The sequence below is a fragment of the Eleutherodactylus coqui genome, chromosome 11 (assembly GCF_035609145.1).
Source record: "Eleutherodactylus coqui strain aEleCoq1 chromosome 11, aEleCoq1.hap1, whole genome shotgun sequence".
Taxonomy (NCBI): domain Eukaryota; kingdom Metazoa; phylum Chordata; class Amphibia; order Anura; family Eleutherodactylidae; genus Eleutherodactylus; species Eleutherodactylus coqui.
The window spans coordinates 44,254,293-44,390,611 of NC_089847.1; the positions used below are offsets into that span (position 1 = coordinate 44,254,293).

Here is a 136,319-nt window from a genome sequence, read left to right on the forward strand (position 1 = left end):
TGAACTTCATTATAGGACTGGTATAATTAAATCATATTCCAGGATTATGTCTGTGACTTCATCTGTAAGAGATGCAGCAGCTATGGCACTAATACAAGAAAGGGACCAGCATCTAGATGTTCAGCAATAAACCACCTATTTACAGCTTGAGACATGATAGTGATTTATATTACAGTTATTTTGACAATTGAGTGTATGCATCCTACTTGAAAAGTATGACATAGGTTTTTATTTGTTGTCAGACAATCAATCCAAACAAGTAGTATCAGTTACTCAAACCTACCTATGTCTCCTCTCTACCCTTGCATCACCTATTCCCACCTCTTGTGGTCTGGACAACTGTTTGGGTGTGTCTTTTCCAGCCTATAACTATACACATGAGCATGTATAATTTATACAGACAGATAACAAACAATGAATGAATACATAATTAGGAAAATAACTGACACATATATGAGCCCTTCGTACACACAAAAATTCACACAAATAACAAATACACATTAATAATGATCAAATAACAAGATCAGATTATATAAAAATTACATCTTATTTTTTGTGCAGTGCTATCACAGCCTGCTAACTTAATGAAATCATGCCACCACACATACTCAATATGCATTTTTTTTGTCAGAATCGAGTTTCTTGAACTAGACTCTGCTTTCTGGCTAGAGCACACCGCTCTCAGTGGAATGCACCTCATCTATTGAAAATAGATTAAATATATGAAAAGATTGAAAATTTAACTCTCTAGGCAGGTGACAGAATTGTTTAACAGATTTCACAGTTTTTCTTCCCATTTCTACATGACCATAATCTTTCCAAGCAGTAATTTTGGCACTCCCAGATCACCCATTTGCCAGAATAATTGAGCATACCCTCCACTGTGGTTATCTCTTTGTCCCCTGGACTTCTATTGTTTTGATTTCCTATCCCTGATGAGTCTCAATCAGAGTTTAAAAATAAAAAAGATTTCTTCCGCGCTGTAGAAGTACTATCCGACGGGCCATGAGATGCTTTGAGATTACATCAGGGCGACATGATACGGTGGCGCACGCCACTAGCTCCGGATCTCCATCTCCGTAAGATAAGAAACACTATTTAAAGGAGAAATTTTATATGTATATTATGCTTGAAAGGGGCGTTTTAAAAATGCCGAAACGCGTTGCATTATTACCACTACAAGAAAGTTTTACTTGTATGCAATTTGGCTTCATTTATATGAAAGACTTGAATAAATTTATCCTATAAAAGACTGTCTGGCATGACAGCTGATTCCTTTGGATAAAAGATCCACAGTAGGAGCGCGGAAGAAATCTTTTTTATTTTTAAACTCTGGTTTTCAACCCATTGGAGTATTTCTTCATTCTGGGGTCTTTTTCCTTACTGCTGCCCTCCTTCAGCCCAAAGGATATCTGAGGATCTCTTTATTACTACAAGCAAACCTAGACCACAGGTGCAAGTGGGGTGTCCCTGCATTTCCATGGGAACCCCGCTATGCACCAGATGAGTTAATCTATTGCAAAGTACTATATGGTGGCGGGGATCGTTATTCCATATTGATGAGTCTCAATGTTATTCACTAAACAACTACCCTGTTGCAATTTAATTCCCTGAATAACTACTAACGGAAACTTCCCTGAAGTCTTTTAATCCATTAGTCTGGAGTATATGCCATTTCTAAGAGCTTCTAACTAAACTGTATTAACCCCTGAATAACAAGTGTAACATAGGTCATTTTATTGCTTTCACACTAACCACAGATTGTCTGTAGATGTAGGCTTTCTCAATTCCTTCTGTCTCTTCATATAAGCCCAGGCAGACTTGATGATATTGATATCAGGGGTCTGTTTGGGCCATATCATAATTTCCAGGACTCCTTGTCCTACTGTATGCTGAGGATAATTCTTAATTGCACTGGCTGTATGTGTGGGGGTTATTGTCCTGCTGCATTTGGAGGCAATTAGACACCTCTCTGATGGTACTACATAATGAAAAAGTATCTGCCTGTATTTCTTAGCATTGAGGACACCATTAATTCTGACTAAAGTTTCAACTCCATTTGCTAAATTGCAGCCCCAATTATGTAAGGAACCTTCACCGTGCTTCACTGTTGCCTGCAGACACTCATTATTGTACCACTTTCCAACCTTTTGGTGAACAAACTGCCTTCTGTTGCAGCCAAATATTTCAAAGTTTGACTCCTCAACCCAGAGCACCTACTGACATTTTTCTGCACCCCAGTTTCTATGTGTCAAAGCAGGAAGTTTTGAAAAAAATGAAACAAAGAAGACTGGGCATGACAGCATGTGTGAGATACGATGTCATGCACAGTCAAAAATTGATGCCATACTCGGAGCAACACCAGCTCACACAGCGGTAAAACACTGCGTTATATCACACGCTCATGTGAGGCCAGCCTAAGGCGCTACACAGAAGGGGTTAACACAGCCTAGATGATGTCACAAGCCCAGAGTCTTAGTAACTGCATCACAGCTGCAGTCCAAGAATTGTGAGCTGCAGTAAGAGGTGCTGTCTGGAAGAGTGAACAGAGACATGAAGATCTGCAGAGTGATTGCTGCCTGGAGGCAGACAGCAGCAAACAGCTCCAGGAGAAGGGAAAGCCTAATCAACAGAAGAGACAATGCTGTCAATTCTGACAGCGGCATTTAAATCCCCTGATGTTCGGGGGTCCTGTATGGCCCCCCATAATGAGATTGCAGGGAGCCATGTAGGTGTCATGGCACCCGGGGCCTTCTGAAAGGTCCCATGGCTGGCTTGGCTGGATTGACTGCCTGCCCGATCACAGCATGATGTAATGCTGTGGCATTACATCATACTGCAAAAGCGATCAAAGCATTGCAAGTTGTTTTCCCCTCTGGGGACTAAAAACAAAAGGGTAAAAAAAATAATCACAATAAAATTTTACTAATTATATGAAAAAAAATGTAATAACAATGTTTAAATCACCCCACTTTTGCCATATTTATAATAAACTAATCTAAATCCTAAAGCAAAAATTGATATTTTGTACCACTGCGTCCGTAAAAGTCCAATTTATCAAAGTAACACATGATTTACCTTGCAAGATGAATGTCATCAAAAAAAAAACACACCAGCAATGCATTATTTTGGTCACACTGTCTTCACGAAAAAATGCAATAAAAAGCCATCATAATGTCATATGTATTCCAAAATAGTATCAAGGCAAACTACAGGACATGAAAATGACCCCTAGCACAACTATGTTGACGGAAAATGTTAAAAATTATTGCGAGCAGAAGATGGCGGCAGAAAATAATTTAAAAAAATTAAATGTCTTTGAAAAAAATAGAAGTAGTGCAGCAAAAAAACTATATAGGTTTGGTTTCGCAGTAATCGTACTGATCTATAGCATAACGTTATCTTGTCATTTTTACTGCAGTTTGTGCGCCGTAGAAACAAAACTAACTGAAAGATGGTGGAATTTCTTTTTTTTTTCCATTTTACTCCATTTAGAATTTTTTAAAAGTTCACAGTAGAGGACCCAGAGGAGAAAGTAGAAGTGTTAATGAAAACCAGAGCTCATCCCACATAAAACAAGCCCATATATGGCTCTGGGAATGTGGCAACGCAAAGCAAATCTTTGTTTTTTTAAGTGTTTTTATTGTACAAAAAGAGAAAAACATAAAAAAAACTATTAATCACTTGAGTCGTGCTGACCTAAAAAATAATGTTGTGCCATAGAGATGAGCGAGCATACTCGCTAAGAACAATTGCTCGATTGAGCATTGTCCTTAGCGAGTATCTCCCTGCTCGGGAGAAAAGGTTCGGCTGCCGGCGCGGATGACAGGTGAGTTGCAGCAGTCAGCAGGGGGGATCGGGGGGAAGAGAGAGATCTCCCCTCCGTTCCTCCCCGCTCTCCCCCGCAGCTCCCCGCCCGCCACCGGCAGTTGAAATTTTTGCTCCCGAACGGGCAGGTACTCGCTAAGGGCAATGCTCAATCAAGCAATTGCCCTTAGCGAGTATACTCGCTCATCTCTATTGTGCCATTATTTATTCTGTATGTTGAACGCCATATAAATCGCGGATTCCGTGTTTAACAGACTGAATGTTTGTCAGCTCAGGATAAAGCAAGGTCATTAATAAGATCTGGCTCATCAGCTCTGTAGCACTCTAAAAATTAGTTTCTGTGATTTCTTTAGAGGGTTGCTTATATCAGGTGCCCTCGGTTTGCTAAATTCATTCTGATTGTGATCAGTACCTGCTACCAGCATCAGGCTTGCCCTTCACTTGGATCACTGCTCCGTTCCATGGCTGCCTCTGCTTCAGAACTGTTACACAGTGGCTTACTCTCTCCCTATGACTCAGCCCCAGCGCTGATCCTGCAATGCTGCAAGGGATGACTACAGGTCCCCTGCCTCAGGATTCCTCTCAAAAACACACAAAATCCTTGACACCACAACACTTCTCCTTCCTCTCTTAGTCACTTCTCCTTCCTCTCTTAGTCACTTCTCCTTCCCTCACAACCCTGATCAGGGCTTTGATTCTTCTGTAGGAAATAGGTAGACTTGATCTTGATCTCTGCAGTAGCATCTCTGTATGTTACACTTTCCAAAAAAATAATAATCCTTACAAATACTCTCAACTCTTTTATGTAGTCAACTCTTTTATAAACTTATGTGTGTCCATGGTAACAGACTACATTCAAACTTCTGTGTAGTTGATCCTGCAGCCATATGTTCTATCTGACTCGTGCGCTTGGATCTAGCTAACCAACATAAAAGACTGTAAACTTAGACAGAGGTTCTGGAGTTTTTAAAGGATCATATAAAGGTTAGAATTTAAGATATCCATAAAACAACTATATATTAAAGAAATAGACCGTGGAGAAAAAAAGTAAATTGAAATGTTCTCAGTGCTATATAAAAACATTCATACTCACCTCACCTGGTCAATTGCAGCTACTGTTCCGGTATTACCCAGTCCCACACTGCACTTTTCTTCCGTAATTATGGTTCGTACTCTGATTGGGCCACCGTTACTAATGGAGTGCCACAGCGTTTAGTATTGTGTCCCATGCTGTTCAATATATTTATCAATGACCTGATAGAGGGACTGCACAGTTAAATATCAATATTTGCAGACAATACGAAATTATACCAGATAGTTTATAAATTGAAAGACAATGTACATCTGCAAATGGACATAGATAAGCCGAGGGCTTGGGTTGAAAAATGGTAAATGAAGTTCAACATTGATAAATGTATGGTTAGGCACATGGGCAGGAGAAATGGATGTCACCAATATAGATTAAATTGGGTACTGCTAGGGAAAAGTGATATGGAAAAGGACCTGGAGGTATTATCGTAGTTGACTGTAGACTTAACTGGAGCAATCAATGTCAGTCACTTGCTGCAAAGGCAAATAAAGTTTTGGGGTACATTAAAAGAGGTATAGGGTCAAAGGACAAGAACATTATTCTTCCACTGTATAAAGCACTTGTCAGGCGTCACCTGGAATACTGTGTACAGTTTTTGACACCGGTATTCAGGAAAGACATTGAAGTGCTTGAGGGGGTTCAAAGAAGGGCAATTAAATTAATAAAAGGAATGGGAGGACTGACTCAAATGGGATAATTCACCCTAGAAAAAAAGACAGTTAAGGGGCAACCAAATAACTATGTATAAATACATTAGGGAACGATACAAGGATCTCTCCCATGATCTGTTTATACCCAGAACTGTGATAGTAACAAGCGGGCATCACCTACGGTTAGAGGAAAGAAGGTTTCATCACCAACATAGAAGAGGGTTGTTTACTGTAAGAGCAGTTAGACTGTGGAAGTCTCTGCCTGAGGACGTGGTGATGGCAAAATCGATAGAGGAGTCTAAGAGGGGACTAGACATCTTGACGTCTTTTTAGAGCACTATGATATTACAGGATATATACATTAAATAACTAGAAGGGTTGTTGATCCGGGAATCTTCCAACTGCCGAGTCATGTAGGGGCTTTTCAAATGTTGATCCAGGGATTATTCTGACTTCAAAATGGAGTAAACTGGCTTCGGTTTTTTTGCCTTCCTCTGATTCATCAAGGGGGTGGAAAAAGGCTGAACTGGATTGACACTTGTCTTTTTTCGGACTAACATACTATGTTACTATGACTCCAGCAATGATGTCTTCTTACAGGGACATGTGACTGTTAAAGTCAACTAGTAGCGGATACTAAATTACATACAACTGGTAGTTGGTTATGCAGCATGTGGGATGGTGGATGTCAGCTAGGGTTCATGGTAACTATAAATCCTGACTCCCAACTGCTCCACTGCAAGTCAAAAATAGGTGGAACATGGATGATGGTGCAGCATCTGAGGAGTGGGCCCACAGCCGAGGAGATAGCTGGGTAGATAAAGGCCTTGTCACAGGGCTCTACCATCTCCTCCCCAGGGGGTAGTTCAGAACCCGACCAATTTACTGCTCGGGGAGGTCACAGGGAAAAGTAACCAGAGGCGAACTTTGACAGTAGAACAAAGTAGTTCACAGACAGGAAGACGTTCTGGAGAAACCGGGAACGGTCGGTAATGTCCGTTTACTGGAACTTGTTAAACTCCAAATAACATCAGCAGTCTGTCACAGATACAACAGAATCAAGTAGTGCAACAGGGAGGATTCTCGGGGTAATCCGGATGATCGACAGTCCCAGTCATCAGTGTGAGAGTTGCTTCCAGCAACTCTCTCTCTAACTCTCTGCACTCACATAACTTATCTTTTCCTTTAGCCATGCAGCAGTCTGTCTCTCTCACTCAGTGCTTAGTGGTAGCACTGGCATATCCTAGGTAGACTGGTCCCAGGCCAAGCAGAAGGGAATCGCTTGGCTTCCTCCATTCTCTCCACACAGACTGATCGGTGTTTGGGTGGCTCCCTCTCTGAATCCTTACTTGCAGACTAACTTCCAAAGACTACCCTAGAATAGCATCCTTGCAAACACATATGTAAAACACAGTCACATGAAACACAAAGTGATACATTTTTCAGACATAACCCAGACATTAACCCATTCAATGCTGCAGAGGTGCAATGCACATAACTCAAATGTATACTACACATAACAAGAAGATATAACCAGATAGCGCCTCAGGATCGTTAATCAGTGGAAAACGACACAAATCTGATCCTCCAAGAAAACGGGGAGAGCTGCGGAAATAGTTGGGGTCTCTCATATGAGAGTGGTCCCAAAAGAAATGGGATACAAAATAGCTATTAGCAAAATAAAAAAAAATTTCTGCGCTCAATGAATGGTGCGTTTCCACAAATGGTAGTTTGACAAGAACACATAGGAGTTACACTTACTGGGAAGGAGGGGGGTATGATGACCATGAGCCCCCTCCTTGAAGTGATGTCTCCTTTTCCTCCAGATAGATGTTTCCACACGTTTAAAGATGAAGTAATATCACTTTTATTTCCAGTATTCGCTAAAAAATGGGCAACGCGTTTCCGTGCTCACAGGCACCTTTTTCAAGCCATGGTTAAGCAATGTAATCGTTACATATATATGATTAACATGTTAATCATGTAATCATAGCAATAGCGGCGTCATAATTTGACACGCCTCCAACAAAATGCTATATACGCCTGATAGTGGTAATTTTCTATTGACAAGGAGACCATGATGACGTATGATACATCAAACACGCCTCCAATAATACGTCACACACCTCCATGTTCTCCTATGGTGGTATGTCAAAACGCCGATCATGTGACCGGCATGATGACGCTGGCAATTTGAAAACACACCCCCAATATGGCCGCCACATCGAGAGATACTAGCAATACTGGAACGTCGGAACGCTGATCATATGACTGGCGTGATGACGTTGGCCAATTGTAACACGCCTCCAACATGGCCGCCACCACCGGGTGACACTAGCAGTGGTGGAACGTCTAAACGCTGATCATGTGACCGGCGTGATGACGTTGGCAAATTGAAACACGCCCCCAATATGGCCGCCACCACCGAGAGACACCAGCAACTTGTAATGTAAGTGATCTTTATACTATATATATGTAACGATTACATTGCTTAACCATGGCTTGAGAAAGGTGCCTGTGAGCACGGAAACGCGTTGCCCGTTTTTTAGCGAATACTGGAAATAAAAGTGTTATTACTTCATCTTTAAACGTGTGGAAACATCTATCTGGAGGAAAAGGAGACATCACTTCAAGGAGGGGGCTCATGGTCATCATACCCCCCTCCTTCCCAGTAAGTGTAACTCCTATGTGTTCTTGTCAAACTACCATTTGTGGAAACGCACCATTCATTGAGCGCAGAAAAAAAAAATTATTTTGCTAATAGCTATTTTGTATCCCATACTACACATAAGACACTGACAAGACAATGGCATGAGACAGACATATAATGTTATGGAGGGGCCCCACTAACTCTGGGCCACTACAATGGTGGTGGTAGTTTGCAACACCAGTCCAAAGCAGACCGAAGTAAGGAGTAGCCACATAGTTGCACTCCTACCCTGGTCATACTACAAACAAAATTTTTGGTTTGTTGGGAGTTGTAGTCCCTTTCCATGGAGGGTGGTGTAATACGCGGTGCAGTGCAAGTGGTCTTTGAGAGAAGGACTCCAGGAGTCAAGGTAAAGGGTGAAACAGGTGAAACTCACTTTTTTTGAAGGTTGAGGAAAATATGCACAACGTCCAATACAGGTCCAATTCCCATCTACATCAATTCAGACTTTGCTGACTAGAGATATTGCCCTCAGAAAAATGCGTCATATTTAACACTTGAGATACCGCTTTCTACACTTAGGTTATATCTGCGAAATACCGCTCTCTATACTTACGTCATATCAATCACTTGAGATATCGCTCTCTATACTTGCGTTGTATCTATCACTTGAGATACGACCTTCTATACTTGCGTCGAATCTGGCACCTTCTCTCGGCCTTGGGCAATGGCTCTGTCTCTAACTGTCCTGTCTTCCAGTTTTCCAGTAGATCTTCTTTATTTTGTTTTTATAATCTTCTTTTTTTATCTTTCCTTATTCTAATCTTCTATATTATTAACTACACCTTTCCTTCTCACTGCACTATTTGTTAACACTCTAAGGCCTTAGTCACATGGGCGTTTTTTCCCGCGATTTGCGGATTGCCCGAAAAAACTGCTCCTAGCCGCGTTTCAATAGAAACGGGCCGGAGCTGTCCAGCGCATTGAATTCAATGGAGCCGGCAATACAGCCAGCTCCATTGAAAGCAATGCGCTGCCAGCGATCTCACGATGAATTGTCAGAAAGGGCTTAAATATATAAGCCCTTCCCTGCAATTCATCAAGAAATGTGTAAAAATAAAAAAAAAATATATACTCACCTTGTCCCGGCAGACGGAGTTCAGCGCGGCCGGCCGGCAGTGGGTGTGAGTGGGTGTGAGTGAGAGCTGCCTCTGATTGGCTCAGCGCAGGGACCAATCAGGGGCAGCTCTCACTCACACCCACTCACACTCACTGCCAGCCGGCCGCGCTGAACTCCGTCTGCCGGGACAAGGTGAGTATATAATTTTTTTTTATTTTTACACATTTCTGGATGAATTGCAGGGAAGGGCTTATATATTTAAGCCCTTCCCGACAATTCATCCCGCGATCGCCGGCAGCCCATTGCTTTCAATGGAGCCGGCTGTATTGCCGGCTCCATTGAATTCAATGGGCAAACATCGTTCTTCTCTGCCACAGCTGTTACAGCTGTGGCAGAAAAGAATGATTTGTCTAGTATATGTTCTCAATGGGGTCGGCGCTGCTGCCGCTGGCCCCATTGAGCGCATATAGAGAAGAGAACAGGAATCGCACCTATCTGCGATTTCTGTTCTATAATTTATCGGACGAGCACATAAAAAGCGCTCATGTGTCCGATACCATTGCAAAGCAATGGTTTTATAAAATCGCCGGACGCATGCGCATGCGCAAATCGCGCGAAAAAACGCCCATCTGACTAAGGCCTAACTGGGAAACAACTGCTCCTACACTGACTCTGACTGCACCTTCTGGAAACTGGATGGAGTTATATTTAGGCTCTAGGTCTGCCCCTGAGCATAGAGCCCTGGGACTAGACAGAGGCCTAGTCTATCCTTTAATTTGTTGAGTTGTTAGTCCCTCAATCACCAAATCCATTCTAAAGCAAATATAAATTAAAGTGACATATATACATTTAAATAAACTATATACATTATTTTGGTAGTGGCAAGTCTGGGTCACTACAACTACAGTGGTTATATGTCTCTGCCTCAGGATGTCTTCACTAGAACTGGAAGTAGAGTGCTGCGGGGGCCAAGCACTGTTGGAACGGTAGCCGTGGGGGATCGGATTAGTATGATTTTTTAAATGTTTTTATACAATGAGTGGATTTCAATGTAAAAACATTCTCCCCAGACTATCCTTTTATGATCTGTATTATGGCTAGAACACCCCAAATCATGTCCCATATTGCAAAGCACAGTATACTGTAGATCAGTGGTTCTCAACATGGGCGTTATTGCCCCCTGGGGAGCGTTTTTACTTCTCAAGGGGGCGGTGGAATGAAAAGGGGCAGCAAGGGGGCATTAGAACATAAGGGGGGGGGGCGGTAGATGGGGCGTTCTGTGTTTGCTTTGTTGATTTTCTTTTTCGCCTAGTAACTACATTTTTCTAAAAATTAGTAGTGACACCTTGATTTTTATCGATAATTCGTCTGAAAACAATCTGTGAAATCCGAAATTGACAAAAACCGAGGCAAATATTTCCATATGAATCACTTACATGTAGTGGGGGTTGTGTGCAGCCTGCGTGCCTCTATCATATTATGTATGACTTTCATAACTCCATGACTCTGCTACAGATCAATCACACTTCATAACACTGCATCACAGAAGGGGAAATCAAGAATTAAAAACAATCACAGAAAAATGTTCGTTACTTACTGCGTGAGGAGTGCATATAGATGCATCCTCTCACCATGCAGGTAGCTGACTACCAAATGGAGGAGCCAATAACACCTGTGCAGGGCACCGATAAGACAACCACTCACACTGCCTTCTGATAATGAGGGGGGTGGATGCTTGGCGTACACTCCCACACATAGTGGATACAGGGTGCCAGACCATTCTGATATATGTAGTTCATCATGCAGACCAGCAACCTATTAATGACGCCATGATAATTCAGCGGGTTGCCCTGCATATCCATTAGTGAACCACATTGGTACTGCCACCCTGGGCTCCCCCTGGAGTCTTAATGCCACACTGCATGTGAATGATAGATAATAAATGCAAGGCATTGGTTGGATGTTGGCCAATATACATGAGCCCACTAACCACTTCACGGTTCCTTGCGTTGTAGTGGGTCCCTACACTAATATAAATGCATCACAGAAGGGGAAATCAAGAATTAAAAACAATCACAGAAAATGTCCGTTACTTACTGACTGAGGAGTGCATATAGATGCATCCTCCTCTCACCATGCAGATAGCTGACTACCAAAAAGGGAGGAGCCAATAACACCTGTGCAGGACACCGATAAAACACCCACTCACACTACCTCCTGATAATGAGGGGGGTGGATGCTTGGTGTACACTCCCACACATAGTGGATACGGGGTGCCACAATGTGGTTCACTGATGGATATGCAGGGCAACCCGCTGAATTATCATGGCGTCATTCATAGGTTGCTGGTCTGCATGGTGAACTACATATATCAGAATGGTCTGGCACCCTGTATCGACTATGTGTGGGAGTGTACACCAAGCATCCACCCCCCTCATTATCAGGAGGCAGTGTGATATCGGTGCCCTCTTAAGTGTTATTGGCTCCTCCATTTGGTAGTCAGCTACCTGCATGGTGAGAGGAGGATGCATCTATATGCACTCCTCAGTCAGTAAGTAACGGCCATTTTCTGTGATTGTTTTTAATTCTTTATTTCCCCTTCTGTGATGCATTTATACTAGTGTAGGGACCCACTACAACGCAAGGAACCGTGAAGTGGTTAGTGGGCTCATGTATCTTGGCCAACATCCAACCAATGCCTTGCATTTATTATCTATCATTTATATGTGGCTTTAAGACTCCAGGGGGAGCCCAGAGTGGCAATACCAATGTGGTTCACTAATGGATATGCAGGGCAACCCGCTGAATTATCATGGCGTCATTAATAGGTTGCTGGTCTGCATGGTGAACTACATATATCAGAATGGTCTGGCACCCTGTATCCACTATGTGTGGGAGTATACACCAAGCAGCCACCCCCCTCATTATCAGGAGGCAGTGTGAGTGGCTGTCTTATCGGTGCCCTCACAGGTGTTATTTGCTCCTCCATTTGGTAGTCAGCTACCTGCATGGTGAGAGGAGAATGCATCTATATGCACTCCTCAGTCAGTAAGTAACGGCCATTTTTCTGTGATTGACTCTTCATAACACTGGATAACTTACAGCACAACCTAACCCGCTGTATTCCATAATGCCGCTGATTGGCTGGAATTGCTTCAAACTTTCAATTGTGTGGGTCTCTGAGAGTTGTAGTCTTAGTGGACGCCAAGTGTCTTTTCAGAACACTGATATAAACTACAACTTCCAGAGTCCCACACAATTGAAAGTTCCAGCCAATCAGTGGCATTAAGGAATATAGCGGGTTTAAGTGGTTCTTTAGGTTATCCAATGTGATTGATCTGTCGCGATAGAGTGACATAAGCAGTGCATTCCTGAAGCATACTTTATAAAAATGGCTGAGAAGAAAATATCCCGTCAATATTCAAATAAATACTAAAAAAAAAGATTCATCCCTTCTCTTACAAACGGACAGCTTACTTTGTGCCTCATTTGTGAAAATGCATTTTCAGATAAAACTATGAAACCTCGAGACTGAGTAATCACCTTGGAAAAATGCATTCAAAGTGGGTAAGCCTATTTAATTTTTCCAAGGTTTAAAGACCAAGTTTGAGAACCGCAGCACTGTAGGCAAGCTATTTGGAAAATCTGCTCTCAATGCTGACAAAGGCCTCCTTGCTTCCTATAAAGTCTCCTTATTAATAGCGCAATATGGCAAATCACATACTATTGGGGAAACACTTGTGTTACCAGCAGTTAAACAGATTGCCAGTACTATGCTGGTGCCATGGTGAAATCGATTCCTTAGAGTAATGACACAGTTTCAAGAATAATTGACGAGATGGCTGCTGATGTGGAAGAAATACTTTTAAACATGTTAAAGAACACAAAATTTGTAATGCAAATTGACGATTAAAGGGTTAGAGACAATGAAGCATTGCTGCTAACTTACGTTCATTTCATTAATCAGAATGAAGTGATAGTGGAGGAACTGTTATTTACCAGAAATTTAACCACCGACACAAAAGGCTCCTTTATATACAAAAGAGTGGAAGAATTTTTCCAAGGAAAAAACATCCCTTTAACAAATGTACTTGCTTAGGCAACTGATGGAGCTGCATCCATGATTGGTCGATATCGCAGATTTATAGCCCATTTAAAATCTGCTAACCTTGCATAATGGCAATCCACTGTGTGATCCATCGGCAGCACCTTGTTGCTAAACATTTATGTGAGAGATTGCATGATTCTCTGCGCTCTGTAATTAATTGCTGTTAACAAGATAAAGACGCACTCTTTGAACAAATGTCTTTTCCGCAAGCTCTATCAAGACCATGACGAAGAATTTGAACGTCTACTCCTACACACCGAAGTAAGGTGGCTGTCAAGAGGAAAGTGTTTATGACGCTTCTATGAACTTTTTGACACAGTAGTTGAGTTATTATTGACCAAAGCCTTTGTGATGCAATTGAACTATGACGTTTTGACGTTGCCTACCTTGACAGACTCAAAAAGGTCAACACAAAGCTACAAGAAGACAAAATGAATTTCATTAAGGCTAAAGGTATAATCTCCTCCTTAATTGCCAAACTGGACCTTCATACCAATAACCTGAGTTGATGCGAGCTCTGTCAGTTTTCGAGTCTTCAAGAAAACAAACTTTAAGATGCAAACTTAGACGTTTTTTGCTCACACCTCAAACAAGCCAAAGAAGACATGCAAACTAGGTTTCATGATCTATGTACTCTTGAAATACCAATGTGGCTACTCAATCTATTTTCAGTAGACCCAGGAGAATTTCATTCCAGATTAGAAGAGCAGTTGATTGACTTGAAACACGATAGTGAAGCCCAAGCACTTTTCCAACAATGTAGGTATGAATGTTTTTGGGTGAAAGTGAAGAATTCCTACCCTGTGGCAGGAAGTTAAGTTGCTCATATTAGCTTTTCCATCTACGTACTGTGAGGGATTAGTGTGTAGGCCCAGGCTTTATAAGGCCTGGTACCAGCCTCACCTGGTACGTGGGAGTGACCATCCCACCCTTCACTTTGGTCACTCCAGGAAAAGCCGGCCCGGATTATGCGGCTTGGAGCCACTTACTTACTACAACGTGTTAGTAGCTTAATGCTACTAACACTATACTGCCGGCTTCCTCCACCGAGCCCAGGCTGCTCGGTGGCACGTATCTGCCCAAGCGCTCCCCAAAGCAGCATAGGAGAGCATCCTAGGCGAAATATACCTGCCCTCCAGCACCTTGCCGGTCACCGTCTCACATACCCTCCCCCTCTGTTCGAGCCTGTGGGGTCGGACACCTTTCGCCGTCATGCAATGCGTCCTTGATAAGGCATCGGCATTGCCCTGTAGCTTTCCGACCCTGTGCTCTGCCGAAAAACTAAAATTTTGAAGGGTCAGGAACCATCTAGTGACTCTGGCATTTCTTTCTTTTGCCTGTGACATCCAGGTTAAGGGGGAGTGGTCTGTGATCAGCCTGAAGTGCCGACCTAGCAGGTAGTATTTTAGGTATTCCAGGGCCCACTTGATGGCTAGGCACTCCCGCTCAACGATACTATAATTTTTTTCCGGTGGCGTGAGCTTCCTGCTCAGATATATCACGGGATGTTCCTCTCCGTCTACTTCCTGGGACAGAACTGCTCCCAGTCCCACATCGGATGCGTCTGTTTGGACAATAAATTCTCTTTTAAAATTGGGTGTGACTAACACTGGACATCTACAGAGGGCCCGTTTTAACTCTTGGAACGCCTTTTCTGCGTCAGGGTTCCACTTGACCATGACTGACTTACTGTTCTTGGTCAAGTCTGTTAGGGGCGCTGCTATGCTAGCAAAGTTTTGCACGAACCGCCTATAGTACCCTACAATGCCTAAAAAGGCTCTCACCTGCTTTTTAGTTGTGGGTTGTGGCCAGTTCTGAACGGCTTCAACTTTATTGACCTGGGGTTTTATAATACCCCTACCTATTATATACCCCAGGTATCGTGCTTCTTCAAGACCCAGGGCGCACTTCTTTGGGTTTGCTGTGAGCCCTGCTTTTCTAAGGGAGTTCAGTACTGCCTGTACCTTGGGTAGATGGCTGTCCCAGTCTTCGCTAAAGATGATGATATCATCTAAATATGCTGATGCAAATTGACGATGGGGTTTGAGTATGATATCCATCGATCTTTGGAAGGTTGCTGGGGCTCCATGCAAACCGAAGGGTAGGCAGATGTACTGAAACAACCCTTCTGGTGTGGCAAACGCAGTCTTTTCTTTCGCGCTCTCTGTAAGGGGAACCTGCCAGTAGCCTTTAGTAAGGTCGAGAGTGGAAAAGTACCTGGCATGACCCAGTCTCTCAATTAACTCATCCACTCTCGGCATTGGGTATGCGTCAAATTTTGACACGTCATTTAGCTTCCGGAAGTCGTTACAGAAGCGCAGAGAGCCATCAGGTTTTGGTATCAGCACGATAGGGCTGGACCATTCGCTTTTCGACTCCTCAATTACTCCGAGGTCTAGCATTTTTTTGACCTCCTCTGAGATGGCTCGTCTGCGGGCTTCTGGAACCCTGTACGGTTTCAACTGAACCTTTACCCCTGGTTCAGTTATAATGTCGTGTTTTATGACACCAGTACGCCCTGGTATATCGGAGAACACATCCGCATTACGTCGTATAAATTCCCTAGACTCTTGCTGTTGGGACTTGGACAGGGACCCTGATACACACACCTCTGGGACCTCACCCTGGGGGGTGCTCACTGCAGTCAGGGCTTCTCTGTCCTTCCATGGCTTAATTAGGTTTACATGGTACAACTGTTCTGGTTTCCGCCTACCTGGCTGGTATACCTTATAATTTACCTCTCCGACTTTCTCAATTATTTCATAGGGCCCTTGCCATTTTGCTAGGAATTTACTTTCTAGGGTGGGCACCAACACTAGTACCCGATCCCCAGGGTTGAAGGTTCTCACCTTGGCGGACCGGTTATATACCCGGCTTTGGGCTTCTTGAGCCTGCTGTAAATATTCTCTAACAATGGGCATGACCGCCGCAATTCGATCTTGCATGAGGGAGATGTGTTCAATAACACTCCTGTAGGGGGTGGACTCGTGCTCCCAGGTCTCCTTAGCTACATCAAGGAGCCCTCGGGGATGTCTACCATAAACTAATTCAAAGGGAGAGAACCCAGTGGAGGATTGTGGGACTTCACGGATTGAGAACATTAAATATGGCAGCAGACAGTCCCAGTCCTTCCCATCCTTATTGACTACCTTTTTCAGCATGCTTTTTAGGGTCTTATTAAATCTCTCAACCAGACCATCCATCTGTGGGTGGTACACAGATGTCCATAAGTAATTAATATTCAGCAGCTTACACAATTCCTTCATGACCTTTGACATAAAGGGGGTTCCTTGGTCCATCAGGATCTCTTTTGGTATGCCCGTGCGGGAGAACATGTGAAGTAGTTCCTTTGCAATACCCTTGGATGACGTATTGCGTAAAGGAACGGCTTCGGGGTAACGGGTGGCATAGTCTACAACCACTCATATATGTTGGTGACCCCGGGCAGACTTTACCAAGGGCCCAACTAGGTCCATAGCGATCCGCTCAAACGGCACCTCTATGATGGGCAAGGGCACTAAGGGGCTCCGGTAATGGGGCATAGGAGCTGTTATTTGACACTCCGGGCACGACTCACAGTAACGTTTTACATCACCATGTACCCCCGGCCAGAAAAAACGCTGAAGGATGCATTCCTTAGTCTTTTCGCTCCCGAGATGACCTCCCAGCACATGCTTGTGCGCCAGGTCTAAGTCCATCCTACGATAGGACTGAGGTACTACCAGCTGTTCCACAACCTCCCCACGGACCTTGTCAACCTGATACAACAATTCTTGGTTGACTGCAAGGTGTGGAAACACAGTATCAGCCCCTGGGAATTGAGGCTCCCCATCTATCACTTTAACATTTTCCCTGGCTTTTACTAAGGTGGGGTCTCGGAGCTGCTCAGTTCCGAAATTGGCACGTGAGACCTCTAAGTCAGGCATAGCAACTACTTCATCCTGTACCTCCGTCTCACCCGCCAATACTGTCAAGGGAAAGTTATCCCCATTCTCTTGGGTCACCCCTACTGCCGGAACCGTACCCTCAAGGTCAAATGGTTCTGGACACACATCATACACATTTGCATTATCATGAACCTTATTTGCAGACGACCCTCGGTGTTGCCACAAGTCCCAAAATAGGGGAAAGTCTCTCTTGAGGATCACGGTATGCATTAGGGATTTTACGACGCCCACCTCATGGGTGGCAAGTCCACACAGAGTCTCAAGTCTTACAAGGGCAATAGGATACTCCTTGGTGTCCCCATGCACACACACAACCCCCATGCGACAGCCGGTGAAGGTTGTGGGATCGACCAGGCTGGAGTGCACCAGCGTAACCAAGCTCCCTGAGTCCAGTAGAGCTGTCACCGCAAAGTCATTCACCTTTAGGTGACATAAGGGTCGATCAGTCTCTGACACAGTCTCTGCAGAACATACTGGCTGTGCGAACATCGACCTCCGCCGGGCAGAGTCACAGTCCATGGGTTCCACAGTGAGGGGACAGTTGGCAGCAAGATGCCCGGGCTCATGACAGCGCCAACATCGTATGGGGGCCCGGTCTCCTTGGGGTTCTACCCGGGACCCGAATGTCCATTTGGGGCTCCTCCTCTGTCCCAAACGATCCCCCTCTGAGCCGCCTCCCCTGGGGACACTTTTGACACCCCTTACATATGGAACAGTCTTACCAGGTGCTCTGGCCGACTTGCTGTTCCCGGGGTTGGAACGTCGAGGAGGCACGGCTTGCAGTAAGTCCTCCGTGGCTTTATACCTCTCGACGAGGCTCACGAGTTGGCCCACATCCTGGGGACCCCCTTGTCCCACCCAGCGCTGAATTGCGGGGGGCAACGAGCGGATGAACTTGTCCAGAACCACTTTTTGTACGAGCTCCGCCGGGGACGACTCCTCCGGCTGCAGCCACTTTCTCACCAGGTGGAACAGGTCATACATCTGGGAGCGAGCTGGTAGGTCGTCTGCGAAAGTCCAGGCGTGTACTCGTCGGGCCCGCACATGGGTGTCCACGCCCAAGCATGCCAGGATCTCACCTTTGAGCTTGATATAGTCCTTGGCATCCTGCTCACCGAGGTCAAAATAGGCCTTTTGGGGTTCTCCTGTCAGGAAAGGCGCTACTACCTCCGCCCACTGAGGCGCTGGTAATTTCTCCCTCTCGGCCACTCTCTCAAAGACCGCGAGACAGGCCTCGATGTCATCAGTGGCCGTCATCTTTTGTAGGGCCGCCTGTACCACGGTACGGGTGGTGGGGAGCGAACCAGACGACCTCTGCACACTTTGCGCCAGGAGAGCATTCGTCTCGGCCTGAGCTCTCATGGCCTCCTCATGGATCTTTTGCTGGGTCGCCGCCACTTGTTGCTGCTGGGCCAACGCTTGCTGTTGCTGCACGTTCATTTGTACCAGCTGTTTTATCAGTTCCTCCATCTTGGCAGTATCTGATGGCTGTGCCGTTGCAGCTTTCACCCAGGACCTGGAGGTTACAGCACTCTCCCGTCAATCTCAGTTAGGCGGTTGCCCTTAGCAACGGTTCTCCAGCTGCTGCAGCAAAATGTCCATTAATTGGTGTATGTCTCTTTAAGACCGCTGCCCGCATCCAAACACCATATGTGAGGGATTAGCATTTAGGATCGGTAGCAACCTGGGCATAAGCAGTCAGAGACAGTGAAACTTGGGATAAAGTCTTTAGTCCAGGCTTCGCCTGGGTTTATTTCAGTGCAAACAAAGCAAAATACAAGCCTTAACGTCAGGCAAACATAAAGTAAATCCTGCTCGTCCGAGCACTTACTAAACATGTAGCATCCCTGTCTACACACTGGTAACCAAGTGGCTCCTGCACACAGCCAGCCAGGACTCTCAAACCTGCAAAGGTCTCAGCTCTCCCTTCTTGGCCCTGTAGGCCCAGGCTTTATAAGGCCTGGTACCAGCCTCACCTGGTACGTGGGAGTGACCATCCCACCCTTCACTTTGGTCACTCCAGGAAAAGCCGGCCTGGATTATGCGGCTTGGAGCCACTTACTTACTACAACGTGTTAGTAGCTTAATGCTACTAACACTATACTGCCGGCTTCCTCCACCGAGCCCAGGCTGCTCGGTGGCACGTATCTGCCCAAGCGCTCCCCAAAGCAGCATAGGAGAGCATCCTAGGCGAAATATACCTGCCCTCCAGCACCTTGCCGGTCACCGTCTCACAGTACTTAGTGGAGAGGGGCTTCAGTATGGTTCAACAGCTCCTGACAAAAGCAAGAAACAAACTTCAAATATGTATAAGGGGCAACTTGAGACTGCGGTGAATGAAAATAGAACCGGATATCGCAAAATTGGCATCCATTCATCAGGCCCAAAGCTGCGATTAACCCCTTAAATGCATCGCCTATTTTGGGCTTAAGGACGCAACAATTTTTGGTGGATTTTAATCTCCATTTTTCAAAACTCATAACTTTTTAATTTTTCTGTTGTTTTTTTGCGTCCCAAACTGTAGTTTTTATTGGTGCCATTTTTGGGCACATAGACTATATTGTAAAACTTTTATTATTTTTTTTATGACCGCAGGGAGAGAAAACATCAATTCTGCCATAAATTTTTTTTTTTTGGGGGGGGTTAAAAGCGTTAATTATGTAGCATAAATGACACAATACATTGTTTCTGCGGGCTGGTACAATTGCAACGATAGCAAAATTCTTATATTTTTAAAAGCTTTTTCCACTTTTCTGCAATAAAACCCCTCTTTTTGGAAATCTTTTTTTTCTAAATTGCTGCATTCAAAGTCCTATAACTTTTTTATTTTTTCATGGATGGAGCTCTGTGAGGGCTTATTTTTCCGAGACAATTTGTAGTTTTTATTGGTACCATTTTGGGGTACATATGGCTTTTTTGATCACTTTTATTGTGGTTTTTGGGAGGCAAAATGCTAATTTTTAACATTTTGCCTCAGTTTTTTAGCGTTCTTTCTACGCTTTTTGCCGTGCAGGATAAAAAACATGTTCAACTTATTGTACACATCGTTACGGACATGACAATACCAAATATGTTGGATATGAGAAAAATCCCCCCAAAACATTTTTTTTTACATTTTTATTTTTTGTACATTATTTTGATCTTTTTTTTTTTTACACCATTTGTGTCCCTGTGGGGGACTTACAGCATAGCACGTATGATTGCTATAATAAGGCATTGCAGGACTTCTCTCTTATTACAGCAATTATAGGCAATGGTATTACAGGACACCTATAGCCCAGCTCTCTGCGATTACATTGCTCCCTCTGTGAACTCTTTTTATGCCACGATCTACACAGATCGTGGCAGGAAAGGTTTAACAGCTGGGGGCGCATCGCCACCATCCCAATACCTAAAGGGGTGCTGGGCTGAAAAAGGTTGAGAACCACTGCTCTAGATCAGGGGTCCCCAACCACCGGGCCGCGGACCGGGGCCGGGCCGTTGGGTGTTTAGCGCCGGTCCGCGGCACCGCCGGGAACTTTTGCTCTAAACACAAGGCCCACGGGCCGAATCCGGCCCGCTGCCTTGTGTTATGTGGCCCGCGGCGTGCCGACGCCGCTGACCACTGAAGCGATTACCAGCGGGGGCGCCGCAGCTCCCCGCTGGTAATTGCGCTGATCCCGGCGCACGCTGACCTCAGTGACCTCAGTGTGCAGCCAGGATTCTCCTCCCCGAGTCCCCTGCTCATTAGTTCTGCAGGAAAGGACTCGGGGAGGAAGCGTTCCGGGCTGCACACTGACGTCAGGGCAAGCAGACAGAGAGCGACGCTGTAGTAAGTATATGGGTTGGGGGGCTGCTTACTACTGGGGGGACTGCCTATTACTGGGGGGGGGGGGCTACTTATTACAGGGGAAGGGGCTGCCTATTACTGGGGGGGGCTGCCTATTACTGGGGGGCTGCCTATTACTGGGGGAGGACCTGCTTATTACTGGAGGGGTTGCTTACTGGGGGGGCTGCTTATTACTGGGGGTGGGGGCTACTTATTACATGGGAAGGGGCTGCTTATTACTGGGGGGGGCTGCCTATTACTGGGGGGGCTGGTTATTACTGGGGGGGGCTACTTATTACAGGGGAAGGGGCTGCCTATTACTGGGGGGGCTGCCTATTACTGGGGGGGCTGCTTATTACTGGGGGGGCTGCTTATTACTGGGGGGGTGGGAGCTACTTATTACAGGGGAAGGGGCTGCATATTACTGGGGGGTGCTGCCTATTACTGGGGTGGGGGCGCTGTCTATTACTAGGGGACCTGCTTATTACTGGGGGGGGGGGACCTGCCTATTACGGGGGGAGGGACCTGCTTATTACTGAGGGGGCGCTTATTACTGGGGGTGGGGGCTACTTATTACAGGGGGAGGGGCTGCTAATTACTGAGAGGTGGGGGCTGTCTATTACTGGGGGGGAGATAAATTATATGCTGCCCTATGTGTGTGCTGGGGGAGGGGATAGATTATATACTGCCCTATGTGTGTACTGCCAGGACATTCTAAATGTCATAATTAAATAAGAATGCACTAAACTCCAACCCCCTTCATAACCCCACCCCATATAACCAAAGCCCCGCCCAACCCTGCTGGGCCTTGTAAAAATGGTCTTGCTTGAAGCCGGTCCCTGGTGCCAAAAAGGTTGGGGACCACTGCTCTAGATGAAGCATTTTTGAGGCCTTTTTCCAGTAATAGATCTATTTGCAAACGCTGTTCATACTGGCATAGTCCCATTGCATCAGGTTTTGTTGCCTCCCAAAAATGGAGCTTTCATTGTATTTAATAGTAAATTAATCTTTAATTTATAAGCTCCCCATAGTATTGGCAGCTAGCAACCAGACGTTTAGCATTTAGTGTGATGGGAATCTCTCGCACTGAACAAACACTTCAATCTGCAGGCAACAGGTTATAGATCACAAGCAGATGGCAGCCATGTCGCAGCCTGGGTCTGCAGAGCTGTCAACAGCTGTGAGGCTGGGTATTAGTGTAGTATGTTGACACCGGAGGTCTGGGCATGACCGGGCTGAGCTGAGGTAATGCCCAGGTCATGCCCACAGCTCCCGATTGGCTGCGGCATACACAGCTTCTCCGAGCTTCTGAGAGCTCGGTGTGTGTTCTATAAGTCTTGAGGATAGCATGAAATGAGGGCCACCCCTTAAAGGGGTTGTCTCGCAAAATCAAGTGGGGTTATACACTTCCGTATGGCCATATTAATGCACTTTGTAATATACATCGTGCATTAAATATGAGCCATACAGAAGTTATTCACTTACCTGCTCCGTTGCTAGCGTCCCCGTCGCCATGGTTCCGTCTAATTTCGGTGTCTTCTTGCTTCTTTAGACACGCTTGCGCAGATCCGTCTTCTCCCTTCGGCTCCGCTCGGCAGCATCTGCGTTTTGGCTCCGCCCCATGACGTGTGCCGGTTCCAGCCTCCTGATTGGAGGTGGACAGGAGATGGCGCGGTTGCCCAAAATCAACATATTTATGTATAATTTATATAATTAATGTATGATTTAAATGATGCCAGGAATGTACACCAGGTCAGACCAGGCGTACATTTACATGTAAGCCCATGGGGGTGCCATGGTGCGCCTAATACATAAGATGGCGCTATATAAATAACAAGATTTATTATTTTTATTTATTTAGTTGAATGATGCATCGGGGAAAATTATACCAACATTGGCTTTGGAAATGTTCTGTGTACATGGCCAGAATACAGCTCCATGCCAGAACTTTATAAAAACGTAGTATGGTATAAGTCATATTAGATCAGGATGAGAAGGGCTTTCCTTAAGGGCTCATGTCCACGGGCAAAATAAGAATTAAAATCCGCAGCGGATTTTAACTCTTCTCCCGCGCGCGGATCCGCACCCCATAGGGATGCATTGACCACCCGCGGGTAGATAAATACCCGCGGATCGTCAATAAAAGTGATTTTAAAAAAAATGGAGCATGAAAAAATCTGGACCATGCTCCATTTTCATGCGGGTCTCCTGTGGGGACGGCTCCCGCAGGCTTCTATTGAAGCCTATGGAAGCCGTCCGGATCCGCGGGAGAACTAAAATAGGAATTTAAAAGCATTTACTCACCCGCAGCGGGCCGGGAAGGTCTTCTCTTCTCTTATGGCTGCATCTCCCTTGCTTCGCTCGGCGGATGTGCCCGGCGCATGCGCGCGGCACGTCGACGACGTGCCGGCGACGTGCCGCCGGCGTGACGAATTCATCCGCCGGCCGAAGAAAGAAGATCCGGCCGCGACGCAGAGAAGAAACGGAGCGGATGGGAGGTGAGTTTATTCTCATTTATTCTTATTTTCAGCGCTCATGTCCGCGGGGCAGGAGGGACCCGCTACGGATTCTACATGTAGAATCCGTAGCGGGCCCGATTTTCCCCGTGGACATGAGGCCTAATTCATTGGACAGTTTACAATCAAGTCCTTAGCACTAAATATATGATTCCTATATGATCCTTTATCTGTATGTGCACAGTGTTCCTGCAAGCAGACAGGCTGTACTCCCTAAGTGATGCCTTATCATCTGTCACCACCTTGTGGTAGATTTGGATATATTGTCCTCTGAAACCTAGACCTGCTGGTTAGCTTCAACTTTCAATGTTAATAGAAACATAGTCGGTGTCGATTCACTTCTTCGTATTTCCCTCATATGGAATAATGGAGGTTGAAACAGCAATCTGTATTTCTGCGTTCAATGTCCTAGATAGGGAAAACACAGCTCTGTGATCCCAAATCTGGGGGCCATATATTCTAGTAGTTTTATTGCTGTTATATCTTTTACGTAAATCTGCCCTAATTTTAATATTATCTATTAAATATTCTCAATGGTCCTTAATTGATTAATTTACTGTGTTGCAAAAAATATTTTTATTTTTTCTGGACAAACTTTTTGTGTGTGTCATACGGAGCTTTGGGTGCTGATTCCAAATTTGTGCTCTGAGTTTGACACTCAGGAACAGATTTAAGACAATAACCTTAAGGTCACCTGCACACAAATGGGGCGGATTCCGGACCGAAATCCAAAGCTGTGCGGGGCGAGTGATCCCGCGTATTTGTAATTTCATGCCTTCTGTACTGCGGATGATCCGGTCAGCGAGCTGTCGAACATGCGCAACATAGATTTTCCTGCACTGTTGCTAGGCGTTGACAGGGGTCCCACGACCTTTCTGCAATGTTAATTGCTGAAGGGCTGCGGGTCGGATGGCTTCCATTGACTTCAATGGAAACCGTCCGTGCGGAGCCTGCACAAAAATGGAGCATTGATGTGATGATTTTTTTCCCCCTCCTCGAGCGATATAACAACAAATGTATAACAACAAAGAACTTTCATAAGTCATTAAAATATAGGAAGTTAGATACAATGTTTGCATAAGTCACTTATTTATTTTCTTGGAGTATCCAAACATTAACCCCTTAGTGATGAAGCCTGTCTGCGCCTTAGTGACGAAGCCAAATTTTGGAAATCTGACGTGTGTCACTTAACATATCATAACTCCGTGAAGGTTTTGCATATCCAAGTGATTCTGACATTGTTTTTTCGCAACATATTGTACTTCATTTAGGTTGTAAAAATAGACCGATATAATTTGTGTATATTTATAAAAAGTACCAATATTTGGAAAATTTTGAAAAAAATGGTCATTTTTTCGCATTTTCAACTGTAATATCTCAAATATGTGCAAACATACTGTACAAATTTTTGCTCAGATATATATTTCCATCTGTTCACTTTATTTTGGACGCATGTTTGAAAAACTTTCGTTTTTTTTTAACCATTTAGGAGACGTACAAATTTAACATTAATTATCAACATTTTGAGGAACACTTTATTTACCGACACCAAGCCAAGATTGCAAAGGCTCATGGGTGTCAGAATTATAGATAACCCCACAAATGACCCCATTTTAAAAACTACACACCTTAGTGTATTCACTAAGGGGGGTCAGGAGTATTTTGACCCCTCAATTTCTTTTCAGGAATTAATGCAATTTAGAGTAGAAAAAATAAAATTTCATATTTTTGCAAATACGTAATTTTAAACAGAGGATTTTTTTCTATAGTGAACATAAAAATGACGATTTACACCTCAAAATGCATACCCCCGTTTTTTCCGTGTTCAGAAACATACCCATTGTGGCCCTAATCTTCTGTCCGTATGTACAACGGGGCCAAAACTGAAAGGAGCAGCCGGTGACTTTCAGATCAGACATTTTGCTTGAAGGCGTTTTAGGCCCCATTGCTCACTTTTAGACCCCTTGAGCGGCCAAAACGCGGAGGACCCCCACAAATGACCTCATTTTGGAAACTAGACCCCTTAGCGCATTAATCTAGTGGTGTACTGCGTATTTTGACCCAACAGTTTTTGAATGAATCAAAGCAAAGCAGAAGTAAAAAAATTACGATTTTTGTTTTTTTATCAATTATGTAATTTTAAAGGTTTTTTTGGACAGCAGACATATGAATGGAGGCTTTTACCCAAAAATGGATACCCCCGTTTGTCCCATGTTCAGAAACATTCCCATCGTGGCCCTAATCTTCTGTCCGTATGCACAACGGGGCCCTAACCGAAAGGAGCAGTGGGTGGTTTTCAGAACAGACATTTTGCTTGAAGGTGTTTTAGGCCCCATTGCCCACTTGTAGACCCCTTGAGCGGCCAAAACAATAGAGAACTCCCACACATGACCCCATAATAAAAACTAGACCCCTTAACGCATTCATCTAGCGGTGTACTGCATATTTTGACTCCACCGTTTTTAAATGAATCGAAGCCAAGCAGAAGAAAAGAATTACGATTTTTGTTTTTTTTGGCAATTATGTAATTTTAAAAAGTTTTTTTTGTACAGCATACATAGGAATAAAAACTTTCACCCCAAAATGTATACCCCCATTTGTACCGTGTTCAGAAACATACCCATTGTGGCCCTAATCTTCTGTCTGGATGCAGAACGGGGCCCAAACTGAATGGAGCGTCAAACTTTATCTGTCCATTGGATAATGGCGATCACATGACCAAAGACGCTCACCGCGGCCCCCGTGACATCTCCAAGCTCTTGGCTACCTTTAGTAGCCAGGAGCAAGGAGATTTTAAATTTCCTCTGGCCCTTTCCAGCTTCTGCGCTTGCGTCCGCCATTTCGGCGAAGGGCGCATGCGCCAAAACTGGGGAAAGGTCCCTGGATAAGGATCCTGTCAGGGGACATCGCCGGTGGCCTTATTTAAGTAATTTTACTTCCCCTCACGAATCCGATCCGTGACGGGAGGTGAAAATTGAGCTTTTTTTTACTTTTACGTGATCGCCGTTATCTATTGGATAACGGCGATCACGTGACTGGGAAAAGCATACCATGGCATCCCATGAAATCTCCAGGCTCTTGGCTACATTTAAATTACCCTACCAATCTGCGGCTCTTGCGCCTGCGTCCGCCATTTTGGTGGCGGACGCGTGCGCAGAAGCCGGGCAAGGTCCGCGGATAAATCTGGGGGCTTTAGGTACCTAATTTCATCTCTCCTCATGGATATGATCCATGAGGGGAGATGAAAAACTTTTTTTCTTTTTTTTCCCACTTTTTAAACTTTTTTTTTTACTTTTACATGATTGCTGCTATCCATTGGATAGCAGCGATCATGTGACCGGGAACCGCATACAGCGGCTCTCGGTGACATCTCCCTGCTCTCGGCTACTTATACTAGCCGGGAGCAGGGAGTTTTTGAATTTCCCGGGCCTCCCAGCTCTCTGCGCATGCTTGTGACATGGCAGGGCCGGGGAGAAGAAAGAAGATGCCGGACAGCGCGGTGGAGCGGAGGTGAGTACTCTCAGCTCCCCTTATGGATCCGATCTGTAAGGGGAGCTGAAACTTCAACTTTTTAATAACTTTTTGTTAACTTTAACGCGATCGCCGGGAGTCACTGTATCTCTCCGGGAAGTACTGTTAAGCTAGGTTCACACAGGGCGGATTTGCCGCGGAAATTCCATGCGGAGTTTAGCCGCGGCAAATCCGCCTGCGGCCGCTAATCTCGGGATTAGCCAGCCATGTGGACGAGATTTCTCAGAAATCTCGTCCACACGGGATAGCCAATCCGCTGCGGTAAGTCAGGCAGGAACCGCAGCATGTCTATTTATTTTTTCTTTTCGCTGCGGCCGCGCTCTCCTCTATGGGACCGCCGGCCGCAGCGGAAGAGCGAGCGGCCGAGCCGCTTCAAAGCCGCCGCGGTTTTTGCTGCGGCCAAACCGTGGGATTTCTGGCGGGAATCCGCCCTGTGTGAACCCAGCCTTAGACAGTTTTGATAAACGAGGCCTTGTATGCTTTTAATGGTCAATATACTGTAATAAAACAGTGCAATATTGCATATCCTACTTTCTTATGATGTCTATAACTTCATTATCTTGCCTGACAGATAATTTTGGTTGCGGTATTTGGATCCAGCACCCTGAATAGAGGTAAGAACACTGATTTTTACTCAGGGTAATATACTGCTGTAACACAGTGAATATTTCTATTCTCATACACACAAAATCCTCTTATTAATAGAGGTATTTTCTAATCCAACATGTTACATCCAGTTGTGTATGTATCAGGCGTGTAGTGCCTGGGCTATACAGTCTGATGCAGTGTAGGTGAAGCTAGCAGTGTAGGCGTCGATAACAATACAGACGGAGCTAGTAACTGAGGCGGATCTGTCCTGTTACAATCATATATGTAGGCATGCCTGTGAAGATAAAGAACAGGGTTACATAAATTCAGGACCTTCACCCATGCTCAATACAGAATGTCCCTAGGAAATCGGACTATTGCAAAAAAATGTGAACCATCTCAGTACCAGCATGCATGCCAATTTACACAATAGAAACAAATAGCTTTTTCATAGATTTTCTGTCAAATGAAAAGCCATCCAGATAACTCAACGACATAACATTAGGGGCTCCTTCAGACAACTGGTTGTGCAAATACGCTCGCTGCAGCGTATTTGCGCATGATCGATGTTTGAAAAGCCACATAATCAGCCTGTTGCATGCATATCTGAGCATATTACTGTAATATTTGTGCATGCAGGGCCAGTTCACATGAGCACGAGACACTCCCTTTATGTAGAAATGATTGGCTATTAAAGCCTAATAAGGTCCAGCTTATGTGGTCATTGCTGTGTAAAACATAGGAAAATAGAGAAGGTCCTACTTTTTCTGCATGCTAAACACAGAAAAAAAGAACCCATTGATTTTAATACACAGAAAAAAACTGGGAAAGCCAGTCCTTGCATGGGAGCGGCTGCAGAGGAGCTGGTTCCTGGTTTGCATTTCCATTGATTTCAATGGGTTCGTTCTCATTAGCGCATTTTGTGTGTATGCAAAATGCGCTTATGAGAACAAACCCATTGAAATCAATGGGTTCTATTCTCTGAGTTTAGCATGAGCAAGAACGCGTGCAAACACGGTCATGTGAAGGAGACCTAAGTTAGAGAAGTCAGAAAGTTCAGTTCGTTGAGTAACTTGCTCTGACACAAGTTTCCCATTCAATATATGTTCAGCAGGGAGCAAATTGATTCATTTTTAATGACACTGCTCTGCATTATATTAAACTACAAAGGTATAAACAGGAAATGTATTTCTATTGGAGGGATGGAATACATTTATCATGTTATATCTATAGGATAGATCGTACAGTGTTCTTGTCAGTTTGGTCTTGTTCCCATGAGTGTCTAGTGCATTCTTGTTTCTTAGCCTCTGTTTTTTTCTGCTCATCCCTTGTTTGCTATTCTTCAGCCTTGGTTCATTACTTAGCTTGCTTGTATGCCTTCTTTTCTGGGTTTTACTGATCTCTTGCTCTAAGGATACTATTTAAAAGGAATCTGTCATGTACTTTATGCTCTACTCATTGAGGGCAGCATTAAGTAGTGGCAGATATGCTCATTTCAATGGTCTGTCACTTATAGGGTAATGTTTAATGGTTTTTAAGAACTTACAATTTGTTTCTGTAGCTCTCAGCTAGACAGGAGTCCAGTTTATTCATGAGGTGCTGCTGACCCCGACCTTATGAATAAACTGGACTCATCTCTTACTAGGAGCTGCAAAAACATACAGACACAATATGTAAGTTCTTAAAAAGCACTATATATTACCCTGTAAGTGACAGACCAAAGAAATCAGCATGTCTGTCACTACTTAATGCTGCCCTCAATAAGGAAAGCATAAAGTACATGACAGGTTCCCTTTAAGACAATGTAGCTAGTCGACAGCTTAGGGACAGTGGTGTGTGGAGTTAAGGTCAGCAAAAGGAAGATATTAGAGTGACTTTGCATTAAGGATAGGATTTCTCTAGTTGTAATTCTGCTCCATATCATCTGCCCAAGTTTCCACTGTCAATTTCTTCAACATCATCTTCATCCTCATCATTTGGTTACCATCTCCTTCTGTCCCTATCATCTAATAGTGAGTCCCTAGTTTTGTATTAGTGTTTTCCATTGTGTTGATATGTGTTTTATATTTATTATTTTGTAATGATCTGGTTGCTACATTATTCTACTCTACTGTACGTGCTGGAGTTATCTGAGAACTGGGAGACACAGATGATACCCATGGAAGGTGGCTGCTATAGGTGAAGTCTAGTTATATCGTTTATCGCTCTTACACCTGCTTGTGTTGTTAATGAGATGATTGCTAGAACTGACCTCTAAAGTACAGGAAGTATCAGTCTGTCATGGAACTCAAGGCTCAGAGTAAAAACTGCAAGATTTCAGTATTTCTTTGCTATTACTATTATTAGTTTTTACATAAGGAAAGGTTTTTTTATCCATTTCATGGAACTTGATTGCTGAATTTAATCTTTCACATACTCTTGTACCACAATCTCCTTTAGAGTAAGCATTTCAAAGTCAAAAGTTCTGCTCATCTTCAATTCATTTACATGTATCTTTTCCCGCAAACTCATGAAGTCTTTGCCTATTTTATAAGCCAATGAAACCAAGGTGTCTAATAATGGCATATAATAGCTGTGTGTTGTGTTCTTCTCCAGAAGTTCTACTGCTTTCATCCCAACGTCGTAAGCCATTTCTAATTGATTCATATCTTTATGGCATACAACTATTGCACATAAAGATGGCACCAATAACACAGGACAATGTTCAACCAACTTTTCTTGTAGACAGATAACTTGCTCAAAGATGTTCAATGCTGCGCTGTACTGTCCTCCCCGTATACAGCTGTATCCTTCTTCCAGCTCTGGCTCAATGAAAAACTCAATATATTTCTGGGACTTCCTTACACATTTTATAGCATATAAGTCCTCAAGATAGTCTCTAAGAGCTATCATCCTTTTGCTGATCATCTCTTTAGTGAGGTTTCCCATCAGGACCTTCTTAGGAAATATTATGTCTTCCATTTCTTCCCTAAACTCTTTTAGTAAATTCCTGTGAAAACGTTCAAAGTCAGAATATCTTCTCTCAATGAAGACTTTCTTTTCATCAAAACTTCCTGTTTTAATTATTACAATCTGATACATCTGTAAAGAAAAAAAAAGGTTTAATTTAGTGGAATATAACAATGAGCAGGACAAATTGCCCTCCAACATTATATTGTAGCATCAAGAGGCAGACCATGTGTCAGGGCTCGAACCCACAATTTTCTGTGCTCTAGCCGGTGGCTCTCCCTACTGAGCCATCAAGCCTTGAAAAGTTCCCTTGCATACCTTGACCTTGTTTTCAGATCCTATTATCCAGCCCCTGTTCTACCTTCACGTATTCCTGATTAGGACTTCCAATAAAAGCCTGGCCCTGAAGTCCTTCCTTATACGATTTATTCTGCTCCACAGCATTGGTCAAGTTGCACTTCTGCCTGCTCCTCTGCTATTGCTACAAGATCTACTGATACTGACTTATGGTTTCTCTTCTGACTACACTACCCACCTCATCCATCTGTAATGGAAACCGAGGCCTCCCTTGCAGACCCCTGGCTTCCCTTTTGACTATGCTAACTGCCTCATCCATCTGTACTGCAAACCAAGACCTCCCATTGCTGACTCAGGTCTCCTCCATGATTACTCTCCAGACCTGCGGCTGCTACACCTGAGGCTCCACCCTAGTGCTTGAAACTGCTACACCATGCATTACAGAATAGGTTATCAACATTTGATTGGCAGGAGTCTGCTGATATTGGGCCAGCTGTCAGTGGGGAAGGAGCTGGAAGCTGACAGCTTTGTCTGCATTGCAGCGCCGGGTTGGTAACTGCAGAATTGCAGACACAGCTCCCATTAAATTCAATTGAAGATGTACCTGCAATTACCAGGTCGTGCAGCAGATAGAGTTGTCAGCTTACACCTCCTTCCCCGCTGACAGAAGGCTCAAGAACAGCTGATCGCTGCAGGTCCTGACTGGTAGCCCCCCTCCAATAAATTACTAATGACCTGTGCTGAGGATAGGTGAAAAATAGTATTCTTTTTTGACTGCCTAATTGCAAAAGATCACTTTTTTTCCAGTTACATAGCTACATTAGGGCTTGTATTTTTCAATGGTACCATTAAACATAGCAGCCCCAGCAATAATAGTAACCCCCCCACAGAAGCCCCAGCAATAATAGTGACCCCCACAAAATCACCAGCTATAGTAGTGACCCCCACAAAAGCCCCAGCTATAATAGTGACCCCCACAGAAGCCCCAGCTATAATAGTGACCCCCACAGAAGCCCCAGCTATAATAGTGACCCCTACAGAAGCCCCAGCAATAATAGTGACCCCCACAGTGACCCATAATATTAGTGCTCCCCTATACCAGCCCCATGACCCCCACAGTGACCCATATACTTACCCTCCTCCTGGTCTTCACAGTGCCGATGATTCTCTCAGCGCTATCGCCGGTGGGTGCACTTGCAGCAATGCCTCCTCTCCCCAGCTCTTGTCTCCTCTTTAGTGGAGCCAAAGAGGAGAGCTAAGGGGAGGAGGGGGCAAAGATCCCAGATGCACACACTGCCATCAGTGTATGCATCTAGTCCGCGGCGCTGCAGAGTGATTACCGGGCAGGGAGCTGCGGCACCTCGCCCGGTAATCACTTTAATGGTGACTAGACGTCACCAGAAAGTGGGACAAATGTCCCGAAAGTGGGACAAATGCCTGTCCCGCTGGGGTCCTGGCGGAGGGTGGGACACAGGGTTCCAAAGCGGAACTGTTCCGCCTAAATTGGGACATCTGGTCACCTTAGGTGCACGTACATAGCATGACTCTTTTCACAAGGCTGTGTGTGTGTGGTCTCTCATTCATCTCTATGAAAGAGCAAACACACACAGCCTTGTGAAAAGAGTCACTGGATGAGTATAAAACATAACTCCCCCCATGTCTCTTCAACTTTGAGACCCATAATGTAGTTTATGGGTCTCAAAGGTGATGGCAGAGGTCCTTTAGAAGAGGCAGGGTGGTCATACGTAACTATGGCATTTTCTAAGAAATGTATGTCCATTTACTAAGCCCATTCCACCCAAATAAAGAGCATTAAACGTCCTCCTTTGTTTTATCGTCAGTCTTTTACTTAGATTGTCTTACCACAAACTTGGAAAGAAAATCCTCAGCTATGCGGGTGGACTGGATCTGAAAAAGAAGTTTGATTGGTTTTCCTCCATATTTCTCCTTCTTCCAGTATAGCTGAAGTTCTCGTGTAGTCATGAGGTGATGGTCACGGGCAGTACTGTCACCTGGACAGTGAAAAGAACTGTCAGTATAGTTTGTACAGTCCTAGAACCAGAGTCCCTGTTACATCCCAGTGCAAAGTTGTTGTGGGGTTGCATAAAGCATATTTCTCACATGCATGATAATATATATTGTTTGTACCTTGCATTGCACTGCCTTAGGCCTCCTGCACACGGGCGGGTTGGACCACGCATGCGGGATTCCCACAGCGGAGTTCAACCCGGTGCCAGGCCTGCTTTCCTATACCGCGTCTTCTCCTGTTCTGCGAATGTGCTAGCCGGCACATGCGCAGTTGAAAGGACACCATTGATGATTGCAGAATGGCCGCAGCATGGACGGCTTCCATTGACTTCAATGGAAGGCGGCCGTGCGCATCCCATGGCAAATCGCAGCACGCTGCGATTTCTTTCCTGCTAGCAGAAAATTACAAGCGATTTCCGCTCGTGGGCAGGAAATAGCATTTTTCAATAGCATGCTATGGGCTGGATTTGCTGCGAATTCTAGAGGTGGAATCCCACTCCAGATTTCGCAATGCAAATCCGCCCATGGATAGGAGGCCTTATACTCGCAAAACCTTGCATAAGCTCTGGCTATGCAGAGATGTAAGGATTAAATTGTACAAATGAAATGTGATTTTGGTTATCAGACACACCTTCAGCAGATCTTGCAGAGTTGCATCAGTCTTGCAAAGCAAAACTCTAGTAGGTTTGCAAAGCTGCACGGTCCCCGGGAATGTGGGTGGGGCCAGAAAGCAAACAGACAGGCTGAGTTCAGTTTTGGATGGGGAGAGAGTGAAGCAGAAACCTGACAGCCCAGTGAGAAGACCAGAAAGAGATATGTGTAGGTGAGCAAGAGAAATACATTCCAGTCCAGGGAGGGGAGAATCATGCTGTTAAGCCTCTGAATTCTCATGTAAACTTCTGAGGAGAGAAGGTCAAGCCGCGAGAAAAGGCTTCCAAATCCTTACCCACCCTGCCATTTGTGCTATGCTAATTTTTCCAGTCAACACTGTGAAGGTTACTACTGTGTCATGAGTTCTGAGGATAAGGAACATAGCTGGAGTCAGACAGAGAGGATGACACTGAACAAGAACCCCTCTGCATACACAGATCCCTAACCTCCGGTGGGAACAGCTCCAGTCAGCTACCACGTTGATGAATTGTCCCCTCATACTTCCTTCCAGGTACCGTGTGACAGAACTGAATCGTAATAACTGAATGTTGTAATGCCATTTGAGTGGAGCTCCCACAGAAGAGATTAATCTAAATTGGACTATGCATGTTAAAGCGGTATTCCAGGGAAATATTATTGATGACCTATCATCAGGATAGGTCATCAATAGTTGATCGGCTGGGGTCCATCGCATGGGACCCCGACCGATCAGCTGAATGGGTGCATTCTGTCAGCGCCGCAAATGCAGAGCTCAGAGCGGAAGCCTCCACGCCAACTTCCGTACAGTGGCCGCCGTTTGTAACTGCAGGCGTGGCTCCCATTGATTTCAATTAGAGCCATGCCTGCAGTTTCAAGCACCGCCCACTACAAGGAGTTTGACCTTTGTTTATTTGCAGCGCTGACAGCATGCGCCCGCTCAGCTGATCAGTCTGAGTCATAAGCGAGGGACCCCAGCTGATCAACTATTGATGACCTATCCTGATTATAAGTCATAAATCGTATTTCCCTTCAAGAATTGAATCAGTAACTGCTAGCAAATATATTCCCATTACCAACCTATTATTCCCAAGGGCATTTTAGGCTGCATCTTCAGTCACTCTGCTAAAGTAGCAACCTTTAACCCCTTCTAGCCATAGGACGTACATTTACGTCCTGCAGTGTTGGAGTATGTATGAAGAGAGATTGCAGGGCGACCTCTCTTTATACAGTGCAGGAGCTGGCTGTTTATTACAGCTGACACCCGGCGGCAATAGCTGCTATCAGCCAAGCGGCTGATCTGCGCTATTAACCCTTTTAATGCCGCTGTCAATTCTGACAGAGGCATTTAAATCCCTCAAACGTACACCTTCCGCCCAGATGAGATCGCAGGGAGCCATGCAGGTGTCATGGCAGCCGTGGGCCTTCTGAGACTACCTATCAAGCCCTCCCCCATGGGGTGGATTGGTAAACTGCTTGCCAGATCACAGTATGATGTAATACAATGGTATTACATCACACTGCAGGAGCGATCAAAGCATCGCTAGTTGTTGTTCCTTATGGGGACTTAAGAAAAAGTAAGTATCAGAACAATTACGTTTTACTAAATATTTTTAAAAAATGAATAAAAGATTAAAAAAAAAACATTTTGCCATATTTACAATAAAAGAATCTAAATAATAAAACAAAAATACATATTTGGTATCGCTGCATCCATAAAAGTCTGATCTAATAAAGTAACACAATAAAGACTTGCAGAAATGCACTTTTTTGGTCACTCTGTCTCCAAGAAAAATGCAATAAAAAGCAATCAAAAAGTTATATGTATTTCAAAATGGTACCAACGCAAACTAAAGGACGTCCCAGAAAAAATGAGCCCTCTCACAACTTGATGGAAAAATATAAAACTTACTGCGCACATAAGATGGTGGAAGAAAATAATTTGAAAAAATTAAATATCTTTGAAAAAAAATAAAAGTTGTGTAGCAAAAAAAAACTACATAAGTTGGGTATTGTAGCATTCGTACTGACCCGTAGAATAAAGTTATCACGTCACTTCTGTTGCTGTTTGTGCACCGTACAAACAAGACGCACTGAAAGATTTTTTTTCATTTTACTCCACTTACAATTTTTTTTAAGTTTTAGTACATTATATGGTACATTAAATAGCACCATTGAAAAATACAACTAGTCAGGAAAAAACAAGCCCTCATTCAGCTACGTCGTTGAATAAATAAAGGAGTTACGATTTTTTAAAAGGGGGAGAAAAAAACAAAAATGGGGGGGGGGGGGGGGGGAAGGGCCACGTCAATAAAGTCAATGTAACCAAATGAGCATTTGTCTACTGTTGTTTTGTAATACCTCATGTTATGCTATAACTGACTGTTATAACATGGGATGTGCATAACAAGTTGCAGTAAAGTTTTAAAGTTGTTTCACGAAATCTCAGTGTCAGAAGTCAATCCTGCACTCCACGTAACTGAAGCAGCTCCCTTGACAAAGGTACAGTGTGGGGCCCGGGACCCTTAGGTTAGTGAAGCCCCCCTGCTATGTGGCATAAGAACTACAGCTCCCTGCTAGCCTGCTGTATTAATTCCCCAGTGCACCACAGTAGGAGAGGGGGTACACATAGTATGTTTTGCCGAGCCCTTGTCTCAGACGGTTTCTGTCCTAGGGCCCTCTCTGAGCAGGGGGTACACTGTCATGCACCAGCAGCATGATGGCTGGGGTCCCACTCCTAACTCAGGGGCCCACCAAAGAATTCCTCTGCTCCCTTGTGGGTCAGTCTGAGGGCTCAGTCACACGGGCGTTTATTGCCGCGATTTGCGCATGCGCATGCGTCCGGCGATTTTTTAAAACCATTGCTTTGCAATGGTATCGGACACATGAGCGCTTTTTATGCGCTCGTCCGATAAATTAGAGAACAGAAATCGCAGATCGCACCTATCTGCGATCTGCGATTCCTGTTCTCTTCTCTATATGCGCTCAATGGGGCCGGCGGCAGCAGCGCCGACCCCAATGAGAACATATAGAAGACAAATCATTCTTCTCTGCCACAGCTGGAACAGCTGTGGCAGAGAAGAACGATGTTTGCCCATTGAATTCAATGGAGCGGCAATACAGCCGCTCCATTGAAAGCAATGGGCTGCCGGCGTGCGCGGGGTTAATTGTCGGGAAGGGGTTAAATATATAACCCCTTTCCTGCAATGCATCCTGAAAAGTGAAAAAATTAAAAAAAAGGATGTACTCACCTGCTCCCGGCAGCCTGAGATCCCCGCGGCCGTCCTGCAGTGGGTGTGAAGGGGGTGTGACTCAGGCTTGCCCCTGATTGGCTCAGCCTGAGCCAATCAGAGGCTGATCTCAGTCACACCCATTCATGAATTCATGAATGGGTGTGACTGAGACTTGCTTCTGATTGGCTCAGCGCTGAGCCAATCAGGGGCAAGCCTGAGTCACACCCCCTTCACACCCACTGCAGGCCGGCCGCCGGGATCTCCAGCTGCCGGGAGCAGGTAAGTACATACATTTTTTTTATTTTTTCACTTTTCAGGATGCATTGCTGGGAAGGGGGTTATATATTTAACCCCTTCCCGACAATTCATCCCACACCCGCCCGCAGCGCTTGCATTCCATGGAGCCGCTGTATTGCCGTCTCCATTGAATGCAATGCGCTGGACAGCTCCGGCCCGTTTCTAATGAAACGCGGCTAGGAGCAGATTTTCGGGCGATTTTTGGGCCGATTTTTCGGCGCCGGTCACGCGATTTGCGCATGCGCATCCGTCATGCGATGCGCAAATCGCGTGAAAAAACGCCCGTGTGACTAAGGCCTGAGCCTGTATATAGTGTATAACATAAAATTATACCCTAAAATAAGGGTTGTCTCTGTCCATTGTATATCTGTCTGATATACTACCTGTATATTGACTGTAAGTGAGGCGCTCTATTGGGTGTGTAGTGCTTTGCTGGGACACAATAGGTCCTGATTTAGGAAGTGCTTCTTTAGGACTTCATAACTTTATACAAAGAAGACTTATTTGTTGAGACCAGATGTTATGGCCTCTGGTCATGGCTGAAAGTATCCCCTATCTCCTCCTGACGGTTTTGTGGTTCCCAATGAGTGCGGGCACGTACCCAGTTTCTGAATCATGGGCGCATTTGAACATAAAAAATATATCACCCAGCTCCCTGTCAATCCTGTAACAGCACCATAACTTAGTTTATAGTGCTGTGGGGACATGACAGCTTCCCATTAAAGGACCAGCATGCGGTCCCAGCTTTACAGTGCCCAACCAATCCTGCTCCACCCATCAGCAGGTGCCTGAGCAGTCAGTCCTCATACTGGGCGAAGGTGCAAGTTTTTCTGTCCTATCTTCTGGTATTTGATTTGTACCCGCACCACCCAGCTTTCTTGACCTCTCCTGTCCTGACCTTGACTACTCTTTTCTTGTCTTCTGCCTACCCTAAGCTTTGGCCTGATATATGGAGTGAGAGCATTCCATTTGCCCAGACTTTGGTTCTGTTCTGTGACTACATCTCAGTCTACACCCTCCAGTGCCTCATTAGGGAATACCTAACCAAGTGTTTCAGTTATCTCTTAACCAAGACTATTTCTAGGGTAAAGGTCTCAGGGTCCACGAAGACCAAATCCAGAGTGATAAGATGAAAGGCTGAAAATGGGGGACCCCAGGTGTTGCCCTTGGATCTATCCCCAAGTCATATCAGTTCTGAGACAGTGGATACACATCCATTGCCGTGACACCAGAATCCCCTTTAAATTGCAAATTTTGACAACTTTAACCTGGCATATAATAGTTATGAGAAAGAAATGAACAGACTATAATAGTTAAACCCTTTTTTCATATGTGCAGCACCCTGGAATTATTGGGGCTTTAAAATAAATAATAATAAGAAAAAAAATAGTAAAATAAACTAAAAACTATTATAGCAGAGCAGGATGTCATTTACCTGAGGGGTTGTCACATTGTGGATTTTCCTCTTCTGTCTCACTTGTTTTGTTCTGGGAATGTCCTGCTTCTGGTAAGGTCAATGAATCACTTATTATTTGACCACCTTCTCGGGAGCCTTCAGCATTCATGTTGTCCTTGGATGAGGCACACACATCTGAATGACTTCCACTTTGTGATGTTTCTGCCCCATCTGTTACACTTTCCTTCTGTCCCATCTCCTCTGGCAAGGTTGGAGAATCGGGTATTTCACCATCTTCCTTGGAGCCTTCATTCATATTCTCGTTATCTAAGAACTTACAAATATATGACTGTTACTCGATAGAACTTCGAATCTTTCTTCATTTGTTTTGATGATTAAAATATTCAGCTTTTTTGGTAAGGTAGGTGGACCAAGAATTACTTGGACATATTATTCGGAGGATTCAGTCAATTGATCCTGAAAATAAGTAGAATAGTTTGAAGTACGTCATGGACAAGGCTAATAGTATCCTTCCATGCCAGTCATAATTAGACCACAAGAGAGGAAGAAAGAAAGGGGAAACCCAAATAAAAGACTTGAGACACCGGTGTATACCCAAGACTATAACAGCCTTGAAGTGGTTTACAGAAAGTAGGTGGAGGTGCCGCCAACCAGGTAACCCATCAATGATGGGCAGACTAGATGGGAGAGAAACAAAAGCTGGTGTCCCAGCGCAACTCTCCAATAAAAGGTGTGAGCCAAAAGCATGAAACATCCAACCTCTCAATTATTTAGTGAATTAAAAGGCAGCAAAATATACGCATTTCAGGGTGAGCCCCTTCATCAGTCATTCTGGGAGAAACATCACTCTTAGGGCGCCCACCCACTGGCGATTTTTTTTCCCTGCGAAATTCGCAGCATTTTTTTCTCTGCAGGGGTCTATGGGACTTGTAATGTTAAAATCGCGATCGCGCAAAATCGCGATTTCGCGGTAAATTGCGATTTTGCACGATCGCGATTTTAACATTACAAGTCCCATAGACCCCTGCAGGGAAAAAAATGCTGCGAATTTCGCAGGGAAAAAAATCGCCAGTGGGTGGGCGCCCTTAGGGTTACAAAGGTATGGACCCAAAAGTGCTGGTGACAACCATGAGCTTCTTCCCTGGTGTTGGAGCCCCGGTCATCTCTGCTCATGGTTGTCACCAGCACTTTTGGGTCCATACCTCTGTTATCCTAAGAGTGATGTTTCTCCCAGCATGACTAATGAAGGGGTTCACCACAAAACGCGCATCTCTTATGGGCATTTAATTCACTAAATAAAGGAGAGGTTGGATGTTTTATCTTATTGCCCCATGACTTTTATAATACTGTGGTTAAAAAATCCATAGCGTAAATTGACCTGCAGTTCAGATTTTAGATCTGTAGATATGCAGATTTTTAGTGCATATTTCTCCTCTTCAAATGAGGGTGTGAAATCTGTGTCAAAATTCTCACCAAATCCACATGTAAGGGTTTCTTCACATGGATGCATTTTACTGTACATTCTGTGTATGCAGGGCATGTTCATATGGGTGCAGGACCCCCACTTTCCCCTCGCTGTGATATAAAAGGCTATTTAGCCTAATGAGGTCCAGATGTTTTTTTTTCCACAAAATTGCATAGCATATTGCACATTTGCGCATGTTTTGAGTGCGCATTTCACTGTGCAATTTTGCACACCTCCCATTGACTTCTATGGGAACCCTTAGCACACGAAAATACCATGGGAATCAACAAGAATAAGAAGAGTTGAGTATATGGTGATTTGTTATTTTACCACATGGGTGGCTGAATTTACAGAAATGGTGCAAAAAAACAGTTTAGGGAACTTTTCACACGGTACAGAAATACGCGGAATGACGCAGACAAATCTGTAGCTGCTGATTTCACACCAAAATCCACAGGTCTAACTGCGCATTTGGGTGCAGAATTGCACGCGGGTTTTCAGTCATTTTCAATTCTGTATCAAAATCCACGTGTAGTCTGAAGATTTTGGCTAGGAATATACCGCGGCTTGCGGTGCGTTGTGCAGCCTATTCTGTCCCGTGTAAAAGGTCCTTTAAAGTCCAGATTTGTCATTCAAGTTATTCGAAAATAGATTCAAACAAGTACATTACGTTTATTGTGTATGAGTAAAATAATGGTGTGCAGCCTGCATGAGTTTTGTTGATTTAATCTTCCTCTACCTCACTCTCCACGGCTGCTACAGATATGATAATGCCAAAAGCTGGGACTTAAAGGGGCTGTCTGAGTTATAGAAAAATTTGAGAGGAGGGAGGGAAATGTGAAAAAAATGACCAAATAAGTTCTATTTTTTAACATTTTCTGCCCTCTTTCAAATTTTTCTCTAACTCGCCATGCCTTGCAGAAGAAGGAGATTGGTCATTGTCAAAAGTTTCCCCATAAGTGAAGTGATCACATAGGAACAACTGATATGCCATGAAATCATAGTGCGCAAATGTAGATCATTGCTGGTTCCCAATGCTGTACATCATTACTGGTTCCCAATGCTGTACATCATTACTGGTTCCCAATGCTGTACATCATTACTGGTTCCCAATGCTGTACATCATTGCTGGTTCCCAATGCTGTACATCATTGCTGGTTCCCAATGCTGTACATCATTGCTGGTTCCCAATGCTGTACATCATTGCTGGTTCCCAATGCTGTACATCATTGCTGGTTCCCAATGCTGTACATCATTGCTGGTTCCCAATGCTGTACATCATTGCTGGTTCCCAACGCTGTACATCATTGCTGGTTCCCAATGCTGTACATCATTGCTGGTTCCCAATGCTGTACATCATTGCTGGTTCCCAATGCTGTACATCATTGCTGGTTCCCAATGCTGTACATCATTGCTGGTTCCCAATGCTGTACATCATTGCTGGTTCCCAATGCAGTACATCATTGCTGGTTCCCAATGCTGTACATCTGTAGATCAGGGTGCTAAGGGGGTTGATGAAATTTCGCCTGTGGCACTCAGATGATGTGTATGTGGGATGACATCTGAAAGGAATATTTTTTTTTATACACTACATATCATCACACGGATTTGGCCAGGGATTTAGCTCTTCCTCTTTCTCTTCTCTGAATTTGGCAGCACCGACAACAGGACATGGGAGGTGGCTGAGAAGGAAGATTGCACCATGGTTGCCAGCTAGAGATGAGCGAACTTACTCATTTAGGGCGTTTTTGCACTCAAGCACAGCTTTTTCCGAGTAACTGACTACTCAGACGAAAAGATTCGGGGGGCGCTGGGGGGCGGCATGGTGGAGTGGGGGGTAGCAGTAGGGAACAGGGGGAGCTCTCTCTCTCCCCCCCCCCCACTCCCCTCCTCAACCCCCCGCTCACCCCTAGCGCCCCCCGAATCTTTTCGCCCGAGTAGTCGGTTACTCGGAAAAAGCGGTGCTCGAGTGCAAAAACACTCTAAACGAGTAAATTCGCTCATCTCTATTGTCAGCACTGCCTGTCAAAACGTAAGGGGGCAAGGAGGCGGCTGAGGATGGCAGACGGCGCTAGCATTATTCTCCCAAAGTAGGCACTCAACTCTCCACAATTAAAGAGGTCTCTGTGTCTGTATTAGAGGAGTCAGAAAGTGTCGTAGTAATGTTAGCCCTCTGAATATGGGTGCACCGATGGGGCGCCATTACACTGCACTGTTTTACTGCTAGTTTCACAAAATTAAGCCACTCTTGAAGACAACAATTTTGCATGTCTGGAATGATTTAGTGAATCCTGCACTGAGCAGGGGGTTGGACCCAATGACCCTGGAGGTCCCTTCCAACTCTACCAGTCTATGATTCTATGTGAAAATGGCACAGTTTTGCTCGATTGTGTGACAAACACAGGAATATGATGACACTCTTACTCACAGAGATAGAGCAAGCATACCATACAATAATTAATATCATATATCGCTCTAGATGGGGAGCACACTCAGGAACTCAATCCACAACAAAGCTTCTTGTTTGACTCTGGTTTATGCCAGTTTTATTATGTCACTTTGGATTAACAGTTCTCAGGAACTACAAATATAATCCTTGCTATCTGGCCTCTCACTATACAGCAAGCATTGTCCTTACTAACAATTGACCTAGTGCCTCAAAATGTTAGTGCGTACTGTATATCATCAGTCCTTTATCAGTACAGGTGCATCTTGTGACTCACCTGACACAGGCTTTTTCTCATAGGCTCTTTCTTCTTCTAGCATGTGAATCCAGAAGCTTCACCTCACCACTATGTATCAGCACAGGGTGCGTCTCATGCCCTTTCAAGCCGATCTCTTCTCAGGACAAAAGTCAGAGTGGAAGCCTGAAGGCTGTTTCACATCAGGGAACGCAGCTCTAATGACATTTTTCCAATAGTATCGCCCATCGCCCTCTAACAGATAACACTCGTCATTGCAGTGGCTACACTGCCGCTATGCCTACTGATATATATACATTCACTGTCAAAATAAAATCAAGAAATCACCTAGAAATAGGAGTTATTGTGTTGTTGAGTTGTGACCAAGTTGTGGCATGATTAGATAAATGGTCTTGCCACCTGGGGCCCTAAAAGTGGTTCCATCCTTGGCCTATAAAAAGGCTCTCAGAGGCTCCTTGTGCTTGTGTAGAGCTTGTTGACCACTAGATGCCTCTAGGATGCAATCTAAGACATTTCACCCAGTTAAAAGAGTTTGAGAGGGGCGCATTATTGGACAAAATGGATGATCGTATAGACAAATTGCTCGCCACCTGGGCTGTTTATGACCTGACTGTTAGGAGGCGTGGGGAGCAGTGGATGTGTGGGAGCATGCACAAAAGTTGACCGGGCTCAGGACACCCTTGACAGACCACCAGTAGAGAGGACAAGCACAAGCAGTGCCAACCGTTTCATTGTCCACCACCCAGAAACAGGTAGCGCCATCGCTGTGTCTGTCTGACCCATTTCCAGGTGCTTGGCTGAAGGACATTTGGTTTCATGGTGTCCATTACAAATACTGCCTTTGACACCCACCTGCTGTTGCCACTATTTGCAGAAGTAAGAATAAAACTGGACTACTACAGGGTGTCTTCAGCATTTAGTTTGGGCACTGACAATGGTCATGTTCCCGTTTGGGGACCTAGGGGTAAATGCTTCAATCCTGCTTCTGCTTTGGAGCGCCCCACTGGCTCACTGCTGGTGTGATGGCCTGAGGGGCCATCACATATGGCAGTTGGCCCCCCCTAGTAATATGAGGGACAATGACAGGAATATGTTCAGGACATCCTGTAGCCACATGTGTTGTGTCTCATGGCAGGGCTTCCAAGAGGAATTTTGCATCAGGATAAGGCTCAGCTTCCACAACATTGCCACACTTCTGTGGCTTGTCTGGTTGCAGGATTTATTGCCAATAGAACATTTATATGGCCATCAACTTCAACAGCCTATGAGTTTGCATGATCAAGATGGCTCAGTTACAGCAAATGGGACGGTATATGCTGTCGGTATATGCAAATGTACAGTATATGCTGCAGATACTATATGGACCCTGTTTGCCTCCATGCTCACCCATATCACGTCTTGTATCCAAGCTCGAGGCAGCCCAAGAGGGTACTAGAGCCTCCATGCCCACTCGTATCACATCTTGTATACAAGCTAGAGGTGGTACAGCAGGGTGCTAGAGTCTCCATGCCTGCCAGTATCACATCTTGCATCCAAGTTGAGGCAGTACAACAGGGTACTAGAGCCTCCATGCCCCCTGTATCACATCTTGTATCCAAGCTAAAGGTGGTACAACAGGGTACTAAAGCCTCCATGCCTGCTCGTATCACATCTTGTATACAAGCTAGAAGTGGCTCAACAGTGTACTGGGGCCTCCATACCCATCCATATCTCATCTTGCATCCAAGCTAAAGGCGGTACAACAGGGTACCAAAGTCTCCATGCCTGCCCGTATCACATCTTGTATCCAAACTAGAGATGGTACAACAGGTACTAGAGCCTCCATGCCTGCCCGTATCACATCTTTTATCCAAGCTAGAGGTGGTACAACAGGGTACTAGAGCTTCCATGCCCGCCCATATCACATCTTGTATCCAAGCTAGAGGTCATACAACAGAGTACTAGAGCCTCCATGCCTGCCTGTACCACATCTTGTATCCTAGCTAGAGGTGGTAGAACAGGGTACTAGAGCCCCCATGCCCGCCCATATCACATCTTCTATCCAAGCTAGAGGCTGTACAACACGGTACTAGAGGCTCCCTTCAAGTGTTTGGTTTTCTGCAATAAATTACCATTTTGCTGCGATTTTGTCATCACTTATATCAACATTAGAATCACACAGAGAAAATTTCATTCGATTCCTTCAACTACTTATAGGCGCTTGATTTTTTTGACAATGAGTATATGTTGTACTGCATTCCTTCTCCGTGTGTTTTTATAGTACATTTGCAATGTAGATTGTGTGTATGTCCTGGCAAATACTTCCACCGCATATACCAAATGTGTCCATTGACCCGAGATATTTAAAAAGAATTTTCGTCCTCTTTACCCTATACCCCTCCATCAGGGGTGGAACAGTCACGATGCATAATGTCAGTTTAGACACAAACACTACTGCTTACCAAAAGATGTTCATTGCAACATTTGGATGAATCCCAGGCATAAACCGCTGGTGTGGATGATCCTGCGTCAGGGACAGGTAGTTACAGTAATAAATATAGTAGTAATATCACTACAACTACAATCCATATTGTGTCTCTCCCATCTAAACATCAAGCTCCACACTAGAACTAAACATTTTCTATGAATAAAGATCATAGAAACAGACCAACAAGTTTTCTTTTCAGTAGGTTTGTAGCTTACATGGTGTCAAACTGATGAAGAAGGGAAAACGATTCACTGTTTTGTAATACTTACCTAAAACTAGTAGTAAGTGCTGCATTCACTAGTACAATACACATAAAGATACTGCACCGACTAGTGAGATAAAGCTGCTCCGTACACAACATCAAGGAAGATCATATATTGCGGCACGTACCTTTTTGTTATGGACTATCCACAGAGATATTCATGTCATCTCAGAGTTAAGTGCGTTCGTGTGTTTGCCGCCGGGAGCAGGCCACAATCTATTTAAGCTGCAGCCGTGAAACTCTGCAGAAAGGAGGAAGTGAAGGTTCTTGTTCCTTTTATTTCAACCTGGGTGGTTACCAAGCAAGTACATTTTTATACAGCTTTAAAGTATTCTGACGGTGCCAGCTGTCCTTAAGCCCTGGAAGATATCCACTGCGCAAAGCATAACGTATTCCATTGTTAAGATCTGTTAAATGCAACAATTGTAACAAATAGAGTCGCAGGCTGTGGCATAAAGGTAGCTTTACACGGGACGACTATAGTCGTCCCACAGACTATTGGTCCTGTGCTTTCACACTAGTTCCTAGGAGAATGGAGAGTGGTCCAGAGATCGCTTGGTTTTTAGGTCAGCTAAAAACTAAAAGACTCCCAACAAGTGGTCGATTTGTTGCTCAGTGCCCTATCGGCAGCCGCTTGTACGTGGGATGACTATCCAGATATTATTCTGCTGATAATCGCTTTGTACAAAGGTACCTTTACTTAAACCATCCCAGCCCTAATGCAGCATCTATAAATAAGATGCTTCATTCATAGTACTGGTGTTCTGTCTTCTTACATGTTCACACAGTGTGCAGTCCGACATTCAGTTTAACCATTTGTGTCTTCCAAATAAACAAACCGTTCTTCTTAATCTGACAAGTTTATTAGTTAACAGATCGTAGCATACGAGTGTGCGTTCGATGCGATTGATAATGATGATGATGGTAAAACAGATATGCTTTTACAAGGATCGTGGATTTTGAAGAGGAGGGAGCAAATGGTAAGTCTGTCTTGAAGCTGAAAGTTCCTTCTTCCCACAATGCCTTGCAAACTACCCATAATACATCAGTCTTATGATAGAAAAACAAAGTGTCATACATTTTTAACACAGCTAGATGGTGCTGTAACCACTAAGCACCAAAAATGGGCTGTTATGTAGCTTCGATTTCTGTTGGGCAGAACAACTGGTCTTCTTATTTGGGTAAGGGAAGACAGACCTTACAATCCCCCCTAAACCTCCAGGGACGAGTGTTATTGCATCTTCTGCATGCATTATAGTTATGCTCCAGTTGCAGCAACATACATGTCAAATAATAAATCAGTATCACTTATGACTCCTGCAGAGCATCTATATGGAAACAGGAATTTGACAGACCCACATATTTACCAGAATGGTCTTTGAGTCAAAATTAGCAATGCCTTGTGAATAAAAACAAATAAGGATAATGCCCAATGTAAAGGAGTCGTCATTTTAGAAAACCATTGTTAGGGCTTTTTTGAATTAAAGAGGTTGTCCAAGTTAAGGGAAAGTACTGTCACTGGGTCCCACATGGTATAAAGCAACAAATGAGCAATTACTAACCTCTCCCCACTCCCCTTGTTTTCCTCTTCCATGGGTTCTGTTCTCTGCTGTCTGTTTATAGACAGCTGTGACATTCCGTAAACCTGCTGCAGCAGCCGATAACAGCACTCAGCCATGATCACTGAGCATTGTCATTAACTGCTGCAGCATGCAGAGGGATGTTACAGGGAGATGGAAGACAGTGCTGGGGGATGAGCAGGGGAGCAGGGAGAGGTGAGTAACTGCTCATTAGTTGTTTTATACCATGGGGGACCAAGTGACGGGTTTCCTTAAGTTAACAAATAAAAGTTGCTTATTTGCGACCTCCACCAATTAGCCAGAGTCGATAGCAACAGCAAAGATCATATCTCTCTTTGGAGAACCCAGCTTATTTCTGTATAATGTGGTCAGGCCACTGAGTGTACCATGTAATGCTTTATTTCGCTTGTGGTGGCAAGGCATGGGTATTGGTATTGGTATTTTAATCTGGATCGACACAGATTAAAAGTGATTACTGGGTCTGTAACATCCTTTTAACAATTAACTAAACTTTTAACAATTAACTAAACTTTAAAAATATTTTCAGAAATCAATAAGTGCAGCGACTGTTACAGGGTGGAGGCATCAGTTCAGCAGTTGGTCAGAAAGATAAACCTGGCTGCTAAATTCCAGAAAGTTTGGAGAGAAGAGATAAGCGTGCAGTGTATGGAAGACATTGTAGCTAATCTTCACCCACCAGCTCAGAAAAAAACCACTATTAGAAATATAGCCTGCAAAGGGGAAATCTGAAAAAAAATGCAAGATGAAAGTCATATAATGCGCAGGAATAGTGATACTCTCCATGTACGCAAACATGGCAGCTTATTCTGAAGTCACCTGAATGTTTTGTTGCACGCTGAATTAATACTAGAGATGATTGTTATAAGTAATAAGAGCACACATAGCTTCTTGTTACACTCTTTACTGGATCTCCCATAAATGATCCATCGAGGTGACAGTATGTAGTAGTAAAAATAATTAAAGTGAATGCTTAAAGGGGTGGTCTCGCGAAACCAAGTGGGGTTATACACTTCCGTATGGCCATATTAATGCACTTTGTAATATACATCGTGCATTAAATATGAGCCATACAGAAGTTATTCACTTACCTGCTCCGTTGCTAGCGTCCTCGTCTCCATGGTTCCGTCTAAATTCGCTGGCAGCTTGCTTTTTTAGACGCGCTTGCGCAGTCCGGTCTTCTCCATTCAGCACGAGCCGCTTCAGTGTGCTCCCCGCTACAGCTCTTCTGCGCATGCGCAGACGAGCTGTCACTGCTCGGGAGCGCGCTGAAGCGGCCATTCTGCACCATCCTCTGTTAGAGGAAGGTGCAGAAACTGGAGCTGCCCAGCGGAGAAGCCCAGCCCAGCCGCCCCGAGAAGCCTCCCAGGTAAGTGATGGGTCAGGGGGGGGACTGCCGCTGCGCCGGGGGGGACTGCCGCTGCGCCGGGGGGGGCTGCCGCTGCGCCGGGCTGCGCCGGGGGGGCTGTCGCTAGGCCGGGGGGGGGCTGCCGCTAGGCCGGGGGGGCTGTCGCTAGGCCGGGGGGGCTGTCGCTAGGCCGGGGGGGGCTGCCGCTGCGCCGGGGGGGCTGTCGCTGCGATGGGGGGGCTGTCGCTAGGCCGGGGGGGCTGTCGCTAGGCCGGGGGGGGCTGCCGCTAGGCCGGGGGAACTAGCGCTGGGCTCCGGAACCTAGCGCTGGGCTCCGGGGCCTTCACCTGGGCTGAGGGTCTAGCGCTGGGGAGCCGGGGGCTAGCGCCGCTTACCTGCTGCCTGGCGGTGGGCGTCTGGTCGGCGGCTGCGGGGCGTCCGGTTGCCATGGAGACACAGCTGGCGGCGTCTCGGGAGCGCGCACGTCGGGCTGCAGCGAGCGACGGGGAAAGAGCCGGCGGCCATCTTGAGGAAACTTTTATAAGTTGCTGAAACGCTGGAACGGTAAGTACGAACCAGCTAGAAATGTCATTTACAGGGGGGCTTAGTAATGTGTACTTAATGGGGGGGACTGGGCAAAAAAAAAAATTAACTGCTTCCTCGAGACATCTCCTTTAAGTGACTAAATACATACCTGGTAAACACAACTAGTCTAAAAATTAGAATAAAGTGAAATAATACAGTACGTAAAGAATACATATCTGCATGGGATTATTTAATGAATCCTGCACTGAGCAGGGTGTTGGACCCGGTGACTTCCAACTCTACCATCATATGATTCAATATCAATTGAATGGCACTAAGTTTCTTGTTCCTGCATAGTGGGAGCAATACTGTGCAATAGAAATACTGAAGGGACTCTCTTTATTGACCTGCTTTGATTGGCCAGTGCTGCCCATATGAACAGCACTGGCCAGCCAGTGTCTTAGACTACCAATGCATGCTAATACACAGTGTGCATCAGGTAGTCAGAGAAGTGGTCCGGCCATCTTTGTTTCTCCAGGTCCATAGGGCAACTAATTTTCTAAGCAAGTAATGTGTTTATAGCATATCCAGTATCTCATCATGCAACTACTTCTGCCACATATATTATGGCACATTTGTTAAAGGGATATTCCCATCTTATAAAGTGATAGTGTTACAAATAGCAGAAGTGGACCCACTGTGCTAACCAACCAGCTTGGCTTTTGGACCAGACCTGGTGCAGCTGGCAGCTGAACCCAGAGGTCAGAGGTAAGGCAATGCAACCTCAGATGGGGAATCTTGCCCTTAGCAAATCAGGAGATGGGAAGACCCCAGCCTAAAAGCACTTGTCTCCGTCGCTGCTGTAGCCTGTCGTGTCCTCCTTCACGCCAACAGAGCAGTTCTTCCTGGAACCGGGGCTTGAATACCCCGCCTCTAGCAAGCTAATGCTCTGCTTGGTTAATCCAGTGCCGCGTCAGCCAATGAAAGCTGGTGCTGGATTAACCAACCACAGCCATTCAATGATGTCCTTCAATGTTTGTGATTGGTTAATCGAGCTCCGGCTCTCATTGGCTGACACTGCCCTAGATTAACCAATCAGAGCATTAGCTTGCTGGAGTCGGGGTATTCAAGCCCTGCTTCCAAGAAGAACTGCTCTGTCGGCGTGAAGGAGGACACAGCAGGCTGCAGCAGCAACGGAGACCAGCGCAAGTGACCCGAATGCCAGCTGCCAGGTAAGTATTATTAGACACTAGAGATGAGCGAGCATACTCGTCCGAGCTTGATGCTCGTTCGAGTATTAGCGTGTTCGAGATGCTCTTTACTCGAGACGAGTACCACGCGATGTTCGAGTTACTTTCACTTTCATCTCTGAGACATTAGCGCGCTTTTCTGGCCAATAGAAAGACAGGGAAGGCATTACAACTTCCTCCTGTGATGTTCAAGCCCTATACCACCCCCCTGCAGTGAGTGACTGGGGAGATCAGATAACACCCGAGTATTTAAATCTGCCCCACCAGCGGCTCGCCACAGATGCATTCTGACAGAGATCAGGGACAGTGCTGCTGCTATAGGGAGAGCGTTAGGAGTTATTTTAGGCTTAAAGAACCCCAACGGTCCTTCTTAGGGCCACATCTGACCGTGTGCAGTACTGTTAAGGCTGCTGTGAGCAGTGTTGCACATTTAGTTTTTTTTGTATATCAGGCATGCAGAGCATTGCGTCCTCAGTCTGCAGTCCTTGTACATAGTATAGGGCCAGTACTGGTGAGACAGGGAAAGAGATATACTGTCTATATAGGCAGTGGGCTTTTTCAAACAAATTTGGGAAAAATACTATCTTTGAGCTGCCCGTTACATCACCACCGTCATCCCATCCAGAGGAAAACAGTATACATATATACGCTGCCTACAGTATCTGTCTGCTGTCTCAGCTCAGCCTTTAAAAAAAATAGAAGCAAAATACTTAAGGCCTACTAGTGGCCTTTGGACACTTGACTGCTTCTGCGCTGTGAATTCCACTAGCTCAGTCATACGCACCTACGTCTCACTACAGGCTTGCGCAAAATTCTTTCCTGGCTCTGCTGTGCGTTCCGTAAGCGAAGTCAGCCTCCAACCACAGGCCAATAAGCGGCACATTTAATTACAGCGTTCTGTTTCTGCACTACTGGTAATACACCATGCTGAGGGGTAGGGGTAGGCCTAGAGGACGTGGACACGGGCGAGGACGTGGAGGCCCAAGTCAGGGTGTTGGCGCAGGCCGAGCTCCTGGTCCAGGTGTATCGCAGCCGACTGCTGCGGGATTAGGAGAGAGGCACGTTTCTGGCGTCCCCAGATTAATCTCACAATTAATGGGTCCATGAGGTAGACCTTTATTAGAAAATGAGCAATGTGAGCAGGTCCTGTCGTGGATGGCAGAAAGTGCATCCAGCAATCTATCGACCACCCAGAGTTCTACGCCGTCCACTGCTGCAACTCTGAATCCTCTGGCTGCTGCTCCTCCTTCCTCCCAGCCTCCTCACTCCATTACAATGACACATTCTGAGGAGCAGGCAGACTCCCAGGAACTGTTCTCGGGCCCCTGCCCAGAATGGGCACCACTGGTTCCTCTCCCACCGGAGGAGTTTGTCGTGACCGATGCCCAACCTTTGGAAAGTTCCCAGGGTCCGGGGGATGAGGCTGGGGACTTCCGACAACTGTCTTAAGAGCTTTCAGTGGCTGAGGAGGACGACAACGATGAGACACAGTTGTCTATCACTCAGGTAGTAGTAATTACAGTAAGTCCGAGGGAGGAGTGCACAGAGGATTCGAAGGAAGAGCAGCAGGACAATGAGGTGACTGACCCCACCTGGTTTGCTAAGCCTATTGAGGACAGGTCTTCAGAGGGGGAGGCAAGTGCAGCAGCAGGGCAGGTTGGAAGAGGCAGTGCGGTGGCCAGGGGTAGAGGCAGGGCCAGACCGAATAATCCACCAACTGTTTCCCAAAGCGCCCCCTCACGCCATGCCACCCTGCAGAGGCCGAGGTGCTCAAAGGTGTGGCAATTTTTCACTGAGAGTGCAGACGACCGACGAACTGTGGTGTGCAAGGTTTGTCGCGCCAAGATCAGCCGTGGAGCCACCACCACCAGCCTCACCACCAGCAGCATGCACAGGCATATGATGGCCAAGCACCCCACAAGGTGGGACGATGGCCGTTCACCGCCTCCGGTTTGCACCACTGCCTCTCCCCCTGTGCCCCAACCTGCCACTGAGATCCAACCCCCCACTCAGGACACAGGCACGACCGTCTCCCGGCCTGCACCCACACCCTCACCTCCGCTGTCCTCGGCCCCATCCACCAATGTCTTTCAGCGCACCGTCCAGCCGTTGCTAGCGCAAGTGTTTGAGCGCAAGCGCAAGTACGCAGCCACGCACCTGCACGCTCAAGCGTTAAACGTGCACATAGCCAAATTGATCAGCTTGGAGATGCTGCCGTATAGGCTTGTGGAAACAGAGGCTTTCAAAAACATGATGGCGGCGGCTGCCCCGCGCTACTCGGTTCCCAGTCGCCACTACTTTTCCCGATGTGCCGACCCAGCCCTCCACGACCACGTCTCCCGCAACATTGTACGTGTCCTCACCAATGCGGTTACTGGCAAGGTCCACTTAACAACGGACACGCACAGGCGGGCAGGGCCACTATATCTCCCTGACGGCACATTGGGTGAATTTAGTGGAGGCTGGGACCGATTCAGAGCCTGGGACCGCTCACGTCCTACCCACCCCCAGAATTGCGGGCCCCAGCTCGGTGCTGGTATCTGCGGCGGTGTATGCTTCCTCCACTAAACCACCCTCCTCCTCCTCCTCCTACGCAACCTCTGTCTCGCAATCAAGATGTGTCAGCAGCACGTCGCCAGCAGTCAGTGTCGCGCAGCGTGGCAGCACAGCGGTGGCCAAGCGTCAGCAGGCCGTGCTGAAACTACTCAGCTTAGGAGAGAAGAGGCACACGGCCCACGAACTGCTGCAGGGTCTGACAGAGCAGACCGACCGCTGGCTTTCGCCGCTGAGCCTCCAACCGGGCATGGTCGTGTGTGACAACGGCCGTAACCTGGTGGTGGCTCTGCAGCTCGGCAGCCTCACGCACGTGCCATGCCTGGCCCACGTTTTTAATTTGGTGGTTCAGCGCTTTCTGAAAAGCTACCCACGCTTGTCAGACCTGCTCGGAAAGGTGCGCCGGCTCAGCGCACATTTCCGCAAGTCCAACACGGACGCTGACACCCTGCGCACCCTGCAACATCGGTTTAATCTGCCAGTGCACCGACTGCTGTGCGACGTGCCCACACGGTGGAACTCTACGCTCCACATGTTGGCCAGGCTCTATGAGCAGCGTAGAGCTATAGTGGAATACCAACTCCAACATGGGCGGCGTAGTGGGAGTCAGCCTCCTCAATTTTTTACAGAAGAGTGGGCCTGGTTGGCAGACATCTGCCAGGTCCTTGGAAACTTTGAGGAGTCTACCCAGATGGTGAGCGACGATGCTGCAATCATTAGCGTCACCATTCCTCTGCTATGCCTCTTGAGAAGTTCCCTGCAAAGCATAAAGGCAGACGCTTTGCGCTCGGAAACGAAGGCGGGGGAAGACAGTATGTCGCTCGATAGTCAGAGCACCCTCATGTCTGTATCTCAGCGCATTGAGGAGGAGGGGGAGGAGCATGAGGAGGAGGGGGAAGAGACAGCTTGGCCCACTGCTGAGGGTACCCATGCTGCTTGCCTGTCATCCTTTCAGCGTGTATGGCCTGAGGAGGAGGAGGAGGAGGATCCTGAAAGTGATCTTCCGAGTGAGGACAGCCATGTGTTGCGTACAGGCACCCTGGCACACATGGCTGACTTCATGTTAGGATGCCTTTCTCGTGATCCTCGCGTTACACGCAGTCTGGCCACTACGGATTACTGGGTGTACACCGTGCTCGACCCATGGTATAAGGAGAACCTTTCCACTCTCATACCCGAAGAGGATAGGGGTTCGAGAGTGATGCTATACCACAGGACCCTGGTGGACAAACTGATGGTAAAATTCCCATCCGACAGCGCTAGTGGCAGAAGGCGCAGTTCCGAGGGCCAGGTAGCAGGGGAGGCGCGGAGATCAGGCAGCATGTACAGCACAGGCAGGGGAACGCTGTCCAAGGCCTTTGACAGCTTTATGGCTCCCCAGCAAGACTGTGTCACCGCTCCCCAGTCAAGGCTGAGTCGGCGGGAGCACTGTAAAAGGATGGTGAGGGAGTACGTAGCCGATCGCACGACCGTCCTCCGTGACGCCTCTGCCCCCTACAACTACTGGGTGTCGAAGCTGGACACGTGGCCTGAACTCGCGCTGTATGCCCTGGAGGTGCTTGCTTGTCCTGCAGCTAGCGTCTTGTCAGAGAGGGTGTTTAGCGCGGCTGGGGGAATCATCACGGATAAGCGTACCCGATGAACAAAGCCTGGATTTCCCCAGAGTTCTCTTCTCCACCAGCGGACAGCAGCGATACATAGGCTGCACCCTAAACAATACATAGGCTGCACCCGCGGATGGAAGCATCGTTCTCTATCACCATCAAAAACGGGGACCTTTTAGCTTTATCAATCTGTGTATTATATTCATCCTCCATCTCCTGCTCCTCCTCCTGAAACCTCACGTAATCACGCCGAACGGGCAATTTTTCTTAGGCCCACAAGGCTCAGTCATATAACTTTTGTAAACAATGTTTATACATTTCAATTCTCAATTCAATAAAGCGTTGAAACTTGCACCTGAACCAATTTTTATTTTAACTGGGCTGCCTACAGGCCTAGTTACAAATTAAGCCACATTAACCAAAGCGATTAATGGGATTCACCCGCCCTCTTGGTTGGGAATGGGCAATTTTTCTGAAGTACATTTGTACTGTTGGTACACCAATTTTTTGGGCCCTCGCCTACAGTGTATTCCTACTAATTTTTAGCCCACCTGCATTAAAGCTGACGTTACCTCAGCTGTGCTGGGCACTGCAATGGGATATATTTATGTACCGCCGGTGGCTTCCTGGTACTCACCCATGCTGTCGGTCCACACGGAGTTGTAACTCCATGTGTTCACTTCTAAAGAACCCCAGTCTGACTGGGGCATGCAGTGTGGGCCGAAGCCCACCTGCATTAAACCTGATGTTACCTCAGCTGTGATGGGCAATGCAATGGGATTTATTTATGTACCGCCGGTGGGTTCCAGGGAGCCACCCATGCTGTGTGTCCACAGGGACTTCACATTAGGGATTTGTACCTGCCAGTGTCTATGTATTAAAAACCCCGGTCAGACTGGGGCATGCAGTGTGGGCCGAAGACCACCTGCATTTAAGCGGACGTTACCTCAGCTGTGATGGGCACTGCAATGGGATACATTTATGTACAGCCGGTGGGTTCCAGGGAGCCACCCATGCTGTGGGTGCACACGGAATTCCCATTGCGGAGTTGTACCTGCCTGTGACTATTTATAAAAAACCGCGGTCTGACTGGGGCATGCAGACACCTTGACAGAATGAATAGTGTGTGGCACATGGGTTCCCCATTGCTATGCCCACGTGTGCAGCTCCTGATGGAGGTGGCACAGGATTGGATTTCTCATTGCTTCTGTACAGCATTGTGGGCTATCGCCCCGCCCATTTTAAAGAGGGTCGCTGCCTGGCCGTGCCAACCCTCTGCAGTGTGTGCCTGCAGTTCCTCCACATGGCAGACGCACTTATAAATAGACATGAGAGTGGTGTGTTTATGAGGCCAGCGTGTGGCATGAGGGCAGCTGAAGGCTGCACAGGGACACTTTGGTGTCATGCAGGCAGTGATTGTGCTTTGTTTGAGGTAGTGTGGTGCTTAGCTAAGGTATGCGTTGCTAATGAGGGTTTTTCAGAAGTAAAAATTGTTTGGAGGGGGGGGCACTCTTGTTGCTATTGTGGCTTAATAGTGGGACCTGGGAACTTGAGATGCAGCCCAACATGTAGCCCCTTGCCTGCCCTATCCGTTGCTGTGTCGTTCCCATCACTTTCTTGAACTGCCCAGATTTTCACAAATGAAAACCTTAGCGAGCATCGGCGATATACAAAAATGCTCGAGTCGCCCATTAACTTCAATGGGGTTCGTTACTCGAAACGAACCCTCGAGCATCACGAAAAGTTTGTCTCGAGTAGCGAGCACCCGAGCATTTTGGTGCTCGCTCATCTCTATTAGACACCTCTCCCCCCAGAAACATGCTGCTAAACCCAGCCCCTCGTGTATAAAATGCAATTAGATTTTTAATCCGAAAAAACTAGCAAAAAAATGCGTCATATACGTGGGAAAAATACGGTACATTCATACAGAAGGAGCAGAGTGGTGCCCGAGTCTGCCCAGACCAGCAAAAGCTCCGCAGACCTAACAGTTGGCATATCACTAGCATATGCCATCAATGTGTGATTGTTGTGATGGTGGTCAACTTCAAGTGACTGGGTGTGTGTTGCAGTTCCCTGCAATGTTGATCACCAGATATGACACTGTGCCAACTCAGTCTCAGAATCGATGGGGTTCCTAAAGGTCACATTCCACCAACCATAAAATAATAGCATATTCTAGTGCTATATGCCATAACTTTATAAGGTGAGAATAGTCACTTGAGGCTGAGCTGAGACTTTGGTTACCAAACTGCTATTGTGACCTACTTGAAAAGTACACTTTACAGATATTTCATAAATATGAATGCGAGTAGTAAAAATCCGCCACACCTCCCCCGGCGCCCCCCGAATCTTTTCACCCGAGTACGGAAGTACTCGAAAATCGCGGTGCTCGATCGAGTAATTACTCGAAATGAGTATATTTGCTCATCTCTACACATGACCACTTCAGGATCTTCCGCGACCGAATCGATGGAGACATAGAGAAATGTCCATAACTTTTGTTTTTGCAGTTTATGCTAAATGTGTAAATTGCAAACCAATGTTTTGGATCCAGCAAACAGGTTGGGTAAAAGTAAAGCCTCATGAATATGCCATAATGTACTGAAGAGTTTCGCCAGCCAATGGGGATTGGGACCAGGGTGACATCACAGCATCAGTGCTGGCTCACATGATCCTCACTCTAGTGCATGCTCACTGTCCTTTCTGTGCTGGATGCCGCCGGAGGCACCTCTCTTCTGGTTTATGAATTGCTTGGTTGGCCGACAGATGGGCATTCCAGCCAGCCAATCAGCTGTTGTTTGTGTATATTTATTCCAGCTCCTTCTCACAGAGGACTCCAGTTATGCTCTTAGTCTGAAGGTGTTTCTGGTCCTGTCAGTGGTTGCTTGTCCTGACCTGTGTTGTTTTATATTGTTTACTTAGTGTCATCTAATTCTTTCTACTATTCCTTGTCATCATCTAGGGAAAATCAAGGTTACCCAGGGTTCTTGATGTGGGGTTGCCCTCATCAGGGTGAATGCTCCGCTGATGTATACAATGCTCTGATCTTACCATATCAGAGGGTTAGGCTCAGTTTCCCCGTATTCTCTATTTTGTATTTCCTTTTACATTTTTGTGTTATCAACATTTATACTGGACACTACTTGTACATCTGGGTGGAACACAACATATACTACAATGTTCACAGACTGCTATGGGCATCTACTTTTTGCACAAATTCCATAAATTGTGGCATGCCATATTGTGGGCATATTTTTCCCTAGAAGTATATATATCATATGCTGCACATACAAGGGATGGACAAAAAGATGGAAACACCATATGAAATGCATGCGTTAAATTACATGGGATTATAAATCCTATTTCTATCAGACATGTGGAGATAATATGTCACAGATGCTGCCGGGCAGAAGTGAACATCTGCCCGAGCAACAAGGTTCCATTGGCCAGGGGTTTGAGCCACTCAGCTGCGGTTACTAGCTGGCTCCCAAAACCACCCAGAGCAGGGCAAGAGGTGAAGTAAACACAAATTTGGCAGGAAAGTTCTCAGCCAAACAGGGGTCAAAAGGGCAGCTCAGTGCTAGTGATTAAAATCTCATGCATTTTGTACGCTGTTTCCAGATTTTTGCCTACCCCTGTATATTGAGGCAAATGTGCTTTGGTAAAGGGAAGCCTGCAGGGTCGCTGTCATTTTAACATGCAGTTCTGGTGATCACACTGAGGAGGAAGTGAGGAAAAAATGCAGCAAAACATCTGAGAGGTAAAGTAAGTAGAAGTGTGTAAGAAAGCCAAGGAAGTGTGTCTGCACATAGGAGGGGCCAGATAGATTTTACCACTCAGTCCTGCTAACTCATTTCTTCTGTTATAACTCTCAGCGCTCCGATGGAGATAAGACTCCCAGTAGCTGATCAGCGGGGGCTTGTGGATGTGTGCCGGTATGTCAAATAATCTTCTATGTGTTATTCTGTGCTTAGGTTATCAACGATGTAACGTACAGTATGTGTAGAGCGGTTTCATAAAACCTGCAGGATTTCCAGGAATGTATTGCAATCTGTCTGCTGTTTTTCCTATAATATGTTACTTCTTTATTTTTGCTACTACTGTGGCAAACAACATTACGGAGTGTGGTAACATTACCTATTGTGGTGGATGGTCAGAATTGCTACATTGCATGCAATGTTTTCACTTTGTGCATTATTTCGAGGTTCTTCTTTTATGTTTCCCACCTTGTACTCTAGAACTATGTTGGACCCAAACTTTATAGGGGTGAATCAAGTGACAACTTGAATCTCCTAGAACCAGATAGATGAAAAACTGTACTGTTCTGTATACAACTACCATGTATAGAGGGACAGCAAATGTAGATTTTATTGTATACTGATGTGGTCACTATGGCTTATTGTCCGATTGAAGGAAAGATGATTATGTTAAATATGACGTACACTTACAGATTTAGCAAACCTTAACTTGATATTTAGAATGTTATGATAACGGGACGTAATTTTCAGCATTGCAGCACATTGTAATTATCATGACGTGCCGGTCATGCTACATTTCTATGCTTGGAGTTTGCATATTTTTCCTGTTTTTGTACACATTTCCTCCTGATATTCTAGCCTATTCCCACACCCCATTTGGCTACATTAGGGATCATGTGCTTGGGAAACGAAATTTAGATGTCAGTGATGATGATATGTGTACAACACTGCAGAATATGTTGGTACTATATAAGCCAACGTTTCCCAACAGGTGCCACTGTGATAGGCATCCTCTGCTCTCTGTCCTGTGCCACTTAAGGAGAAAGAAAAGGCCTTCTATGGAGCTCCTGGAATTGTGTCTGGTCGTCTTAGTGATACAGAATGGCGTATTGACGTCATCACGCCAGTTTGTATCTGGAATCAGAACACAAGACAGGGCACCGAATGGAAGGCCTTCTCTTCTGTGAATCTCCAATGAGGGCCAGCAGATAGCAGAGCCGTCCAAATCTGTTAGCATCTTCATGAAAACCTTTGGATGTGACCTGACTGATCATGGGGAGTCATCTTGCTCGGATGATAAATCTTACCCAGCTGTTGGCCAACCTTGTGAGGATATGATTTGTTCGTTGGGTAAGGGGGTTTCAGGTAGGAGGGGGATAATGGTAGTTACAATCCAAAGGTGTGTGTATGTCTGTGTGGGTGGAGGGTACTGATTTCAATTAACTGCATGGATAAATACTGTCATGTCTTTTTTTTCTGTAAGGTCTCCTGCACACGGGTGGAAATTCTGTGGCAGAATTTCCGTTTGTGGCCGCTGCCATAGGATAATGCAATCCTATGCAGGCAGACGCGATTTGACTGCGTGAAAAAGAGGGCCATTAACCCTTTCTGCAATGCAGTGAAGCTCTGGGAAAGGTACTGTACAGAGTGAGAGGGTTGTACAGAAAAAAGTGGCGGAAAACTTTTGGTAAGTCCACCATGCCCACAAATATTTTTTTTAAAAAAAGGTTATTAGGCTAGTCTCATATGCGATGGATTTGGTACAGGTTTGACCCGTTATATAGCCATGATTATCACGACATTATAGGGAAGAAAAACATGTGTTTTTACCCCAAGATACTGAGAAATTTCCTCAGAGTGATGTGCAGGGTTTTTTTTCTGTCGGACTTAGAATCAGACAAAAAAGTTGGTGTCTGCCATTATACTCTGTAATAGCAGAAGTATTCTCCCCTAGAAGCATTGTTTCATATGGCACCTAAAGGAGCCTATATGGATGCATATGGAGGCTATATGGTTTCATACCAAGGAGACGTAAGGATACCACATTAGAGCATTCCTTCTAGACATATCTTCTAACATAGCACCATGAGAAATCACCCTACTGCAGAATACAGAGTGGAAAAGTGTGTGTGTATGGGGGGGTCTTTATAGACTTTGCATTGGGGGCCAGAAGTTTTAAAAGCCAAAAACATTTATCACCTGTCTACAAGTAGGTGATAAATGTATGATCGCTGGGGGTCTGACTGCATTCACAGTCTATTAAGATATGTAGTTCAGTCATGCATTCAGCCATCTCCTTCAGTCCCGTAGAAGTGAATGTAGTGGTGGTCCTGCGGGTACACGGCTGCTCCATTCACTAGGGAAAGTCAGGGTGCATCATGCTCATGATCCCTGGGGGTTCCAGAGGTCAGACCCGCCAAATATAGATTCATTACTCATTCTGTGGAAAGGTAATAAATATTTTTGGTAGGCTAACCCCTTTAAATATGGTAAGATCACAGCTTTCAAGATAGTCGCTAAGAAGCAACATCAATTTTAAATCCGTAAGTAGGGATCTTCAAAGGTAAAGAAGTCCTAAAGTGGCTCAGAGACTTTAATAAGCTGCTCTGACTATTGTTACCCGTCTGCTTTGCTTGAGAGCTGAATCCTAAAGCCAAGCAGTAAACTGTTGGATCCACGTGAGCCCCTGTATGCCCGACCCATCTCCCACCTCCCTTCTGAGGAATGCAATATTGCCTTTATCCCTGCTTTACAAACACTCCACACTCCCCCAGCACCGCTGACCTGTACCTGCAATATGCTGCCAGTAATTACAAAAGTTTGCAGAGTCACTTTAAATTTAGCAGTTTAGTTAGTTGTGGTTAATTCTGAACGCTCATCCCCCTTGGCCATGTTTGTTTTGGATTCAAAGGATTCAACAGTATGGCTTCCTGCTCCCGTGTGTTGCTTTTACAGAACTTGCCCCAGAGCCACATCGTATTGTTAGTTTTTCTAATGCACCCAGACAGCTAAATCTTGTGGTTCCTAATGAGAGCAAAAATGTGAGATCTGTTTAAAATTAAATACAGTAGACTTGAGTCTAGAAGTAGAAGAGACTGAGTAGTATCCATTTGCTAAATGGGGCTCTCCAGCAAAAACACATTTTTCCATCCCTGCCCCTCTCACCTGATCATTCTCACCTGTCTGTCACACTCTGTATATTGCAGTCACTTCCATACAGTACAGCCTCCTGCCTGATACTTATTTGAGTTGAAATTTCTGTTTTCACTTTCACATCAGTCCCATGATGTATCAGCACAGCATTACATGAGCAGCTAGAGACTGTACCATCACTGCCTGCTGAGAGGACACAGCCATTACATTCTGTATTGACCTAAATAAGCTACAGGCCATAAGTATACAGGAGGATGATTTGTGATCTCCTCTATTATAACTGTGTGACAGGAACTGCATGATCATTAGTAACTGATAGCAATCTCTGTGTCTGCCCTCTAGGCAGTTTCTGTGGTAGGGTCTATGTAATAGCATCACACAGACTGAGAAACTAACTAGAAACTGAACGCATAAACCCAAGTAAATCTGAGCTGGTCAGAATTGAGATTACATGACCATCTGAGAAGAAAGAAGGCAGGTGTTTCAGACAGAAAGAAATAATTAACAAAGGTAACACTAGTCAACTTATATATAATGGAGGGCTAGCTACATAATGAATGAAAATAAATTGACCAGAGTTGCCCTTTAAAGGGAATGTATCACTTTATCATGTGTGCCTTCATTTTAAAGGGGTTGTCCAGTTGTAAACTATTGATGGCCTATCCCCAGGATAGGCCATCAATAGTACATTAGTGGGAGTCTCCTCCCAGGCCCCCCACCAACTGACTGTTCACCAGGCCTGTGCACTGAGCTGATTTCAGCAGGAAGAAGACAGCTCCATTCTCATTTTAGTGGTCAAAATTGGTATTACAGTGAAAGTTATCATTGAAGTGACTGGGAACTTTGCTTGCATTTTCAAGCCTGATCATTGAATTGAGAACGAAGCTGTCTGCTTCCTGCAGAAATCAGTTCAATGAACTCATGCACTGGCCCAGCAATCAACTAATCAGCGGGGGTCTCAGGTGGCAGACCGCATCAATCTACTATAACTATTGATGGTCTATCCCAAAAATAATCTCTCAATAGTTTGCAACTGGACAACCCCCTTTAACGGGTTGACTCATTACAGAACCCTATGATCTGGGAGTTGCAGGGAAAGTGTAGGAGGCCACGAGAGTGAGACACTACTTATCTGCGGCTCTCTGCTCTGATTCGTGGAGGTGTGACACAGGAATTTGGACCAAATGTCCCAGTTCTATATTATGGATGGATCACTTCTACTGGGTTAAAAAGCACATCATTGTCAGTGGACACTCACATGTAGAGTCTATGTAAGAAAGATGTACAGTAGTGCGTGACGTGGGAGCATGGTCCTCTATGTGACCATTGTGGCTGTCTCTGTAATGGGGTGCTGTGGCCTTTGTATTATATTTACAGTATGTAGATGAGCTAAACTGCAGTATGCTATATGCTTAGTAGTTTTGATAGTCCATTTTTCCCATCAACTCTATAAAAACCTGCATAGCATATGGTGAATGTGTTCACTACTCAAATATTGCCTTTAGCAGGGTTACCAGCATTTTTTTACTAACAGATTGCAGAAAACATGTTATCATAAAAAAAGTGATTATATGCCTTTAGCTTAATATACTGATATAAACACATTAGCTGTATAATGATAATTACAATCACAATGATCTGTACAAGCTTCTCCCGCTTCATGAAAAAATCATGAATGCATCCATTTTTCTTATTTTTTTATTTTTTACAGGCATTGAAAAAAGGTTTCTTACTTCTACGGACTGTCCAGAAATGTACAGACGATGTTTTAGTCCCGTTTAGAGAGGAGCGAGCGTGCTCGCTAAGGCAAATTACTCGAGCGAGTATTGCCTTATGTGAGTACCTGCCCGCTCGTCTTAAAAGATTCGGGTGCCGGCGGGGGTGAGCGGTGATTTGCGGGAGTGTGCAGGGAGGAGCGGGGGGAAGGGAGAGAGTGAGAGAGAGATCTTCCCCCCCCCCCCTCCTGTTCCTCCCCGCTGCTCCCCGCCACCCGAATCTTTTGAGACGAGCGGGCAGGTACTCGCATAAGGCAATACTCGCTCGAGTAATTTGCCTTAGCGATTAGGCTCGCTCATCTCTAGTCCCGTTATGTGGCCATTTGGGATTCTCGCACGTTAATACTTTGTGCAAGAAAAGATAGGTCCTGCCCTATCTTTCTTGGGCATAATACTATGTACGAGATAGGACGGGACCCATCATCCTGCTTTGGTTTTCAAACTCGCATGGCTTAGTGCTGAGTTTGAATAGTCTAAAGGAGAAAGCCTGGTTCATGTGCTAATATGCTCCATAGCGGCCATCTGTTTTTGCTCTAAGGGTACATTTACATGGAATGATTATCGCTCCCATGCTTTCACACCGGGGTGGTAGTTGTTCAGGGAATGGAGGCACAGCGCGCCGGAGATTTCTTCTGACCACCCACCTCCATTCACTGTGAACAGGCAGTCATTCATAGATGAACCACTGCCTGTTTATACTCAGCAAGAATTCACTCACCAGTCATTTTGGTGAGCTGAAACAAAGCAACTAGCAACTACTGAGTGATTTCTCACTCACTACCCTGTCAGATCCTGTATTTACTTGGGAGAGCTATCGCTTAAAAATAGTTTCTTTGAGCGATTTTGCAGTCGATAGTTGGCCCGTGTAAAAGTACACCAAGGCTAAAAAATTAGCTGTGCAAACGGTAACAAATGGGATCAGAAATCCAAAAAGAGCCATAAAATAGAAAACTTCAAAGCTGATGAACAACAGTAATCATATAGGTCATACAATAACAGTATATAGTTGCCAGAATAAACATAAAGTTCAACTTTTAGCTAGCAGCTGTATAGTAGAAGGTTAAAATACAACGATAAATAGTACCAGTCATAAAGATGTCATAAGATTGCCGCAAAGGGGCCGAGGAATGTGCCGAAAGTTATAGGAAAGGAAGAAACCAGTTTAACCTGTAAAGCTGCTCAGAAAAATAAAATGCTAGTAGAAATCAGTAAGACCTGTTACATGGCATGTTTACCCCATCTTCGAGAAGAAGTGGATTCCTAAGCGTAAATAGTGATAAAATTGCGTGCCAATTTCCGCATTTCCGAAAAAAATTTCTGCAGCATATGGACAAGATTTTGAAAATCTCAACCACTTTGTTGCTACTGTAAATGCAGTGGATTTCTATGTGGAGGATCAGCACAGAAGGTCCACAGCAAATCTGCCCCATGTAAACATGACATGAGAGTGGAAATGGGTTAAAGCAAGGGTCCCCAACTCCAGTCCTCAGGGACCACCAGCAGGTCATGTTTTCAGGATCTCCTATAGTAAGAACACCTGTGGCAATGTCTGAGGCACCGACAATAATTACATCACCTGTGCAATACTGAGGAAATCCTGAAAACATGACCTGTTGGCAGTCCCTGAGGACTGGAGTTGGGGAACACTGGGTTAAAGAATATAGCTGAGAGAAGAGAATGACACCAAGTAAATTATACCTTACTAAACTTGCGGTGTAATTTATGAGTATAGAATGTAAACTTGGAATAGAAGGCTACCTTTTTCAGAAAAAGTACCGTAGTTAAAGCTTGTCAATAAATTATATGGTATAAAACTGGACCTCAGTTGATAAAAACATAGTAAAAACTAAGCTTCACAGAGGTCAAAAAGAAGACTCACTCTACTGAATCAAAAGCTTTGGCCATGTCATGCAAGAGCAAACTCTGCCCCTAGCATATAGGGGGTGAGAGGAAGATGGCTCAAGGGGCAACGACTCCAAAAAATGGTGATGATGAGATATAAAGATTTCATTATATAAGGAGTAAAACCAGCAGAACAAACACGTTTCGATGAATAACCTCTTCTTCAGTAATTACTGGGGCAAGACATACTAAAGAGCATAGAAAAACATATAAGTTTAAAAGTATTAATAAAATGGAAGAAATCTGAAAAAAAGGTATGGAAGATTCCATTTTATCAATACTTTTAAACTTATACGTTTTTCTGTGCACTGTAGCGTGTCTTGACCCAGCAATTACTGAAGAAGAGGTTATTCCTCCAAATGCGTTTCTTCTGCTGGTTTTACTTCTTATATAATAAAATCTTTATATCTCCTCACCACAATTTTTTTGAGTCGTTGCGCCTTGAGACATTTTTCCTCACTCCCGCTGTGTACTTCTTGACCTGTCTTGTACAGGTACATGTCTGGCCGATAGCACCGCCCACGTACACTTGTACCACTATTCACAACAAACTATATACATCCACCCATGGAGTAAGCTCCACCACTTTACTTTCACCATAACATATAATGGCACTCGTTGCTGGCAATGGGAAAAAAAGGATCTGATTTTTCTAAAGAAACAGCGCCACTTTTGTCCATGGAATGTGCCTGGTACTGCAGCTCAGTACTATACACTTGACTTAGATTAAGCTAGAAAGACTATGGACAACTGTGAGGCTGCTTCTGGTAGAAACTTTTAATAAAAGTGGTTCTAGCCAGAAAAAAAGCTATACTATGTACAGTACTGTAGAATGACCTTTTTGAGGCATACAGTTAGAATCTTTTAGGTTTTTACAGTTGTGGTTTATCAAGGAAATGAGCCAACAGGAGCAATATTGTTGCAATCATGGTAATGTGATTATGGAAGCCTTGTACAGTGAGGAGTAAACTATGCAGGCAGAAGTCAGTGTTGTGTTGTGCAATAGAGGCTAGTGATAAAAGTTGGAAGGTTATGCAAATGGCACTCACCAAACTTTTACCTATGATAGATTTTTTTGGGCATACTATTGACTAAGGGTCCATTTACACAACACGAATGTCGGGCAAACTATGCTCGACACTTGTCCCTGTGTGATCATCTGCAATATAGAGTCGATATTAAAAGTCTACACCCCCACGGTTAAAACGCCATGTTTTTGTCATAATAAAAAATCCGACAAAGATGAATCATTGCATACTTATTTCCACCTTCAATGTGACTCATTATTATCCGTACAATTCCATTGAAAAACAAACTGAAATCATTTAGGCTGGGGTCACACGGGACTGAAATCCCGCAGGAAATCTCGCGGAATGACTGCACGGAAAAATTGCAAGATTTCCGCGGGAGAAATGCAACTTTAAAACCTGCTGCCTTTTGGTGCGGGTTTTAGAACGGGCTCGCCGTCAGCATTTCGCTACGGCCATCTCTCCCCATAGAGAGGAGAGAGGCCGTCATGGAAACGAGGAAAGAATTGACATGCCGCGTCTTTGACTTGCACGCGGCATGCCAATTTCAGTGCAGCTTGGCTGCAATAGATCGGCGCAGCATGTGGACGAGATTTTTGCAAATGTCGTCCACTTTTTTCTGGCTAATCCCAGGATTAAAGTGGCAGACGGAATTTCCGTGCAGAAAGTCCACATGGACAGTCCACAGAAACTACTCCCGTGTGAACCCAGGACGGAAAAATGTAAAAAAAATAATAATATGGTTGCATATGTGTATTGTGTCAAAAAAAGTTTACTCAATATAATAAATGTTTTTGGGAATGACTAAATATATATTTATTGACTATATATATATATATATATATATATATATATATATATACATATATAAAATCGCCCACTAGCCCTTTATTTGTAGGAAAAAGTCTGAAAGTTGCATTCACCAAGCACGACCAAACCGTACCATAACAACAATAGGCGATATGTGATATATAGGAAATCCATCATAAAGATTACATACTGGTGAAAGGAAAAATTTCAGGGTTACAAATGCATAAATCACACCCTAAGGGCAAAAATACATGGGCGTATGCGTAGCGTAGTTGCGCATGACCCAGGATTGTCCTTTTTTTCTGGCCCATTCAAACTCCGCACCATAGCACGCGAGTTTGACAAAAACAGTGAGAAGATAGGTCCTGCCCTATCTTTCCCGAACGTAGTATTAGCTACAGGTCCTAGGTTTTCTTGCACACACTATTAACGGGCAAAAAGACTGCTAATGAAAACGGAACCATTAAAATCAATGGTTTCGTTTTGTATCATTATGCGGCCGTGATTACGGTATTAAGGGAAACGTACGCTATAGCCTTGTTAATTGATGGATGATATACGCAAACTGGTAAGGCTGTATTTATACAGGCAAGACACTCATGTAAGTTCTGCGAAGTGCTGTTGATGGAACACACATGGGAAAAGAACCCATTCTTTTCAGTGGGTTCGTACACATGGGTGATTTTTAGATTGAGAGTTTGAGAAAAATCTAAGCACATGCTTTTTGGGGTGATTCACCTTCAAGAATTGCCCATTATTTTCTATAGGTGCGTGAAAAAAAGTGCATCACACTCACATGCCAAGCAATTTGCATGCAAGGACAATGCATTTTTTCCATTTCAGCTATTGGAACATGTGGTCTTTTTTTTTTTTTTTTACATGTACAGCAATGCGATGCATTTTTAACTTGTTGAAAAAAATCGCAGAAAACGCGAGCGTGATATAGGTCCGAACTATATTGAACTTTCTCATGTAAATACAGCCTGAGCCTTCATTCTCATGAGCATATATCGGCCGCCATTTTCATGACTGGCCGATATACGCTACCATCTGGGGCATAAAAGCTCGTGAACGGGCGCGCAAATCTAACGTTTGTGCGCCTGTTCATACGGCATTGGCCCCAACGCATATATGCTGAGGCTGCCATGCCATTGAGCCTCCCCCTCACCGCCTCACTTCTTCTCTTCTACCCTCTGGCTGATTCCAATGAAAGGGAGTGGGATGGCGTGGAGCTAAGCACTGCCCTGTCCCGCCCCCTCCCATGGGAATCAGCTGGAGGGGAGGAGAGAAGAGGGAGGGAGTTTAGCAGTCACGCTTCTAAACTTCCTCCCACCTCCCTTTTCCGGCCGCTGTCATTGGCTCCCATAGGAACCCATGCAGCAGTCAACGTATTCTGGCCCAAAAGATTCCAGGACTATCTTTTGGCCCTAACGTAAAAATGCCTGGCGCTATATTGCCCTGGCCAGGCGCTTTTACGTCTCAGGAATATGACCATGTGATCTGATGCATTAAAATCCAGTGCATCAGATCACAGCGTATATCAGCCGCCCGTGAAAAACGGAGGGTTGATATACGCTCGTGGAAGAGAGACCCAACAGTTAAATGAATGTAACTTGTGCTAACAAAGTTTATACCTTTTTTTTTCTACTTAGAAACTTTTCTACATGGGATTTATGACCCTCCTCCATAACCAGAATGTGGGATGAGCTCTCTGCAGGCCGTCCAGACTAACAGAAGTTACCTGGTATCTACCTTCATCAGAGGGTCAGTGGAAAAATATGAATACCTGCTTGACCATCTACTTTCTGAAAATGTCCTCAGCTGGGAGGACTATGAAGTGGTGAATCTTGTCGGTCAACCGTTGTCCACTCTTGTTAGGCAGCTTCTGGATATCGTCACCTGCAAAGGGGAGACCGCTTGTAGACATTTTGTGGATGCTTTACATAAAGTAGAGGACTCTGCTGAAGAAGCCGGCATCTATCTGCAGCCTCCGGAGGAGTCCTCTCAGCTTTCTCAGTATCTACAGAGGGAACGACCAAGAATTGTCAAGTTAATTCACAACTATGTAAATGCTGTTTTGCAACACCTTTTGGAACATCGCTACATCACAAGGAATGAAATTGAGCAGATCCAGCTGCCTATATTCACAACATCCCAGAAGGTGACTAAACTAATATTTATATTATAATGATAAATAGAAAAAAAGAAAAACTTTCTTTATAGCTGCGCTACAACATTAACCCTTAGGTAGATAAGGGAATAAGCCTCTAAAAAACCTCAGTTCAATAGAAAGCAAATATTTTTATTCCCCACATAACAATCAAATACAAGTAAAACGTTAAAAGGAGAGAGAGGGAGGGGGAGAGGGATGGGGAGGGGGAGGGGGGGAGAGGGGGAGAGGGGGAGAGGGGGAGAGGGAAAGAGAGAGAAAATATATATATGAGTGACTGCTGCCTCTCATTGGCTTAGCGGGACCAATCAGATGAGAGGCAGCAGTCACTCACCCATTCATGAATGGGTGTGTGAGTGAGATCTGCCTCTGATTGGTCAGGCTGTGACCAATTGGAGGCAGCTCATTCAGCAGGCGGGGATTTTAAATCCCCGGCTGCTGAATACTACTTACAGCTGTTCAGAGCAGTTCAGGAGGACTGCCGCTGGCCACGCTGAACTCCATCTGCCGGGACCAGGTGAGTATATATTTTTTATTTTTACACATTTCTGGATGAATTGCAGGGAAGGGCTTATATATTTAAGCCCTTCCCGAAAATTCATCCCGAGCTCGCCAGCAGCTCATTGCTTTCAATGGAGCCGGCTGTATTGCCGGCTCCATTGAATTCAATGGTCAGTGCTCATTTAATCGAGACGAGTAACGCGTGGTGCTCGTCTCGAGTAACGAGCATCCAAATACTCAAACAAGCATCAAGCTCGGACGAGTATGCTCGCTCATCTCTAATACACAACACACGCGTATATAACCTAGTGTATATATGTACACAAGGGGGAAAGGGACATGTTATTTGAGGTAATTTCAGATTGCTTTCAGGTAATTTATTTATTACCCCTCATTTTGCCAACCTCAGAAGGATGGAAGGCTGAGTCAACCTTGAGCCGGCTACCTGAACTGTGATTGAACTCACAACCTTCAGGTCATGAGCAAGAGCTTAATACTCTGTGCCACACGAGGCCCACAATGCACAGGTATATAACCTAGTATATATATGTGTACACAACACACGGGTATATAGGTATATAACCTAGTATATATATGTACACAACACACGGGTGTATCACCTAGAGTGTGTGTGTGTTTGTGTGTGTGTATGTATATATGTATATAGCCGTGCGTTACGTATATCACCTAGTGTGTGTGTGTGTGTGTGTATATATATATACGTGTGTAATATATATATATATATGCACAACACACTGGTATATGTATATACATATATATGTGTGTGTGTGTATACATACATATATATATATATACACACAATTCACAGGTATAACACCTACTATATATATGTACACAACGCACGGGTATATCAAACTACTAACGACCACTTGTCTTAATGTTTGTGTGTGAGTGCTTCTCATGCTCCGCGCCCTGGTGATGTCCTTGCTCCACCCCTTGGTGACACCATCGAAGGTCTTACAACATGAATAAAACACAGAGTCTGACCGACAGAAGAACACCACAGTTAGGGCTCTTAGAAGGGGAGGGCAAAAATAACAAAATGAGAATACAACTAAACCGCTATTATGTCAGACACAACTCAGCGGTCCTGACAGAAGACAACAACCTACTACCACAGATCCAGTGGGCTAAAGGACCTGTGGTGATGTCACTGCTGTGGAAGGAGCCAAGCTGTGTTTGACTTGTGTGGTAATCAAGCTACTGTGAGCGTGATACACATGTAAACATACCCCAGAGGTGATAGTAACACCCCCCCCCCTAGCGACCCCAGTGATACTGGTGACCCCTTCCACCACAGTGGCCCCTAGTATAATAGTGACACCCCACAGCGGCCCCCAGTATAATAGTGACACCAAAAAACGGCCCCCAAAACAATAGTGACACCCCACAGCGGCCCCCTGTATAATAGTGACACCCTACAGCAGCCCCAGTGTAATAGTGATATCCCACAGCGGCCCTCAGTATAATAGTGACATCCTACAGCAGCCCCCAGTATAATAGTGACATCCCACAGCAGCCCCTAGTATCATAGTGACATCCCACAGCGGCCCCCGGTATAATAGTGACACCCTACAGCGGGCTTCAGTATAATAGTGACATCCAACAGCGGTCCCAGTAGAAATAGTGATACCCCACAGCCGCCCCAGTGTAATAGTGACATACCACAGTGGCCCCAGTGTAATAGTGACATTCCACAGTGGCCCCAGTGTAATAGTGACATTCCACAGTGGCCCCAGTGTAATAGTGACATTCCACAATGGCCCCAGTGTAATAGTGACATACCACAGTGGCCCCAGTGTAATAGTGACATTTAATAGCGGCCCCAGTATAATAGTGACACTCCACAGCGTACCCCAGTATAATAGTGACACCCCACAGCGGTTTCCAGTAGTAGTAGTGACATCCCACAGTGGCCCTAGTGTAATTGTGACATTCCACAGTGGCCCCAGTGTAATAGTGACATTCAACAGTGGCCCCAGTGTAATAGTGACATTCCACAGTGGCCCCAGTGTAATAGTGACATCCCACAGCGGCTCCAGTATAATACTGACACCCCACAGCGTACCCCAATGTAATAGGGACACCCTACAGCGGCCTTCAGTATAATAGTGACATCCAACAGCAGCCCCAGTAGTAATAGTGACACTCCACAACGGTCCCCAGTAGAAATAGTGACACCCCACAGCGGCCCCAGTGTAATAGTGACATTCAACAGCGGCCACCAGTATAATAGTGACACTCCACAGCGTACCCCAGTATAATAGTGACACCCTACAGCGGTTAGTAATAGGGACATCCCACAGCAGCCCAGTGTAATAGTGACGTCCCATGACGGCCCCCCTTCCGCATCCGAGTCCCACATACTTACCCCCACCTCCTTGTGGAAGCTCTACTCCTGCTGTGCTCAGTGCTGATCCGGGGCACACTGTGACGTCAGTGTGCTGCTGGATGCCTCCTTCCCCTGCTCTCGCGGAACCATGGAGGAGACGTCGGGGGGGGGGGGGGGGGAGGAGGATCCTGGCTGCACACTGACATAACAGTGTGCGTCGGGATAAGCAATGCTAGCAGCGCAGCTGAGTAAATGCCGTCAGGGGAGCAGCGGCCCCCTTCCGGTATTCACTAACATAGTGAGAGGCCAATGCCATAGGTTCGCCACCACTGACCTAGTATACAAAATATGTACACGACGCATGGGTATATCACCTAGTATATATATCAAACTACTAACGACCACATGTCTGTGAGTATGTATGTATGTGTGTGTGTGTGATTCTTATGCTCCACCCCTGGTGATGTCATGGCTCCGCCTCATGATGATGTCATTGAAGGTCCTACAACATATATAAAACACAGAGTCTGACCGACAAAAGAACAACAAAGTTAGGCCTCTTTAAAAGGGGAGGAGAAAAATAACAAAATGAAAATACAACTTAGGGTAACTACCCACTACAGTTTTTTTTCACTGCGAAATGTGCAGTGTTTTTTTTTCTGTAGGGGTCTATGGGACTTGTAATGTTAAAATCGCGGCGGAATATATATATATATATATATAAATCACCTAATGTGTGTATATATATATGTACACAGCGCAGAGAAGTGAGAAATCAGATCTGTTATTTTTCTCATTGATTTAAAAAAAGGAAAGCAAATGTAACGGCTTCTGTTTGCTTCCATTACACCAGTTTTTATTTTCTTGGATCGAAAAATAGAGCAGTCTGCAGCGTTATTTGGCTTTTGGATCTATAATATACAGTTTCTTATCTTATAATTTGTTCAATTGTGCTTATCTAGGCAAGAAGACTCCTTGATCTCCTCAGGGTGAAGGGAAATGAACCTGCAAGATGCTTGATAGAATTCATACATAACTTAGGTGAAGGGATAGTAGAACAAGTTACAGATGGTAAGTGAGGCTCCTTACTTCTGTGGTCTTACGTGTGTCGCAAAGAGGTGCTGCACAACGCAGGTTTCAGGATATGATGGAGACGCAGAGTTAACAAAAAAAATACAGAAATTATGATTCTACCGGTATGAGTGTAAGTAAGAACAACCGTAACTGGCAATGATCTGAGTTTCACCCTATGGTCACTTACCGCTGTGCGCACTAACTCAGTTCTGTGTCTGTTACTATAAGTGATAAATCCAAACAATGTAAATGACATTTGTAAGGGTTAGACAGGTAAGAGTGGATCGCAGACATGAGAAGTCCTACACAGTCCTTTTGAGCCTGGTTGTTACTTCACTGATATTAATGCACTAGAACTAAATATGGTGTCGGTACTCCCAAGAGGCACGGTGGTGTATTACATTAGGCCTTTGTTCATAACCAGGAATCACTGTCTCTTTAACAAGAAATCGCTGCAGCATTTCCGTATACAACAAGCCCGCTGTAAGTTTGTACTAGTGTGCACACTTATGATCCAGGTTGGAGCAGATCTCACTTACAGTTTGTCGCTGAAGAATACAAGCATCTCTGTTCCTGTATCCCCCTTAACTAATTTCTGATTACACAAGCCATAGCATGTGGCCTTGTAAAAGCAGCTTCAGCAATTGATCTCCCTCTCTGAAGATCGTGGCTTCAGTGTCTCCTTGAGGTTCCGGTGAGTTCGAGGCACTCCTGGTTTCTCACCTTCTATATGCTGTGCTTCCCTCTCACTCAGAAATGTGTCCCAAAATGTCCTTAAGTCTGACAGCATCTTCTCTACTCAGGCCTGCACCCTCAGGCAGTGTTCTCCTCTCTCTAGCCACCATATTCTAGGCCAGTGATAGCGAACTTTTTAGAGACCGAGTGCCCAAATTGCAACCCAAAACCCACTTATTTATCACAAAGTGCCAACATGTCAGGGGGCGGGGCTTATCATGACGTATGATTTTACCCCCATCGTTCAAAAAAGGACAGGGCCGCTTCAAAATAGACAGCATACAGATTTTGACTGCTTTTTGATGCGGAAATACTGCAGAATGTCCTCAGTTGAACTTTCGGTGCAAAATTCTGCAGCATTTCCGCATCGAAAAAGCAGTCAAAATCTGTACCCGGTCTATTTTGAAACAGCCCTGCCATCGCACAGCAGCCCCCAGTATAATAGTGACACCCCACAGCGGCCCCCAGTATAATAGTGACACCCCATAGCGGTCCCCAGCATAATAGTGACACCTCACAGCGGCCCCCTGTATAATAGTGACACCCCACAGCGGTCCCCAGTATAATAGTGACATCCCACAGCGGTCCCCAGTATAATAGTGACATCCCACAGCGGCCCCCAGTATAATAGTGACACCCCACAGCGGCCCCAATGGTAATAGTGACACCCCACAGCGGCCCCAGTGTAATAGTGACACCCCACAGCGGCCCCAGTGGTAATGGTGACATTCTACAGCGGCCCCAGTGTAATAGTGACACCCCACAGCGGCCCCCAGTGTAATAGTAACACCCCACAGCAGCCCCAGTGTAATAGTGACATCCCATAGCGGCCCCCCATCCTCCCCTCCCCCCCAAGACCCAAATACTTACCCCCTCCTCCTCGTGGAATCTCAAATTCCTCCTGTGCTCAGCGCTTATCCCGGTGCACACTCTGACGTCAGTGTACTGCCAGACGCCTTCTCCCCCTGCTCTTGCGGAACCGAAGAGGAGATGGGTACTGGTGTATCTTGTACCGTGTTAGACCTCTAGCTCTCGATTGGCTCAATGCTTTAAGGTTCTAGGAGCATGTGCATGTAGTTTTGCCTGCCGTACCATAGAGTTATTTTTCCTATTAGGCGTAGCTTATTTAACATGGCATCATTTAAAGTGAATAAGCTAAGCCTAACAGGAAAACTAACCCTTCACCCTAACTGGGAACAGCAGGCAAAACTACATCCAGATGGTTCACCTAACAGTCAGTGCTGGCTGCGGGCCGCCTGTGTGCTCTGTAGCGTGCAGCTCACTCACATTTGTGGTGCGCTCTGTGCTGTCCTCCTGCGCCTCAGCCTCTGCCGTTGCAACTCCCAGGGTCGGCTCTGTCCTCCCAACCGCACTCGCCTCTGTCCTCTATCCCAGCGCTCCCTGCCTCACCGCTGTCCTCTATGCCAGGGCCGCTGGGCAGGCTGTACGCTACCTGTGCCGCTGCTCCCAGTCTCGGGGCCGCCGCTCTCAGCTTCGCCGGCCATTGCTCCCGGCCTTGGGCCCGCCACTCTCAGCCTCGTCGCCACTTTCCTCTATGCCGGGGCCGCTGGGCAGGCTCTGCGCTGCCTGTGCCAGCGGTCCCAGCCTCGGACCCGCGGCTCTCAGCCTCGCCTCAGTCCTCCGCCTCCAGCCAATCAGAAGCTGGGGTCGTGAATCAGTTGGTTGACAGGTGTATTATGTAGCCACCCCTTGCTTCCGGTGGCGACATAATAAACCAGTTCCGAGGAGACGTCGGGGGAGAAGGATCCCGGCTGCACACTGACTTTACAATGTGAGCCAGGATCAGTGCTGCTAGCAGTGCAGCTGAGTGAATGCCGGCAGGGGAGCCGCGGCCCCTGCCAGTATTCACAAGTGCTGAGCAGTCGTAAGCGACGCATGCCAGTAGGGAGGGCTCTGCGTGCCGCCTCTGGCACGCATGCCATAGGTTCTCCACCACTGCTCTAGGCCATACACCCTCTTCCTGCTGAGCTCTAGTGACTGTAGGACCTGTAAATTGGGGCTAGGCTCATACCCACCCACTATTCCCTATGCATGGTGGTTGCTTGTATTAAACCCTTGTGGTTGGCCCCTTACTTGTTTAAAACTGAAGACCTACATTGTTCATAATAGCTACTCATTTTTATTATGTTAAAGGAGTTTCCAGCTTCCAAAATCTTTTTGAAACTTGATTAGGGTGTTGGAAAATATATTAAAAGATCATACTCTCCGCACCCAATCCCCTGCCAATCCTTTTCTGCCGATGCCCTGTTCCCCACTGCTCACTTCTTGCTGCTGCAGCTACAATGACATCCCAACAATTGGACATGTGAACGCTGCAGCTATTCACTGGCCAAAATGAGCTAGGGATGGCCTGCAGTGGTCATACAGCCCTGGTTTCATCGATGCAACAGGACATTGAGAGCAGCAGGGATTGGGTTAGTATGTTCATTTTTATTCTTTTCCACCTTCCTGAGCAAGTTTTAAAAAAATTGTGGGAAGCTGGATAACCTCTTTCAACCTCAACTCCTCCTGCTCAGTCTGTGCAATCTACAGAACACCCAAATATTGCACAGAAAGACTCTCTCCGCTTTGGCTGTCTCATAGTCACACGCTGTAGCAAGGTCATATTCTGTGCCTTGGGGAGGGGCTTATATACAGACTTCAATGCAGCTACATTATTTACATGTAGCGATGCTCAGTTTAACGTGCAGCATAGAAAGGGTTAAAAATGTAAGTGAAAATTCCTCCAATTTTTTATGAGAAATAGGACTGAAAAAGAGTCCCAGAAAGCCCATTTAGAACTTTCACTCACAGTACTGCTGCCACAGAAAAACAAAAAAGCAATTTAAATTTATTTTTAGACTTCCTTTAATTTTTTACCAGATCTTTCAGAGCTTTCACATGAATCCACATGCTTAACATTTCACAGAACTTCACTTCTTCTTTTGTACTCAGAATTATTGTTACTGTGCATTTATGCGTGCAAAGTGATACAATTGGTAATACTGTAGCTATTTGCTAATACATACAGTACAGGGGAGTTCCACGTAGGGATTAAAAGTGCAAGAATATTTCGTGCCGATGTTTTGTAATGCAAACTGCATCATAATCCAGTATTTGAGAGTTTATTGAGAATACCTATTGAAGTCCAAAGACTGGGTGAACGGCTATAAAGGTAAAAGATTGCTTTCATTAGGACAATTAAATATACGTTTACTACTGTACTTAAGTAAGTCACGTACACACATAAATACCTGGCCAAAACACCAGCCAAATGTTGCCAAGTGATATCAAACTAAAAGTTACAAAAAGTTGAATAATCTAATTACCATAAAGCAACTGAGCCAACCCAGAGGATAAAGCAAAAATAATAAATGAATGGTCTCGCCCAATTCAGACATTATCCAGATATACTTCATTTATCTGATGTTCCAGTCTCATGATGGCTCCTACAATGAAAATTGTTGAAATATGAAAAAGACAAGGAAAGAAGGGACTTATCTTATCATTCCCTACTGCCTAGTACACTCTATATTACAAAAAAATTGGGTTACCTCCCTGACAAGAGCGACCCTGAATAAAAATACCTATATAGGAGACTCTAAAATGTCCTTAAGAGGATAAGGGTCTCTTAATATATATATAACAATGCATTTCAAGATCATAATGACTGTCAGTTGGGGGTTGAGACTGTAAATAACTGCAGCTCCACCCAGTATGTGCCATGCTTTCATGTCTTGTTGTAGTTGTTTTTACATATATCTTTTTATATATGTTCCTATATCTTTTTGCAATTTTTGTTGTCATCTTACTGTTGTTCCCAGATAAAACTTCTGCCTACTGTACTGCTGAAATGCACAGGGACATTTTTAAAGTGGCCCTCACCCCAGCAGGGACATTTTAGAGTCTCCTTTCTAAAGACTTTTATCTAGGGTTGCTCTTGTCAGGGCGGTAACCTCACTGTTTTGTGATGTAGACCGTACTAGATAGTAGGGAATGACTGGGTGAGTTCAGGACCCCTTTTCCCTTCTCTTTTTCATATAGCATTGTAAAAAAAAGTCAAGCACCTACAAGGAGTTGTCAGAATTGAATGGAACTTTATATGTGTGTTGATATATGTAAGTGATTGAGAAAACCTTATGTTAATTATCCTAATAAAAGCCGTAGTCATATTTGTACCTTAGTGGTGATTACAATTTGGGATAGTTTACCTAGATCCCCAATATATTTGTGTCATACACAAAGAAAACCTGTTGAGCTGTGAAAAATCTTTATTTACAAGTCATTGTAAAAGCAAGCTATGTATCTTGACCTCTATACAATTAGGGAGTCTTGCATGTAAACAATTTTCTCCTTAAGGTTATCCCGAAATTAGTTCTTGTACTCTGGATTTTCACACAGTTTGCATAAGTGGAGCTGTCCACCTCTAAAATATTGATGCCATCAATACTTGATTGGTGAAGGTCCACCGCACGGTACCCCCAATCAGCTTTCACTGGGCCACTCTGACGTGTATGGAACTGGAAGCAGACAGCTCTATACACACTCCACTGGCGAGGGTTGGTATTGCAGGCACATTTCCCATTGAATAAGAAGGAATCTCTCTGATCACCTTTTAGCATCTGCACAGGATAACCAGCCGTTTGGGTGTAGCACAGAGTGGCTGTCATGTAATGTGAGACTACTTTTTCCCTTGAAAGATTTGCGCCCTTTCATTTTTAAAGTAAGATGATGCCCTAAGTGGGTGCTGACTTTTGCTAACCCCTTGTCCCAGCCCTGATATGAACTTTGGCACAGATTGCAATTGAAATTAAGGAGATGCAGAAGCTACCCAGATTCTGATGCAGATTTCTCCAATGAATCCAAGCTGAAAGCAGTGCACACATTTGACCATGTGAATATGGCCTGAGAACAGAGTGCCTTCAGGAACACCGATGTGTTCTATCAAAATCAGCTAATCTTCTGGGATGGTTCTAATCCAAAGATTTTCCCATTGTTTTATATCTCTAATCAGTCTCCTGCTTCTAGTGAAACCCCCTATTACTTTACAATGCAGTTCTGTGCTGACTCAACTGATGGATTTTTAGACTTTCTGCACCCACAAGACAAGAAATGAATTGTACTACTATTTTATTTATCAATCTCATTAACGGAGCACTTAATCTATATATTGGTTTTGCATTATGTTTTTTTGGTTATTCACATATTTTCAGAAATGTATTTGTTAGTTGTTCTCAGAGTGCAATGCATTGTGGAAGATTGAGATAAAATATGTCCAAAAGTGTTTACTGAACCACATAGCAGTATACAGTGCATACAGTACAACGCAAAGAAATCAGCTTTTATACCTAATGAAGACACCAGAGGGAGTTGAAACACATTATACAGTAGTTTTAACCTGATGAAGACCCCAGAGGGAGTTTAAACATGTTTTACTGTATGCACTGTATACCACTATATGGATCAATTAATACTTTTGGGCATATTGCTTGCTGTCGGGAGCCTTCATTGTATGGTTCCACATAGCAGCACCATTGGTGATGTTTCTCTACTATCATATTACCTCCTGCGTTTGAGGTGTTCTGAATGACATCCCTCATGTTCATCATTAATTGAAGCTGGTGGCACTACATAACAATTATATCACCGGGACATCTGGCATTTATTGGAGTTGTGCCTAAATGAGCACAACTCTATCAGGTGAGAGGTTTATACATCATTTGTACATTTTTTATTGTTTTTGTACTACAACATTTGCAGATCTGCATACTTCCTTTCTGCTTTTTGTTTTCATTTTGTTGGAGCCCAAGGATATCCTGTATTCTTTCCTAGAACCAATGCTTCCTTAAAACAATATCTAAAAGAGCATGCCACAGAGTTTCTCTGATGCATTCTCTATATACCCCAGAGGAACAGCAGGTTCCCATAAGTAGTTATACTGTATTGCATTTCCATAGAACTAGGAGGTTGTAAAGAGCCATAATACGACCGTGTGCACATGTCCTAAAGAGCCTTTCATACATTACTTTAACAGTAAAGATAGGTACCTAGGACAATAAGGTCTCCTCTAAAGTAGAAGAAAAAAAGAGACGCAAAATTTTAATATACGGAAATATGGAATATATTGTAACACAAATGAGTAAATACTAAGCTAATTTGTCTACTTTATCTTGTTTTAGTATGTTTAGCCTATCAGACTAAGTTGAAGACCACAATATCTGCACAGTCAAAGTTCCTTAGTACTTATGATGGATCGGAAAATATGTGTTTGGAGGACATTTACACACAGAGTGTTCTGGAGATACCGGAAAATCCAAACAATTCAGACAATATGCAAGGATCTCCAAACCAGGATCTCCTGAGTATATTTAATGCCCAGGGTCTAATCAACAACAAGGCAGATTCCATTCTTATACTTGGAGATGCCGGTAGCGGTAAAAGCACATTGCTTCAACAAATCCAACATCTCTGGGCTGATGGACAAGCACTCCAAAACTTCAGCTTCATTTTCCCATTTACTTGTAGAAGGTTGTACTGTATTACCAAGCCACTATCTTTAAAAGCACTTCTGTTTGAGCAGTGCTGCTGGCCACCAGATCAACTTCAGGATAAAATATTCCAGTTCATTCTTGACAATCCAAGGAAGGTCCTCATCACATTTGATGGGTTTGATGAGTTCAAGTTTGCTTTCACAGATGATAGTAGACACTGCTCTCCTACTGAACCAACGGGTATAGCAGGTCTTGTCTTCAACCTCATCCAAGGAAATTTGATGAAAGACTGTCTAAAAGTGGTGACCAGCAGACCCGATGTTGTGAATGTAAGTCTAAGGAAATATGTCCGAAAAGAAATGCATTTAAAAGGTTTTTCTGAAGAAGGGATTGAGTTTTTTATGAGAAAGCACCACAGCAACCCAGACACCGCGAAAGACATCATCAGTTTGGTGAAAGCCAATTCGTCTCTGCATGGACTTTGCAATATTCCTGTCTTCTGCTGGATTGTTTCAAAGTGTCATAAACAACTAATTAATTGTGGTAGCAAAACGCCACAGACCATGACTGATATGTATGTTCTAACGCTTAAACATTTCCTCCACCATTCGTCAACAAGGTTGAAGGTAACAGAAAATGTTCTCTTAGAAAAAGTTAACTCGATCAAACATCTTGGGAAGCTGGCACTTAATGGACTCTGCCAAGGATTATATGTATTTTCTTACCATGATGTTGCTAAGGAAGGGATCACGGAGGAGGATTTAACTTTGGGGTTTCTTGTTCTTTCAAGGAACTTTTCTGATGAAAAGCCTGTTTCATCTCAGTACTATGAATTCCTACATATTACGTTTCAGTGCTTTTTTGCAGCACTGTATATGATAATGAATGACGATGTGAGCTCGGCTTCTCTCCACCAGCTATTTAAATGGAACAGAAAACCAACAAGGGAATCTCGTGTAAAAATTTCTCATTTGTGTTTACAGCCAATCCTACCGAGACAACGTAAATCTTTTCTACGCAACATAGAGATTCGAAATCTCCAGATTACTGCGACCTTTGTAGCAGGTCTGTTATCTAATGCACTTTATAGCAATCTGGTTGATTCATGGCAACCAATAAAACTTTCAACAAAATGTAAAATTATTAAAAGATGTTTGACCAAAGGTATCCAGAAGCACTTTAATTCCATACCACCCGCACTGAAGGATGAGAAGAAAAGCATGCATGCTATGCCGGATTTTGTCTGGCTCATAAAGTGTATTTATGAATTACAAGATATGACCTTATCTGAGAAGGCCGTGCAAGGTCTGGACATCGATCACTTGAAGATGACCTATTGTGGGATTGGTCCAACCGAATGCACAGCATTGGCTTATGTGTTGAAGCATTTAAAGAAACCAGTTGGCATGCAGTTGGATCACAATTCTATTGGTGACATCGGAATTGAGCAGTTGATTCCTTGTCTTCACAAGTGCCGTGCTCTATAGTAAGTGGCTGCTGTTTTCTTATTTTTGAGGTCATATTTTTAATGGGACCCATTGTACAACCAACAACAAACTTTATTAGGTTTCAATTCAAACTAGTGTTTTTACAATTCAGTTTTACTTAAGACGAAAATCAGCAAAACAGAAAGCATCCCTTCTGTTTTTTGTCATATTTATAAAACAGATCCATCAAAAAAGGATAGAATACTTTCTGTTTCACAGCATTGAAAACCAATCAGTGTTCTTGAGCGAACCAAACTCATACAACAGTGGAGGTTGCGAGGACAGCCCCATTGCCTTGTAGTGGTGGGGTCCTAGGTTCCAATCTTACCAAGGATACAATCTGTATGGACTTTGAAACTCAAAACAGATGTTGCTCTTAGTCAGATTTGAACTTAGAACTCCAGCATTGCAAGGCAGCAGTTCTAACAACTGAGCCACCTTGCTTTGCCTTCCCTCTCTGAAGTAGAAGAAACACAAAGAGAACATAAAAACTCCATACAGATGTTTACTTTGGTCAGATTTGAATCTAGGCCTCCAGAATGCATATTTGGGATTTCAGCCGCACTTAAGCAGCGCTGCTGATTAGAGCCACCTGATTGGCTCTTCGGCACCACGTGACTACACAGCGTGCACGCACATTGCCTTCAGCAGCCGTGCACTACACACTACAGTTAAGCAGACGTACACTACACTTAAGCAGCACGGGGTTAGGTTTAGGGTTAGGTTTAGGGTTAGTTTTAGGGTTAGGTTTAGGGTTAGTGTTTAGGGTTAGGTTTAGGGTTAGGGTTGGGGTTACGGTTTAGGGTTAGGTTTAGGTCCTCCACCAATAGCTATAATGAATAGCATCTCCTACGCAGTTTTACAAAGATTTACTAGCTGAAGCCAAAGAAGCATTGCACTCAGAGATCCAGATATCTTCCGGTAAGGTTCTGAGAAAAGCCTGAAGAGTTTTTTTTTTCTTCTAGCGATCTGTGGACTTTACTGATAAAAAGTTATGACTTGTTAAAAGTTTCATAAAACCAGCGAGTCAACTTTAAATGTTACAAAACAACATTCTTTTATTATAGCTTGAGAGACAACAACATTACTGACAAAGGGCTCTGCAGACTCATGGAGCATGTTCTACACTGGCCGAACTTCCAGAAGATTGCGTATGTACTCATGAAATGATGTGACTTTACATGATGAGTCATTTGTAGCAGTGAAGCCAGTTCTATTGTGAACAGTTAAAACAACTGATGGACTTTATACAGACAGACAGAATATAATTGCCTAATTTAGAACAGATTGAGACTTTTACATATTTGCTCCGTCTCATTGTCTTCTCGATAAACATAGAGAAACAGTTCCATTAATGGCTTTTTGGAAGCCAGAATACAGTTGAAGATAATGGAAAAAAAGGTGAAAACAGAAATCATTCATCAAGCTTTCTGATACAGTTCAGCAAAGTACACGCATTACTGTAAATAGATCCTATGATACATGTACACTATAGGAATATGACTTTTTTCAAATCTGAAAGCCTGTGGTGGCAAATGATGACTTTTAGCATATAACTTTCCAAAATTTTGTTAAATTGTAAAAAAAAAAGCTGCACCTAACGAGACGATGTTTTAGCCTGAAGCATGAAATTTGAAAATAAAATACCTACCATTAGACATGAGAATTAAAAATTGACGATGCTAACAATATTTAAACCGAATTTAGAGCATCCCTATCCAGCACTTATCCATCCTCTGTGACTCAATATTTCAACTTTGCACATGACCTAGTGACCTTGCTGACAGAAATTCTCATATTCAAGCTTGCATTAACCCTTTCCTAGTGGCTAGGCTTCTTTTTTTATTATGTTTTACAACTTATAAACTCCTATTATTTCTGTTATTTTCCGTATATGGCAAAAATGAAATGATATTGGGTGCGGGATGTTTTTACATGACCAAAAGAAAATAACACCGGAAAACTAACACTTAGGCAAAAGTTCATGAAATGCAACATCAGGAAAATTAATATTTTGAAAAAAGTTAAAAAGTCATAACCCTAATATACAGGGTGTTGTCAGATAGGCTAATCCAGGGCTATATCTTAATACTGGTGTTCTATATTGAAATAACAATATTGTATCTGAATAAGTAAGTAATGGATATGCTAACGATGATATGGTATAGGGGTTCTTTGAGCCCTGGAACATGGATTTCAATTTTGTGTTGTAGCCCCTGTAAGAGATAGAGAGTAAAAGCAAATTGCAAAGTTGAAGAGTAGCATGTGAGAAGCAGAAATCCGCTTTCCATGTCCCCCTAAGTCCTGTGGGACCGCTACTATGGCGGAAGTATGGAAAACGTACTCAAAGTAGCCTTCTTCTGCTTCGATGGGGGCAGATCATACAAGAAGTCATCCACCGTTGTCTGTAGGAGATACAGGTACCGATCCATTTTGAGAGTCCCTGGAATAAACACAGGTCCAACAACAGCTCCATGCATGTATTGTAGCAGAAGGAGGCTACTTGTGAGTATACTTTTCTTACTTCAGTCATAGCAGCAGTTCCAGAGGACGCAGAGAGATGCAGAAAGTAGATTTCTGCTTCTTTAATGCTGCTCCTTAACTTTGCAATTGGGTTTTATGCTTTCTCTCACAGGGACCACAATACAAAGATATTGCAATCCATGTTCCGGGTCTCCAGGGGCCCATGTGCCGTACCATCATGTAGTGCATCCATATCTTCCTATTCAAGTACACTATTGTTATTTCAATATAGGACACCAGTATAGAGATTTACTGTCTATGACTATACCCTGTATACACAACATGTGTTTTGACCTTGTTATCTCATGGCTGACAACATGAAATGATTATTGCAGACTTCAAATGTGCTTTGAATGTAGCCTTAGGGTCTGTTCACAACTGCATCAAGCTTTTCCCTTGTTTGACTCCATGATGTGAGTCAAACAATGAAAATAGCACTAGATCCGGTAAAGGCCAGGCATGAACGGCACCCACTAGACTCCATTGACTATAATTGGGTCTTTTGGGCTTTAAGCATGCCATTCGGCTGTTCTATGTCATCTGGGAGCCTCAAATGCAGATGTGAACAGAACAGATTATTTGTTTCCTGAATTTTGATTCACTATCTAATATCTATTGATCTAACAATAAGTTGGCCAATATGTTATCCAATCCACATTTACTAAAGTAAGTTGTAACTTTACTTAATTTTACATTGTCTATAAATCTCTGTTCACACCACATGTGGTCAATACTGTTTTTAGACTTTGTTTAACAGATAGAAGAGCTACACTAATTGATAAAAAAAATAATGCACCAAGAAGGAGTTGTTGGAATTGAATGAAACTTTCTATGTGTGAATGTAGTGATGATATGTAAGTGATAACGGTATTAGAGCAAAAGTATATGTTCATTGGGGGAAAGCTGGACAATTCAAAGGAGGCTCTAGTACCCTGTTGGACCGCCTTTAGTCTGGGTATATGATGAGATATGGTTGGGCATGGAGGTGTACAGGATCCATATGTTATCCTGGGGTAGATTTGTTCACAGATGTTGCAACTGGGCCTTTGGATCGTGCACTATGTAGGCTGCCGAAGCTGAAGTCCCAACAGGTCCCATAAGTGCTCGACTGGCGATAAATCTGCCGACTTGGCCGGCCAAGAAAGTGTCAACCTGGTGAAGGCATTTCTGGGAAACTCTTGCTGTGTATGGACAAGTATTGTACTGCTGGAAATGCCTCTTGGAAGCCCTGCCATGAGAGGCAACACGGGGCAGCAGGATTTCTGGCACATATCACTGAACTGTTAGTGTCTTTTGATCACTACTAGGGTGACCGAATGTCATATGCGACGGCTCCCCAGATCATTACACCAGGAGTTGGGTCAGTGTGTTGCTCCACCGCGAAGACAGGATTAAAGCTCTCAACACAAGGCCTCCATACTTGAACACGACCATCATCCACTCTCGAAGATAACCTAGATTTATTGCTAAAGACAAAATGGTTCTAGTCCGTATAAGTCCAGGCTTCTAGTTCACAACTCCACTGCAAACAAATTTCCTCCTGATAAGTGCCTGGAAATGGCAGTGACAGGGTTTTGTGATGAAGGCGCCACCTGTGTCTGGATGGTGGGCAACAAAACTGTTGGAGCTGCTTGTACTTGTTGGCGTATCAAATGATCCTCACTACTGATGGTCTGTGTGGGGCATCTGTTGCCTGTTTGCCACGTGTGCCCTCACATAACCACAGTTCCTAACATTTGCTAACAGTTTGGCCGGTACGGCAGGCAGATCATCAAAATGGCCATCCTGCTTCTCTCATTCCGAAGATGTTCCCCCTCTCAAAGTCTATTAACTGGGCAAAATGTCTTTGTGTGCATCATAGAGGCGTCTAGCAGTCAACGATCTTTACACAAGAAGTACACTGCACAAAAGTAGTCTCTGAGAGCCTTTTTATAGGGCAACAGGGGGGAAGTACTTTCCGACATCTGGTGGAAGACCCAGTGTGTAATCAGACCACAACTATAATCACTTACATATCTACCTGAGACATAACTACATGCCGAGGTTGTAGCAATCTGATATTTCTATCTGGGTGCATTATTTTTTTTTGTCAATGAGTGTATATGTATGTTTTTGACAAATACGGTGTTAAACATAGCTGAAACCCTCTGCTTGCTTGTATTAACTGACCTTCTAAATGTTCTAGGCTATTCAACAATAGACTGATGGATGAATGCATGAATTCTGTTGCTTATGTGTTGAAACACAAGCAGAACTTTCTGTCCTTAAGGTAAAGATAAAAACTTTGCTGCAAATAATAATATAAAGTGTAGCTCCGCATTGCAGATGTCCGCAATGATGATGGCACTTGTGTGATACAGAGAAAAGAGGAGTCAGATAATAGTCACTCCCTTTCTGACAACAGACATTCAGTAGCTCTAAGCGATGGAAGGATCTCTATTGCTTTAACGTAATGTATTTGGTTGGATACTTGAAGCAAAAATAGAATGAAATGAATTTCTAATGGCTATACAATGATCAGCCATAACATTGACCCTCGTGTGCTACCAGTTTCAAAGTGCAGGACTGCAGTGAACAAGGTTGGGGTCAAATAACCATGCGAGGGTTAAAACCACTTGCCTAATAATGTGCAGGTCCCCCTTGTACCATTAAAAGGCATAAACTATACAAGGCATCTGAAGGTGTCCTCTGGTGTCTGACTTCAAGACATTAGCATTAGAACCTTTAAGTCTTGTAAGTTGTGAGTTGAGGCCTCCGGAGATCGGACTTATTGCACTAACACATCCCACAGATGCTCAATGGGATTTGGATCTGGAGAATTTGGAGGCCAAGTCACTACCTTGATCCCTTTTGTCATGTTCCTCAAACAATTCTTGAACTATTTGTGAAGTGTGGCGTTGAACAATGTCCTGCTGAAAGAGGCCACTGCCATTAGGTTGAATGGGGTTGGGGGGTACTTTCTTGAAATAATGTTTAGGTAGGTAGTACATGCCAAAGTAACATCCACATCAATACCAGGATCCAGCGTTTCTCAACATAACATTGCTCAGAACATCACACTGCTTCCACCAGCTTGCATTCTTCTCGTAGTGCCTCCTGGTGCCACCTTTTTCCCAGATAAGGACATGCAGCGGGCCTTCCAAATAATATAGAAGAAAATGTGATTCATCAGACCAGGTCACCTTCCAATGCTCCATTGTCCCGTTCAGTGGCTTATGTGCCCATTGTGGGCACTTCTTGCAGTGGACAGGGGTCGGCATGGGCACTGTGACCGGTCTGCGGCTACACCGTCCCATACACAGCAAGATGCGAAGTTTTGTGAGTTCTGACACCTGTCTGTTATAGCCACTAGCGATAACTTTTTCATGGTTTTGTGCTACGTTAGCTTTTCTGTGGGATCAGACCAGATAAGCTAGCCTTCACACCCCACACATCAGTGAGACTTGAGTGCCTCTGACCTGGTTACTAGTTCACTAGTTGTCTTCCCTTGGGCCACTTTTGGTAGATACTAACCACCAACCTACAAAACCAATCCTTTTAAAGATGTTCTGACCCAGTTGTCTAGCCATCACAATTTGGACCTTGTCAGAATCTCTCAGGTCATTTGCCATTTTTATTTAAACCATGTTCTCCATGCAATAACATAAACATTCATATACTCGCCTCTCTTGGCTCCCCGCTGTGTTCAGTGCCGCCAGTCCGTGTTGTAATGTTTACAAGCTGCAGCAGCCTGTTTACTGGACATCACAGGCTGTTGCAGCCAATGACAGAGCTCAGTCCCATACACAGGATAACTGCAACCTTTAACTCTTTCCAATCCACTGTCTGACATCTGAAGACATTTTCATTGAAGGCTGCACAGCTTCCGATGTCGGAAGATGTCCAGCAGGGTATTCTTACTGTCTATTACTGGCTGCTCTGTTGTTGGGGGCCTTTCCAGCATGTCCAATACCGCAATACTGGCTCTAGCCAGCAGATGGCACCATTGTATAATGGCAGAAAGAGAAAGCGCCCTAGGAAACCATGAATCAAAAATTGGATTGCAAAGGGTTAAACAAATACTGGGCTTATGCGTATTTGCTGCGTATGCTAACTTCCCATAGCCTATATTAATATCAGAAAAATGGCCATGTTACTTATTAAAGTACTGACAGGACAAGGAGACAAAAGCATCACCTCCCTTAAATGCAAATAGCCCAAATGCAGAATAGAGGAGCATAGCACAGATGCAAAGTCCCGATGAACAACCGCACACATGACCACCCCATAATGAGGAGAGTGGCTACACAGTACTACACTTGCACATAGATATAACATATGAAGGGTGTCAGGCCTGTTGACTCGTTTAGTGCACTGTGCAGATCCACAGCTCAGAAATAATGCCAAATTACAATTCGGCAGGCTGCTCTGCACCTCAGAAGTGAACCACACTGGCACCAATACCGCAGGCTCTCCCAGCACTGAAAGCCGTACTGCCAGGTACAAAAGATACTGATAAATACTTATAAATGCAAACAGGCAGACAGCCAAAGCAGTAAATGAAGGAGCATTGCAAAAGTGCTAAGTACTGATAAATAATAATCACTCACAAGCCTATCTTGCAAAAGGGGGTTCATCAGTACTTTGCACTTGTGATATGCTCCTCCATTCTGCATTCAGAGGGGTGCTGTTTTTGCCTTCCCATCCTTGTCCTATCAGCACTTTGGTAAGTAAAATGGCCAATTTTGCTCAATTTTCCCTTTTTCTGTGACCTGTAACTTGGTGCGTATTTATGTGCCAAAATAGGACATGCTGCATTTTGTTTCACGCATGTAATACACACATGAAAAAAATGCAGGTGTCAGTGGCCCAATAGAAATCAATGGGTTTCTAGTAGAGATGAGCGAGCACCAAAATGCTCGGGTGCTCGTTACTCGGGACGAAATTATCGCGATGCTCGAGGGTTCGTTTCGAGTAACGAACCCCATTCAAGTCAATGGGCGACCCGAGCATTTTTGTATATCGCCGATGCTCGCTAAGGTTTTCATTTGTGAAAACCTGAGCAATTCAAGAAAGTGATGGGAACGACACAGCAACGGATAGGGCAGGTGAGGGGCTACATGTTGGGCTGCATCTCAAGTTCCCAGGTCCCACTATTAAGCCACAATAGCGGTAAGAGTGGCCCCCCCCCCCCTCCCAACAACTTTTACTTCTGAAAAGCCCTCATTAGCAATGCATACCTTAGCTAAGCACCACACTACCTCCAACAAAGCACAATCACTGCCTGCATAACACTCCGCTGCCACTTCTCCTGGGTTACATGCTGCCCAACCCCCCCCCCCCCCGCGCACGACCCAGTGTCCACAGCGCACACCAAAGTGTCCCTGCGCAGCCTTCAGCTGCACTCATGCCACACCACCCTCATGTCTATATATAGGTGCGTCTGCCATGAGGAGGAACCGCAGGCACACACTGCAGAGGGTTGGCACGGCTAGGCAGTGACCCTCTTTAGAAAGGGGCGGGGCGATAGCCCACAATGCTGTACAGAAGCAATGAGAAATATAATCCTGTGCCACCTCCATCTGGAGCTGCACACGTGGGCATAGCAATGGGGAACCTATGTGCCACACACTATTCATTCTGTCAAGGTGTCTGCATGCCCCAGTCAGACCGCGGTTTTTTATAAATAGTCACAGGCAGGTACAACTCCGCAATGGGAATTCCGTGTGCACCCACAGCATAGGTGGCTCCCTGGAACCCACCGGCTGTACATAAATGTATCCCATTGCAGTGTCCATCACAGCTGAGGTAACGTCCGATTAAATGCAGGTGGGCTTCGGCCCACACTGCATGCCCCAGTCAGACTGGGGTTCTTTAGAAGTGGACACATGCAGTTACAACTCCCTGATGACCCATAGCATGGGTGGGTGCCAGGAAGCCACCGGCGGTACATAAATATATCCCATTCCATTGCCCATCACAGCTGATGTAACGTCAGCTTTAATGCAGGTGGGCAAAAAATTAATTGGATTACACTGTAGGCGAGGGCCCCAAAAAATTGGTGTACCAACAGTACTAATGTACCTCAGAAAAATTGCCCATGCCCAACCAAGAGGGCAGGTGAAACCCATTAATCGCTTTGGTTAATGTGGCTCAATTGGTAACTAGGCCTGGAGGCAGCCCAGTTAAAATAAAAATTGGTTCAGGTGAAAGTTTCAACGCTTTAATGAGCATTGAAACGTATAAAAATTGTTTACAAAAATTATATGACTGAGCCTTGTGGGCCTAAGAAAAATTGCCCGATCGGCGTGATTACGTCAGGTTTCAGGAGGAGGAGCAGGAGGAGGGGGATGAATAGAATACACAGATTGATGAAGCAAAAAGGTCCCCGTTTTTGATGGTGATAGAGAACGATGCTTCCATCCGCGGGTGCAGCCTACGTATTGCTTAGGTATTGCTGCTGTCCGCTGGTGGAGAAGAGAAGTCTGGGGAAATCCAGGCTTTGTTCATCTTGATGAGTGTAAGCCTGTCGGCACTGTCGGTTGACAGGCGGGTACGCTTATCCGTGATGATTCCCCCAGCCGCACTAAACACCCTCTCTGACAAGACGCTAGCCGCAGGACAAGCAAGCACCTCCATGGCATACAGCGCGAGTTCAGGCCACGTGTCCAGCTTCGACACCCAGTAGTTGTAGGGGGCAGAGGCGTCACCGAGGACGGTCTAGCGATCGGCTACGTACTCCCTCACCATCCTTTTACAGTGCTCCCGCCAACTCAGCCTTGACTGGGGAGCGGTGACACAGTCTTGCTGGGGAGCCATAAAGCTGGCAAAGGCCTTGGAGAATGTTCCCCTGCCTGCGCTGTACATGCTGCCTGATCTCTGCGCCTCCCCTGCTACCTGGCCCTCGGAACTGCATCTTCTGCCACTAGCGCTGTCGAATGGGAATGTTGCCATCAGTTTGTCCGCCAGGGTCCTGTGGTATAGCATCACTCTCGAACCCCTTTCCTCTTCGGGTATGAGAGTGGAAAGGTTCTCCTTATACCGTGGGTCGAGCAGTGTGTACACCCAGTAATCCGTAGTGGCCAGAATGCGTGTAACGCGAGGGTCTCGAGAAAGGCATCCTAACATGAAGTCAGCCATGTGTGCCAGGGTACCTGTACGCAACACATGGCTGTCCTCACTAGGAAGATCACTTTCAGGATCCTCCTCCTCCGGCCATACACGCTGAAAGGATGACAGGCACGCAGCATGGGTACCCTCAGCAGTGGGCCAAGCTGTCTCTTCCCCCTCCTCCTCATGCTCCTCCCCCTCCTCAACGCGCTGAGATATAGACATGAGGGTGCTCTGACTATCCAGCGACATACTGTCTTCCCCCGCCTCCGTTTCCAAGCGCAAAGCGTCTGCCTTTATGCTTTGCAGGGAACTTCTCAAGAGGCATAGCAGAGGAATGGTGACGCTAATGATTGCAGCATCCCCGCTCACCATCTGGGTAGACTCCTCAAAGTTTCCAAGGACCTGGCAGATGGCTGCCAACCAGGCCCACTCTTCTGTAAAGAATTGAGGAGGCTGACTCCCACTACGCCGCCCATGTTGGAGTTGGTATTCCACTATAGCTCTACGCTGCTCATAGAGTCTGGCCAACATGTGGAGCGTAGAGTTCCACCGTGTGGGCACGTCGCACAGCAGTCGGTGCACTGGCAGATTAAACCGATGTTGCAGGGTCCGCAGGGTGGCAGCGTCCGTCTTGGACTTGCGGAAATGTGTGCTGACCCGGCGCACCTTTCCGAGCAGTTATGACAAGTGTGGGTAGCTTTTCAGAAAGCGCTGAACCACCAAATTAAAGACATGGGCCAGGCATGGCACGTGCGTGAGGCTGCCGTGCTGCAGAGCCACCACCAGGTTACGGCCGTTGTCACACACGACCATGCCCGGTTGGAGGCTCAGCGGCGAAAGCCAGCGGTCGGTCTGCTCTGTCAGACCCTGCAGCAGTTCGTGGGCTGTGTGCCTCTTCTCTCCTAAGCTGAGTAGTTTCAGCACGGCCTGCTGACGCTTGCCCACCACTGTGCTGCCACGCCGCGAGACACCGACTGATGGCGACGTGCTGCTGCTGCTGACACATCTTGATTGCGAGACAGAGGTTGCGTTGGAGGAGGAGGAGGAGGGTGGTTTAGTGGAGGAAGCATACACCGCCGCAGATACCAGCACCGAGCTGGGGCCCGCAATTCTGGGGGTGGGTAGGACGTGAGCGGTCCCAGGCTCTGACTCTTTCCCAGCCTCCACTAAATTCACCCAATGTGCCGTCAGGGAGATATAGTGGCCCTGCCCGCCTGTGCTTGTCCACGTGTCCGTTTTTAAGTGGACCTTGGCAGTAACCGCGTTGGTGAGGGCGCGTACAATGTTGCGGGAGACGTGGTCGTGCAGGGCTGGGACGGCACATCGGGAAAAGTAGTGGCGACTGGGAACCTAGTAGAGCAGGGCCGCCGCCGCCATCATGCTTTTGAAAGCCTCCGTTTCCACAAGCCTATACGGCAGCATCTCCAGGCTGATCAATTTGGCTATGTGCACGTTTAACGCTTGAGCGTGCGGGTGCGTGGCGGCGTACTTGCGCTTGCGCTCAAACAGTTGCACTAGCGACGTCTGGACGCTGCGCTGAGAGACATTGCTGGATGGGGCCGAGGACAGCGGGGGTGAGGGTGTGGGTGCAGGCCGGTAGGCACTCATGCCTGTGTCCTCAGAGGGGGGTTGGATCTCAGTGGCAGGTTGGGGCACAGGGGGAGAGGCAGTGGTGCAAACCGGAGGCGGTGAACGGCCTTCGTCCCACCTTGTGGGGTGCTTGGCCATCATATGCCTGCGCATGCTGGTGGTGGTGGCTCCCCAGCTGACCTTGGCGCGACAAAGGTTGCACACCACTGTTCGTCGGTCGTCAGGCGTCTCTGTGAAAAACTGCCACACCTTAGAGCACCTTGGCCTCTGCAGGGTGGCATGGCGCGAGGGGGCGCTTTGGGAAACAGTTGGTGGATTATTCGGTCAGGCCCTGCCTCTACCCCTGGCCACCGCACTGGCTCGGCCTGTGCCTACACCCTGACTTGGGCCTCCGCGTCCTCGCCCGCGTCCACGTCCTCTAGGCCTACCCCTACCCCTCAGCATGCTGTATTACCAGTAGTGCAGAAACAGAACGCTGTAATTAAATGTGCCGCTTATTGGCCTGTGGTTGGAGGCTGACTTCGCTTACGGAACGCACAGCAGAGGCAGAAAAAGAATTCTGCGCAAGCCTGCTGTAACACTTAGCTGGCTGCGTATGAATTAGGACAACTACCCCCAGCAGAGACCCAGTACACTGAGGACAGTCACAGGCAGCCCAAATAGATTTTTTTTCCCAAATGTTTTTGGAAAGGCCTACTGCCTATATACACTAAATATGTCTTCTGTCCCTGCCTCACCACTACTGGCCCTGGACAATGTAAAATTACTGCAGGACGCAATGCTCTGCACGGCCCATATACAAAAAAAAAAAAAAGTGCAACACTGCAAAAAGCAGCCTCCACACTACTGCACACGGTTAGATGTGGCCCTAAGAAGGACCATTGGGGTTCTTGAAGCCTAAAATAACTCCTAACGCTCTCCCTATAGCAGCTCCGGCACCAGCAGCACTTTCCCTGAACTATGTCAGAATGCATCTGTGGTGAGCCGCGGGAGGGGCCGATTTATATACTCGGGTGACACCTGATCTCGCCAGCCACTCACTGCAGGGGGGTGGTATAGGGCTTGAACGTCGCAGGGGGAAGTTGTAATGCCTTCCCTGTCTTTCTATTGGCCAGAAAAGCGCGCTAACGTCTGAGAGATGAAAGTGAAAGTAACTCGAACATCGCGTGGTACTCGTCACGAGTAACGAGCATCTCGAACACGCTAATACTCGAACGAGTATCAAGCTCGGACGAGTACGTTCGCTCATCTCTAGTTTCTAGCACCACGTATTACACGGGTGACATACACTTGTATAAGTGAGCCTTTAGATGTTAATATTACTCCGTAGTACCAGTACTGGGTCACTACACTTCCACCTTACAAAAGTGAGACTTCAAGCTTAACACATCCAGGCTGGGAGGTGTTTGAATTTGTAAGGGAGTCCCCCATTTAAAGACATCACCTATGAACCAAAGTACTCTGGTGATCTCAGCCTATTCATGTATGAATGGCGCTATGTGACTCTGCAGTAGTAGATTTGGGTCCATTGCTCTACAATACATTCTATGTGTAATGTGGTGCTGCTGCTCAAGGTTGTAGCTATAGGAGGTGTAAAGGTAGCAGTTACTCGCGAACCTTGGTGCTTGAGGATGATCAAAGACCCCTTGGTCGCATAAGAAAATCTTAGTATCATAACTGGCACATGCTAAGTGGGAGCCCTGTTAAAGATTTTTTAACTACATCCAGGGCCTTTACATTACGTCTCCACTGCTGCTATAAAAGCATTGAAATCAAAGCATAACATCTATGTACATTCTTCCTCAGGCTTGGAAATAACTTTATCACTGATGTTGGTGGACAGATCTTAGCAGATGGCCTAAGTGAGAATAAATCAATTAAATATCTAGGGTGAGTAAAGAGACCATTATATCAATAGGATTGGTGTTTTTTTTCTACTTAATGTAATTTACCTGTAATCCGCTGTTTCACTTTCAGACTTTGGGGAAATCAGGTGGGCGATACTGGAGCAAAAGCTATTGCTGATGCCCTACAGGATAACAAGACTGTGATATGGCTCAGGTAATTATTCTGTGTTTAATTAATATCTGTTTGTAGATGAGTAAGAGAAATTCATGAAAGGTAATTTCAGAATATTGTAGTCCCAGAAGACGAACAGGGAGTGTTTATGGCCTACAACCGATCTCTCTCACTATCCCCAAAAGTTGTAACTTTTGCGATGCTACCAAGCTGATGACATCTCCACATTGTGACAGTGTTTACCTGCAGACAGGAAGAATATAGTCATATTTGATCTCCATTTTATACATAGAGATTGTCATGTCTGACCAAGCCTAAACTGAAACAATGACAAATGATTAGGGAAGGCTGGGAGACATAAGGCACACCAAATGTTATGGAGAAGCTAGGCAAATGAGACAACAGATGTAAGGGTAAGCAAGGGACTATCCCGATCTAGCTATGGCTGAACCTGCATATTAAGCAGAGCACCTACTCTGAAAATGGTGACCCTGCAACAGGAACCTGGGGATCTCCCTGCATGTCCCTGGATGGAATTTGGGGCTACGCAATGGAAGCATGAAAGCAGAACAGACCAACAAGTATGCAAGAACATACAGACTGTGAACAAAAGTACAAGTAGAACTAAGATGTCACTAGAGGGCAGAGCAAATAGACATGAATGAACGTTGCTAAGATAAAACAAACACTGCAATAGTAATACTCAAAGATGAAGGCAAAAATCTACTTGGATAGTTGAGCATCATTCATATTAGGGGTGTTCAACTCTTGACCCAGGGACAACATGTGGGCTAGGATTCCATTTGGTGGGGCCTCAGACTATTTGCACACAGAAATGCTTATCCATGTAACTTCCATGTCGGAGAAAAGAGGAGTAGCAAAAAGCTCATAATTGGGGAAAGGCAAATACTAATGTGCACTGTGTAGCTCTTGCTAGGTCCTCCATAGCACAAACAGCAAAGCTAACAGACATCAATACTTTTCCTATCAATTGTTCATCTCCTAAATTCATAATAAACACTCATAGAACAGAACTGTCATGGCGCTGACTATGCGGCATCTGAGTGGCGGACGGTTGTTGTGGGTGAGACCACGGGGCTCTCAAGATGGTTGTCACGGGTGGTTCTGTGATCTCTCCCCAACAGTGGTGCAAAGTGGCCCAGTTCGGCTGCACGCAATGCAAAATGAACAGACAGATGTAAACAATGGTAATTACTATTAACAGTGTTGTCACGTGACGCCAGTACCTCTTTTCCAGCAAAATGGTTACTCGTTGTTAATCGTTGTTAAATAAAAGAGTCCATAAAGATAGTCTTCAAACCAGAGGGACATTGTCTTTTTTTTTACTCATATAGTCCAGCTTTGATTTTTCCAAGTATTCAGCAAGTTGACAGTCTCAGACACAACACTACTGGTAGGCTTCCTTCTGATTACACTCTGTTACTCACACACACATTCTACAAGGAGACATTTCCAGATAACTGGAGGTTTTGGAGGGGAAATCTTAATCAGATATTTATTGCATATACTTCTGATATCCCATGAATGTCTCAAATAATAATATCCCTTTAAGTTTAATTTCGGTCTTTGGAAGTGGTTCCAAATGACAATATGGCCCCCGAACCAGAAAGGGTTGTGCACCCTTGATTTATAACAACAAGCAGAAGTAAGAAAAAAAGAAGAGCCAAAAAAAAGATAAAGGAAACTTTTTACAACAGAAGCAGGATGGAGACTATTATAATATTTCAGGGTGCACTGAACAACGAAGACCTGGGAGGAAGAAGAAAATTAGTGAAAATGTTGCAATTAAAATTGTTAGACATCATATATGAATATTTCATATTATTTTACTTTATTGTAACTATCATAAATCATTCTCTTTTATTTTCAGCTTGGTGGGCAACAATATAGGAAGTGTAGGAGGAGAGGCGCTGGCTGCCATGTTGGAGAAGAACACTGTATTAGAGGAACTTTGGTAGACATTTTTATACAATCCCATTATAGCAATATTACAACACTGCATTGCATCTCTATGCAACCTCTAAGCTCTATTGGTCTGTAGTTACAACAGACATAACTGTCTATTCATCCTTACTGTACTTTTGTATGCTTTCAATTCATGTGTGCCATATGATCAGATGTCATATTATGGAGGTGTTCTTCCCTAGGAACAATGCCTCAAGGGAAGAATACCTCCATAATATTGTGCTCCATGAAGGTATTATATGGAGTGCAAACAATAACTTTAAATATGGTATACCTGCTCACTTTGCTAATTAATAGGTATCCCTCCTATTCACCGGGTGCACATATGGATTTTCTGTAGCAACAGTCTTCAGCTTCAGCCAAATAGGAGGGCAGTTCAAGAATGATTTTCTTTTAATTAAAAGTGGCCTAAATCTGTTAATTAAATATATAGTAAAGAGTCTTAAAATCACCTGTTTTTTAGTTTAAAACAACATAAATTTAAATGAGAGCTACAGTATAAACACAATTTTCATAAAAAGGTTTTCAATGCATTTTTTTGCAGGCTTGATGAAAACAAACTTCGAGATAGTGATGCCATTTTGATAGCAAAGAGTCTTAAGAAAAACGATGCCTTGAAGGTTTTGAAGTAAGAATACTGATGAGTGAAGTCATATTCAATATCTGATTGAGGGCTTCTTCAGATATCCATATTTGCGCATGTTTTTGCACTCATGAAATATTAGCACACAAAACACAGAGAATAGAACACATGGATTTCAATGGGTTGGTTCTCATGAACATTTTTTGCATAATATGCTGCTCAAAACCATGGGGAAAAGAACACATCTGGACCTCCTTAGGCTAAAGAGCCGCTAAAATCACGGTGGGGGTGTTTTACAGGTGAATGTAAACATGCCATGCATGCGCAAAAAAATACAATACTATGCGCTGATACACAAACAAAAATGACTTGTTCACACACAAATACATTATGCTGAGGCGAGCGTATTTGCGTATATGGTCGCCTGAAGAAGCCCTGAATAAAGTCTTGGTTGTCTATGTATACAGTCATGTGTACATATATATCATGTGTACAGTAAAATATCTATATGGGTAAAGCTGCTCATAGATAACACTGGGGAACAAAAAAAAAATGTCTCTGAAATCTCCCTTATCTCGAGGGAGATTTCAGGGATGGAAAATTTTAATGTTGATAGGGGGATTGGAGTGATATGTCATATCTTGATAAGCAGACCTGATGGAGAAAAACTAATGGCATTTTCAGAATCCGTAACCCCAAAATACCCCCAAAAAGTTCTAACATCTCAGACACCATAACATCCAGGCTGGTGACTCTGTTATTATTTTATTTTATTTATTATTTTGTTTATTGGAGTTAGGCCTCATGCCCACGGCCGGGTCGGATTCCGCCTGCGAAATATCACAGTAAAATCACACTCGGCGCCCCTCTGAGACCCTATACTCAGCTCTCCGGATCCGTCGCAAGCGTCTCGCCTGGTGTGCCGTCACGAAGGAGCAGTGCAGCGCATGACACTACGGCGCTGGGCTGTGACAGGGATTCTCACGGTACTTCCGCAGTGCTCACTGCAAAAGTATCGCAGGACGGACAGCTTCCATTGACTGCAATGGAAGCCGTCTATGTGATTTTTCGCACAGAATAGAACATGCTGCGATTCTCCCCCGCGAGCGGAAAATCACAGTTGATTTCTGCTTGTTGGCAGGGGAGAATCATTTAACATGTCAAAGACATTTTCTTACCTGTCCAGATCCAGAGAGGAGATCCAGCATGGCAGATGCATCCAGGCGCGCCAGCAACGTGCCGGACGTACACGCAGTACAATTTAAAAAAAAAAATCTCCTGCTTTCCCGCGGATCTACGGCATGTCCACAGTAATGTATGTTGCTGTTGCTATATGTTGCACAGGGGGTCGCCAGTACTGATACATTTTCCCTAATGTCCTTTCGTGTTGTCTCAGTATAGGAGCCCATGACAGAACTTTTCCTCCACCATTGTAATTTTCTGCTTTCGTATTGATAGAATTTCCAACAATGATTTCAGTAGAAGCGGTGTATCTGCCTTCGCTGAAGCTCTGGAGTCCAACCACACTATTACTGCCATCTGGTAAGTACCAGTAATTGGTCTTATTCCCATTGTGTCTTATGGTAAGGTATTGCATGTCGCTTATTGTCTGCACTTCTGAGTTTTCTGCATTGTTCAGGTTCCTACATTATGGGCACCCATGAGATCAGCTGTTATCACTAACTGATGAATGTACATTTTGCTACAGCGGAAGTGAAGCATTCCACAATCTTAATGAGGGGCTTGTACACACTGTGGCTTTCTGCCGCACAAGCCTGCGGATCTCTAACTGTTAGGTGGCAGCTGGGCTTTAAAGGGGACCTGTCACGTCCCCACATAACATAGAGTAAGTTATGGTGCTCTTAGTGGAAGTGACAGGGAGCCGGGAGATCTATTTTTTATACTCACCAACTGGCTCCTGCGGTGCCCGAGGCTGAAAACCACACAAGGCATTAAAACTCTGTTATCAGAGTGCCATGCGTCGTGCAATCTTAAAAGAGAGGGGAGCACTGCAGGAACCAGGTAGCGGGTTAGTACCGGGGCCCCGGGGGTGAGTGCGGGGGGAGTGGAGGGGGGAAGAGAGAGAGAACTCCCACCCTGTTCCCCACTGCTACCCCCCGCTCCACCCCGCCGCTCCCCGAATCTTTTCGCCCGAGTAGGCAGTTACTCGAAAAAAGCGATGCTCGATCGAGTAATTGTCTTAAACGAGCACGTTCGCTCATCTCTACGGGTTAGTATAAAAAATACATCACTCGTCTCCCTGTCACATCCCCTAATAGCACTATAACTAATGGTTATGGGACGTTACAGGTTTCCTTTAAGTGAGTCTACATGCTACCTGTCAACTCCAGGTGCCACCCGGAAATCAACAGAGATCGGTAGATTGTTGAGCCAGAGAGCCTCAGCGTGTATCGGCACCCTTTAATGGTTTTCCTATGTAATGCATTTATGGGATGTCCAAGAATATGCCATAAATGAGCCATGTTAGAGGAGGATTTTATTTTTTGAAGTGTGAAGGGGGTTGGGGGGGGGAGTCGGGGATGGGAATCCCTTCTGTCTTGAAATGTATTGTTTAGGATTAGAAAAAGGTTTCTCAGTTTTTTCCAGACATAGCATTTTTTTCAATCCCTGCCATTGCTATAGGAATGTGGCTATCAATCAGATACACTTCAGCTGGTATTTCCCTCCATTCATCCTGCAAACGTCTGGTGAGTTCTGCAAAAGAGGTTAGACGCTGTTCACATTTATTGACTCCACATTCCAATTCATCCTAAAGATGTTTAGTAGGGTTCAGGTTGGGACTCTGCAGGCCGGTCCAATCGTGGAACATCCATATCCTCCAACCAACATAAAATGTTGTTGGATTTGTAACAAGACCTGTTGTCTTATTGGAAGTATTGCTGACCATTCTCAGAGTATGGTCAGCAATACTTGTTGGCAGCACATAATTGTCTAGAATGTCAGGGTACATCTTCATGTTGTCTTGTCACTACCACCAATGTACTGAAATCATACCATGTAAAACATCACCAGACCATAAAGGAAATTACACTTTACTTAAAGGGGTGGTCTCGCGAAACCAAGTGGGGTTATACACTTCCGTATGGCCATATTAATGCACTTTGTAATGTACATCGTGCATTAAATATGAGCCATACAGAAGTTATTCCACTTACCTGCTCCGTTGCTAGCGTCCTCGTCTCCATGGTTCCGTCTAAATTCGCTGGCAGCTTGCTTTTTTAGACGCGCTTGCGCAGTCCGGTCTTCTCCTTCCAGCACGAGCCGCTTCAGTGTGCTCCCCGCTACAGCTCTTCTGCGCATGCGCAGACGAGCTGTCACTGCTCGGGAGCGCGCTGGAGCGGCCATTCTGTACCTTCCTCTGTTAGAGGAAGGTGCAGAAACTGGAGCTGCCCAGCGGAGAAGCCCAGCCCAGCCCAGCAGCCCCGAGAAGCCGCCCAGGTAAGTGATGGGTCGGGGGGTGATCTTGACTAACAGGTGAAGGTCCCGGGCCACAGCGGTAGGCCCCGGAGCCCAGCGCTGGGCTCCGGGGCCTTCACCTGGGCTCCGGAACCTAGCGCTGGGCTCCGGGGCCTTCACCTGGGCTCCGGGGCCTAGCGCTGGGCTCCGGGGCCTTCACCTGGGCTCCGGGGCCTAGCGCTGGGCTCTGGGGCCTAGCGCTGGGCTCCGGGGCCTTCACCTGGGCTCCGGGGCCTAGCGCTGGGCTCCGGGGCCTTCGTCTGTTGTCAGAGTCTAGCGCTGGGGAGCCGGGAGCGTAGCGCTGGGGAGTCGGGAGCATAGCGCTGGGGAGCCGGGAGCGTAGCGCTGGGGAGCCGGGAGCGTAGCGCTGGGGAGCCGGGGGCTAGCGCCGGTTACCTGCTGCCTGGCGGTGGGTGACTGGTCGGCAGCTGCGGTGGGTCCGGTCGGCGGCTGCGGGGCGTCTGGTTGCCATGGAGACACAGCTGGCAGCGTCTCGGGAGCGCGCACGTCGGGCTGCAGCAAGCGAAGGGAAAAGAGCCGGTGGCCATCTTGGGGAAACTTTTATAAGTTGCTGAAACGCTGGAACGGTAAGTACGAACCAGCTAGAAAAGTCATTTACAGGGGGGCTTAGTTATGTATGCTTAATTAGGGGGACTGGGAAAAAAAAAATTCACTGCTTCCTCGAGACATCTCCTTTAACTATTGGTACAACACACATTTAGGCAGTAGATGTTCCCCAGACATCCTCCACATGCAGGTATGTCCATCTGATGTGAAGATGGAGTAGCGTGATTTGTCACTCCATAGAACATTCTTGTATTGCTCAACTATCCGTTGATGACGCTCCTTGCACCACTGTAGACGGGCCGATGCATTGTACTTCATGATGAGCGGCTTGTGTGCAGCGGCATAACCCGTATATCCAATAGTGTGCAGTTCCCATCACAAACTATCACTGACACCTCCAAGGGTCCGCCACCTATGTAGAATGATTTAGGACATGTGATTTGCTAATAAGACATGATTCATTCTACTGATACGGGTGTCCAAATAGTTTTGGTAGGTAAGTGTACATCTACATACCTTGAATTTACCATAGCCACATTTTCCTGGAGTGTGAAGCTATTGACTGAGAACCGGAGTCTGACTGAGCTCTAACCTCTGTACCGCCGGCGAACCCTTGGGAAGCGCTGTATAGCAGCACAGTGACTCCTCTTTCACAAGTGTGTAATGTCATGTAGAAACCACAACTCATGACCAGAATACTCTTGATAACACAATAGTGATGTACAGCTGAGGCTATTGCTTCACGGAGGAGAAAGACAAACAGCCCACAGATGACCGCAGACATTCAGTGGAAGAGGTTGTTACAGTTATATATGCCAATCGACAAACTATTCTCTCCCTTTAATATAGCAATACTGGCAAATAAAACATTATTAGAATGCTTAACTGTTCTGTTTAGGACTGTTAAGGTGGTTTCACACTTTCGCAAAAAAAAGCTGCTTCCGTTTTTGATGTAGTCTCTTGTGCCAAAGCGAGAATTAGATTCAGCAGGAAGTAGAAAACCTGCTTTTACACTTCCCATTCCTTTTAAATCCACTTCTGGCATGTAACACTGTTTCTTTTTTCAACAAAACATCAGTGTGAAAAGCCAAACTTAGGGTGTTTTCACACGACCGAGAAAATCGTGCAAGATTTAAACATTGCGAGACGCACAAACCACGCACAAATATGAACCCCATTTTTTTGAATGGGGTCATGCACATGAGCAATGTTTTCCTGCATTGCGGGAATTAATCAGGGCATGGCCTATCCTTTGACATTCCCTCGGAACACCTCGCATCGCCCATTGTTCTCAATGGGGCCGGCGTAGCATTGCACAGCATGCGAGGTGCGCACGAGTGCGATGTGAGGTATACCCATTGAAAACAATGGGAAACACTCTGCGGCAGAGGATTGCTACTTCCCCAAATTGATGAGAGGGTTTTAACACAAAAACGCCTCACATCCACGGGGGCATCACTCGTTGGTGAGCGCGATATCAGGCTAACATTCACAGCCCGATATCTCACTGCTGTGAAATTAGCCTTAGGCTTCCCTCGGATATAGCCTTTCTTCTGGTGTTTTTTTTAATAAAGACATTTAAAGGGCCGCTAACTTTACAGACAACTTCTGCTCATCTACTAGCTTCTGTTAATCTAATAATTTCTGTAATATACTTGCATTAAAATGATGTTGCTTTACTGGTATTAATCACGTTTTAAGTGGCAGCCTCTAGGGTCTCCCTTCCCACTTAAAATCCATTTTCTGTCATTAGGTACAGAGCTTATTAATTTAAAGGATGCTTTCTTAGCAGCAGGGGGAGGAGCTATCTTCACCGACAGCTCTGTGAAGATAGCCCCTCCCTGTATTGGAAACATCCTTGTACACAGGCTGACAGGTCTGCAGACTCTGTGATAACAATCTCCACAATCTCTGCCTCTCCTGCTGTTACAGCATCTGTGTGAGTCTTTGCACACATAAGGCTAGGTTCACACGGGGTAGATTTGCCGCAGTTTTGCTGCGGTTTTTCCTTTGTGGTTTTTCTGCAGAAGAACAGCTTCTGCGGCTAAACCGCTTCAAAGGTTCTTTTTGGCTTGCAGATTTTCTTTCATATTTTGGCCACTTTTTCGGCTCGAAAAATCCGCAAGCGTTTTTTTCCGCAGCGGTTTTTTATTTTTGCAGCGTATTCAAGTGCGGATTTTGCTGCGTCCATAGAGGCTGTGGGCAAAAAAGCACTGTGGAAAATCCACAAGAATTGACATGCTGTATATTCTAAAACGGCGCCGCAGCTGCTCTAAAACCGCCCTGTGAGAACAGCTGTTTGGCCAAACACATTTACACTGCATTGCACTGCAACAGCAAACCGCAGCAAATCTGCACCGTGTGAACCCAGCCTTAAAGTGGTTTTACCAATCATTTGGCCAGAATGTCTCTGACTGCCTAAAGCCCCATTTACATGCAAAGATGATCGCTCAAAATGTGTTCAAAAGATAGGGGTAATGACAGTTAGAGCAATCATTATGCATAAGCTGCTAAGGGGGAAGGAATGCATATTATTAGCTTCATTTGCATGTAAATGAGGTTCCCTTCTCTGAATGCAGATAACAGCAGGTGGTCTGTTATCTGTATACAGCCCTTTTTTTCTGCCACAGGACTGCAGCTGAAAACAATGTTATCAGCACTCCCATGGTGAATCACAGCCTGCGGTCCCTGCTATCAGCTGCCCGACAAAACAATGGATTTTAACTCAACATAAAATCATCGTTCGGCCGAAAAGCTAATGATGGTAGTATTTACATGCAATGATTGTTGCCTAAAAGACATTGAGCGATAATCGTCCCATGTAAATGGGGCTTAAATCGGTACTGGTGCATCTTGTCTCCACCGGAAGAATGTGTAGAGACATGGGTTAGTCAGCTTGACATGTAGGGGATGGCCTGGTGATGCCCACAGGTGGTGATTGGCTGATGCAGCCTGTCACTTTCCCCACTGGGCCTCACATCCCTGTTCTTGACAGTGTCCCATATGCACTGGCATCTACCCTTGTGACCCCACAGCTGATGAGACAGTGTCCCATCTCCACTGCCATTTTCCCGTTGCGACCCTGCAGAAGTGCATGTCTCTGGTGTCATCTGGCTGACATGTCTCTGCTCACCTACTCCATGACGTTCTCTAATGGATCTGGCACCCTCCTATCTCTGCTCCCGTCGGCCTGTGAAGTGTGTGCTGACCTGCACCCTGGCAGCCTCTAAAAAATGGATAGATGGCTTGCCCGGAGGAAGACACAATGCCTGCAGAATTACTTTCGCCGCTCCCGGCAGCAGGCTCATGAAGAGCAGCAGGTTACTCTTCCCTGTCAACCTCTGAACTCTGCTGGGTGCTGCTCTGTAACTGTGTCTGCCTCCACACTGTGGTCCCTGCTGTGCTGTCAGTCTGTTCCTGGCCGGATGGACCGAAAGCACCACAGCGCTGGGCGCTGTAAATGTGTTAGCAGCCGGACAGCAATACAACAAATCGCCAGCTAGGGGCCTGACATGGGCGTTCCCTCTTGCTAAGGGCTGTCAAACCCCTAGCTTCCGGTGGAGACAAGATGCACCAGTACCGCTTAAATCATCCTGAAAAAGCAGATGGATGGGCATTCAGATATTGCCTTTCTGTTGATTGGACCAGAGACCATGCAATGCAGCATAGGAAGTTAGGGCAAGGGAGTGCAGGACAGTGAACTACTTTCAGAATGCTATGCTTGCTGCACACCCTTCTCCCTGAAAGTGGATTTCAAAACGGTAGAACAATTGAAAAATGGGGAAGACCGCCTGAAAATCAGAAGTTACAAACAAGAAACAGGGGGCAAACAGCAGCAAATGAGAGTGCAAGGAGACCGTGGTGTATTTTAGAAAATGTGTTGAAAACTCAGATACACTTTAAAGGCCACCTGTCACCAGGTAAATTCTACCCAATCTACTGACCTGCGATAGAAAGAGCAGTAAGATTTCAAAAACTGATGACGCCAATAATGAGTTGAATTTATCAAGCAGTGACTTTCTCTCTTTATCCTCTTTACACCCTAGGCTCAAGGGAACTAAGCTCACGATTGAAGAAAAGGAGAGATTTGAACAGTTGGATAGACTCTTTGTCAAGGGGTGATCAACACATCTAAAAGTTGCCCATACGGACTAAATCTGATGAAAATGGACAATTTCAACTAAACAATCATTTGACTGGTGAATTTTAACAAAAACAGACTGTTTCAGCAAATGAAACACTGTCATCGTCTGGAAAGAAGTCGACTACGTCTGAAATGTTCGTCCTAAACACAAGAAAGATCTTTTGTCTTCTTTGAAAGAACGCTCTAAAACTTGATCCACCTTCACTTATTGAGAATATTAAACAAACGAAGCTGCAAAGCTTTTAATGTTCTTAGGCTGTTGCTCTGTCCATTGCCCATTCTTTACACTGCAGCTCGACAGAAGCCTCGGCAGGAAGTCAGTAAATAAAAAACTGGTTTCCGTTACATCAATAAACCACAAGCTGGTTTCCACAAGTTGCTTTGGGTTCCCTGATGGTAATGTTTTAATTGTAATATCACCCTTTCCTGTTTGAGCTGTAGTTTGGTGGTAAGTATTGAGAGGCCATTCTGTCTATCGAGTCCTCCATATTTTAGTAACTCACTAGGTTGTTATGATTAATGGGGATTAGGAGAGTGTCAATTAGTGAGAGAACAAATATTGATGCTAACCCCCCCTCTCCCCCCAAAAATTATGTGTCAAAACATGTAAAGGAATCTAATCACATTTATTTATAAGGCACACCCGTATTCCACATTATGAGTTATGTCCCCATTGGGGCTCACAATTTTTAAATTCACTTATTAGTATCTTCTTGGAGTGTGGAAGGAAACCCATGTAAACACACGCAGAACACACAAACTCCATGTAGATGTTGTCCTTAGTTGGATTTGAACCCTGGACTCCAACACTACAAGGCAACAGTGCTAACCTCTGAGCCACCATGCTTAAGTTCATTAAAATTGATGTTTTTTCTTGAGGACAGGCCATCAATATTAGATCGGTGGATATCCAACTCCTGGCATCTCGGCTAATCAGTTGTTTGAAGGCTTCTGTATGTGACAAAACTGCAATACCAAACAAGAAAAGCAAATGTCAGCAGCACAAACCAAAGTCCAAACAATGAGGGAGCAAAAAATGTGCACACTCGGTATGGGATCTGGACTTGTAGTCCGGCTACAGTATGAGGAGATTCCCTCTCTATTGCCATAGGACGGGCACGTCTCCCGCACATGCGCGGACTATTCTGATGATGTTATGGGATCCAGCGGCTCCCGCATGATGCGGACGCCATTTACGACACAGACCTATGACGTAGTTCATGGGGACACCATGGTCTTTGATGCTCTGCACCTGATGCCTCCCCCACAGAACCAATTGGATGTTGGTAAGGTGAAGGTGTGTCTTTTTGCTTTGTGTTGATTGGTTTGTTATATATATATTGCTGCTAATGTTTCAGTGTTGGCAGGCTTGACAAAGGCTGCTGTGACAGCCGAAACGTCGCATGTCAGTTTTTCTGTAACCAGCGGATTTTGAAATAAAGATGATGTTTGGAACTTGAAAAGTCTTCTATGGATTCCTACCCTGTGCTGCTCCTTCGCAACTGCAATACCAAGCAGTGCCACTGTGCCCCAATGAAGGGGCCAGAGCACTCACAACTGCTATGATGGTTCCGAAAATGTAGTTTTTATACTCACCTGGCTTCTCATTCCCATGCTGTCATTCGTGGAAGTCAGTACTGGCAGATGCATCTCTACTCTTCCATAGAGGACAGTGTATGTGCACATGCAGCCTGCAGAGAGGAGTTTGCTGTGTGCTTGCAGACACACTGTTCCCTATAGGAGTGTGCACACACAGCTGCAGACAGGAGTCTGCTGGTGACAACTTTCACAGTGTGACAGTGTGAGAAAAGGGAGTCGGGTGAGTATAAAAACTACATCCCTGGACTGCTTGGAACCTGACCTATAAGCACTATAAATTAGTTTATGCTGCTCATATGTGGTGACATGTTCCCTTTAACCCCTTAACGCTCCATGATGTATAGTTGTGTCATGGTTTTGTATGGAGGGGGATCAGTGGTCGATCCCACTCCATATAATGTGGGTGCTGGCTGTTTCTTACAGCTGATACCCACCTGCAACAGCTCAGATAAGCAGCCCTGATTGATGAGTGGGGGCCTGAACGACCCACCGCGATGAGATCGCAGGGTACCGTGCAGTTGCCATGCCAGCCGGTGGGCCTTTTGAAAGCCACCGGGGCTGCCATCGCAGATTGACTATCAAGCCACATCTGTGGTAGATTGCCTGTCAGATCGCAGTACCATTGAAAAATACAACTTGTCCCTCAAAAAGCAAGACCTCAGACATCTACATTGATGCCTAAATAAAAGAGTTAGGAGTTTTTAAAAGAGGGAATGGAAAAACGAAAATGAAGAAAATAAGGCCGCGTCCTTAAGGGGTTAAAGAATAAACTATTTATACACTAGTACAATGCAGTACTATAATTGTGTGAACTGAACCTAAGACATTGGTGACATACTACTAGGTTATTCATGGTGGTCTGACTGCTGGGATTCTTGCTGACCACTAGAAAGAAGCAGTAGAGCTGTCAATCAGCCATTGGTGGTATGTTCTAGCGATAGGTCATCAGAGTCTGTGGTGGGCCAACCTGCTTGGAGGGAATCTGGCAGGTCCTATGAGCCCCATAGCATCAAAGTTATGAGTTCACAGGACATGGGCCACTAGATTTAGGAGTGTTATTGTTATACTCGCATGTCTTGTCGTTCTAGCGCTGCCATCCTGTAAACGTGACGCGCGTTGCGCAGCATGGACTTCTTCAGCATGTGCTTATTGTCCTTTCACTATATCATAGGACACATTGCTATGAGCCTATAACTTTAATTTTTGGGGCTGTGCCTGCACCATCTGCAGCTGGAGCGGGCTGTAACTGGCAGCCAGGATCTTACTGCAATGGTGGGTATAGGAGAGAACTGTGCTTCCCGCCACTAACCCCTTACATGCCAAAATCAATGTTGATTGCAGCATATAAGGACTTTTAAAAAGTGGAGATGAAAATCTCAAAAAAACGTTGCGTTCTTAAGTACTGAACTAGACACTATTCTTAAAGGGTTAAATGTAAATCAGTCTTGCAGCGAAGGACATCAATATATAAGCTCAGGCCAGTTATAATGATTTAAAAATGCCTTTTGAAAACTGTTCTGTCCACACACAATTGTAAGAGATAATAGTGTTTGAACTGTTCTGTTTCCAGCGCTGTGCATGACATATACACCCACATCCTCTGGTATATTTGGAAACACAATAATGTGCCCATTGTTCTGCTTCGTTGTGCTATGTAACCCCGTATTATCTTTTCCTGTTTTATTGCCTGGCTTCTAAATATTTTAAACCTACAGTTCTTCTTTTTCATCAGCTCAATATTCATTTCTAGAACTTCCCAACTTTGTATACAGATAAAGTACAAAACTTTATTCTCTACCTAAGTCAATACAAACATGGCTGACATCAAGCTTTAACTGTACCACACTTGTATATTCCTTTTTAGTGCTGAGAGAACCAAAGCCGTAGAACCCTGTTTTGGGTCAAACTTTACTAAAAGTTTGGTTCGGTGCAAACCTGTACCTCAGGAAGTTTGTCTTGGCCGAATCCACAAAAATTATTCTTTTTCGTTTGTTTAAAATGAAGGAAGATGGACGAAAAAGATGGAAGAAGAGGACAAAGGAGGAGGGAAAAGTAGAAACAAAAAATATATTTATGGCCACCTGCAGTCGGCGTTGATGGATCCTGCTGCGAGAATTCTTGCAGTGGGATGCGGACCCGTGCCCCTGCACAGCCCTGCGGCTTACCTGCTCCTGGCGTCTCCTCTCTGCACTGTGTGCGGGCAGCCACCCAGCCGGCGCATGCGCAGAGTGGAGCCGGCCTGTCACTACTGACATTTCTGTTCGGGCCTCTACAAGACCCACACAGAAATAGCACATTTCGCAATTTGTTTTCCGCGTGTCATTTCACGCGGACAAATCACGGCCGTCTGCCTAGGATTGTGTTATCTAATGCAATCCTATGGCAACAGGCACGGGCTGAAATTTCCACCCGTGTGCGGGGCGCCTTATTTTTCATTTTCTATTTTCCTTCTCGTTCTAGCTTTTCCTTCTTTCCTTTTTCTTCTTCATTAACTGTACCTTAAAGGGGTTGTCTCGCGAAAGCAAGTGGGGTTATACACTTCTGTATGGCCATATTAATGCACTTTGTAATATACATCGTGCAATAAATATGAGCCATACAGAAGTTATTCACTTACCTTCCCTGCGCTGGCGTCCCCGTCTCCATGGCTCCATCTAATTTCAGCATCTAATCTCCCGATTAGACGCGCTTGCGCAGAAGGGTCTTCTGGCTTCTGTTCGGTCCGGCACGAGCTGCGTTCTGGCTCCGCCCCTTCTACGTGTTATCGCGTAGCTCCGCCCCATCACGTGTGCCGATTCCAGCCTCCTGAGTTCTCCTGACCAGGCTGTAGTGGCATTTAAGATGACCTTAGGAATATAACAAAAAAAAACTAAAATAATTATGTTCTTGTTATGAAAATACCAAAATGGTGCCTGCTTCCCAAAACTAAAAGTGATCAATTCTCAGCTTATTATAAAAAATCTGAAAATAACAAACATAACAAAAATTCCCAAAGATCCTCACCCGCCATAGCATTGCTGTATAATGCAACCATAGTGTGAATGAATAAAGCCTCATGTCCACGGGGAAAATCAGGCCCGCTACGGATTCTCCATGGAGAATCCATAGCGGGTCCCTCCTGCCCCGCGGACATGAGTGCTGAAAAAGAATAAATAAGAATAAACTTACTCGCAGCAGACCGGGAAGGTCTTCTCTTCTTCACGGCCGGATCTTCTTTCTTCGGCCGGCGGATGTACTCGGCACGTCGGCGGTGTGCCGCGCTCATGCGCCGGGCCGAAGCAAGAAGATCCGGCCGTGAGGAAGAGAAGACCCGCCCGGTCCGCTGCGGGTAAGTTATTCTTATTTTAGGTCTCCCGCAGATCCGGAAGGCTTCCATAGGCTTCAATAGAAGCCTGCGGGAGACCCGCACGAAAATGGAGCATGTCACGTTTTTTTTCATGCTCCTTTTTTTTTTTATTCCCTTTTATTGACCATCCGTGGGTATTTATCTACCTGCGGGTGGTCAATGCATCCCTATGGGATGCGGATCCGCGGGCGGGAGAAGAGTTAAAATCCGCTGCAGATTTTAATTCTTCTTTTGCCCGTGGACATGAGGCCTAATAGTTTAGTATTAGAAGAGTTATTCAAGTTATCATTTATTTTTAATCAGTGTTTACCATGCTTGAAAATAATATCCTATAATCATCTCTCCTGGGACCACGCGGCTCCAACGCTGCATCCTCAGGTCTCACCTCTTATACTTACACGCTGTATGCAGAACAAACACAGGCTGCTCAAGCCAATCATAGACCTCAGAGCTTGAACACTAAGGTCTGTCACTGGCTGCATCAGCCTCCGACATCCCGTAAACAGGCTGACTGCAGCCTGTAAACACACTGTCACAAGGAAAAGTGGAGCTGGAGCTGCAGGGACCTGGGAAAGGTGAGTACAAACTTTTTTTTTATTATTTTCAGGCATGGAGAGCAGTAATTACAAAAAAAGTTAACTTGGGCAACACCTTTAATAGTAATAATGGCCCACCCCTCTCTGTGGCCCCTTATATTATTAGTGTCCACAGTGTAGTTTCTTATAGTACCTTTATAGTAAAAGCACCCCCAATGTGGCCCCTTAGTAATAGTGGCCTCAATGTGGCCCCTTAAAAATAGTGCCCCCAATTGTGGGCTCTTACAGTAAAAATATGGCCCCTTAGTAATAGTACCTCCAGTGAGACAGCTTAGTAATAGTGCCCCCAAATCTGAGCATTTACAGTAATAGTGCCTCAATGCCCCCCCCCCACCCCACCCCACCCCACCCCAGTAATACTGTCCTCAACTTAGCTCCTTAGTAGCATTGCCCCCAAGTGTGGGCTCTCACAGTAATAGTGCCCCCAATCTGCCCACTTTGTAGTAGCGGTTCCCTCCATAAATGTTATACGTTTGTCCTATGTAGATGCACTGTGCAAAGCTGTCTTGTCATTTCCAGTGTGTGTTGCACAGCTGCAGCGCTTGGGAAGTTAATGTTTAATAAAATCCAAAGCCTGCATGTAAATGTATCGAGTTATGTCCTGTCATGTGGTGTGAGAGAAGGTTATAAAAGTGTTGGAGAGCGGGAAAGAGAGATTCCATGTCTTCAGGAGTTTGGTCATACAGGAGGTCTGGGTATATGGTGGCACCTCCATCCCTCATGTACTGAAGCATGGAGGAGAAGGAGAGTGTTACGGTACTAGTGGGGGGCTTAGGTACGCACGGCGCGGGGCTCCCTGATCTACACCCACGCCACTGTCCCTTCCTGGAGATAGCCCTGGTGGTGGACACGTCCAGGCCGCCAACTCTGACCCTACGCTTACTAGGGGGGACAGGCAGGGACCGCAGTACCTATGCAAGAGACAAATACCCACTAGCACCGACAGGAAAAGCAGATGACAAGAACCAACATGAAACAATACAAACAGAACAGAGGCAGATGGTAAGGCCTGGCTGATAACAACGAGGTCTAGCAGACAAGCTGACAGAAGCAGGACACCAAACCAGACTGGCTAGAAGCATGAGGGAATGGCACAAAATACCAGGACCAAATTACCAGCGGACAGCGAAAACTGGAAATAAATGCAAGGGCTAGCAGACAGGCCTGGCAGATAACAGAAAGTAAAGCAGCAATAGCAAGGTCTAACGTACAAAGAATCAGAACATAAAAGCAAGGGCTAGCGGACGGGAAGATCAGAAAAATAATCGGCAACTCCCAAGCAACATGAGCTGGATATTATAGGGAGGCGGGAGAAGCCGATAGGTGGATAGACCTGTCAATCACCAGCACACATCTCAGACACATAGCAAGGTAATTAACCTGACTGGAAGGCACAGGAAATGTTAACCCTGGCTCGTTTGGACAGAACAAGGTGTGCTGGCAAGGTGAACTAAGAGCAGACAGGCGTAACAGAGAGGTTTGAATGGATGCAGAATGGAGTGAGCCCCAAAGAGAAAAAGAGAGTGTCAGTAAGTTTGTTGTGTTGTGCAAGGCCCAGTACAGAGGTACTATTTGCTTATCTGCATTTTTCTACGCAACCGTCTGAAGTTTGGATCGCCGCATAGAGGTACACCCTTTATGTCTGGTACACCCATGCGTCTCCAGGGCTGGGTCGAGGTACTACGAGTCAATAATCTACAAGTCAATGATCTCAGAGTTTACTTAATTGCCTGCACTGTGAAGTCCTTTATTGAACCACCTTGTATTGTTACCCTCATTTATCACAGTAAAGTTTATGCCGGGCTCTTGCCAGAGACCCATGGTACCAAGAACTGTCTGTGGCTGCATTTTTATTCGCCAAAGGTCATGCCGGCATGTGCTGGAACAGTGGCGTCACGCATGACAAGTGTTTCCCGGTCATATGGGTTGCCAGGCATCCCTATCCTAGGGGTATCCAGGGTAGGCCACGGCGCTGCCCTGGCTGTGTGTGTCCCTCTGGGATAGAGCACGGTTAGTGCCACTGTGACAAGTCAACACTATACCCTCCCAGCTCCCCATGTATGTCAGGTGTCCAGGGTTTCCCTACAGGATGCCGTTAGTCACCACAGTAGTGCCCACAAATGTGTCCATTTACAGTAATAGCACTGCAATTTGACCCCCATAATACCAGTGCCCCCAATGTGGCCCCTTAGTAATAATGTGCCCAATGTGGCATTGGCTCACATAATGGAATCCGAAGTGGATTTTTCCATGTGGATTCCAGCTCTAAATTCCACCTCAAAAAAATTCTGCTTCCAGTGAATGGGAGAGTTGCAGTACCATATCTGGCCACTGCACTGTCTAAGGAGTTGTGCTAGCTGTAGTGCAGTGGTTCCTGCAAACTGCTGATCAGCGGTGTAGCGAGGAATCGAACCCCTACCATGTGTTATTTATGATCTATCTTAAGAATATAAATGTTGCAATTGTTAACATGACTGGTGCATTAAGAAAACTCAATTCACTGCATCATAGTACATCGTAGCTTAGTTATCATAATGTGTTAAAATGTCAAGTTAACGTTTGCTACATCTGTGTTATTATCATTATACTCCTAGAAAATCCTTTTCATGTCACACACTGTTTGGGGGCCCTTATACATATTTCAAACAAGCATCTCAAAACTTTTCAAGTAAACCCCTTTTGCAGTTCTTCTCTGCAACTCTTTAACTGTAACCTCTGCCTTAATGCAAAGTACTTGTTTGCTTCAGTGAGCAAATGAAAGGTTGGGAGTGCACTGCTCTACCAGATAATATTTCTCAGCAGTATATGACACGCAGAACATTTTGTTGTACTGCTCTGGCCTGCGCCGAGATGAAGCTTCTCATGTCATATTTAGACCTGGACACAAGCATTGCCATTTATATTTCATTAGTCAGTGAAACGAGAGATCAAGAAGAAAAGAAAATAGACTATGAATCATTCATGGGACACACACATTTGTAGTGATTGTACCTCCACCAGTTACTTGAGAGCGAACTTCAATCCTTAATCTTAATCCCCAAAGTATTCTTTAACTCTGTAGCAATAATCTGCAAAGAACATTTCATTCTATGCAAAAATAACAAGAGGGGGTCTACCACATAGCGACCTGGCAGCTGTAACTGTTCCTAAGCAGCGTGAAAGGACAAGACTGATGAGATGCATGTCACAAATCTCATTATTCTTACAAGATTACTGGGTTTCTCTTGCTGGGAACAATCACATTTATTCTTAGATTCAAATATCTGGCACATGTCACTCCTTAAGGAGACTGAAAACAAGTTATCCCATATCCACAGAATAGGGGGTAACTAGCTGGGATTCCAACCAATGCCGAGAATGGTGATCCTAAGATCCTGAATAAATAGAGCGGAGGACGAGCATGCAATCGGCTATCTCCAGCAATTGAATAAATGGAACAGTGGTACGACTCCTAGAGCACTAGTTCTTCATTCTGCACCTTTGGGACCTCTCTACTGCAGCTGGACTGTAGAAGGATTATCATCCATTTCCCTTTTATTGTCATTACTAATATCTTTGAAGTAGGTTTCTTTAATAGGTCAGGTGACTACAGGTGGCTCTGCAGAAGTGGATGGAGTCAGGCACAGTGCCATCTCAGTGTGGTGCAGTTGAGGAGAAGTCAGTATAGTATGCGGACATGTTGTAGCCAGTTCAAGACCCCAGTGCAGAAGGCAGCGAAATGATAGTTGTCACTGCTGTAGGCTACAAGTGAGACTGAAGTGCTAACTGGACCTCCCACGAGCCACCTACAGGATCCATGGCCTGCAGTGAGTGTGCAAACTGTGTCCTGTTTAAAGTTTGGTTTTCTGGCAAAATGTGGCATGGAAGTGACTGTTATTCTGCCATGAGAAGGCCCTGCAGCTTGCAACCATGCTGGGAATGGGCTCCACTCTGAAAGCAGCAATTTTGCTCCTTGATTCATCATCCCAAGTCCCCATGAAGTCCTGTGAGACACTGCTGTTAAGTAAAGCCCAGGCTGAGGCTCCTCTCAGCCATTTCTACTCCTATTATGGGCTTCCCCTCCATTCTAGGCCCTGTTATAAGACCCCTATCGATCAGCTAGAGCCGTGTCTGAAGAGCTGGCCCTGAGCGGAGGAGACAGCGGGGTAAATTGAAGGTCTTGTCATAGGGCTCTACCATTTCATTGCTACGGGTGGCTAGTAACCTGACCTTGTGATCTACCCCAGCCAGCAACAACAAAAGTAACCTAAGCTACCTGAAGTCCTGTTTGTCACTCGTGACGCCAACTCGTTTCATCCTCTGATGTGGAGGCTCCATAGAAATAAAGTGAACCACACACAAAGGCTTTTCTGGATGGGAATCGGGGACTTTCGGTTATGTCCGTTTACTTAAACTTGCTTGAACAATCAGAAATGAACAGTTCTTGCACAGAACAAGTTACAGGGTGTTGGAGTGGCAAGGATTCCCAGGGTACTATACCTCTACATTTCCAGTTATCTGTAGGCTTTTCTTCCCTATTGAACTTTCTCTCTAACCACGGCTAAACACTAATTTCTCTCGCAGACTTGCGGATTCTCACTGTCTCCGATTACATGTGGTTCTTGCGCTGTGCTCCCACGCGGTTCTGGCATATCCGGGCATTCGTACTCTCTTAGAGTAGCTGGTAAAAGGAGGGTTCCTGGTATGGCCAGGCTCTGGCATGAGCGGCAGACCATCACTCCATCTCCTTCCCTCTCTCCCTCTCATTCTGTCTTTCTCTCACACTAACTTTCCAAATTCTCACCTGGAACCCTCATTCCATTACTAACTCATCACATGATCAACAACCAATCCACGAATAGACAAAATGATACAATTTCCAGACAACACCAGACATGAACAGACATTGACCCTTTCATGCCTGCAGACTCTAAAACTAATGCACTCCACAATTAAAACAGGAACAAAAGACAGACACAACACATGCATATTGAGGTGCAGTAGTGGACCCCAACTCCGGGCCACTACATTAGTTATCTCCTACCCTTCAGATAGGGGATAACTTGTTTTCGTGGAACAATCCCTTTAAGGATGTGCCCTAGTTTGAGCTTAAAGAAAAATGATTTTTCTTGTTTTTTTTTAATAGGGATTAAAACTGCACAGGAAAATGTATAAGAACAAAGACGGACAATAAAAATGTGTGGATGGACTCACCTGGTGTAAACACCTGGACCCAAGAGGAGACAGTTGTCACACCTGTAATCCTAGCTTGCGGAATATAATCCTCTTATACCAGGTGGGGCATCCAGGAAAAAGGGTGGAGAGCCGCAAAAAGATCCAAATGAGTTTTGGATTGATGTAGAGAAACAGCCTTGAAAAAAGTACTGCCTATAGCACTGAAACGCGTTGCCATGGTACCCTGTTTTTGTTCTTGTGTTTAATACCTGTGAACCTGGCTTTTTAGCTGATATTCGCTGAATGTTACCATCAGGAGGGGTTTTGTGTTGGACCCATACCCCCCCTCCTTCCAAGTAAGTGGCACTATATTGTCATCCTTTAACCCCTATGAGCAACTATATTATTATTACCTAATCTTCCTATGAGCGCGAATGTTTTCTTGTTTTTTTTTCACCTTTACATTCCACCAGTCATAACCTTTTTTTACTGTAGCAGTAGCCAAGGGCACAAGTGCAGAGGATGCTGTTACACCAAGCCCTGGAGCCTTAGGCAACCCATAAGGTCTCTGACCTTCAATTATGCAAGATTAAAAGTTACCCCAGGATAAGGCATAACTATTTGGTTGGCGAGGGTCTGACCACTGGTACTCCCACTGATCATGAGAACAGGGTTAGGGCAGGTGTCAGGAGGGCAAACTGGACAATTGCCCAATGAAGCAGATGGGCTCCACCCATCTGCTTCATTGCTGACAGGTCTCGCTGACACAGCGCGGCAGTGTACATATAGATGCCCACTTTTTCATGGTACTGAGAGAACTATTACTTTGTGGGGGCACATAGGAGGCACTGTTACTTTAGGAGGGCACTGTAACTTGTGAGGGCATAGAGGACACTATGTGGGGGCACATACAGAGGGGCACCATTTATTTGTGGGCGTACAGTGGGACATTATTACTTTTTGGGGGGCACAAACAAGCACTGGTAGTTTGTGGGGGTAACAATATAGAGTGCATTATTGTATATTTCAGAAGCATTATTCCTTATGGGGGGGCAAAAAGGGGATGGGTCCTGTCACCTGCAGTTCAAGGTAGCTATTATGATGCTGTATGGGACACAATTACTTTGTGGGGGTACCAAACATTCCTTTTTTATTTAACTCTATTCCCAGCCCGTAAGAAATTTATTAATCCCTTTAAAAGACCCAGCAATGTGGCTGCTGTTTAGCCTCAGAATCAGTGCATAGTACAGTGATGCTAGTACAGGATGCCAACCGTAGCCCTAGAGCTTACATCATCCTTTACGCACCTGCTCGCAAAAACTCTACAAGGTACTTGGTGACCTCTAATCTTTGGTGGAAGTCATTATTTTAGAATTTGGGGCTCCACTTTTAATTTTGCCCAGAGCCTCACTGTCTAAGACCAGCCCTGAACAGGGTCCCTTAAAGCAAAGAGCAGCAGTTGATTATGTGTGCTGCTGCTCCATTCATTTCAATTGGACTGTCTGAGATAGTCAATTTGGCTATCTCCAGTAGTAGCATTGAAATGAATGGAGCAGCACTGCACATGATTGGCCGACACTTAATTTGCATTGGGTTAAACAGGACCCATGTTCTCCAAATCATTGGGGATCTCAGTGCTCAGATCCCCACCAATCAGATAGTTATCCTCTATCTTGGCACCACTGCTTTACTGATCTTTGGTCCTGAAAGGTTTAAATGAACTTTGAGGCTTACCATTTTCTCAATAGCTATTGATGTTACATTGCTTTTTCACTGTTTCAACTTCCTTCAGATTTTGGAACGTTAGGTGATTGATGGGACTATTTTTAAGGGCTTACTCAAACGAGTGTATGTTGCCCATATGTTACAAATACATAATACATGGTGTTACAAGCCCAATCATTTCCATTGGGCCACTCACACCTGCATTTTTCCATGCATGAAAAAGAATCGCAGCATGTTCTATTTCTGATGCGTAATATGCCCCAATATAGGCTGTGGGGATTTAACAGAAGCAGCAAATGAAACCATTATGGTTTCAGCCAAGAATACGTAGTAAGCACCTTGTGAGAGATCTACTCCACAGGAACAAGCTTGTTTTTCTGTATATAAGCATTAACATTACTGTATTTCAAACAGTGATGCTAAAACTGCATAAAATCTCAAAAGCCCAAACCTCAGGCTATATTGTAGTGGCTTATATGTGCAGTTGTGACAACCAGCTGAGTCACTTGAAGTCTTTCCAAAATCCCATGTATAGTAATAATCTCCCATCACAGAAATGACTCCAGACGTTTGTTCAGGGTTTGTTTATACACTGACATCAGCGGTTCAGATATGTCAGAAGAATTCCAATGTGATACCAGAATTTTCTTATTAAGAGGGCTGACGACTGATATTGGATGCAGAATTCTTTGCTAACCAAATGTTGCTAAATCAGCTTATCTCCACTCTCCTGGTAGAAGCCACACAGTGTATGTTATATTACAGGAAAACCCTTATTTTATACTAATGCACTGATTAATAGATCTTTTCCACCATGCTAAGTGATGGTACATTGCTACGATGTGTCATCATTATCCCAATGGTTAAACTTCCACCAATCCTTAGTGTTGTGGCCCAGTACATCATCCTGGTCCCCCCCATAACTGTCCTACATGTTTGTCTTATGTTGATGCACTGTGCAAACCTGTCTTGTCGTTTCCCATATGTGTGTTGCACAGCTGCGGCGCTTGAGAGGTTAACTTTAATAAAATCCAAGTCTGCATGTAAATGTATCAAGTTTGTCATGTCATGTGGTAAGAGAGAGGGTATAAATAAGAGTGATTGAGAGCAGGAAGGGGTCTTCCATCTTGTCTGCTACCGGAGTTTCACCTAACACAGAGCCACATGGAAGCATCTTCAGCTTCCTTGTGGTGAAGATGAAAGAGGAGGAGAGATTTTCCCGTGATGTCTGAATTCTGGATGTGAGTGGAGTGAGTCCCCAATAGTGAGAGCAATTGTAAGTAATTACTTCTTCTGACAAGGCCAGTGGAGAGGTACCACCACTCTGTCTAATTTTTCCTATGCGGCCGTCCAGAGGCAGGATCACCGTGTAGAGGTACACCCTTTAACTGTCACACCCACGTGTCTCTGAGTCGGGGTGGAGGTACTCAAGAGAATAATCTTTACTACATTTGAAAGTCATTTGCCTGCACTGTAAAGTCTTAAAGTGAACTACCTTGTGTAATCTGTTCAAGTTTTCAAGTAAAAGTTTATTCCGGGCCCTAACCGTTCCTAGGGACCTGTGGTACTCAGAGACCACTCTCTGTCTGCATTTATTCTCCTCCGATGGTCATACTGGTGTGTAGGAACAGTGGCGTCACCCGTGACAACTAAAACTCCCATTTTCCTGTGCTATTAGCATTCCCTATCCTAGGGGTGCCTTCGGTGGCCTGTAGTAATACTCTGGCCTTGACTTCGTGTGTCCCTCCGGGAAAGGATTTGGTAAGTGCCGCCATGACAAGCCATCACTTTACCCTCCCAGCTCCCCACGTATGTCAGGCGTCCGGGGTCTCCCTATGGGATGCTGCACTTAGAACTATCGCCCCTTTTGCACCGGCCAATTCTCTGCTAGTATGAGCGCCGATCAACAGCATGAAGATTGGCGCTCCCAACTGTCATTCACATGCAACAGACCATCCTGCATTTGCTCCCAACATTTCTACAGTACTGATTGGTAAAACATGAACTGGGAATCTGACAAGGAAAGACCGTACCTCATTGAGGAGTTTCTAGGATGAGGAACTGGAAAATTCCTTAGACTCCCCCACTCAGTTTAGTAAACTGTGGTTTAAAGTTTCACTTCTCCGATGAGAATTGTAACAGGTTTATGTTGTAAAATTATGTTATGCTTTCATACAAAGACCTAGTATGGGAAACAAGATCTACTGCAGGATGTCTCACTCATAGGTTTTTCCCCCTTTTTCCCGATATCCTTAGCAGGGGAAGACCCAGGTCAGAACCCTGCTGATCACACGTTGACGGCTTATTTGAAGGATATTTCTTGAAAACTCATTAAGATGACAATATACACGTAGAATGATTTACCCCAGAGTAATAACCAGAACTTGTATAGGGAAGTATTACATGGGTTTAATGGGAGCTTGAATAGTAGTTTATAATGTGATTCCAACATCCTTTTCTCTTGATTTCTAGGAATGGTGAGGGTCATACCCTACACCTTCACATCATGTGACCTGGGTGCCACTGCCAGCAGTTAATCTGTTTCCTGGCCCCTCTCCCTGATTCCAAGCCTCTTTTGCTCCTACTCCAGACATTAACAATATTGTGGCCAGTTGCATACATCCACAGACCACTTTCATTACACATTTAATTCAAAGGACAGCAAGATGTCCCACTGGGCTTCAGTGCTTGTGGGATACTGTATTTTTCAATGTGTGAGTAGTCTTGGGTTGTTTTAACCCCTTAAGGATGTCGCCTAGTTTGGACCGAAGGACGCCATGGTTGTTTGGGATTTTTATCTCCTAGACTCATAGACTGGTAGAATTGGAATGGAGCTCCAGGGTCATCGGGTCCAACCCCCTGCTCAGTGCAGGATTCACTAAATCATCCCAGACAGATGTCTGTCCAGCCTTTGTTTAAACACTTCCATAGAAAGAGAAGTCACCACCTCCTGTGGCAACCTGTTCCACTCATTGATCACCCTCACTGTCAGAAAGTTTTTCCTAATATCTAATTTGTATCTCCACCTTTCAAAAGCCATAACATTTTTTTCCCTTGACATGGCCATATGAGGGCTTTTTATTTGCGTGGCGAGCTGTAGTTTTTATTGGTGCTATTTTTGGGTACATATAATGTATTGTATAACTTATTAATTTTTGGAGGGATGTTGGGTAAAAAAACACCAATTCTGACATTGTTTTTTATGGCATTCATCATGCGATATAAATGATATGACAATGTTTCTTCAGTGAGTTGTTATGATTACAATACCAAAATATATATTTTTTTTAGGTTTTACCACTTTCGCACAATAAAACCCCTTTTTCTGGATTCAAAGATCCTTTTTTATTTTTATATTGATGGAATGGAGTGAGGACTTGTTTTTTTGTGTCCTTTTTTCAAGACCCTAGGAATAACGAAGAGGAGAACTTTCATAAATTAGACGTGAGAATGGCCATGCTAGCCTATATACAGGCATCAGAACCATTCAGAAGTGATAAAGGGAAAGCGGCCTCAAAGGATTCCATTGCCAGATGGATTAAAATGGCAATCCAGGAAGCACATAGGGCTCAAGATGTATTCCCTCCAGAAGGTCTTAAAGCTCATTCGACAAGGGCCCTTTGATCATGTTAAGCTGAATGAGCAGAAGCCTCCACAGAACAGATTTGCAGGGCAGCCACATGGACTAGGATCCACACCTTCACAAGACATTGTCATTTAGATTTGCATGCCTTGGACAGGAAGTCCTTCAAGCTGTAGTCCTGACCCCCCCCCCCCCCCCCCCACCGCCTGAACTGTACCTGTGCACATGAAGAGGTTAACTTTCCGTCAGAGGAGGAAGAACTGAGCTTACTGAATGCAGGGGAGATAGAGCAGAGACACAGTGCCCGCTATGTACATGCTCACCCCGTACGCTAAAGTAAGGGACAGAGCACTAAAGCAGAAGTAAAGGCATCATGAACAGAGCACATCCAATCAGAGTGAAGAACTACTAGAGGTCGTGTCCAGGGCAACCTAAGATAAACATATAGTGAGGATGGGATGTTTAGGGGTTAAGAAGAAGTCAGAAATGGTACATTTGAAAAGATTATATAGAACACACTGAACAACCAATGTGATTTTGGGAATAGCTATTTAATAAAATTGTTGTCTCATGACAGACATTAATATCATATTGCCAGAGTATGCCATCAATGTCTGACTGGTGAGGTTGCTTGTAAATTGCTGTGCCACTTCATCTCATGTCAGCACAGCAAGGCCAATTATATTCAATAACAGACTATGCAAGCTTCTGGAATAAATAGCCTGAAAATTTGTGACAACATCAATGTCCCCATACTGTAAATCTAGAAATCAATTTACAACATGATCAAAATGCACATTTCTTTGGAAAGATACCAGAGGACCCAAGGATCACTTAGCTTCTGCACCTAAGATACCCTAAAATATAAACTAAAATATAGTAGTGTAGTGCCCGAAGTACATATATCTGGCCCCTCCATAACTGTCATATATGTCATGTCTTTTATGTGGATGCTCTGTGCAAATTGTCTTAACTCTAGTTATGTGTAGAGCTGCAGCATGTAAGAGGATAATGTCTGTGAATGTCTGGGATATGTCTGGAAATTGTAACAAGTTATGTTATCACGTGAGTATGCAAGATATATGAGTGAATGGTGAGGGAAAGGGAGTTCCATTGCTTCACCGGTTGTGTGTGGAGGGAGAGTGTGGGACACATGGGGGTACCTTCAACCCTCATGTGCTGAAGAATGGAAGAGGAGGAGAGGTATCCTGATGACCTGATTTCAGGACCCCTATCCTAGGAGAGAGAGAAAGAACCCGCCGTGCAGTGTTCAGACACCTGTCTGCAAGTGAGTGTCAGTGTAGTGTTTTGTCCTCCTCCGGTGTGTGTGTGTCCAGGAGTGGAGTCATACAGATAACTCGACAGTAGGCCCAGTGTCCTCCTGTGTTCTCCTCCCTGACCTCCATAATTTGTTCTTCCTGCACTGATGTGTGAGTTTATCAAATCTGAAAGTAAAGTCCCAGTCATTGACCATTCACAGCGACTGAAGTTAACAAGTTAATTGAGTGTGGACTCTCTTACTTTTCCTGTTGGACATCCTACGGAGTAAGGAATGGTGGCGTCACCGGTGACATATTTCCTCAAGTCCATTACACCATTTATTCAGGTAACCGCAGCCTCTGCGTTGCCTGGAAGAGACCAGGTGGCGCCTTGGCGAAGGTTGCACGCGTCCCTCAGGGAAGGAGTTGGTAGTGCCACCGTGACAACCTTAACAACTACCACCACCATCTCCTTAGTGGTGTGCCTTGTGTCTCGGTCATTGCAGTAGGACCATATAGCAGCTATAACAAATTTCCAGAAGGGCCTGTTTTAACTTGAGAAGAACAGTGAGCGATATAGGCCTTATCCAAACCTTAGAGCTTATCCTATGCTTTCATTCTCATATGATGTTCTAATTACAAAATATGCACCCACCACTAATCCTCTCAAAAGATGGCTCACAATTAAAGTTTACGGAGAATCCTTGATTTTACTTAAAGCCACATAGCTCTCAAGAATAGTAACGTAGGCAATACTGACCACAGTATATCAGGGGACAGACAAGACTAGTAAAATAGGCACTACTGACGACAGTATATCAGGAGACAGACAAAACTAGTAAAGTAGTGTAAAATGTGACAGCATAAATGGTGCAAATGGCTTCCTTAAAAAAGAGCCTTTGTGGTTCCACAGATAGATGTATAGGCAACGTTTCGACCATTTAGGTCTTTATCAAGCCATTATCTGCCGTAACAGAGTGGTAGTTCCACTCTCCGGACAAGACTAGTAAAGTAGGCACTACTGAGCATAGTATATCAGGAGACAGACAAGACTAGTAAAGTAGGCACTACTAACCACAGTATATCAGGAGACAGACAAGACTAGTAAAGTAGGCACTACTGACCACAGTATATCAGGAGACAGACAAGACTAGTAAAGTAGGCACTACTGACCACAGTATATCAGGAGACAGACAAGACTAGTAAAGTAGGCACTACTGAGCATAGTATATCAGGAGACAGACAAGACTAGTAAAGTAGGCACTACTGAGCATAGTATATCAGGAGACGGACAACACTAGTAAAGTAGGCACTACTAACCACAGTATATCAGGAGACAGACAAGACTAGTAATATTAGGCACTACTGAGCATAGTATATCAGGAGACAGATGAGACTAGTAAAGTAGGCACTACTAACCACAGTATATCAGGGGACAGACAAGACTAGTAATATTAGGCACTACTGAGCATAGTATATCAGGAGACAGACAAGACTAGTAAAGTAGGCACTACTAACCACAGTATATCAGGGGACAGACAAGACTAGTAAAGTAGGCACTACTGACCACAGTATATCAGGAGACAGACAAGACTAGTAAAGTAGGCACTACTGAGCATAGTATATCAGGAGACAGACAAGACTAGTAAAGTAGGCTCTACTGACCACAGTATATCAGGAGACAGACAAGACTAGTAAAGTAGGCACTACTGAGTATAGTATATCAGGAGACAGACAAGACTAGTAAAGTAGGCACTACTAACCACAGTATATCAGGGGACAGACAAGACTAGTAATATTAGGCACTACTGAGCATAGTATATCAGGAGACAGACAAGACTAGTAAAGTAGGCACTACTAACCACAATATATCAGGGGACAGACAAGACTAGTAATATTAGGCACTACTGAGCATAGTATATCAGGAGACAGACAAGACTAGTAAAGTAGGCACTACTAACCACAGTATATCAGGGGACAGACAAGACTAGTAAAGTAGGCACTACTGACCACAGTATATCAGGAGACAGACAAGACTAGTAATATTAGGCACTACTGAGCATAGTATATCAGGAGACAGACAAGACTAGTAAAGTAGGCACTACTAACCACAGTATATCAGGGGACAGACAAGACTAGTAATATTAGGCACTACTGAGCATAGTATATCAGGAGACAGACAAGACTAGTAAAGTAGGCACTACTAACCACAGTATATCAGGGGACAGACAAGACTAGTAAAGTAGGCACTACTGACCACAGTATATCAGGAGACAGACAAGACTAGTAAAGTAGGCACTACTGAGCATAGTATATCAGGAGACAGACAAGACTAGTAAAGTAGGCACTACTGACCACAGTATATCAGGAGACAGACAAGACTAGTAAAGTAGCCACTACTGAGCATAGTATATCAGGAGACAGACAAGACTAGTAAAGTAAGCACTACTAACCACAGTATATCAGGAGACAGACAAGACTAGTAATATTAGGCACTATTGAGCACAGTATATTAGGAGACAGACAAGACTAGTAAAATAGGCGCTATTGACCACAGTATATCAGGAGACAGACAAGACTAGTAAAGTAAGCAATACTGACAGCAATATGCCAGAAAATAGAGATAACCTTTAGTAAATCCTTCATGACTCCAAAACAAGGAGTCTAGAAAGATGGTTACTTCCTTCTATAACTATCTGAGAAGTACAAAGTGCATTCAAATTCTAAGGTCTCCATTTTTTTTTTCTCGGGGACACAGTTTATGCGGACACAGAACCCACGTGACAGCGGCTGGAGTTAAAAGCATTTTCAATACTTGAAATGGTGACATTCACATTCTAAGAACAGCATGTAATCATCTGTTTTATTTACTTACATGGAATGACACGCATTGACATTCTTCGTCAGTTGAGTGAGACATATGTTGAAGATGTCATTGATGGAATAATGTGTATTTGTGTGTGCAACAGTTCTAAGAAGGCCGAATGCCATGCGAGAACGAACCAAAGAAGCCTTGGCCATGCACGAAGCAGTTCGACAACATGATTGTGCAAGTGGCTATGGAGGAGGGCCAATTCACTGTGGAAGAAATTGCTTGCAAAGTCAGCATTTCTGTAGGATCTGTGCACAGTATCCTGCATAAAGACCTGAAGATGCGGAAAGTTTCTCCAGATGGGTGCTGCGAATCCATCAAAATAACACTCCTTATCAACGGCCTGACCTTATTTGGGGGTTTCTTCATGACAAGTTTGAAGTTCCCCACTCACCTGACCTTGTACCTAGTGATTTTTAGCTTTTTCCAGAGCTGAAGGATGTTCTCTGTGGTCTCATGTTTTTCAACTTTGCAGCGATTTTTCAGTGGGCCAAACAAACTCCTAAAGAAGCTGTCACAGTGGGCATGCAATCATGATGTCGATGCTGTGAAAAATGTGTATGTCAAGTGGAAGATTATGTGGAGAAGTGACAATACTTTCAGCTTAGTGGGGCAAGTAGTTTTAGGAAACCTTAGAACTTGAGTACTCCTCATATCCCCAGTACTCAGTATATTCGGTGCCTTTGAAGGACATATAGGATTCACAATAATCCCATTTCAAATGTCCTGTAAAGCTCCATTCGTATTTATTTCAAATTGATTAAAAGAAAAAAAATCTTTCTATTTGGGCCATGAGAAGAACAAATGTTAGTAAAGCCACATTGTTAGTTACGGATATTTCAGTCTACCTGGCTCTTCCTCAGCCGTATTGCTAAGTCGCTCACAGATTGAATGGTTGGCTTCCTTGTCTACACTGACTACAGAACATTCCTTATCATGTCAGATTATATTGCCAGTAGTTACAACTAGCGGATACAGAAGTGTTTGTGTTTCATCGTGAAAATTTTGACAACTTGCCCTTTAGACTTTTTCAGGAATATTTCCCAGCCCCGGCTATGGATCCTGTTGCTGCTGTAGACTCCTAATCATGTACTTCACAGCTGACATTTTATGTGAGACTATGCATTGATTTGTTGTGTTACATAATCGATAAGACACGACAATAATGTATAACTGATGCAGGGAATGGATTTAGTCCTGCATGATTATGGATAGTTGAGGCATACAGTAGTAGAGCAGTCATACACCTCTCAGACTTCTGGCTACATGACTGAAGGTAATAAAAAAATGGTATATTGAGGGATCATAATATATTTCTCTAGGCAGTCCCCACTTATGCCTGTTAGTACGTTAAGAGCATTTCAACAAACTTCACTATACAGTACCCTAAAAAAGCCCTTCTGTGACTACTTCCATGATGTAGAACCTCCAACACAGTGCCAATTCTCTAAGACCCTTTTACGATAATCGTTCGGTGTAAATGTAGCCAATGATCGAACGATGAATGAAAATTATTCGCTTTCTGTTCATTGTTGCCTTCCTCTGGATTACCATTGGCGAGAGGGGGTAATAGACTGAACTGGATGGACGTATGTCTTTTTTCAGCTTTATATACTATGTTACTATGTTCATTTTACGAAGGCATAAAAATCATCGTTGGCTCATTCACGAATCATTCATTTTAAATAGCCACACCCTCCACCCCACCATACTGTGCACATCTCCACCCGTTTACCTTCTGTATCACCCCATTAATTGTAGTATGTAAGCTTGTTGGAGCAGGACCCTCACCCCTACTGTTTGCATCAACTGATCACTACATGTAACCGTGGTATTCTTTCTGTTCTCCCCTGTCTATGTAAGCGCTGCGGAATATGTTGGCGCTATATAAATAAAGATTATTATTATTTATTATTAAATACTGATAATTCAGTCGTTCTCATTCACTTATACAGCAAATGTGAACAGCGGAATGCTTTCTCGTTTGAACGAGCCGACAATGTATCTGCCTGCATAAACAGGCTGCCCGAATGAACGAGCTAGCGATGACATCACTCCCTCGTTCAAATGATGAATCGTTTGGTGTAAACGGACCTTCAGTACCAGCCGCATATTTCATGGTGACTTTACAAAGTGGGATGTCTTCTCAGAGGGGTCCTGCTACAATGTGATTAAGGCCGGGCTCACACGGATTTATATTGCGGATTCTGCGTTCAGCATCCATGCGGACTTTCTGCTGTAAAACGCAGGCATTGAAAGGCATGCATTTTTGATTTTTTTCTTCACAAACTCGTATACGAATTGAGTATTCCGCAAGTGGAAGAAAAACAGCAGCATGCTCCATTTTGCTGCGGAATCCGTGTGGACAGCCTCGATTGATATCAATGGAGGTGTCCGACCCGCAGTCCATATCCAATTAACAATACGTATGGGCGGCAGGTACCCACATCATTGCAAAGCGATGGCACGGGAAATACAATCAAAAAACAAAGCTGTACTGCGCAGGACCGCTTGCGCACTGTACGCTTAAGGAAGGTACATAGGGTCACTGGCTTGGCTCACATCCAGAATCTACGGCAGGCCTCCCTCGTGCAGAATCTGAACCTCTCGTAAGGGCTCACTCACACAGGAATATTTTTACAACGTAACGCACTCCTATATTGCACACATAAGGCTTCCTGCCCATTGGCGGATATTTGCTGCTCCACACTTGCAGAAAGCAATTTCGATTTCCGCAAGTGGAGGAAAAATCACAGCATGCTCCATTTTTCCACAGATTCTGCGCAGATGGCTTCTATTGAACTCAATAGAAGCCGTCCGATCTGCAATGAGATTGCGGAAAGGTCGCGGATTCTGTGTCATCGCTAGGCGGGAAGAGCAGTAGTTTAACCCTTTCCAATCCAATTTTGTATTCAGGGTTTCCTAAAGGGCTTTCTCTTTTTGCTGTTATACAACGTTGCCATCTGCTGGCTAAAGCCTGTGTGTGTGCACCAGAGAGGCTCCAACAGTGGAGTGGCTGGCAATAGACGATAAGAATACCCTGTTGGACGTCTTCTGACATTGGAGTTGTACAAGCTTCAATCAGAATGTAGGAAGACGTCAGACAGTGGATTGGAAAGGGTTATAGAAAAAAAAATCTGTACATCTGTACTGCGCATGTCCGACAGCTTGCCATGCAGACCATCCGCAGCACAGATGAAAACTGAAAGTAGCATGTATGTGTGGATACTGCTGCTCCCAGGGCCAGATTCCGCTGTGGGACTCTGCATGTGCAATCCAGCCCCGCCGTGTGCAGGAGGCCTAATACACGGTGAATTGAGTGAATGAAAGGAAATGGATTTTCATTGATCCATTCACACCTAATATAGTTATTGCGCATGTCATGCATGTAAGGAAAATTGCAGCATGCTCTATTTTATTGCGCATTACACTCGTAAGAGCTCTATTGTTCTCTATGGGTGCATATGGTCAGCAATACCAACGCAAGTGCTAGCATATCAGTTACGTTTTTCACACATGTTGCTAGGAAACATACTAATGACAGGGGGCGTGGCCTGCACGGGCAAGGAGATGGCGGCGTAAATCCAGAGCTCCGTACCGGACTGCACAAACAAAGCTACCCTAAAGCACTGTCAGGTCCCCGGCAACCTCCAAAAGCCTCCTCACCTGTGTTGTATGAGGAGATGTCTCGTCGGAGGACCTCCCGCTCTCAGCCGCGGTGCTTAGATGACTTCTTCTCCATAGCGAAGACTCCGCGCTCCGAAGCAGAGCGCATCCCGATCACTTCAGCAATACTATCGGAGGAAGGAGAGAACAAGGGCACCGCTTCTGACTCACCCAGAGGCTCCCTAGCACACACTAACAATAAGGGGAAACGCTCGAGCCCCCACCCTCACTCCATAGGCAAGATGGCGCCAACATCTTTTCCTCAGGGAGGGAAAAACAACTCCCCATCACTAAAGCAAAGACCTTGAAATGAAGCCACTGAGCCTCTTTCTAACCATTCTCCCTCAGTAAGAGAATACATAAAATCCCTGCCATCCTTCACACAACCAGCTTCTGAAGCATTCATCAAAGACATGATGGTAGCACTAAGTGAATCGTTCCACACAAGCTTTTTATCCCTAAATGCATCTTTAAATGCCACAATAGACGCTATAGTAGAACGAGTTGCCCATACGGAAAACAAGATAGGCGAAATTACCCACTCACATAACTCGCTAATAGATGCGCATTATGATGTGGCTGATGAAGTAAACCAAATTAAATCAAAACTCGCTGACCTAGAGGACAGAAATAGGCACAACAATATTAAATTCAGAGGTGTGCCGGAGTCTATCACAACATCTGAAATTCCGAAATATCTACGCCAACTTATGTCAGCACTACTCCCTGAAACAACTTCACAAGATTTAATAACTGACAGAGCACATAGGCTTCCAAGACCTAAATTTCTAGCCGACTCTACGCCTAGAGATATAATAGCCAGAATCCATTTCTACCATACAAAAGATGCGCTAATGTCGTCGGCTCACAAATTAAACCAGCTTCCATCTCCTTTTTCTGACATACGATTATATGCAGATTTATCTCAAGCTACTATGCTGGAAAAGAAAAGATTCTCTGAAATTACCTCAGCCTTACGCCAAGTCAATATCCCCTACAGATAGGGATTTCCCACTAAGATCCTGATCCGGAAAGAAGACACAACTCATGTTATAACAAAACCAGAAGAGGCAACCCAGCTGTTCAAAAACTGGGGTGTAAACCTGCCCACTCCACAACGCTCACATCAAGCCTCAAGAATTCCAAGGAAACAACCCAAGGACTGGCTTCAGAAATGATAAAACCCTGACATATCTGGACCCAGCTAATTCCACTTACTGGTGCGCCCGGTTGCTCTGACCCAGGCGAACTCTTTCGTCCCCCCCCCCCATACGGAACAGGACTTCTGCCCTGTTAATCTGACAATTATGTAATACTCCAATACAGATTACAGATATTTACTGAAATTTCTGTTCTATGTAGGATATATTTCACACTAAGACATAGTTTAACATAGAAGTAACGTTAAAGATACAATAGTTTCTGAGCTTCCTTTTGTCTAGTTTTGTTGATAACCGAAGCCCACCAAAGTTTCCTTTGCAGCCTCCGCTACCCCAAAATTATTCCACAAAAAATATCCAAAACTCTTTTTAGCTTCTTCTCCAAAGAAACAGTCCGGAGTAATGATAGCATTTAAAGATTCACTTCAAGTAGATATAACACATCAAGAAATTGACCCAAGAGGTAGATATCTAATTCTAACAGGCTCTCTTAACCAAAAAACCTTCACATTGGTCAACCTCTACGTTCCAAACAAAGCGCAAATAAGCTTTTTAAATAAAACTATCAAAAAGATCAGGAGATGCGAAGTGGGGAACCTCATGTATGTGGTGATTTCAATGCTGTATCCGACAAACTTCTAGATTCCTCTAGAGGACACCTAAGATCAACTCCCTCTCTATCATCATGGCTACATAAAGAACCTTATTTGACACCTTCAGATGCTTAAATGCCTCCTCCAGAGAGTACTCCTATTATTCTCCTAGATATAGGTCTTTTTCAAGAATAGACCTAATATTAGTCAATAGATGCACCCTCCCACAAATCAAATCTGCCAAAATTGGACCAATGAAATGGTCGGATCATGCACCGACAACAATATCTATTGCAATGGAAAACATGGGGGGAAGACCAAAAAATTGAAGAAATAATGTATTTCTTCTAAAACTACCTAAATATAGCCCAACCATACAGACAGCTCTGGAAGAATATTTTAAAAATAATGATACTCCCGATGTTTCCCTGCTCACAATTTGGAACGCCCATAAAGCTGTGATAAGAGGGGTTCTCATTAAAATTGGAGCACAACACAAAAAAGAAAAAACCCAAACAATTAACAAACTGTTGACCCAAATTTCAGTAACGGGAAACCAACTCTTAATAAACCCTACCGAGGTCCTACATACGGAGTTATTCAACCTGAGACAACAACTAAGGATCAAATTGATGGATAATTATGATAAAGAAATGATCTCTTCAAAAGCTTCCTATTATGCATCTAACAACAAACCTACAAAATTAATGGCTAAATTAGTCAAAAAACGAGTACAAAAAGCTAAAATACCATTTATTCTCGACCCTTCTAATCCATCGGTCAAGCTTCATCACCCCTCTCAGATTGTTGAATCTTTCCGTCAACACTACGAAAAGCTTTATAACCTGAAAGACAACACAGACAAATTCCAACCAACCGAAATAGACATTCAAAACTTCTTAAGAAACATCCAACTCCCAACTTTAACAAAATCCCAATTAGAATCACTCAATACTCCCCTCTACTTTTCAGAAATGCTCAACACCATTAAAACTTCAAAATCCCAAAAGGCTCCAGGACCCGATGGCTTTTCTAATGAATATTATAAACAATTCTCTAAACTTTTGGCCCCACATATGACCCGAGCTTTTAACCAGGAAATTTCAGATGGATGTTTCCCTAAAGAATCCCTGGAAGCGATAATAGTAACAATCCCCAAACCTGGTAAAGAACCTACCTCCCCTTCCAACTTTAGACCCATCTCCCTACTAAATTGCAATATTAAAATATACTCAAATACTCTAGCACAAAGGATTCTTAATATATTACCTGAAATTATACACTCAGACCAAGTGGGCTTCATAAAAGGGAGACAAGCCTCAGACGCGACTAGGAGAATTTTAAATCTTCTCCACAAACTCGAACATACACACTCCCCAACAGTCCTGGTCACCCTAGACGCTGAAAAAGCATTCGACCCACTCCACTGGAAGTACACATTCGCCACTCTTCAAAAATTTGGATTTAAGGTCAATATCTTAGACGCAATCCAGGCTTTATACACCAATCCCTCAGCAAAAGTTCTCATAGATGGTACGCTCTCAAACACATTCCCTATTACAAATGGCACTCACCAAGGCTGCCCTCTCTCCCCATTCTTATTTACGTTGATAATGGAACCATTAGCTGAACTCATTAGAATAAATCCAAATATAATTGGAATCCCAGCTGAAGGTAGACAGCACAAAATCAGCCTCTTTGCTGATGATGTCCTTCTAATCTTGACAAACCCTTCCCAATCTCTGAGATGGACCCAAACGATAATCTCAAAGTTTACGGAGATATCTTATTATAAATTAAACTCTAACAAATCTCAAATATTAGGCATACATCTCAAAGAGGAACAAAAAAAAGAACTACAAAAAGAATTTCCCTTCCAATAGCAGGAAAAAGACATTCCTTACTTGGGGATTTATCTTTCCTTCCCTACAACCAATTTGATCCAGGCAAACTATCCCCAACTCGTGGCAAATATTCAAAAAGAAATAGACCATCTTCTCTCATATCCGCTATCATGGCTGGGCAGAGTCTCCATCTATAAAATGCTAATTCTACCTAAAATTCTCCACTACTTCCGTACGCTCCCACTAGGGATCTCCAAACACAATTTAGTTGGCTTCCAAAGACAACTCTCCAAATTTATTTGGCAAAATAAGAAACCTAGAATTTCATTATCTATTCTATCTTTAAACAGATATCAAGGAGGTTTGGGTCTACCCAACTTAGAATCCTACCACATTTCCACCTTGCTAAGCCATATGCTACTTTGGGTGCGATACAACCCAAAACTAAACTGGCCCTTAATAGAAGTAGAATTTAACAAACAAAAACCTCTAAAGAACCTGCTGATAGCAACAATTATAGGGACTTCATCCCCACTTTTAGAGAAACATATAGATGCCCTACAGCTTTCTCCACCTATGGAGGCCTCGTTAGCTGCTTGGAAAAACCTATTGAAAAAGGCAGATAAAAATACAACTAAACCCTTGCCAATTATATCCCTGGAAACTCTAGAATATTTCATACCAAACATACAACTAAGAACATGGAGGAGAAAAGGCATAACGCACATATCGGACCTATTTACCAGAAATGCCCCAACCACTTTTGGAAATTTATCATCTAAGCATAACTTTCCAGAAAGCGAGATATTCAGATATATACAAGTGACATCCTTCTTACAACTATATAATTTACGAAACCTGGAGGTTCCAGATTTAGCTCTCTCTTTCCTGAACACCCTAAATAAGAAATTCCCAACCCAGCTTTTCTATGATGAACTCACAGGAAATTTGAGAATCACGAGAAAATGTCACCTTATTATTTGGGAAAAATCCATACTTCTGACTGGCTCAAAGCCTTCAAATGGGCGGGCCAATCATCACACGGAGCTAACCTGATTGAAACCCACCTAAACCTCCTCACACGGTGGTACTACACTCCGTCAATACTAGCGAGGAGAAATTTGATCCCCAATGGCCTTTGCTGGAGAGGCTGCGAACACCAAGGCTCCCTACTACATATATTTTGGTCATGTCCAAACCTCCTCCCCTTCTCGCAGGAAGTATATAAACTCATCAAGAAGGTCACAAAACAAGAACCTCCCTTCTCTCCAGGGACGGCTCTACTGCTAATAGACCCTGGGAATATTTCTCCCACATCAAAAAAACTTATTGGCCACATTCTGTTAGGAGCCAAAGCCTTAACTGCCAGAAATTGGAAGTCTAAATCCATTCCTACCGTAAAGGACCTAACAAAACTCATATCCGAACACTGTATATATGAAAGAATTATAGCCCTACGAAATGATACTATCGTTCAATATCATAACACATGGAACTCTTGGTTAAACAATGTTTCTAGTTCTACAAAATAACTTCTGGGAGACCTGGTTTAGCTCGTTAGGTTTTGTATTCTTGACCTACCCTAATACCTCAGTCCATCCCCTTTACTTCCCACACACTCCCACCTCTCCCCACCCTCCTATCCTACCTCTCCCCCCCCCCCCCTCCTATCCTACCTCACTTCCCCCCCTTCCCTTCCCATTCCCTCCCTGGCCTACACCTCAACCCCTGTTCCACTTTATAAGACGAAAATGTTTGACAAGTGCTTTACATTATCTCTTGTGATTCAAATTACAAATGCAACTCTAGCCTGTATAAATGCCTAAAGACTTTAAATTTCTTGTAAATTACAACGCTTTTATTAAGAGATGTACAATACTCAAATGTACAAACTGTTTCTTCATGCACATGTCCAATAAAAATCTATTGTTGGAAAAAAAACAAAAAAACAGGGAGAACATCATTCTAGGCTTTTGTCCATGCTTACGTTTTTACGCAGTACATAAATGTGCAAAAACCGCATACGTGATTATACGCAGGAAAACGGAACAATACGCATTTCAAACGCTCCAATGCTTATACAGCTTTTTATGCATATGGTGAATAAGCCCATAGGGTCTACAATTAGTAGGTATATGCGCCAAGCAGGAGAGGACAGAACCCGGTTGTACAGTAACGACCCTTTTACACGGAACGGTTATTGTTGAAAAAAAAAAATCATTGGATGGTGCGAATTTGAACGCTAACCGTTCAGTGTAAACACAGCCAACAATTGAACAATAATTCGTCCTTTTCTCGTTAGTCGTTCATTTTATGCACGCATAAAATTAATTGTTCGCTTGAGATTGAATGTGAACAGCGATCGAGGACACAATTCCGGACGAAATTGCGAATAATTTATCTGCCTGTATAAACAGGCTGCATGAGTGAACTCTGTCATCATTGGCTCGTAAGAATGATTTATCACTCCATGTAGAAGGAGCCTACGACATAACCCTGAAGTACATACTATGGTACTACGGTATGTTTGTGATGCAACTGTTTTATGTGGTTGTTACTGGTGGTATGGCAAAACTTTTGAGAGGTTTGTTTGCGCCGTTCCTGAACGTAGCATCTATGAACAGCTTAAAGAAACGCTGCACGCTATTTTAATCATGCTGCCTGATATTTGGGTGGGTGGTGCGTCACGTGCGCACGCGGACCTGGAGATAGTAATTATAGCCCTGATAATAACAGCTTATTTTAGTGGGAGAAGAGCCCCTTTCTATAGTTCCGGAGCTGACAGCGTGCACGGAGATTAGCATGCCTTATTCCACATCCGTGAAATGGACAGGAATAAGGCATCACATGAGTTTTGTCATGCGAACCATGGGTCCACGTGAAGAAAGGTCCATGTGTGCAGCCTCATAGGCTACAATGGGGCGTCTGGGGACTTACATAGACAGCACATGGCCCAAAATACACACGTCTCCCCGAGGCCGCAGGTAAAGCACATACCTGAACCTGCAGACATTATCTCATTTGGGTGTTGCATAGGATCAATTATTTCTTTAACGGTTCCTTCAGACAGGTGATTGTACAAATACGCTTGCCGAAAAGCAATGTATGTGTGCCTGAATAACGTTTGAAGAGGCATGTATTCAGCCTGAGGTCCGCGCGTCAGCGCATATTACCGTAATATTTGCATGCAGGCCCAGTTCACACACTCGTGACGCTTCCTTTCCGTAGAATTCATTGGCTATTAAA

General features: G+C 44.7%; 2 protein-coding genes across 5 annotated transcripts; one reads left to right on the forward strand and one right to left on the reverse strand.

The window, feature by feature from the left end:
* Nucleotides 1-26,958: 26,958 nt before the first annotated feature.
* SNX20 (sorting nexin 20) lies at nt 26,959-45,820 on the reverse strand. 2 transcript variants are annotated; one of them, XR_010787208.1, is made up of 5 exons: nt 45,709-45,820; nt 38,703-38,997; nt 32,946-33,094; nt 30,088-30,917; nt 26,959-28,131 (listed from the first exon to the last, which is right to left on the reverse strand). XR_010787208.1 is itself a non-coding variant. In XM_066583962.1 (4 exons), exons 2-4 carry the CDS (start codon nt 38,977-38,979, stop codon nt 30,237-30,239), a joined length of 1,107 nt encoding a protein of 368 aa, XP_066440059.1. In that variant the 5' UTR covers nt 38,980-38,997; nt 45,709-45,820; the 3' UTR covers nt 29,582-30,236. The 2 variants fall into 2 exon arrangements, 1 of the variants encoding a protein (XP_066440059.1); XM_066583962.1 differs by lacking the exon at nt 26,959-28,131 and having other exon boundaries at nt 29,582-30,917.
* NOD2 (nucleotide binding oligomerization domain containing 2) lies at nt 33,941-107,139 on the forward strand. Of its 3 annotated transcripts, none has more exons than XM_066583960.1 (12): nt 33,941-34,272; nt 68,537-69,045; nt 72,871-72,979; nt 79,897-81,694; nt 82,763-82,846; nt 86,404-86,487; nt 94,707-94,790; nt 94,878-94,961; nt 96,811-96,894; nt 97,450-97,533; nt 98,947-99,030; nt 105,579-107,139. In XM_066583960.1, the coding sequence occupies exons 2-12, from the start codon at nt 68,587-68,589 to the stop codon at nt 105,652-105,654; spliced, it is 3,030 nt and encodes a 1,009-aa protein (XP_066440057.1). In that variant the 5' UTR covers nt 33,941-34,272; nt 68,537-68,586; the 3' UTR covers nt 105,655-107,139. The 3 variants fall into 3 exon arrangements, with proteins under 3 accessions (XP_066440057.1, XP_066440058.1, XP_066440056.1); XM_066583961.1 differs by lacking the exon at nt 33,941-34,272 and adding an exon at nt 47,336-47,355; XM_066583959.1 differs by lacking the exon at nt 33,941-34,272 and adding an exon at nt 58,289-58,393.
* The last annotated feature ends 29,180 nt before the right edge of the window (nt 107,140-136,319 follow it).

Excerpts from the sequence above, each read along its gene's own strand:
- NOD2 (XM_066583960.1), top strand. The coding sequence starts at position 68,587 with ATGAGCTCTCTGCAGGCCGTCCAGACTAACAGAAGTTACCTGGTATCT. Across the intron at positions 69,046-72,870 it reads TATTCACAACATCCCAGAAG|GCAAGAAGACTCCTTGATCT; the intron begins GTGACTAAACTA and ends GTGCTTATCTAG. Across the intron at positions 94,791-94,877 it reads AAATCAATTAAATATCTAGG|ACTTTGGGGAAATCAGGTGG; the intron begins GTGAGTAAAGAG and ends TTTCACTTTCAG.
- SNX20 (XM_066583962.1), bottom strand. The coding sequence starts at position 38,979 with ATGAATGAAGGCTCCAAGGAAGATGGTGAAATACCCGATTCTCCAACC. Across the intron at positions 33,095-38,702 it reads ACAATGTGACAACCCCTCAG|GTGACAGTACTGCCCGTGAC; the intron begins GTAAATGACATC and ends TTCACTGTCCAG. Across the intron at positions 30,918-32,945 it reads ATTTTCTTTCCAAGTTTGTG|ATGTATCAGATTGTAATAAT; the intron begins GTAAGACAATCT and ends TTTTCTTTACAG.